Raw genomic sequence first — 144,179 nt, 5'->3', positions numbered from 1 at the left:
GTGTGGGTCACATAATGAGATTAAAAAAAACGATAAATAGAAGGGTTGTGTGTGAGCTTACACTATGAGGGGGTATCCCAAGCAGACTCCACAAGTATTTCTCAGTGTGTGTATAGAAGGTGGATGATGGGAAGTGTTTCCTGCAGTTGTCTGCACTGCCTGTTGTCAACCAAGAAGTTGGTCATGCTGAATGTAGGCTAGATAGACCAATAGACACATACAGCAGTATAGATATCTATATTCGGCACCTCCAAAACAATTAAAATAAAAATCACAGCCTGTCATCTAAGTTGTTTATCATGGTTATTGGTGTGTGACCTAATGAGGTTAAGTTGACTGATGATTACTGCAGGAAACATCTCACCTACTATATGCACGTGCACACCCCTCTGCTTGTCATATGCCCATTAGGTCACCCAAAGCTGTACTGAACACTATTCATATTCACCCAAAAGAAAATACATTCCTTTAAAAGCATTAGCTTTTTTCCTTACAACACTGAAATATTGAACAGGTTTTAAATGTAAACATTTAAAAAACATTTTAACATTAATCTCACAGATCCAGCTAACTTATACCAAAAGCTGTGCTGAACCCCAAACACAAACAATCTAAAACTTCAGACTGCAGCTGGTTGTTTTCAAATATTTGAAACTTGAATACAGTATATTTTGACCCCATTATTATTCAGCATTAAATGTTTTCAGTCCAACAAAAGTAAATGTATCAAGTCCAACAAAAAAAAATCAGGGCTCCTCTCCTGTTTGCTTAAGTGCTTTTGCCTTCAACTTTGGTATGCATGTCAACAGAAACAAATGAAAAAAATGAATTCCAATCCTTTTCTCGGGTGGGGCATGGTTTACAAATTATATCTCAGGAGCTTGTTTCGGATGCCGTGGACTCTGGCAGAGGCTTGATCTGGTTTGATCTTCATCACTACCCTCTGAAGGAACTCAAAGGAATACTTCATGGCTCGTGGATACTCAAGGTTAACGCAGTAGATGATCCCCAAAAGCATGGCAAAGCTGGATGGCAAATCCTTGAAGTTGTGAAGCACAACAGTCTCCTCAACCACAACTGCCACATTGAAGACCTCACGTGGAAAGGCATCCTGGTTGTCACCTTCATAGCCTATCAACAGGCCAAGATTCATCCCCTCCATGGCTGCAGCCAGAGTCTCACCATGGGCCTTGAAAAGCAGAAAAAAAAAAAATAGTGTGAATGTTTGGGTCAAGAAGTACATGCTCTGCAAAGCTATTTAAGTCTCAGTGATCATAAACCTTGTTTTCAGGCTAATAAAATAGTCTTCTTGGGCTTTCAGTTGTGAGTGTGCATGTTTGTAGGTGCAATATTGGAAGGTTACTGCAAGGGTGAAAACTTCAGTGTCCTCTCAGATCTGGGAAAGTGTATGTTGCACTGGGTCCTCTCCCTATCACTATTCTACCCCTCCTTTCTCCTCCCCCAACATTGCTCTACCCCTCCCTCCTCCCATCACCACTATTCCACCCAACCCTCGTCCTCCCCATCACTATTCTGCCCCTCACTCCTCCCTGCATCATCACTATTTTGCTGCCACAGGACTTTATCAACACCCATGAGTCCAATCCAATCTCTTTGTTAAAGGTTGTGTGTGTGTGGTGTAGTGAGGTGAGTGGGGTGTGTGTGTGTGCGCACAATTGTATATGTAGGTGGGTGCGTTCGTATATAGGCTGTTATGCATGACAGAAAAAGGTCTTACGTCACACATCCTGATGACGTCTGATGGCTCTTCTCTTAGGTAGTGTGGCAGACCCAGCAGAGCAGCAATCCTTCTCCTTTCGTTTGTGTCCTACAAGACAAAAATAAGCAGTGTTGAGATTTTATTGCAAACATCTGGTGCCCAATTTTACAATTCTCAGCTCGTCTACTCACGTCTTTCTTCAGACAGTCCAAAATAGCTTTCAGTGCAGGCTTCTTTGCCGACTTGGTCGCAGCTTCGTATACTTCCAGCAGTCTTGGTGCCAGGTCATCAAGTCCATCGAGGAACGACTCGAGAAGGTCTATGCTTACGACTCTTTTGAACTCTGCCCGAACCTGAGAAGACAAAAAGGTTAAGAAATTAGAGAAAAGATTTTCAAAGCATAGAGTCACAATTTAGTAAGCTAAGGTTGTCTGTTGTCAAAGGCTTTCATCCACTCAGTAATACTAAACACAATCCTCTCAATTATCTGTATGCACATTCACGCCACCATTCGGACAAAAAAAAATAAAAAATTCTGAACGGACCACAGTACAGTATCAGACATCTCTCTGGTACTTCCTGGAGGGAAGCTCATACATTGATATCCAGTCATTGGATTAAGTGATTAATCTTATGCTGAGTGTTAGTGTAGTCTATTGTTATACCTGTCTCTCACAGAACATGGCCGGCCATCTAGCTATGACATCCCCAATGAGAGGTTGATCCCCTATGATCTCCTTTCTGCGCTTGGAGAACGTGGCAGACATCAGCTCATCTATCTGCTGGTGATCTGGGTCTTTTTTCAGCACTTCCACCTGAATTGGATTGCACAAGCACAAAGGACACATAAGACAAAATAGTAGGCTTCACAGACACAAAAGCAAAGTGTAGGTAGTTAGTATAATATAGGCAGGTATGTATGCAGTAATATTAGACAGGTATGATGTGTATGTGTGATGTGCATGTGTTTGTATGATGTACCTCCATCATCCTCCGCTTTTCTTCCATGTCTTCATCACTTAGTCCTTCAGGGGGATCTGGACAGTAGTGGACCTCGCCCTTCTTTGACTTCTTCATACGTGGTCCCTTGGCTTCTTCTCCTTTTCTTTTGTTGACCCTCACCTCTGGGCATCCAGCTGCACTTAACTTTTGTCGATAGTTTCCGAGCTTAAACTTCAGGCTGTGGAACCAGCCGTACCAACCCTTTCCAGACCCTGGCTCTTTTAGACTGGGATGTTTCTCCACAAGCGCTTTGGCAACATTCTCATAGTGTTGCCTCTCAGGATAAGGACTAATCTTTGACATGCTGTCTGCAAGTGTGTCCAGGATATCAGTTTTCATACCTTTAGGAATCACCAGCACAGATCCATCTTTTGCATATCTTCCATTTGCTTCTTGCTGCGTGAGTTCAACATCATGCGAGAACTCTGGAATCGGGAAGGGCTCAGGCCAGTGCTGGGAGTCAGATTCCCCACTACTGAGAGATGGAAGGCTGGCTGTATCCAATGTGGAATCCGAGCAAACTGCATCAGTTGTGAACAACACTTTCAATGTTGCTCTCTCCTCAGGAAGGTCTCGGATGTCGGTCAAATTAGTCAGCTGATCCTTGAACGCAGGATCCTCAAATTGTAAAATAAATCCACCTCTCAGGCCAAGGTTTGCACGCAACACCTGGCACAGTGCATCAACACTAGGAGGGGTGATTTCGATGGAAAGGCGCCTGATATCAGTCTCAGAGAGGACAACTCGCAGCAGCATCGTGAATCACTTCGGCCTGAAATTGGAGAAGAAAAAAAAGGTTTAATTCATTGTATACATACAAACAAATGGTTACTACTGAAAAGATTTGGAAAACACTTCAAGAGGGTTAATTCTTTTGGATCAGGGTAGAAAAACACAAACTTACAGCAGCCTTAATTCAGCAAGAATGTTCTAGGAGTGGTTAACAGGCGACCCTGGACAAGGTATGACACAAGTGGCATGTAGTCATTGAGATCCTCTGGTTTCACCAAGAGACACTCAGCAGGACTTTTCTTCACAAGATGGTAACTCCTCAAATGCTCTACATAGTAAGTCAAAAAAGGTTCAACGAAGAAACAAACATGACCAGCCAGCACAATGCATATTTCCAAAATCCTTCCGAAGTTGGGTAGTCCACTTGTACTTCCAACAGAAAGTATCATTCCCTTTGAATACTGCGTTCCATTTAAGAAGACATTAGGGGTCAGTCCAACTGTGTCAACATCACTGAATCTATTCAAGATTGCTAGTCTAAGACCATCATCTAAGACTCCCAGGCACACATCAGTCACTTTTGCTGTCTCAATCTCAGGCTTGAAAATGCTGGGCATTTCAAGATAATATGCCAGCATAAGTTGGTGTCTTGAGGCAAGGGTAAGCAGAATGTTTTTAAAGTTATTGGCATCACGCACTACCTTCTTAAAGAAAGAATGCTTAGCCTCAAACCTGATTGTCCAACACTCGATTAAGGGTCCAAATCTTTGAGTAAGGCAAGGATAATGTTCAATAAAGTGATGTTTGGGGCGCAATTTGTAATCCGGGAAAACTGTCAGTAATAACTGTCTATGATCCGATATTTTGGACTGCAAATAACACAGTGAGTCTTCAGTGTGATATGGAGTCGCTAAGAGCTCAACCAAGTCTTTCAGCTCAAGGATTACTTCCCATGTTTGATCCCCTTCTGGAACATGGTGGCCGATGATGAGGGTAAGGAAACGCACAAGACTCCAATTTTCGTGGCCGTTACCACCTACAGTTCCACTCTTTTGAAAAGTTGAAAGAATTTTCTGAGGACAATTTGTCTTATCCGTGAATTTAAAAGGGAAGCTCTGTATTTGACTATTAAGCTCTTCTAATGTGAAATACTTCTTTGAAATCAAATCTGCAAGGCACAGACTTAGTTCTACAGGCACAATCCCTTCCAGCACATCGTGTAAAAAATCAGGTGGAAAGCCTGTGCATGTGTGAAAACCTATCAGGCTGTTGAGAGGGCAGTCTCGTTTCACACCATCAACAGATGCAAGGTCCGTCTGCTTCAAGACATTTACAGCTTCATCAAATGATTCTGGTGACCTTAAAACAAAGTTCCCAGTTCTAACATCACACGTTTGTATGTCTTGACGACGAGCTAGACAAAACCTACAAAACTTCTCAACATTGAAAGACTCTTGGAATCCACCTAAGGAATGTGCTGCCAAGTTGTCAGCAGCAACGAACAAGATGGTGCCTTTAACATTACACCCTAGTTTCTCTACAAACACACCTACTGTTTCAAGACATTTAATATCTTCAATCAGTGGCTTCAAAACACGATCATAACCATAAATCCTGACATGCTCAGCCTTGCACAGTAAAGCAAGGTAGTTTGATGACAATGCTGACTTGTATCTAGAGGGTAAATTGGCAATAACCCAATACACACCACAGACTTTGTTTTTTTTTTTGATGTGCCCAAGGGATTGCAGATTTCAAAGTCATCAATATACAAAGTAATAGCTACACTTAGTTCTTGACCTGAGAGGATTCCATTCGATTTATAGAAGTCACCATCCAGAAAAGACTTGTAGTAGCCAGACTGTTCAACAGGTTTGTTTTTCCCCAGTGCTTGCAGTACCTCTTCTTTTTTAAGAAGATCTGAAAGTAACTTTAGAATAGGGATATAGATAACAGTATGAAACTTTTCTTGTCTGTTCAAAAGATATTCGACAGGTTCAATGACACTAAAGTTATTTTTGTAATATAACTGTCTTTTGTAGTCTGTGCCTAAAGATCCTTCTCTTGAAAGGAAATTAAGTGGGTTAGCACTTTGAAATAGTTCTGTCAAGGATGTCAAACATTCCTCAGATGTGCAATTATGCTTCTCCAAAACATTCTCAATTGACTCCCTAGTTATTTGTCCAGCACATTTTCCAATATCAAACAAATCATCCACAATTTCTTGAATCGCAGACTTTGACACATGAAGGACGGCTTGCAGTCGAAGGAATAGGCATGAAATTCTGCGCTCAACTGACTTCTGTGTAGGCTGAGAGTCAGGTTCAGTCACTGAAACATCTGGTGACTCTAAATCAAAGTTATCCTGTTCATCATTGACAGAAGCTTGACTTTGACAATGAATAATAAGTTCAGGTTTGAAATTATTGAATGTAGAAGACTGATGATATCGGCTTCTGTGAGCTGTAAAAGTCAAGGCTACTCTAGATGTAAAACAGCACCCCACAAATGGGCAATTCACAGTCTCTCTTTTTATCAAATGTCTCTTTAAATGAAGAAAATAATGTTTGATATTGCTTGGCGCTGAAAAAGTACAAAGTTCACAACGAAGTTTAGCAACGGGACTGGTTCCTTGTTTGTGGTCCGTCAAATGTTTTAAAAGTTCCACATGGGATTGAAAGACGGTAAGATAATTCGGGTAAATACAACTAAAACCTGTTCTTCCACGTCCATGCTTGTCCTTGTAATGATTCACTATAGTCTTTTGAATGTATGAGGAAAAATGGCAAAACTTACAAGTCCACTTCATCAAATGAGTAGCTGAGCCTGGTAAATCATAAAACACCTGAAACACACAAAACAGAAAAAAACGTTTTAGCTGCCAAGTGATGTGAATGGCAAAAATGAACAAGAGCACATTTCTAGTTAAGTCTAACTAACAAATTGGATATATGAATTGTTGGATTGCTCTGTAGCACTAGCTAACACAACCGATGCTATGTAATGAATAGAAAGTTCAAAAGAACAGAATTTACATAAAATGGAATATTTTCAACATTATAAATGTCTTTACTGTAACTTTTGATCAGTTTAACTCATCCTTGATGAATAAAAGTATTGATTTATTTTATTTATTTCCCCCAAAAATAAAATAAAAATTCTTACTGACCCCAAACTTTTGAACTGTAGTGTTTAATGTTACAAAAGCTTTAGATTTCAGATAAATGCTGTTCTTTTGAACTTTCTATTCATCAAAGAATTTTGAAAAAAATTGTACACAACTGTTTGAAACATCGATAATAATAATGAATGTTTCTTGAGCATCAAATCATCATATCAGAAAGATTTCTGAAGGATCATATGACACTGAAGACTGGAGTAATGATGCTGAAAATTCAGCTTCGATCACAGGCATAAATTACATTTTAAAATATATTAAAATAGAAAACAGCTGTTTTAAATTGGAATAATATTTCACAATATTACTGTTTTTGTTTGTATTTTTAATCAAATAAATGCAGCCTTGATGAGCAGGAGATACTTTTAAAAATATAAAAAATCTGACTGACCCCAAACTTTTAAACGTTAGTGTATTTGGCCTTGACATTCGGTCTATCAGAAATGGTGTTTTCTACAACAGTTTACAACTGGTATCGTCTCAGATAAAGCTTTATCAACCGTCTCTGACTGAACTAAAAGACTGAACTGCTAGTTTTCTAGCTAATGTTAACGGTCGCTGAAATGTGCCTCGCTTAAATGACATCACAGTTGTTGCACATATCAAAAGGTAACGATAGCTAACGTTAATCACGTTATTGGCTTCATCAACTCACATTCTTAATATTTACAAAACACGAACACTTACCAAAAGCGAACTTGTTCATGCCAACACGACTCGTCTCGTCTGACGGAAAAATGAGGCACCGTCTCTGACTGAACTAAAAGACTGAACTGTTAGTTTTCTAGCTAACGCGCGTTAACGGTCGCTGAAATGTGCCTTGCTTAAATGACATCACAGTTGTTGCACATATCACGTTATTGGCTTCATCAACGCACATTCTTAATATTTACAAAACACGAACACTTACCAAAAGCGAACTTGTTCATGCCATCACGACTCGTCTCGTCTGACGGAAAAATGAGGCACCCGGTCGATTGAAGTTCGTTTGCTTGCTGGCGCGTAAACTTGTTCGTCTCGAGGCCTGGCTTCGTAGGTAGTCCCCCGCACATGTGCAAAGAGCTGTCCTCCACTCAATCGTAACATGCCAAAGACTTGTACCCCACTCAACTTAAAATGGCAAGTTCATTCAAGCACCTGGAATTTGTGATTCATTGAAGTAACTTATGAACCTAAGTTGGAAGATTGAAAACTCGAACAATTGAGTTGAAATTGCATAACACATTATTTTATGTCTGAGTTAATGACATATATAAGTTATCATAACTTTTTGATCAGATAATTTTTTACAGTGTACACAATAGAAAATGGCACCCCACAAGGTAGTGTATGCAGTCCAATTCTGTTTAATATAATGATTAATGATGTGTTTGATGGAGTGAAGCAAAGGATAAACAGGGCATTATATGCAGATGATGGAGCGTTGTGGGTAACGGGCCGTAATATTGACAATTTACAGCAAAGGATGCAAACAGCAATTAGTCAGGTTGGAAAATGGTCATTTGACTGGGGGTTCCACCTTTCAGTGGAAAAAACGCAATTCATCTGTTTTTCTAAGAAAAGGGTAAAACCCACAATAGATCTTAAGATATATGGACAATCTCTCAAACAGGTTAATGACTTAAGATATCTTGGTGTGTGGTTTGATAGTAAACTTACTTTTAAAAATCATGTTCAGAAAGTGGTAGATAAATGTAAGAAAGCAATCAATATTTTGAAGTGTCTTTTAGGGTATAACTGGGGGGCGTCAGGCTCTTCTTTGAAAAGAATTTATATTGCAATAATCTGATCAGTGTTTGACTATGGATGTATAGTATACAAAACAGCAGCAAAAACTGGTATTAGAAGAATGCTGGGAATATGGTTGCATTGTGAACAGTAGTTTTGGATGGAACAGCAATAAAGAGGCAGATGACATGGGAACCAGTACTATACCTTGCAGCAAAAATGTTAACTTGAGCACAATTCCACCTTGGTTTTTCTGCTATCCTGTAGTTAATCTAGAAGCTAAAAATATAATCAAGACAGGATTGTATCAAAGTGTACAGCAGTATCTAGAAGTAATGTATAATGACACAGTACAAATATTTACAGATGCATCCAAAGAACCAGCAGGTAAAACGGGGGTGGCTATATACATTCCTAAATATAAAGTTATAATACAAAAAAGAACATCAAACCACCTATCAATCTTCTCTGCAGAGATGATGGCCATCATAATGGCATTACAGTGGGTAGAAGAAGTGAAGCCATATAAATCTGTTATTTGTTCGGACTCTATGTCTTCCCTTACTAGCATCCAGACTGGGAAATCTGCATGCAGACAGGATCTGTTAGATGAAGTTCATCAGATGATTTTCAGGATAACTCAACAGAAGTTAATATTACAGTTCACTTGGGTTCGAGCACACACAGGTATTGAGGGCAATGAGAGGGCAGACGAGTTGGCAAAAGAAGCACTTAAAGCAAGTAGAAGTACAGGTTCCACTCAGCAAATCAGAATTGAAAACAATAATTAAAGATGGTATTCATAAACTCTGGCAAGATAAATGGGATAAGGGGGAAAAAGGTAGGCATTTACAGGTCCTTTTCAAAACATTAGCATATTGTGATAAAGTTCATTATTTTCTGTAATGTACTGATAAACATTAGACTTTCATATATTTTAGATTCATTACAACACAACTAAAGTAGTTCAAGCCTTTTATTGTTTTAATATTGATGATTTTGGCATACAGCTCATGAAAACACAAAATTCCTATCTCAAAAAATTAGCATATCATGAAAAGGTTCTCTAAACGAGCTATTAACCTAATCATCTGAATCAACTAATTAACCCTAAACACCTGCAAAAGATTCCTGAGGCTTTTAAAAACTCCCAGCCTGGTTCATTACGCAAAACCGCAATCATGGGTAAGACTGCCGACCTGACTGCTGTCCAGAAGGCCATCATTGACACCCTCAAGCAAGAGGGTAAGACACAGAAAGAAATTTCTGAACGAATAGGCTGTTCCCAGAGTGCTGTATCAAGGCACCTCTGTGGGAAGTCTGTGGGAAGGAAAAAGTGTGGCAGGACCGATTCCAGACCTAGGGGGACCTGCGGAAGCAGTGGACTGAGTCTGGAGTAGAAACATCCAGAGCCACCGTGTACAGGCGTGTGCAGGAAATGGGCTACAGGTGCCGCATTCCCCAGGTCAAGCCACTTTTGAACAGAGAAGCAGCACTGGACTGTTGCTCAGTGGTCCAAAGTACTTTTTTCGGATGAAAGCAAATTTTGCATGTCATTCGGAAATCAAGGTGCCAGAGTCTGGAGGAAGACTGGGGAGAGGGAAATGCCAAAATGCCTGAAGTCCAGTGTCAAGTACCCACAGTCAGTGATGGTCTGGGGTGCCATGTCAGCTGCTGGTGTTGGTCCACTGTGTTTTATCAAGGGCAGGGTCAATGCAGCTAGCTATCAGGAGATTTTGGAGCACTTCATGCTTCCATCTGCTGAAAAGCTTTATGGAGATGAAGATTTCATTTTTCAGCATGACCTGGCACCTGCTCACAGTGCCAAAACCACTGGTAAATGGTTTACTGACCATGGTATTACTGTGCTCAATTGGCCTGCCAACTCTCCTGACCTGAACCCCATAGAGAATCTGTGGGATATTGTGAAGAGAAAGTTGAGAGATGCAAGACCCAACACTCTGGATGAGCTTAAGGCCGCTATCGAAGCATCCTGGGCCTCCATAACACCTCAGCAGTGCCACAGGCTGATTGCCTCCATGCCACGCCGCATTGAAGCAGTCATTTCTGCAAAAGGATTCCCGACCAAGTATTGAGTGCATAACTGAACATAATTATTTGAAGGTTGACTTTTTTTGGTATTAAAAACACTTTTCTTTTATTGGTCGGATGAAATATGCTAATTTTTTGAGATAGGAATTTTGGGTTTTCATGAGCTGTATGCCAAAATCATCAATATTAAAACAATAAAAGGCTTGAACTACTTGAGTTGTGTTGTAATTAATCTAAAATATATGAAAGTCTAATGTTTATCAGTACATTACAGAAAATAATGAACTTTATCACAATATGCTAATTTTTTTAAAAGGACCTGTACATTCCTTAAATAAAGTTATAATACAAAAAAGAACATCAAACCACCTATCAATCTTCTCTGCAGAGATGATGGCCATCATAATGGCATTACAGTGGGTAGAAGAAGTGAAGCCATATAAATCTGTTATTTGTTCAGACTCTGTCTTCCCTTACTAGCATCCAGACTGGGAAATCTGCATGCAGACAGGATCTGTTAGATGAAGTTCATCAGATGATTTTCAGGATAACTCAACAGAAGTTAATATTACAGTTCACTTGGGTTCCAGCACACACAGGTATTGAGGGCAATGAGAGGGCAGACGAGTTGGCAAAAGAAGCACTTAAAGCAAGTAGAAGTACAGGTTCCACTCAGCAAATCAGAATTGAAAACAATAATTAAAGATGGTATTCATAAACTCTGGCAAGATAAATGGGATAAGGGGGAAAAAGGTAGGCATTTATATAGTATTCAACAGAATATACCAGTTAAAATGATCAGCTCACTTTCACGACAGGAGGAAACCTGGTTCACCAGGCTAAGGTTAGGACATACAGGACTGAACAGCGGCTTACACACAATAGGGAAACATGAGACAGGAATGTGCCCATATTGTACGGAAACAGAAACCGTGAAGCATGTACTTCTGACATGTAGGCAGTACTCTGAAGAGAGAGAGATATTTAAGAGGGTAACAAAGAACTCTGTTACTTTGAGCAACCTTTTGAGTCTACCTGGAACACAGTCTACAACCAAAGCAGTGATCGAGTTTCTAAAAGAAACACAGCTAGCAAGAAGACTTTAGTCCAATTTAATTTTTAATTTTTTTTTTCCTGTGGAGGGTAGAGCTGAGGTTGAAGCTGGAGGAGCTGAACACGCAGCACTAGCTGAAGCTTGGGCTCTGATCTCCCTTTTTTTTTTTTTATACATTTATTTATGACTTCCCAATGTGATCACACCTCAATCCAGTAGATGGCGGTAATGCACAAAGATTGCAAGCTGCCAATAAAATTCACTGAAGAAGAAGAAGAAGAAGAAAATCACAGGTAGGTCCAGGGTAAGATTTGTGGAACCCTGGTATAGAGGTACAGAAGATGACTCATTAACAAAAAAAAAACCGTTCGATCGTTTGCGATGTTTACCAGATGCTACGATCTTTCACAGACGTCTCCGCGACTGACCTGTGCTACCTGTGCACTCCTTCCGCTGGCTACCTGAGGTATAGCGAGCAGCACTACTGCTGATTAAATACCATGAGAGTCTACCATTTTAATTCATTTTAACTTATATGATTTCATTCCTTTATTTATTTATTTTTGAAAGAAAACAAATCAGCGCACCTTGTACATGCTCTAAGTCAGAGGTGGGTAGAGTACCCAAAAACTGTACTCAAGTAAAAGTAAAAGTAATCGTCTGAATAGTTACTTGAATAAGAGTAAAAAAGTATCGGATAAAAAAACTACTCAAGTATTTAGTTACTAGTTACTTTGGATCATATACTGAATATAGTCTATTTTTATTTAGATATATAGATTACATTTATGCAATGTGTGTATACACACACACACTGCCGTTCAAAATATGTATATATATATTTTAATGTAATTTATTTCAGTGATGCAAATCAGAATTTTCATCAGCCTTTACCCCAGTCTTCAGAGTCACATAATCCTTCAGAAATCATGTTGATTTATTATCAGTGCTGCTCTTTTTAGCTTTCTATTCATCAAAGAATGCTGAACAAAATCTCACAGGTTTCAAAAAATATTAAGCAGCAAAACTGTTTCCAACACTGGTAATAAATCGATATATTATAATGATTTCTGAAGGATCATATGACTCCGAAAACTGGATTAACAGCTCAGAGCGCAGAGCTAACGCGGGTTCCGCGGGAGTTCATTTCATACTCTGTGACAGCTTATTTAATGTATAAATTAAACATTGTATTTAATGTAATGTACATGTACAACAAACTGGTAATGTCATAATACCTGTGGAACAGTAGACAGCACACGCGGTGTTCATCTAATAAAAGATCTTCATATAGCTCTAGCAAACAAGCCTTTGCAGATTTGCTTTCACCTGACTGTAGATCCAAAGCCACGTCTTCAGCGCTCTTGATGTTCTTCTGTTATCTGAGAGAGAACCGCTTCAGAGACTCAGCGCGTGCGGCAGGGAACTGAACGAATCATTCAAACTGATTCGCGAACCGATTCACTGGTTTGCCAACTGGTTTGATAAAGCCTTTAAACAGAATCGACTCAAAAGAATGAACCATTCGCGAATGGGCATCGTTCATTGCCCAGAGAAAAGTAGACGGCGCGTTTGGAATAAACCGAAGCATTTTTAACTTGTATTGCATTAAGATACAGTAACGAGAGGAGAGTCGCCCAATGTAACGAAGTAAAAGTACCGTTTTTTCTCTAAAAATATACTTGAGTAAGAGTAAAAGTACCCATTTTAAAATATACTCTAAAAGTATAGTTACCCAAAAAATGTACTCAAGTAAATGTAACGAAGTAAATGTAACTCGTTACCCACCTCTGATCTAAGTAAATTTCCCCCGTATTCCCCCCTCTCTCCGCTTCACTCCAGTCCAGCGGGGGGCGCTAAAACACATGTTTGTTTGCCGAACACCATCAAACCTCAGAGGAAGAAGATTAGTTTCACCGCGCTCTCTGTTGTTTTGTCGTGATGGTGCTTTAATACAAACTGTTAGAAATGTTGTTTCTGTAAATATAAAAATACAGTTTTTGAAAAAGTTCAGTAAATACCTGTAATATTCTCATCCTCAGAGTCGAGACTAAGTGTTGAAGCAAGCAGGAATATCTGGAGGAGTATCATCTGAACAGAGATCTGCTGTGAAGATGGTGTTTGTTAAAGAAGAGAGTGAGGAGAACATGATTGAACCAGAAACCTGGAGAATAAAACACGAGGAACCAGAAACCTGGAGAATAAAACACGAGGAACCAGAAACCTGGAGAATAAAACAGGAGGAACCAGAAACCTGGAGAATAAAACAGGAGGAACCAGAAACCTGGAGAATAAAACACGAGGAACCAGAAACCTGGAGAATAAAACACGAGGAACCAGAAACCTGGAGAATAAAACACGAGGAACCAGAAACCTGGAGAATAAAACAGGAGGAACCAGAAACCTGGAGAATAAAACACGAGGAACCAGAAACTTGCAGAATAAAACACGAGGAACCAGAAACATGGAGAGTAAACCACGAGGAACCAGAAACCTGCAGAATAAAACACGAGGAACCAGAAACCTGCAGAATAAAGCACGAGGAACCAGAAACCTGGAGAATAAAACACGAGGAACAAGGAGGTTGGTGTTTATTCTTCATTCATCTTTAATGATTGTTTGTGATGCACACAAAGCATTAATCCTCTGGGGTCTGAGGGGGGTTTGGGGCCCTGGAGTAGTTCTGACATGCATTTGTGCTTTTATTCAGTATCTTCAAAACATATTAATGACTAAAGTCTGATTCCACTGTAATCAGCACAAGCTGGGCTACAATAATACATGAGCAGCCTGAATGTAGTGTTACTAGCATACATGTTTGTGTTTTTGAGAAAACGTTTAAGCTTGTTTAGAGAAAAAAGTCACTAAAATAAGGCCATAAAACACACACAGAACATTTGTTCACAAGATGTTTGAGAACTGGATGTGGTAGACTAGAGTTTTACAACCCATTAACATCAAGTAATGTCTGATACCAAAACTGTATTAATAGTCTTCTGTGAACCTAGAAGATGACTGAGCAAAGCCAGAGAAGACCAGACGCAGGAGATGAAGTGAAGATGATAAAAAGAGCAAAGTTTATTGAATAATCTTAGTTGCATATGTTTCAGATGGATAAATGCATAAAGGAAAATAAGAAATAAAAAAATAAATAAAATAATAAAATGTTAAAAAAAATCAAACAATAAATTACATAAATGGCTAATGATTATATGAATAAATTATCAAATCAAATCACTTTTATTGTCACATCACCACAGCACATGTGCCTTCGTGAGTGAAATTCTTGAGAGCGTGCTCCAGACACTGCAGAAACAATTTACATATAGACATTACCATACATACGTACAGACTTATACAGATGATATACACATACATATACTCAGTACACACAGTGTACTATTAGACAGACATACAGTTACCGATACACATTATACACAGTATGTAGTACACATTCTACGTTATATACACACAGTAATATGCGAAGATGCAGCAGATTATATATAAACCGGATGTGCAAATGTCATGGATGTGCATTGGATGGTATCCAGTGCTGGCAAAAAGATTGTTGTATTTGTGCAGTAGTGTACTGGTAGTCCAGTTTGAACTGTATGGAATTAAAGTGCAGTGCGTGGTATATTGTAAAGTGGGAGTGTGCTGTAGGGTGTATTAGTTTTGACTGTTCATTAGCCTGATAGCCTGAGGAAAAAAGCTATCCCTCAGTCGGCTAGTGCGGGATCGGATGCTGCGGAGACGTCTTCCTGAGGGCAGCAGAGAGAGCAGTCTGTGGGACGGGTGGCTGGAGTCACTGATGATCCTCCGGGCTTTCTTTATACACCGCCTGGTGTAGATGTCCTGGAGGGAGGGAAGCTCACCTCCAACAATGTGACGGGCAGTTCGCACGACCCTTTGCAGAGCTTTGCGGTTGCCAGCAGTGCTGTTTCCAAACCAGGCGGTGATGCAGCCTGTCAGGATGCTCTCCACAGTGCAGGTGTAGAATGATCTGAGGATGCTGGGGCTCATTCCAAACTTCCTCAGCCGTCTCAGGAAGAAGAGGCGTTGGTGTGTCTTCTTCAGCACTGCATCTGTGTGAGCGGACCATGTGAGATCCTCAGTGATGTGAACACCGAGGAATTTGAAGCTGTTTACTCGCTCCACAGGTGTCATGTCGATGGTGATGGGTGTGTGTTCTCTGCTCTGTCTCCTGAAATCCACCACCAGCTGCTTGGTCTTGTCGATGTTGAGTGAGAGGTGGTTCTCTTGACACCATTTAGTCAGGGTTCTCACCTCCTCTCTGTAGGCCGTCTCATCGTTGTCAGTGATCAGGCCTATCACCGTTGTGTCGTCAGCAAATTTGACGATGACGTTGGAGCTGTGTGTTGCTGTACAGTCATGTGTGTACAGGGAGTACAGGAGTGGGCTGAGGACGCAGCCCTGAGGAGCACCAGTGTTGAGGGTCAGCGGGGATGAAGTGTTGTTGCCCATTCTGACCACCTGACATCTGCCTGTCAGGAAGTCCAGGATCCAGCTGCACAGAGATCCGTTTAGTCCCAGAGTCTGGAGCTTCTCAACCAGTGTGGCAGGCACTATGGTATTGAATGCTGAGCTGTAGTCCACAAACAGCATTCTCACATAGGTGTTCTTATTTTCCAGGTGGGAGAGAGCAGTGTGCAGGGTGAAGGCAATAGCATCGTCTGAGGAACGGTTTCTGCGATATGCAAATTGTAGGGGATCCAGTGAGTCAGGCAGCACAGAGCAGATGTAGTCTCTGATGAGTTTCTCAAAGCACTTGCTGAAGATGGGTGTCAGAGCAATGGACCTCCAGTCATTCAAGCATGTGATTTTATTTTTCTTTGGTATGGGCACAATGGTGGATTTTTTGAAGCATGCGGGAACCACAGACAGAGAGAGGGAAAGGTTAAAAATGTCTGTGAAAACCCCGGCTAGTTGGAATGCGCATGCTCGGAGCACACGGCCTGGGATGCCATCGGGACCCACAGCCTTGCGGATGTTCACCCGTCGGAAGGATCGGGTTACATCTGCGACAGAAAAGGAAAGTGCGCTCGCCTCTTCTGCTACAGCCGCGGGAGCGCGCTCTGTGTGGGCGGTGTTGTGAGCCTCGAAACGAGCATAAAAGTGATTAAGTTCGTCCGGTACAGAGGCGGCAATGTTCACAGTAGCTGGTTTATTCCCTCTGAAATCTGTGATGTTGTTGATACCCTGCCACATGCTTCTTGCGTTGTTGGTTTTGAATTGTTCTTCAACTTTGTTTTTATATTGTCGTTTGGCAGCTTTGATTGATTTCCTGAGATCGTAACTGGCTTGTTTGTGATCGTCAGAGTTTCCGGATTTAAAGGCAGATGTCCGCGCTGACAAGGCTGCTCGAACATCGCTGTTAATCCACGGTTTTTGGTTGGGGTAGATGCGGATTGTTTTTGTTGGTACTACATCCTCTACACACTTCCTGATGAAACACGTTACAGTATCTGAGTACGCCTCTATGTCGTCATCAGACGCTGCCCGGAACATGTCCCAGTCCACGTGATCAAAACAGTCCTGCAGTATAGCGTCTGATTGGTCCGACCAGCATTGAATTGTCCTGAGGGCGGGTGCTTCTCGTTTCAGTTTTTGCCTATAAGCAGGCAGGAGCAGAACGGAAGTGTGATCCGATTTGCCGAAAGGTGGGCGGGGGAGCGATTTGTAGGCGTCCCGGAATGGAGAGTAGCAGTGATCAAGTACACGATCACCACGCGTGTTGGTGGTGATGTGTTGAAAGTATTTTGGAGCTATTGTTCTGAAGTTGGCTTTGTTGAAGTCCCCCGTAACAATAAACGCTGCATCTGGGTACGCGGTTTCCTGCTCACTTATATTCCCATACAGTTCCTTGAGTGCCTGGTCTGTGTTGGCTTGAGGGGGAATGTAAACAGCTGTGATTATGATCGCTGTAAATTCCCTCGGTAGCCAGAATGGTCGACACAGAAGCATATGAAATTCCAGATCAGGGGAGCAGGAGGATTTAATAGAGTGTAGGTTCCTTTCATCACACCACGAGTTGTTGATAAATAAACAGACGCCCCCACCTCTGCTTTTCCCTGTGAGCTCTTTCATTTTTGTAATTATTGTAAATTAATAGAAAAAAGAAAATGAAAACATAACAAAAATGTATGGTCGCTCTCTTGATAGAATACAGTTTGTATTTGTGGAACCTCAGATCCTTCATGTTGTTGATCAAATGTATTTAATAGCATTCCCTGTTGAAACATGAGATTTGTGCCCATAATATTTTAAAAGTAATCATTTATGTCTGATGAAGGTCAGTGGACCGAAACATTGCTTGTGCTTATAGTAATAAATTTCAATATTTATTAAGTACTGATAGAGTGCGGGATTGCATCTTTTTATATTTTGGAGTCGACCGTGTCGTTGGACTATTTTTCCACGCACCTATCGTTTTTTTCAGTTTTTGTTGATTGAAACCTAATAATTTGAGGATCAGTGTACCTCATTCATGGAAAGATTCAGGGACGTATAATTAAGAAAGTTACAGCAATATGATCAAAATTTGTAATGCAATTGTCTACTTTCCGCTGTTATTTCAGGGTTCATTTTTATGTCTTTTTTGTTTAGTTTCTTTTTGTTGGTGGGGGGGGGGGGGGTTGGGGGGGGTTATGAGTTAATGAAAATTTACTGGTTTTACTTTTGTTTCAGAGTTAATTGAAGATAATGAGGAGAAAAAAGAATTGAGTGAATTAGAGGAGAAAAATCATGTCAAAAGAGGAGAAAAACCCAAACAGAAAGATGTAAAGAAAGGAAGAGCCAAGAAATCTTACACCTGCACTCAGTGTGGAAAGAGTGTCAGAAACAAATATCATCTTGATTATCACATGAGAGTTCATACTGGAGAGAAACCATTCACTTGTGATCAGTGCGGTAAGTGTTTCAGATGCAAAAATCAACTTGAGACTCACATGAGAGTTCATACTGGAGAGAAACCATTCACTTGTGATTTGTGCGGAAAGAATATCACAGGCAAAACAAGTCTTGATTATCACATGAGACTTCATACTGGAGAGAAACCGTACACATGTGATCAGTGCGGGAAGAGTTTCTCACAATCACCAAATCTTAAGAAACACATGAAAGTTCATACAAAGGAGAAGCCACATTCATGTTGTTTGTGTGGAAAGAGTTTTCCACGTCTACAAAGTTTGAAAATGCATCAGAAAAGACACACTGGTGTGAGAGAGTACATGTGCTTTGAGTGTGGAAAGACTTTTACTACAGCGAGCAATTTAAAACTGCATGAGAGGATTCACACTGGAGAGAAACCGTACAAGTGTTCACACTGTGACAAGAGTTTCAGTCAGTCAGCACATCTGAAAACACATGAGTGGATCCACATTGGAGAAAAACCGTACAAGTGTTCACACTGTGACAAGAGATTTTGTCAGTCAGCACATCTGAAAACACATGAGAGGATCCACATTGGAGAAAAAGCGTACAAGTGTTCACACTGTGACAAGAGATTCAGTCAGTCAGGAGACCTGAAAACACATGAGATGATCCACACTGGAGAAAAACCTTTCATGTGTTCACACTGTGACAAGAGATTCAGTCAGTCAGCACATCTGAAAACACATGAGTGGATCCACATTGGAGAAAAACCGTACAAGTGTTCACACTGTGACAAGAGATTTTGTCAGTCAGCACATCTGAAAACACATGAGAGGATCCACATTGGAGAAAAAGCGTACAAGTGTTCACACTGTGACAAGAGATTCAGTCGGTCAGGAAACCTGAAAACACATGAGATGATCCACACTGGAGAAAAACCTTTCATGTGTTCACACTGTGACAAGAGATTCAGTCAGTCAGCACATCTGAAAACACATGAGAGGATCCACACTGGAGAGAAACCTTATAAGTGTTCACACTGTGACAAGAGATTCAGTCAGTCAGGAGACCTGAAAACACATGAGATGATCCACACTGGAGATAAACCTTATAAGTGTTCACACTGTGACAAGAGATTCAGTCAGTCAGGAGAACTGAAAACACATGAGAGGATCCACACTGGAGAGAAACCTTACATGTGTTCACACTGTGACAAGAGATTCAGTCAGTCAGCACATCTGAAAACACATGAGAGGATCCACATTGGAGAAAAACCGTACAAGTGTTCACACTGTGACAAGAGATTCAGTCAGTCAGGAGAACTGAATAAGCACAAGGTAATCCACACTGGAGAGAAACCTTACAAGTGTTCTCACTGTGACAAGAGATTCAGTCAGTCAGGAGAACTGAAAACACATGAGAGGATTCACACTGGAGAAAAACCGTACAAGTGTTCACACTGTGACAAGAGATTCAGTCAGTCAGCACATCTGAAAACACATGAGAGGATTCACACTGGAGAGAAGCCGTACAAGTGTTCACACTGTGACAAGAGATTCAGTCGGTCAGGAGACCTGAATAAACACAAGGTAATCCACACTGGAGAGAAACCTTACAAGTGTTCACACTGTGACAAGAGATTCAGTCAGTCAGGAGAACTGAAAACACATGAGAGGATTCACACTGGAGAAAAACCGTACAAGTGTTCACACTGTGACAAGAGATTCAGTCAGTCAGCACATCTGAAAACACATGAGAGGATCCACACTGGAGAGAAACCGTTCACTTGTGATCAGTGCGGAAAGAGTTTCTCACAATCAGTACAACTTAAGGGACACATGAACATTCACACTAGAGAGAAACCGTTCACTTGTGATCAGTGCGGAAAGAGTTTCTCACAATCAGTACAACTTAAGGGACACATGAACATTCACACTAGAGAGAAACCGTTCACTTGTGATCAGTGCGGAAAGAGTTTCTCAAAATCAGTACAACTTAAGATACACATGAATATCCACACTGGAGAGAAACCGCATGCATGTGATCAGTGTGGAAAGACTTTTACTACAGCGAGCAGTTTAAAACGGCATGAGATGATTCACACTGGAGAAAAGCCTTACAAATGTTCACACTGTGACAAGAGATTCAGTCAGTCAGCACATCTGAAATCGCATGAGAGGATTCACACTGGAGACAAACCGTTCAGTTGTGATCAGTGCTGAAAGAGTTTCTCACAATCAGTACAACTTAAGATACACATGAATATCCACACTGGAGAGAAACCGCATGCATGTGATCAATGTGGAAAAACCTTTTTGAGGGCTTCAAACCTGAAGATACACCTGGAAGTTCATACAATGGAGAAACCACATTCATGTTGTTTGTGTGGAAAGAGTTTTTCATATCTACAAAATTTGAAAATACATCAGAAAATACACACTGGTGTGAGAGAGTACATGTGCTTTGAGTGTGGAAATACATTTACTTCAGCGAGCAATTTAAAACTGCATGAGAGGATTCACACTGGAGAAAAACCTTACAAGTGTTCACACTGTGACAAGAGATTCAGTCGGTCAGGAGACCTGAAAACACATGAGAGGATCCACACTGGAGAGAAACCGTATCACTGCACTGCACGTGGGAAGCATTTCATTCAATCATCTGCTCTACAAAGTCATACAAAAAACATTCAACGTAAGTAGATCATCCTCACCAGATGTGACACAGTAACGCATCAAGCAACAAAATACCATCTGGATAAATCTGTTCTAACCAGACATTACAAGCGACGTGACAAAGAAACATCATCTAAAGTTTTCACAGTGAATAAAGTTCATCTTCATCTTCAAAACCAGCAGATTCAACTGAGATTCAGATCAACTCAAAGATGGAGTTCCTCCCCAAAGAACAATGTCCAAAACTTTTATTATTGTATATAATTTTGCTTCATGATATAAATTATATCATTTTAGTTACTTATGGGTTTCATATTATGTTTAATTGTTTCCTGTTATGTCCAATATGTTTAATTAGCGAGACTGTAAGAATAGTAACACCATTAAAACCTTACCGATACCTATTCTTTCTTGCAAGTCAGTTGGAGAGAGAGGTCCATCTCATTAGTTTTCACTTTTACTCTGAGTAATTATCAATTAAATGTTACCCTTTTGATTAATACATTATCTTTAGTTTTAATATTTTATCAACTTTTATTGTCTGATGATTGTATTTGAGTCAGGAAAAAGTAATTTTATAATTTCAGTTTTAATGCAGCGCAAGGGTGATATAATTGTATGGTACTTCAAACAATTATAACTGTATGAATAATGTTATGAGATTGGTGTTTTAAATATAACATTTTGAATGTAGGCATATGGAAAATGTTTAAAAATAAGATTATTGATAGGCCTATATTTTGACAATAATTCAAACAGTAGCCTACTGTGCTTTGAGACAATATTCCTGCCTTTTTCCAAATCCATATCGTTAACCAAATTCTCCCAATCCAACATTACGTCTTGAATTAGTCTAATTACATATGTTATGTCATATTGTGTGCTGTGAGGGGAGAAGTGATGCACAAGTGTGTGATTTGTTGCTAATAAACAACATTTAACTGAAGCTGTTGCTTTTATTTTAAAATCAATATGATAATGAGCAAGACAACCAAAGGCTGATGTGTTGTTTAATTCCATCCAGGGCTGGACTCAACATGTTGTTATTAGAGTAGAGCGGGGGGGAAACCCCTACTTCTGTTTTTCCCACAATAACCACTAGATAAAGTCAAGATACATTTTTATTGTAACTATAGACTATGATGACAAGAGTGATGTACAGCTACATCTCAATAAATTAGAATGTCATGAAAAAGTAAATTTTTTCTTGTAAGTTCTTTAAAAAAGTGAAACTTTCATATATTTTAGATTCATCGCATGTAAAGTAAAACATTTCAAAAGTTTTTTTATTTAATTTTGATGATTAGAGCTTATAGCTCATGAAAGTCAAAAATCAGTATCTCAAAATATTAGAATATTTACATTTGAGTTTCAATTAATAACTTTTGTTAATACTTTTGTGCCGCCGCCCCTCGCCTGTGGAATGCCCTCCCTGAACATCTGAGGGTTCCACAAATGACTGATGGTTTTTAAAACTTACCTTTTTAAAAAGTCCTTTAATGGCCCTTCTTGAACATCCGTGACTGATGGTTTTTAAATTTTTGAAAGTTTTAAATTGTGTTATTTTTGTGCTTAAATTGTATTAATCTGTAGCACTTTGAGATTTTATTTAAATGTAAAGTGCGTTATAAATAAAATGTATTATTATTATTATTATTAATAACCATCCCAACAGTATAAATTCCGGGTATCTCTTGTTCTTTGAAACCACAATAATGGAGAAGACTGCTGACTTGGCAATGGTCCAGAAGATGAACATTGACGTCCTCCACAAAGAGGGTAAGTCACAGAGGCTCATTACTGAAAGCTGTGCTGTTTACAGAGTGCTGTATCAAAGCATATTAAATGCAAAGTTGACTGGAAGGAAGAATATGGGTAGAAAAAGGTGCACAAGCAACAGGGATGACTGCAAGCTTGAGAATACTGTCAAGCAACGCTGATTCAAACACTTGGGAGAGCTTCACAAGGAGTGGATTGAAGCTGGAGTCAGTGCATCAAGAGTCTCCACGCTCAGACGTCTTCAGGAAAAGGGCTACCAAGCCACTTCTGAACCAGAAACAACGTCAGAAGCATCTTACCTGGGCTGTGGAGAAAAAGAATTGGACTGTTCGGTGGTCTAAAGTCCTCTTTTCAGATAAAAGTAAATTTTGCATTTCATTTGTAAATCAAGGTCCCAGAGTCTGGAGGAAGAGTGGAGAGGCACAGAATCCATGTTGCTTGAAGTCCAGTGTGAAGTTTCCACAGTCAGTGATGATTTGGGCTGCCATGTCATCTGCTGGTGTTGGTCCACTGTGTTTTCTGAAGTCCACAGTCAACGCAGCCATCTACCAGGAGATTTTAGAGCACTTCATGCTTCCTTCTGCTGACAAGCTTTATGGAGATGCTGATTTCATTTTCCAGCAGGACTTGGCACCTGCCCACACTGCAAAAGTCTGTGTGCATTTAATTTATTTAATACATGAGTTTCACAATTTGAGTTGAATTACTGAAATAAATGAACTTTTCCACGACATTCTAATTTATTGAGATGCACCTGTAAAAGTATTCACCATGAAGCTTAAAGGTTATTTTAAAAAAAAAAACAAAAGTTAAGTGCGTTGAGAAAAGTTATCATAGTTTTAAACCAAGTATGATAAATGTCTAGAGTTTTCATGTTATTAGATTTTTAGCAAATATTAAATCTGTACCAAGGGGACGTTTTGTTCCGGGTGGGGTAACATGTTTTTTTTAGTCTTTTATGTGGATTGACTAGATATTTTGTTGAACGGATGTATTTGCATAAATTCTCATTTGTTGCAATTCTATCAGGTGTTTTAAGTTGCCCCTTACGTTTTGATCCCACAGCTGTTCACAACTCCTTTCCTGGCCCTTTCTAATTCGCATAACAGAGCTGATGGAAACACTCTCCAATTATAGTTTGTTTTTGGGGTTTTTTGCCAAATGTTTACGAATGCGCTTAAAAGATGCAAATGAATTGGGTGGAAGCCTGTCTTTTGACATCAATGCATAGAGTATATCATAGAACCTAACAATACTGAACTAAAAGAAAGTGATTCATGGGACGTTGCATATGAGAATGATGGATAGCGCAGTGGATAAAACACATGCCTTTGGTGTGAGAGACCCGGGTTCGAATCCACTGTGAGACACCAATGTGTTCCTGAGCAAGACACTTAACCCCTAGTTGCTCCAGAGGCGTGCGACCTCTGACATATATAGCAATTGTAAGTCGCTTTGGATAAAAGCGTCAGATAAATGAATAAATGTAAATGTAATGGATCTATTTTTTTTATTAGTGTGTAAACAGTTTAAACATACCTTTGGACAAATTCAAGAGTGCTTAAGGCCTCTTTAGGGTACTGCAAGTTGAACACATAGTAAGCAGCGAAGGTCGCTGCCACTCCATTCAAAAGATTGTTGTGGTGCCCCTTCACAATCGTTCCTTCCATGGACATCATCCACTTGTCTATGCTTAATGTCTCTCCTGAAATTCATTAACACAATATGATAACTAAAAGAGCACTAGAAAGCTGCACTACATAAAATCACACACATGCACGAGTGGCGGTGTTGGCATGATGGGCGAAAGTACCAATTTTATCGGCTGGGAGACTTATGGTATATCGGCTGTGAGAAGTTATGGTATTGTTTTTGGTAATTTAGACTAAGCTTTTTATGGATGCAATAGGCTTATATTGAATTATAAGCCTTTCCTTTCTTCTTTGGCACATATATCCATGTAACAACTATTAACAATAATAAAAAATAAAGTTCAAATAAAATAAAAAAATAAAATAAAAATGTAGCCAATATAAATTTGGCTGCTGTCCCCTTCAAAGTAGTCTCCTTGTGCAGCGATACACAGTTCCCAGTGCTCCTGGCTTGGTTGGAACGCTCCCTGGAAGCCGTGCTATTTAAGCCTATCCAGGACCATCTGAGACGTGTTTTGGATCTCCTCTACTGTCTCAAAACGGTGACCCAGTTTTAATTTTTGAAAACTTGCATGTTTTCCACGCGCTGTGAGCGTTTGCGTTGTCACATTGGAGCACGATGTATATGCCTAGATCCTCTTAAATAAGACATGTTCCAGAGAGCGTTTCAACTGAAGCAGAAGCACTGGGAGCTGTGTATCACTGGACAAGGAGACTACTTCAAAGGGGATAGTGGCCAAAATTAAATCAGGTATATTTAAGCTTTTTATCATCACAGTCTCAATACTTTGATTTCACCTCATAATTATTTTTTTAATCTACAACGGCCATGTGCCAGAATTCCATCACAGTGCTGAAAAACCTTAATCCCTGTAATAAACCTTAACCAAATAAGGGAAGAACATGCCTTGCACAATTAAGCAAGGTGTCAGGATATCAGCAGCTGTGGCAGAGGGCTAGGAAATAATAATAAAAAAGTATTAACATTACAAAATGTATTACCAATTACACAACAAACACCAATTACAAATCTATTATTATTTTAATATTACATACAGTCTGGCTTTAAGACAAAGACAATGGTCCACTCAACACTGAATAAAAAAAGGCTAATGTTTTCAATATACACTATATACCCTTCTAATGAACATGTTAGACTACTTTAGTAATTTCTACGAGTACAAATCTTAATGTTTAAGCATATAATGATATTCTAGGGAATTGTGTGCTTCTAATTTTATAGCAATAGTTTGGACAGAACCCTTTTCTATTCTAACATGACAGTGCCTCTGTGTATAAGACACGGTTCAAAAAGACCTGATTGATTGAGTCAGTGTGGAAGAACTTGACTGGTCTGCCGAAAGCCAAGTCCTGATCCCAGCTGAACTCCTCTGGTGTGACTTTATATGCAGTTTATTTTAGATACAGACAGCTTACCTAACACATGCTCTCCTCTTCCTCCCTGGTTCGTCAAGCACAATAACGTTATAACAGCTGCTCACAGTTATGGCTAACTTACAGATCAATACTCCGATTGTAATACGATTATGACAATACTCTGATTAAGAGTCTACCATGTAAACAGATATTTCTGATTACCTTAATCCGACTAAAGTCATTATCGAAGTTAACACAAATCGAATTAAGACATGTGGAGTATTCCTATTTTAGTCACATAACTGAAGTGCCGTACAGACTTAATCTTAATCACATTATTACCGTCGTGTAGGACTTTTCACCACATTTTGTGACAGGATCCACACACGGCAGGTCAACCGTTTGACGGCAAATAAAAAGCTTCAACACCACCGTTGTCTGTGCGGAGCAAGGAGCGCACGACGAGCAAAGACAATTAAACTTTCTTTTAATATATAATCCAGGAGCAGATACATAGAAGGAACAGCACACACATCTATAAATGAACTAATAACCGACAAATCAGACATACTAACACAGGAACTTATAAAGGGACAGGTAACGAGGATGGACAGGTGCACACAATGACTAATCAAACTGAATGGGAAAAACTAGGTCACAGGGGAAAACAGAAAACCCCACATGTAACAGTATGCATGTACAAATAATTAACTGCACTTGAAGCTTTCATAAAATTAAAAATGAAACACCCAACGTTACCTTTTTACGTTTGACCTCCTTCGAGGATCCCAGCGAGTAATAGATTCGAGTAGAGGAGATGAAATCTGAAAATATACCACTGAAACAATCAGCACTCACTCAGATCACCCTATTAATATATCCATAGACTTATGAAATAGATTTTAAGTTACATACCTGAGACGTGTTCCTTCTTCCAAAAATGATTAAGTACTTCTGGTAGCGTTGGCGCGTAATTTCACAATTCAAACAGCAGCGATCCCACAATGCTATGCAGTGGCTGTAAAATCATGCTTTTACAGTGTAGTTACAATAATATTACAGGACTGTCCGTAAATTTCCCATCATGCATTTGCATTTACAGCAAAACCATGAATACAATGCATTGTGGTAAAATTTATTGTAAAAATGACAATTGCTAACAGTGCAGTGTAAGCTTCATGCTGGAAACGTCTATATCACTCTCGTCAACGTAGTCCATAGTTACAATAAAAATGTATTTTGACTTTATCTTGTGGTTATTTTGGGAAAACACAGTAAGGTTGGGGGTGGGTTTAGCCCTCTCTACCCTACACTGGTGATGTACAGGAGAGAAAAAGGACTTTTAAAGCTTGTTGTTTTGTAGAACATCACAGTTATATATGATATGAGAACAGCTGGGCCTGTAGATAGAGAATACTTTTTATTTAAAAATGTATAATTAGGCCTATATTTTCAGAATTATATATATTTATTTATTATTTTTAAATATAGTTTGTGGGGTAAAATGCTTAATTACTGTACTTAGTGTTCTGAACATCAAATCTAGTCTTTTGTTTTTCCATCAAATGTATTCTAACTAGTTGATTTTTTTTTTTTTTATGAATAAAAGTTTAAGCTAAAACTGCCTGTACTCTGATTTTGCTGTAAATGTTACCCACACCAGTGGGCCAAAACGCCCCCTTCGCACAAATACATTTTTTGTTAAAAATCTAGGCCTTATAACATGAAAACTCTTGACGTTTTTCAAACTTGGTCATCGTCACTAAAATAACTATTCTGAAGAAATGTAACTTTTGTTTCACAGAAAAGAGTTGCACAGTCCTTAAGGGGGGCGTCTGTTCTCCAAACACTTCTTTTGAGTTTCTTCATGTTTTTATTTCCCCAAATCAGTCGCTCCACTTTAATGATGATGAGAACAGCATGCTGTTATACACATTACTCATTTACTTAAGTCACAATCTCCTCTTTGCAGAATTCATGTTAATAAAACCCAGGTGTGTCGAGAGACCAGCTGCTCTTTCATCATCTCCAGCTTCTCTTTATTCAGATCTGAACTTGGACGATCACATCAACCTGCTTCTGAGTGACTTCATCACAAACTTCAGCTTCATGTTTTTTTCCTGTTTTTCTTTGAACTTTAAACCTCTTTTCTTCCAGTATAGTGTTTCCAGATCAGCCTTCCCCAGACCTCCTTCTGTCCATCAGAAGAGTCCGGATCACTGGATCATCTGGGCTGGAGCTGCTGATCGCTGAGAAGAAAATATGGAATATGAATGTAAAATAAGGCAAAGCCATAAATGACTTTATGCCAGATATGTCTCTGTCTGTTAAAGGAGTCAAATCCTAAATTATATTTTCACTTATAGTCAGTCTCATCATTTCATGTTTCTTTATATTGGAACATTATAATTTATAACAAGGCTAGCAAGGTGTCTGATGTGGCTGCGGTTAAATGCACTTGCATCTCCGAATACTTTTATGAGAAATTGTTGTAAACACAGTCAGAGCAGAAGCATTATAAATGTTCTTTTATTCATTGTTTTATCAATCTAATGTTGAATTTCACTTCAGATTTATACTTCAAATTATATATTTGGATTAGGAAGATTATATATTTTCAAATTCCCCTTTTTGTAATTGTAGTTTATTATCCAAGTTACAGTCTGAGGTACATTTATGTTGATCCCTTCAGTTGTTTAAATTGGTCACTAAAACACTTAACTGTAATGGTAAATGTGTGTGTGTGTGTGTGTGTGTGTGTGTGTATACACATACACATTGCATAAATGTAATCTATATATCTAAATAGACTATATTCAGTATATGATCCAAAGTAACTAGTAACTAAATACTTGAGTAGTTTTTTTATCCGATACTTTTTCACTCTTACTCAAGTAACTATTCAGACGATTACTTTTACTTGAGTACAGTTTTTGGGTACTCTACCCACCTCTGGTGGTCAAACCATCATTTCCAGGAGATTTGTTAAGTTTAACTTGTCAATGGCCTCAGAAATATCTTGAATTTGAATAGGAGCTTCACATAAATTATTGCCAATATCATCAATTTTAGGAATAAGGTCCATATCAAGGGAGTTAAAGAATAAGTCCAAATTCTGCTGAGAGTATAGTGTTTACCGTTTTATTAAAAGCCTTTGTTTTTATGCTCTAAAATGTTTATTTTTACAGCACATCTGTTTTAAATAAACATAGTTTCTGACGCCAGTGTTCCCGTACGTTGTGATGTGATCCTCCTTGTGACCGAATGAGTCCCTATCACACACACAAATCACTCGACATAATTATCCAGCAGTTAACCATTTTACACATTTAGAAATATGGATGTGCTGCTTTTGAAATAGACATACTGTATGTGTTAATGACTGTCCCCTGGTTTCACAGGCCAGGCTTAAACCTAGTCCTAGACTAAAATGTAAATCTGAGCTGTTTCAACTGAAATAAACCTGCACTGACCGATCTTAAAATATATCAGTGCCTTTGTTTTGTCTCAAGATGCACCCCAGTAATGTTTTTTTTTTTCTAAGCATGTTTATAAAAATCACTTAACTGTCCTAAATGAACTATGGCCTAATCCTGGCTTAGTCTAAACCCTGTCTGTGAATCCAGGCCAGTATGTCTTAATGACAGTGAGAATTGTTTGGCTGTGAAAAATCTAACTTAAATTGCAGAAGTCAGAGCTGATCACAAATAAAATATGTTTATCTGAATAATAATTCAGAAGATGGCTTAGCAACAGAAATACACCGCTGGAGTCATTCAACAATAGTCTGATCCAGATCCTCCAGTTCATCTTCATGTGTAAACAGAATCATGATGTATTTCTGAACTTCAGGACCAAGTAAACACTGAATATAATCCAGGATCCCTCCTTCACTTTGCACAGGTTGCTCTAGAGGAACGGTGAGCAGAATTGCACTGAGACCTGCTGAACATCGAGAGACCAGCTGCTCTTTCATCATCTCCAGCTTCATGTTTCTTTTTCTGTGTTTGGACTGTAAACTTTCTTTCTCCCAGTATGGTGTTTCTTTCCCAGAACAATTTCTGCCCATCAGTAGAATCCGGATCACTGGATCTTCTGGACCGGAGCTGCTCATCACTGAACTCTCTGAAAGAGACAGAAAATAACAACAACAGCAGAAATAGTGTAAACGTGCCACATTTTAAGAGAACAAAAAACATTCACCACAAACAGTACAAAAACTTAGCAGCAGCAAACAAACTCAAATATCGCTGACAGAAGTCAGTTTAACTGATATATTTATCAGCTCAAAGTGAAGCTGATCTGCATGTTATAATGACATTCAGTGGAAATTAACTATTAATAAAGAACATCATTGCAAACTGAACTGCAAGCCAAATGAACTTTTCACAATAAGACAATACAAACAAACCCACATGAAAATACTTAATAAGAGTAGACAAACACTCACTTACTCATGACTAAGCACCATCTTAAGTGATCTGACTACAGCAAAGTCAAGTTTGCAATCTGAGAAAAGAAATACAATTGACAAAAGGAACACAATCTCAATAAATGGTGTCCTGATTTATAACAGCAATAATTTAATACATTTACATAAAGCACGCTGCTGCAGGAAATATGAACTCACCAGGAGTGAAGCTGAAATTCAGGTTTGCTGAGATATGTTTTCCCACTTCTGCTATAATGCTCCTCCCTGCTTTTTACATGCAGACAAAATAATCTGGTTCCATTTCTGTCATGTCTGGTCATTGTGAGTTTTTGTAGTCAGGAGCAAGAATGAGCACGTTCGTGGTACATGAAACCTTCAAAACAATGAGCTGAGAATAACATTCATATAATACACTTTACTTTGAAAAAAACAAAAGAAAACAAAAAAACACGGGCCTTCATCTACAGATCATGTACAGTAATGCTGGGTACACACCACAAGATAATCGGGCAGATTTTGGGTCGATTTCTCCACTAATCCTAGGTAATGTCCTGATTATCTTGGTGGATCTAAAGATTATCTTATCAGATTCTCCTGAGGTGTGTTAAGAGTGACTGAACCTGCTCGGAAGAACATCGGAGGCGCCCCGAAATCCTGATCTGTGGGGGGAACCCCGAGGACAAACGCGTGTATGATCTGCAGATTATCATGTGAAACGAAACAATATCCAATCAGAAAGCGAGCCGACAGAAGACGGAAGCATAACAAACACAGTCATGGTGCAGCACAAAAGCATTTGGACAGCAGAGATGGAGGATCAGCTTGTCGATTTGTGGCAACAGCATGACAACATGTCCTGTAAAACATATTTATTCTCGAGTCTCCAGAGGTTTTGTGAGGTTTTCCGTGTTCAGGAACAAGAAGAATGGTCTCTGATGAGATCTAGGTCATTGATCATGTGATTAACGGTGGTTTAATGATGAGAGAGTCTAATTAGAGTCGATTTACACTGGCGGGTATAATTCAAACCTTTAGAAACGAGAACAGATATGTACAATCACTATAATGTAGACATGTTCTAATAATAGCTGTTTCAGCATAATATAAGGTATACTATAAAACATATGTTAGCATTCATTTACTGCAGTGTACTGCATGACTGGTCACAGTCTAGTGGTTTATCATACTGCACAACAGTACAGCTGACTATATTGTATAAAACAGTATATTATACTGCAATTTGATAGTTTCACCTTTTTCAAACGTATGTTTGGTTTCTGTTCATCTACTGATGGTTGATGTATTTCTTTTCTTTTGTACTGGGTGTAATACTGTATTCACAACCACAAATGCTTCCAGTAAAAAACATTAAAATAGTTTGGTTTCAATCTTGCTTTTGTGATTACCGTGAACTTTGCAACATCTCTCTGCCAATTACTTTTAATCTTGTACAGAAATGTACATCGGAGCTCATAAAAGAGCTTTAGGTTTTGAATTAGTGTGTATGACAAAACCAAAAACTGTAATACCCAATTTATTTAGTCTCTAAGTTATATACAGAGCAGCATGTGATCAACCCTTGACTGGAAAACATTATAAAACAGCAATTATAAGTGTTTATTTTAAATGTCATTTCAAAATGTTACTTTTGCTGCTTTAATTTTTCATGTTTTTCCTTTTCCTTTCAATAAACCCAAAACTCTTCCTGAAGGAACAATGTTTTCTATCTTGTGGTTGTGGATCATGAAACCACTATATGTTTCATGTCCATATAAATCATAAGGATTCATCATCTAGTGTCAAAGTTAGTCAGATCCTGAAGAAAATATTAGCCCATGTCTGCTGCTCTTCTTTACAGGCATTATCTGCAGATAAAAAAAATAATACAGTCTTAAGTCATTTTTCATTTCTTAAGTGTTGGATACAGGTGTTACTTTACTTCGATTTTATGTTAGAAATTTTTTTAATATCTAATAATCATCACAAAAGAAGTAATGTGAACAGGGCACGTGCATGTATGTATATGTATGTTCATATGATAGCTCTCCCAAACTTTTGAGAGTGTGTGTGTGTGCGTGTGTTTTGTGTGTGTGTGTGTGTGTGTGTGTGTGTGTGTGTCCTAAACAGACATACTCCCCCCGAGCGCGATGGAAATTAACATAAAAGCTAAAATGAAAACTTTGATTATAAATCAAAATAACAAAAATAAGTTGAAACCTACAAGTACTTCTAATAATGAAATGTTATTAAAAATAAATGTTTACTATTTGTAAGTGACGGATCCATCAGAGACCTTGATTGATGTCTAAACTCTTCTCAGGTGACAACAGGGTTGACCAATCAAATAGAGCCAGAGACGTGACTCATGGTTCGGGGCGGGGTTTTCGCGCAGGGGGCGTGGTTTGCCTTTAACTGCTTGGAAAAGAATCAGGCGGAGGATGAAGTGGAGCAGAGCAGGACAGGTGTGCTATCCTTCAACTCATTATACCTGATGCAAGTAATCTTAAGTATTTACCGTGACTTATGTTAATGTTATATCGACTCATCTGACAGCTAATGACTCGCTGTTTATCATAAAATGATCCTCAGTCGAGTTTAGTGTAGTAATGCACCATCTTGTGGGCTGTCATACAATTACTGCTCTAATTATCTGCACTGATGGTGTTCAGCTGCCTTCATTTGTTTGATTTTATACTCGACAGGATTGCTGTTTGAATGATAATTGTTTGTAAATGCATCCCTAAAATGTCTTTTTTTTTGTCACACACTGAGTTCTCTTGTATCTCTGTTTTTGTTTAGAATCAGTGAAAGTGTTGAAAGCAGATATCTTCCGAGTCTCTTAAATCAGCAGAGATTGAGACACAGACAGGAGAGCAGATGCGGAAACTGTTCTCATCTTTTTTTACCTATGGACTTAGTGACATTAATCATAGCGATTTCCTGCTGGATCTTTACTCGCTTGTGGAGAAATATGAGATGAGAAGGAGTTTCATTCCAGAAATCCTGCCAGTTTTCCATTCAACACCTAGTGTCTGGACCATAGATCTCTCAGAGAGCAGGAGCTCAATCCTCCTGGAAGTGCTGAAGCTCCAGACAGAGAAGAAAACCGTACGTCTGAGAGGATGTTTAGAGGAAGAGAGCCAAGTCGTGAGTTTCCTTCAGTGTCTGCCACACATCTCACAGCTGAGGTGAGCGATTCTTACTCTAGTTGGCCTTTATTTTGTGACTCATGTTTTGTCTTGTCATTGTTTAAGCATGGCTTTCGAGGCCTCAGGCCATAGCTGTGGGAATGTATGTTGAGCTGGGGGCTGATAAATAAAGCAGGCGGTTGGGGGTCACGTGACGAGTGATGTGAAAAGACTGACACTATCCCTGCACTCCATTCAGAAGGGCTCATCCCTGCTCTAATCACTTTGATGTCAGATGTTTGTTCACAGCAGATGCTTTCCAGATCAAGAGATCTTTAAGAGACCTCTGACAGACGTGCGTGTGCTATCTGGGTCAGCGATCGCACTAGATTCCGACGGAATCTGAGCACAGTAACAAGTTCAATAGCCCGTAATGAAGCAAGAACAGAGACTTGACCTTCAAGTTTAACACTTTTATTAACAAGCAGTAGGTATTGCTTAGATGGATGATCAACTTTAATATAGTGTAAAAAGATGGAGTCACAACTTTATAAGATCTGGACTTTAGGCCAATTATTAAAATCATAACATTATCTTAAAATATTTGGTTACCAAGCCTGCTGGAGGAAAGGGGAGAATCACGAGGCCACAGATCCCCAGACATAGGAGCACACCCCATACATGCACTGATATACCAATCATTAACAACAGCTTTAAAAATGGTGTAGTGAGTTATACGAATAGCGTTACACTCTATACGCGTGCAGTAAATCTCACACCACCACGCAGTGAAGAAAGAGGAACCCGGACGACCTCGGAGGAAAGCACTCCATGCAGGCTGGTTCCTACAACACACAGAACCGGGTTAACAAACCTGAACGGTTGGTAGAAACTAGGCTCAACTAGCAAAAACAAGTAATATTGAATCAACCGTAAGCATTCATTTTGTTTCAAGAATCGTAAAGACGTAATGTTAAAGATCAAAATAAGCGCTACAGATGTTGAAAATGCGAGATTGGTTGCTGCTGAGGTAAATGGACGTGCTTGCTCGTTCTCTGCTGTCTCTTTGCTATGTCTGTAAATGTTTGTTTCTTAATTTGGGGATGGCACATATGTTACAGGCTAATCAAAAAAGTCAGTTTAATAAGCTTAAGTTGAAAGTACTTTCACAATCAATTTGATTCAATTTAACTCCTGTTTAACCGTTGCTTGTCATTGTAGGGTTAGGCTACTTTTTTTTCAATTAATTTTAATGAATGTACAAATCAATAAAATTTTACTTATTTTTTTGTTTTTTTAACATCGCACCCCCATTTGTTTTTCGTAGATTACACTCCAAAACTTGACAATTGTTGTTATAAATTTGAACGTGTAAGATCTTTTAGGATTTGCTCATAAAATGCAGTGCATTGTTAATTTCTTTTTCCAATTGTATAACTGGTCATTTTAAGTTATGTAGTGATTTTAATGAAGTATTTGTCTTTTTCAGGTGTTCTGAGGAGTGTATGTTGACTCTAGTTAAAGCGGTCCAGTTAAGAGAGAATCCACAGCTGGCGACTTCACTGTTTGAGGTTCTTGACTTCTCCCTCAGTTTGGAAAGTCATTTACCCAGCAAAACCTGCAGGTCTGTGGGGAGTATCTTACGTTTCTCTTCTGACAGACTCAACCTCACTCTAAAACCTAAAGCGGTCTCTCTCAGAGGAACACGGCTTCTCTTCAGACGCGTCAAAAACATAAACACACTCAGGTACAGACAGCATTATAAATAAACTTAAAAGGCACAATATGTACGTTTCACTGCTAGTTCATTTATACAAACAATATCAAATATGTAGCTGGATGATAGAACAACGGAGAGTGGAATCTTGGGATTTGTTGTGTTCACCTCCACAGCCGTTTGCATTTTATGGGGTTATTTTTGGCGACAGAACCCTTAGACAATGATCATGAATAATTGTGGCACATCGTGAATGTGTAAAACAAACAGCTGTGGCTTGCTAGATGCTACCAGGGGTTGTAAGTCTCTCAACAGTAGCAAAAAAGAGTGCAGGTGTTGTTTATAAGGTTTGAAAATAAGGTCTGTCTAGCTGTGGCTAGTTCCATATTGAATTGAATTTCAAGTTTTGTCTTCCGCCACATCCTTTTCAAGAGATTTTCATACTCTGTACTGCTGATGATTTTCTCCAAGCTGATTTTTGTCTGCCAGTCTTCTTGCTGACTTTCACAGGAGCAATATCATCAATAACATTCTTAACTTTTGAGTTAAAAGAATCAAGCAGAAGATCAACAGAATCTGCAGAAATACTTGGTGTTAAAGATATAGCCTTCATAAATAGCACACTCGTGTTCTCATTAATGCATCTCTTTCTGACAGAGACAGATCTAGATTCAATGGTAGCACACTGACCTTTTATTCGCTCGCCTCAAAGAAAACAGCGCAGCCCGAGCTTAAAGCGTGTGTGTTTATTACAGTGACCAGTCGCGATCACGCGCTAAACAACGCTGTGAAATCCAGTAAGAAGCACTCGAGTTCAGCGCAGAGTTCTCCAGAGCAAATCTCGTCTCTTTAATTTAAACTAGATTAAAGCCAAATAAATCAGAGCTGTTATTCTCATCAACACTGATGCAGAAACAGTGCAACAACAATCCAGTTAGAAGACGTTTCAATCCACAAATCACCCACATTTACCATAGTTTTACTGTAACACTAACGGTAACAATGGCAGGGTGGCAGAGAAGTAGGATATTCCTATTGAGTATTATTAATATAGGCTACTAAATATAATTACAGTATTTTAATCTATCAGTTGATGTGGATTTGTAATTGACTGAATGTCTTTAGGCTACTGTTTTTCAATGCAAACACCATAGAAACCATATAGTTAGGCTACTTTTTTACCATGGTAATGAGGTACTGTACTTTTGGTTATGTATAAAAGATTAGGCTGTTTTCACAATGGTTGTCAAATGTACATCTGCATCTGAACTCAAGCTCCTGTTCTAATGTGCATTTCTAAGAGACTAAACTTGTAATATTACATGTTCAGTACCAAATCAGGTGCTGGTGCCACTGCTCTCGATTGTTAGTCTGGAGCCCTGATAATATAAATTGTACTGTAAAATGTTACTGTAATTTGAAATTTAATTGTAAATGAAATGTATAGCTTTACTATACTTTTTATTTTTATTTTTGTATAACATTATTATACCATGCATAATTTTACCTTTTTTTTTTTTTTTTTTTTTTTTTTTAAAGAAACCAAACCAATGTATAGTTGACATTTGAGGCTCAATGCTATAGAAAAGCAATAAAAGTTCAAGAAGAGTGTTTTCAGCCTTTTTAAAAATATTTTATATAAAAAATATGGCATGCAGCTTCAAACAATGGCATAAATCTGTTAAAAATAATTGTTATTAATAATCGCACTTACAATCTCAAGGGAATAATCGACAATTATGATATTTGTCATAATCGTGCAGCCCTAGGTTAGAGCTAAACTCTGCAGCAATGGTCCAGATTTGAGGATCCCTGATCTAGAGTGTCTCCTCGATTGTGTGTGGGTACATGCAAATGCTGAATCGGATTAAGTGTATAAAACAGCTATCATTTCTTTTGTAGTTTTGATTTCTGAATTATATATGTAAATATTAAAATCCTCTGCAATAACACAACCGTTAGACTCTTGAGGAAACCATTGAGAACAAAGGCTGGAGAGTATTTTAGAATATTTTTTTAATAGTATCATTTCTATTATCTAATGATAAATAGAATGCGTGGAGCATATTTCAGCACAGTCCCAAGATATTCAAAAGACAAATACTGACCAAATGACACTTGCTTGCGTTGATAGATATCTTTAAACAGAGCAGCAACACCTCCACTTCTTCTAACAGTCCTGTAGACACTTATAAAAGTAAAGTTAGGAGGGGCTGTTTCATTGACTGTTGCACTGCAGCTGTCTTCTAGCCATGTTTCATTTAGAAACATAAAATCCAGATTGTTTGTGGTTAAATCATTGATCAGAAATTATTTATTTTTAGTGAGCAACTGTTTAAAAATGCTAACTTGATGGCATTACTATTTGTCTCAACGGCAATCTTAGTTTGATGCATAATAGGCCGTGGATTAGAGAGGTCAGACGTATGGCTTGAGAAGGCCTTAGACTTTCTATCACGTGCTGAAACAGAAATAGAGAAGGCTAAAGGCACACTGGGTTCCCGCTTGTTCTGTAAACGTGTATGAAAGTTGCTGCTATCATCACGGTGACCCGACACATAACTGAGAGCTGCTATCAGTTGTTTTTGGTTCACCTACAGCCGATGGAGGAGGGTTTGGGCCCTGGCTTTATGACAGCGGCTGGAGAGCTCTCACAGGAGGAGGACGACGAGCTGGGCCCACAGGCTTTGGTGGTTGTGGGGCCCGTGTTTTTTTTTTTTTTTTTTTTGATATCTGGGGGCTTGCAGTGAAAGAGTGGGAATGTTTGGTTCCAGCATACACCAGTTCCTCAATTTTCTGTGAGAAGCTTATAAGTGGAGATGCTGGAGAGAGGGATGTGTCTGCTGAGATGGGCTCTGGTGTTTCCAGTGGCTGTGATGTGTTGTCCTGGCTTCCCTGGCTGTTTACCAGAAAGTTGTCCTTGGGTGTTGAGTCTTGGAGCTGTTGTAGTATGTCAGTCTGTCTGTGAGCGCTGGGGGCAGGGCTCAGCTGGGATTGTGTGCATGAACCGTTCTTGTTGTGGCTGCGTGGCTATCAGTGTCCTTGTGGGATTCTTCAACCACATGAAAACTCGGAGGCTGATATTAAGTCCTGTGGTCACTCAGACTTTGTCCAGGTGTGTGTGTGTGTGCCTTTCAGCTTGAGTGGATTGGCACACAATACTGAAGGATGACAGAGGGAGAAGTAGATATTGTCCTTTAGCACTCTTGCACCAAGTTTGTTTGGGTGGAGGCCATCAAGTCTAAACAGTTGTCTATGGCCCCAGAAAATATTGATTATTATACTGCAGGTTCTTTTGTAGCCATGTATTCAGTCGAAGCAGCTGTGAAAACATCTTAGTTCCTCTTGTTGGTAGTGGTCCACTGTTGAACGACTGAACTTAGTCTTTGAAGCGTTTCAAAGAGTTCACTGAAATCCTCCTTAAGGAGTTTTGACTGCTCTTTGCGAATATCATTCTTCCCCACATGGATGATTATTCGATTTGCAGTCTTGTGCTTCATTAGACTGTTCCTTGTTCACCTCAGAGATGGTTGCTTAAGGAAAGCAGCATGTATTTGTCGTCCTGCTACTGATGTTTCTGAGAATGGGCTCTGAGCTGAATGCCGCTGTCTGCTCGACCTCAAGCGCCTGTTAGCTGCTGGCTGAAACGATCCATGTTCAATCACATTTGGGGATTCCTCACCCACATTCAATAATGTTTCAAATCTGTTCTCAAGATGTATAGGGGGTGGTAGAATGTCAGTGTTTGCAAGCCTTGACATAGCCGTATCTGGGGTAGAGGATGCTACGGCAGCAACATGAGAATTGTTACAATCTCATGTCTCGAGTACCCTTGGGTCTCCCTCCTTGTTTGTGCCATAAATTAGTCTGTTGATCAGTTTGTTCCTCTACACCTTGGGCACATTCAGGCTCACACCGACAACGTTTTGCTACGTTTGAACGACGTGTTTCCTGGCAACAGTTTGCAATGGGGTTTGAGATACGTTTTCTCTTGTTTGGTGGGTGTGTCAAAAATGTCTGCCGAATCAGCAGCAACGTGTAAATAAACCACGTGGTATTAAAGAGACAATGGGTCCATGTGAAGTCATTTGCAAATGTGTCCAGTGGAGCACGGTATAGGCAACAATTGAAGATATTAGAAGAAATTTTTTGTCATAAGAGTTTTATAGTAACATAGCAGGGCATGCAAATTCGATCCGTTTTTGGCCAGACAGAAACTGCACACAGGCTGAAGGGTAAATATAACGAAGTCTCTGTAAATCCACTTTCTGACACTAGGTGGTGCTTATAGAAAAGCTGAATACAGCTGTTTTCCGTAACCTCCGCGACCAAAGCAGTATTGTGATTTTAATAACACTTAGGTATTACATGAAAACAAAATGCCATCGAAACGTTTCTGAAGACAGTCAGAACCTTCAGAGGTACATTCATTTAAAGAATTTATTCATAAATTCATTTGCATAATTCCCTCAGCACCCTTTTAAAACCTTCCAGCTTTTCCACCCTATTTTCACTCAAAACGAAACTACTCTGCTGCTGTGCGCACGTGAGACTGGTACTTAAAACTGTTAAAAAAATAAACATTTTTATCGTGAGATGTTCAAATCGTGGTAATCGAATACGGTTTTAATGATAATTCAAAAATGAAACTGTAATACTAACCGTGGGGAATTTTATCATGATTTATCGTCAAACCGGTAATCGTTACATCTAGGGCTGGGTATCGAGTTTGATACTTTTTAGGCACCGACCGAATTGCCTCGATACTACCGAGTATCAAAAAACGTCTTGTCGTTCGGTACCAAATTTCGATACCTAAGGGGTTAATCTCATCGCCGTCAGTGAGCCAATAATCCTGCAGCACTAGGTGTGTTTGACTAGAAGCGGTGCGGTGCTGATAGATCAGTGTTTGACCTCCACGAGAGCGTTTCGAAAGCGCACGGAGCAGTCCGCTCTTTAAATCGCTCTGTTTGTTTATTATACACAGACTGAAGCGCGCGTGACGCTCGCGGTCATTTCAGCGTCTGCCGCCTCTCTAAATGAGGACATAAACACAAGAACAACATCTCCAGACCTGCTCTGAGAGTCACTTCATGAGCATTTTACCGTTTGATTAGAGTAAAACTAGGATCATATACACACAGAACTGTAAAGGTATTCCAGGCAACCCATCAAAATAAAAGTTCGGTTTAACTTGGAAGACTGCTGCAGAAATATATTAATATTGTTCAGCAGACAGCAATGCTAATACTAGGCTACTATTAAATTTAAAACTTTTTTTTTTTTTTTTTTTTTTTTTTTTTTTTGTAATGATCACACAACAGTTATTCCATGTTTTAATTTTAATAGTAACCCCCCTTTGTTTGCCAAAATAAATAAACTTTGATTTTCAATAATTTAAAGATAAATTAAATTTAATGTTTTAAGTCTTCATTTGAAAACCAGATACAGAACACAGAATTTCTGAGGAAAAATAAAACATTTCATAAGGCTATTTTAAGAATAAATTTAAATAAACGAAGTTGTTTTTATGCATTCAAATAATTAGACATACTACACCAGAATTTAATAACAATAAAACATATGGTGAAAGAAAATAAAACACCCACTTATGAAAGTGGATGAAGATTTTAAATTTCTTGAAGTCTTTAACAACCTAGAAATGATGATTCTGTCTGAGCTTTGTGTTTTAAAATGAACACGCACTAATGTAAACATAGCCTAACAGATGGTTAAACTGAAAACAATTTTAACTTTATTAAAATTATTTATTTATTGTGTTGGATATATTTTGTTCCTTTGTGCATTGGCTCAGGAGATGAGGCTTTGAGTCTGTATAAATATCAACAAGCTAAAAAAAAAGTTTTTTGAGAATGTAATCTTATTAAAACTGATTTCATAAAACTGGTATCGAAAAAAGTATCGTTCAGGAACCGGTATCGAACTCAAGGTATCGATATCGAAAATTTTTGAACGATACCCAGCCCTAGTTACATCCCTACCTGAACCCCAGAGAGAATCTATGGGGTATTGTCAAGAGGAAGATGAGAGACACCAGACCCAACAATGCAGATGACCTGAAGGCCGCTATCAAAGCAACCTGGGCTTCTATTACACCTCAGCAGTGCCACAAACTGATCACCTCCATGCCACGCCGCATTGAGGCAGTAATTAAAGCAAAAGGAGCCCCTACCAAGTATCGAATACATGTACAGTAAATTAACATAATTTCCAGAAGGCCAACAATTCACTAAATGTTTTTTTAATTGGTCTTATGAAGTACTCTAATTTGTTGAGATGGTGAATTGGTGGGTTTTTGTTAAATGTGAGCCTAAATCATCACAATTAAAAGAGCCAAAGACTTAAACTACAGTCTGTGTGCATTGAATTTATTTAATACACGAGTTTCACAATTTGAGTTGAATTACTGAAATAAATGAACTTTTCCACGACATTCTAATTTATTGAGATGCACCTGTATTTATACCGATTTCATCCGGCTCCGTAAATTCTTCAAAAAGAACACAGAATGGCCTTCTCAGCTGCCGTAGTTGCAACTCTTGCGTCATCAGAACAGGGTGTTCAACGCACCACCATTTCTGTTTAATAAACGCTTTGCACCGTTTTGTCGGGGCTGAGCGCAGGCCTAGTATAAACTATCGAGATTGACTAGATTCACAGGACTCACCCGGCAGAGCCGGCCCAAGGCATAAGTGAACTAAGCGGCTGCTTAGGGCCCCCGTGGCCACCAGAGGGCCCCCAAGAGTAGTCTACATGAAATTACCGTTTAATTTATATTTGTGATGTATGTCAATGGACTGTGGTAATTATACAAAAGTGCAATATTAGATAATTAAATATTCTATACAGATTTTATTATTTCCATAGCGACGTGTCATGCAGGCACAATAATGACCATGTTGATAATATGCGCTGGACACTGCTGTGTGGATCTCGTTACGTGATCTCGATCACATAAATTCACCTACTGCTCACCGGTTGTATGCTGAGGGGTCCATGATGATGATCTGCTGTGTGTTGTGCCTGTTTTGGAAGTCCAGCAAGTAACTTTTTTTTTTTTTTTTTTGAGAACCACAATCCTTTGTAGAAGTCTGTGGCATTTCACGCAGCAAGTAGATTTCACGAGGCATTTCCTTTCTCATCTGTTTGAATGCAGGCAGCTGTGTTTGTCCATCTCCGAAATGTAAGCTGCTGGCAGTGGGAGCCAAAAATTACCCGTTTTTGTAGTATTCCAGTCCCAAAAAGTTTTCAGTTTTAGTGTTTGTGCCAAAAAAATTGTTGTTTGAGCACTGTGCTGATCTGCTGAAGTTAAAGTCTTAGAAAAATCTTAGAAAAGTACATTTAACAGCAAAGTGTGGCGCAGTAAGCAAGAGTGTCCAAACAGTAGCGAAGAAATCAACCGAGAATAGCGGGAAATGACCCCCACTGACATGACACAAAGACACGGACCATTTTACTACTAAAATTGTGAATTTATCTGGATTTAGACGTTTTAGCATAATGTACGAACACGGGTTAACAAAACATCTAGAGGTTTTTGCATATTTTATTGCAAAAATCGTACTTATTGTGCCTTTAACAGTTCAAATGCTATTCTTTTGTTTGTTTGATTCATTTAATCAAACGGTGTGTTGTTTTTTCAGTCTGAGTGGTTATATGCTGGTGAGAGCCGTGCAGGCATTGAGGTTTACGAAGGTTCGAGCTCCCATCACTGTTAATGAACTCACTCTTAATCTGAATGAGGAACAGCAGTCAGAGAGGAATCTGTCCAGGATCCTGAGCAGCTTGGCCATTCTTCTAAGACTCTGGACTGTACAGGGTTTGAACTTGACTCGATACAAGATTCAGTCCGTTTCTGTGTGTGTCCTACTGTGTCACCAGGGACCAGTGACTCTCAGGTCTGACCGTAGGACACACTTCAAGTGTTTAATTTGATATCTACTGTAACGATATACAATATAATGAACTCTTTGTGTGTGTGTGTGTAGCCTGTCCAAAGAGACGCTCCAGAAGCTGGTTGAATGTGTCTATGAAGCTCAGGAAGAAGAACTGACTCGAAGCTTCCTGCAGAAAGTGGGCAATGATCTGACTTTCTGTTCCTTGAGCTGGGAAGAGTTTCATTATTTCCTGCAGCACATAATTCAACAAATCACGCTGAACCTCAGATCCGGCAGCATTCAGGTCAACGTTAGAGAAATTCTGCCATTCCTGAACCGGATTAAGTTTAAATGGTAGACGCTTATTGTTTTCACAATATCTGCATGTAAAATGTATTGCTTTTTATTTTTGCACATAGAAGCAAACTGAATAGTATGATAAATGTACAATGATGTAATAATGAAAAACCTTTTTCTGTACAGGATGAGCCCTGTCTTCATGCTGTGTGCAATCAGAGAGATCTATGAGTCCGGCTCTGCTGGGTTTATGTCCAGTCTGTTGAGTTCAGTGGAGAACTACATTAATCTGCAGTGCAGAGATCTGGACTCTGTTCACTGTGCGGCCCTGTGCTTCACACTGCAGCACTGCACTGCAGCTTCACTCAACCTGCTCTGGACCTCCATACCAGAGGAAGAGCTGCAGAGCATTCTGCCTCTCTTCACACATCTCTCCCACCTCAGGTCTCACTGCTTTTCTCTCTGCCTGCGTCCCAATGTGCACACTATCCATCCTAAATTCTGTGTTTATTAGTAATTTTCAATACTATTTAGGGCAGATAGGATGCACATTGGGACGCAGGGTCTGTCTCTATTCTTTTGTTGTCTCAGGTCTGCCTGTGTGTTTCATTCAGTAGCTTTCTGGTGGATGTTTACTACAAGCCTTGAAGTAGCACTGAATTATGTTTTAACCAGTTAAAGGCGTATTGTTTTGTAGTATTTTAATTTTTTTTTTTTTATATCTATTAAAGGTCAGTTATTGGTTTGCATTCATGAGAGCTCTGAAAACACTGATTAAAAAAAAAAAAGCTCTTAAGTTAATTAAAATAATTAATCGTAAGCAAATAAGTAATAAAGGCAATAGAAATGTATTCAAACATTTCCATCTCAAAAGTAATGAAAATGTCACGTCTAGAATCCTTAAGAAATATGATTCCCTTTCATACTAGGGGCCAGTTTTACTAACAGCTTGCACCCGCGCAAACAGCCTTTTAGCGTTTAAATAGTACTGGCAGGTTTTACTAAAGACGAGCAGTGATGAATTAGTGCTGAAAAGGTGTGGACGGTTACTTTTGCCTGACCTTATTTAATATGCATTTGTAGGAGTTTTCCTTTCAGATGCAGAATTTATGGGAGGAGAGTATTCAAATGAATCACGCAGCGCAGTTTACTAACGTTTGCGCTTGTCAAATTACTGGTATTTGCGCCATTAACACATTCATTATAGCAGGTCTTAACTTTTGCATTTGAAATGGATACGATTATTGTTGCTGTTTGAGACGGTTGAGAGCGTGAGTTGCCGTGGTGACCCTGGGCATTTCTCATCTTTTACAATGCAAATTGTGTCAAAGCAGCTTTAGAGTATTAAACGGGTGTCAAAATAGTGTGTCTTTCTCCTCTGGCCACACAAAACCAGCAGTTTAAATCTAGGCTGCAGCAAAGTCAGATTGTGCAGAGGAATCGATCTGGTTCCTGTGGTCTTGTCCTGGTGGCTGTCTAGGAGATGAGGTCTTTGAAGGATATCAGTCTCTGGGCTCATTTAGGTGTCCTGGTCTCCGCTGACATTCAGGGATGTAGAGGTCATCTCTAGGTGCTGATTTATCATCTGATCTGGATACGGACTGGATCTGGTGGCTACTAATATTAGCGTGGATGCTATTCTTCTTATGTAACAAGTACATTGTGTGTTATGGGAAGTGTCCCCGGTTCCGGTTGCTCTAATTAATGCAGCCTAACAATAATACGCTTCTAATATTCAAATCCGTTAAATGAGTGTATTATGTGTAAGCCAGGTTGAAGAGATGGGTCTTTAATCTAGATTTAAACTGACAGAGTGTGTCTGCCTCCTGAACAGTGTTAGGTAGATTGTTCCAGAGTTTGGGCGCTAAATAGGAAAACAATCTCCCGCCCACAGTTGATTTTGATATTCTAGGTATTATCAAATGGCCAGAGTTTTGAGATCGTAGGGAACATGAAGGACTATAATGCAATAACAGCTCACTCAAGTACAGAGGAGCTAAACCATTCAAAGCTTTGTAAGTAATTAGTATACATTTTAAAATCTTGCTATGTTTAATAGGGAGCCAGTGTAGCTTTATTCTGTGACCCTTCAATTTTTTGACTCCGGTACTTTTCAGTGTACTGTCGTCTTCATTTATTCATTCTTTATTCTAAATATGCATGGTATATTGCGTTGGTCGATATGAAAATGAGTCAATCACCCACAGAAATTTTCACACCCATCGGCGCTGTTTTGGAATTGCGCTCACGCTAATTTGCCCTGTTTTGTAAAACTGGTCCTAAATTGTCTAAAGCTGTTTTAAGGCTGTTACTGATGTTCCAGAATCTGTCCTGATCTAGTGTTTGTGTTCAGTGTTGACAGGCTGCTGTTACCGACGTTCCAGAATCTGTCCTGATCTAGAGTTTGTGTTCAGTGTTGACAGGCTGCTGTTACCGATGTTCCAGAATCTGTCCTGATCTAGTGTCTGTGTTCAGTGTTGACAGGCTGCTGTTACTGAAGATGCTTCACTGCTGCAGTGTCTCTGATGTCCAGCAGGAGGCAGCAGCTGTTCTGCTCTCTGTCCTTCAGCACAAGCTGGACTTCTCCTGCTGCTCTGCTCTGGATCTGACAACAGACACAGACTCAGAGTCTCTGCATCTGACCGCTGACGACTGCCATGCGATGTCCAGAGTCATTCAGAGAGCTCATTCAGACACAAAGACACAGCTGATTCTGCAGGACTGTGAGATTCATACAGCTGGAATGGGTCAGCTGTTCCCAGTGTTACATTCTGTTAAGCTCTGGTGAGAAACACCAACAGATCACATTCACACACAGGTCCAATATAAAAGCATTCAGTATATATAACATATCTCTTGCTCTGTCTTTCAGCTGTGATAAACCTCTGCTGCTTCAGTTTCTGGCTCATGTGAGGCCTGAGGAAGCCCAGTCTCTTTCTGGAGCTCTGGGTAAAGATCTGGATCTCAGTCAGACTGAGCTGGATCTGCAGGTCTGTAGAGGTCTGGAACTGATTCTGGACTATTCTGAAGGACTGACAGAACTGGATCTGAGTGAGTGCCATCTCACCGATCACAGCCTGGATCTGCTGCTCCCATACCTCCACAAAGTGCAAATCATTGAGTGAGTGAAACTCGGTGTACATTTCTCAAGTATAATGTGATAGTTCTTACATTTCTGATTATTTATTTATTTTTAATCTCAGTTTCAGTGACAATAGCATCACTGACATTGGGGCTGAGAAAATCTCCAGGATCATCACTCGCAACCGTAACGTAAAGACAGTAAGGTGTGTGTCTGAGTGTCACAATGTAGCCCTAGTCATTAAAAATGTGAAAGTGTGTTCAAATTGGAAAGTTGATCCGATATTTACACTAGGGCTGTGTATTGGCAAGAATCTGGCGATACGATACGTATCACGATACAGGGGTTGCGATACGATATATTGCAATACTGTAAGAGAGGCGATTTATTGGGATATTTCTTATTTTAGGAATGGGATATTTTTTAGGAAAGCTGTCATTAAGAACACACCACCATATGCAAACCTTAGCAAAAAGAAATAATGAGAATTGTTTAACCAGAACACACTGGGATCTGCACTTGCAATAATCAGTCCTTATAACATTGTGCAGTACGAGTAAAGGGGGAAATATTCAAGTGCTTGCATGATTCTTTAGCTAAATGTATGTATAAAATGTATTTTTTATAAAAAGATAAAAATATATATTTATGGACTCTACTTTGTATGTCACAGTTGTAAACTGTGAACCTTTAATGTCATAACATTTGATCTGAACAAAAAATGACATCTTAATATCAATGAAAAATAAAGTGCTTGCAGGATTCCTAAAGAAAACAAAACAATTGTAAAACGATCAAATAAATACAGATGTTAAACATTCTCAGAACGTTTCAAGTTGGATTTCACAGGTTTTTCAGTTTGTTTATGTTCCGCGTGGAATCTCCGAGACCGTGACGCGAGCACCGCCCCAACCGCACAAAACGCCCCTGAATTACGAGAGAAAGCTGCAGCTGCACAGCGACTCTACCGCCCGCCACGCTCCGCGCAAAGACTCTTCAACACGGGACGCGGCAGAACCGAGGTTGCGCTCGCGCCGCAGTCCCGGTGCGGACATTACCACAAAAGCCCAAATGGCGCCACACTTCAGCTTTGTACATCGAAACGAGAGCTGGAACAATTTTCATCCTCCATTACTGGCAGCGAACTACATTAACACTAACATTAGTGGAGTGCCCTAATGCTAGTATTTCCTGTCACTGTTTAAATTCAGAGATGAAGACTGATATCTATGAACTCAAAACGAAACAACTGCCATAAATCTTGTATGATTTTGTTTTTTTGTTTTTTAAATATCGATATTCCGTTTTGGAGAATCGATACAGTATTGCCAAACAAAATATCGCGATACTCTCATGTATCGATATTTTCTTACACCCCAATTTACACGGGTCCTACTTGCCTTAAGCCTTTTGTTCTGCAGACGTTTTGCTCTTGTTTTTTATCCGCCATCTCTATCTTTGTCGCTCGGCTCTGCTAATGTCTGTCCTGTGCACTGAGTGCTCTCTCCTCCACATCATGAGTAGACTCGCCCCTTTCTGCTGATTGGCTAGCAGTTTGTTTTGCTACTCAGCCCGACTCAGTTTTCTAAAGCATTTTTTAAAAATTCCTTACCCCACCATTAATGATGTTAAGTGCGTTTCATTTACATGTATTCATTTATCAGATGCTTTCATCCAAAGTGTCTTACTGATGAGGAATACAGGCTTGTAGCAAATATCGGTGTGTGTTTGTATCTTTGTAGGCTCTTCGGCAACAGAATTGAATCCAGAGAGTTCTTCAGGACAGAATCTCAATTTGAGATCTGGTGATGCCAGCAAACTCTCTCTGGAATCAACAAACAGGTGAAATAACCAATGGGAAATAATGAGGTAACGGGTAAAAAGCTTTGAGGAACCTACCCATCAGAGTCTCAAAGAAAAATCAAGCCACCAGATTGTAAACCACATTCATTTTTATAATCACTTTCGATCATAATCAACAGTGGGTTTCTGTTGCATTAACTGTGACTTGTAAAATGACAATCGATCTATCTTTCCCCTTATACACACTTTATAATATTTGCATCATATAATTAATTGCATACCAAAAAAAACAGTTTGCATGTAAAACTACTGGCACATCTTTATGAATGTTGAAAAATACTGCAGCTTTGACAACTTGCTGTTTCAATATCCACTTTGTTCCAGTAGAGGGCAGCAAAAAGAGCCAAGAAAAACCACGGTGAAGATGGCAAGGAGATGGACAAGAAAGCAACCAAAATAGAGCAAGTGCAGCCTGTGATAATCTCTTCATCCTAAAGAAGATGAATATAATTTGCAAGCAGGCAGTGTTTGACTGTCTGAACTTGTGTTTACTGCAAACGCAATACAAGAGAGACATTATACTCAGGAAATCAGACGTACCTCATTCATGGGACTGAAATGTTTAGCTAGTTATGCAGGAGGATCAAACCCGCTCTTGTTTTGTTAATGTCATGGTACTAAAGCAGTTAGGATATCTCAAGTTATATTACAGATGTTCACAGGACTTTCCCCCTGCTGTTACTTACGGTCTGTTTTTCATTTTTTTGATAACTTTATTTTGGCATTGAATCCTGTGTATTGTTCTTGGCCAGTATTAATCTGTGGGTGTGATCATAAACTGTTACTGTAATGGATTGCAATAAATAAATAAATCCAACATGTATTTGGAAACTGGAACCATGTTTTGCTTTCCTTGACTTTTTCTAAAAGTTTAATCATTTTCGATGATAATCATGATCTTGCTTTATTTCCTTAGTTTTTAATCACTCAGGAACAGACTTAGAATATTTTTTGTCTTCCTGGATTCATAGCTACTGGATTTGAGATGTTTATCTGATTTCAGCGGTGCTTTTGAGCAATATATTCTGAATTAGAGAAATAGAGTATTATAAACAGAATATTTGGGGAAGTCGTGGCCTAATGGTTAGAGAATTGGACTTGTAATCCAAAGGTTGTGGGTTCGAGTCCCCGGCCGGCAGGGATTGTAGGTGGGGGGAGTGAATGTCCAGCGCTCTCTCCACCCTCAATACCACGACTGAGGTGCCCTTGAGCAAGGCACCGAACCCCCAACTGCTCCCCGGGCGCCGCAGCATAAATGCTGCCCACTGCTCCGGGTGTGTGTTCTGTGTGTGTGTGTGTGTGTGTGTGTGTGTGTGCGCATTTGTTCACTACTCACTGCTGTGTGTGTGCACTTGGATGGGTTAAACGCAGAGCACCAATTTCGAGTATGGTGAATACTTGACAATACGTCACGACTTTACTTTACTTAGAGGATGATCTGATGGAAATGTGCATTATAGGGGGATAAGGGCACTTGTATTGTCCTCTTCAGCTTTTATGAACATGACTGTTGCCATGACGATTCAATTTCCACAGACATGCTGGAACGACGACTCCAATCAATGAAACAATCTCGGCCTTTTCAGTTGGTCAATGAATCCCTCTGTACGATAAGGGTATGTCAGGACGACTGAGTGCTTACAGAGCATAAAAGCATCTCCGCATCTTTTGGAAAAGGAGATGAACAGCTGTTGAAGTGTGTTTTATACATATTCAACAATACACTTCAGTGAGGTTTGTTTTGAAGAGAGATGCACTGCAAAAAATATTTTCTTAGTATTTTTGTCTTGTTTTTCAATATAAATATCTACATAAACATTTATAATTCAAGGTACATTTACCTGAGAAGCAAAAGGACTTGAGCTCAAAGGCAGACATCATTATGGACGACACAATGGGCTTCGGAGTAACCTGACATTTACGGTCCGTGTACCTTTGTATAATCCGTATTTTAATTCAATAATGAAAAAACGGCACATTTTTTGTTTTTACACAGGTAAAAAGAAATATATTTAAATTGTGCTTTTTTAGACACTTAATATATTTAAATTATACTATACTAAGTGCATGTATTATTTTGAAACTAAGTATATTACATGTATTTCAAGATATGTTTAAGTTAAATTTTAATCTATTTGCAATATATTTAATATATTTAAATTGTTCAAATGGACCAACTTTAAATTTAATTCAATTTAACTGCATTTCTTAAAATACATTCAAAGTGTACTTTTAATACTTCATGGACAACATTTTGAGGATATTTGAAGCATCGTTTTAATGTACTTCGAGTATATTTCAATTCTATTTCAGCTCATTAGAAATGCATTAGCATTACACTAATAGTATATTATAAAGCTGATTTTTTTGTTTCAGTATATGCACACTTGCACACTGATATCTATAAAACTTTAATGTATTATATCGTTGTGTAGATTACAAATTTTCATAAGTACATAAAAAAAAAATTACAGCAGCATATATACCCTTGTGGAAAAAAAAAAACACTATTAAATGTATTAAAAATGCACTTGAAATACAAATATGTTATGTACATTTACAGTATGTACATTTTTATTACGTTATACAAAAACCATTATATAAATGAAAAAGTGCAGAGCTATCTTATCCATTTGCAGTTATACTTGTATTCCTGAAAAGTACAGAATTTTACACCATTGAATAAATAAAAATTTCAATGCAATTTTCTGAAACGAAAAATTATAATAAAAATGTACTGAAAAACAAAGTGCAGAAGAGAATAGCTGTGTGTGTGTGTGCAATGACTGAAGTTGAAGACAAAGATCAAGCAACAGAATATGGAGGGATGGAGGGGGTTTTGGTGGTGGATGAGGAGATGGCGTTGGGATGGTGAGGGGCAAAAGTACGGGGATGATGGCAGATTGTGGCGAAGGGATAGTGATGGCAGGATGACGATGATGCCTTGGCAGCTTAGATGGTGTTTGGCACATGGCACAGACGGCGGAGTCGGGGGAGGAGCCAAGATGTAGATGGTGTGGCTGCCGACATCTGGGGACCGACTGATAGAGACAGAGCTGGTGGATCCGAAGGCGCAGACGGAGGGCCGATGGAGCTGAGCGTCATCGCTGGTTCCAGAGACCTGGGCACAGCTGCAGTGACGAGCATCGTTGGTGAAGCCAGAGTACCCGAGGACTGGGGCGATGCCGGTGTGACCGAGGACACTGCAGAATAAGAGGTGGAGGTTTGGAGCGCAGCCGATGGCCTGCAAGTCAAGTCACCTTTATTTTTATTTATATAGCGCTTTTAACAATGTAAATTGTGTCAAAGCAACTGCACAATATCAAACATATCACAATATCAATATCAAACATATCACAATATCAATATCAAACATTGGCCTCTGGCCAACAAACCAGCAGTTCAATTTAACTGCAGCAAAGTCAGATTGTAAGGTCTCAACTAGTTCCAGTGGTCATTTGGTAATTCTGTATGTTGTCTGAGCGTTGGCATCCTCTGAGGGGTTGGCATTATCTTTTCTCAGGTGTTCGGTCATCTCAGATCATTTAGGGGTTGGATCCAGACTGAAGCTTCTGTCATTCCTAATTACCACGGGATGTTAATCCCGTGGCAGAAACAGAGACAAATAGAAACATAATTAGCGTAGCTGCTGTTCCATCCCAAGCTAAAGAATAATAATAATGTACATTTGATCAGATATACTACAGTACAAGATTATAAAATGCATTATGTGAATGCTTGGCTAAAGAGATGTGTCTTTAATCTAGATTTAAACATAGAGAGTGTGTCTGAACCCCGAACGTTATCAGGAAGGCTATTCCAAAGTTTAGGAGCCAAATGTGAAAAAGCTTTACCTCCTTTAGTGGACTTTGCTATCCTAGGTACTACCAAAAGTCCAGAGTTTTGTGACCTTAGGGAGCGGGTTGGATTGTAGCGTGGTAGAAGACAAGTTAGGTACGCAGGAGCTAAACCATTTAGGGCCTTATAGGCAAGTAATAATATTTTGTAAATGATACGGAACTGAATAGGTAGCCAGTGCAGAGACTGTAAAATTGGGGTAATATGATCATATTTTCTTGACCTGGTAAGAACTCTAGCCGCTGCATTTTGGACTATCTGTAGCTTGTTTATTGAAGATGCAGGACAACCAGCTAGCAGTGCATTACAATAGTCCAGTCTAGAGGTCATGAATGCATGAACTAGCTTTTCTGCATCAGAAACAGGTAGCATGTTTCGAAGCTTGGCAATGTTTCTAAGATGGAAGAATGCTGTTTTTGTAACATGGGAAATATGATTTTTAAAGGACAAGTTGCTGTCTAATATAACACCCAGATTTTTGACTTTAGAGGATGTGACAGTGCATCCGTCAAGTTGTAAATTGTAATCCAAGAGATTCTGTGTATTGTTTTTTGGTCCAATAAGTAATATCTCTGTCTTATCTGAATTTAATAGGAGGAAATTATTGGTCATCCAATCTTTTAAATTTTTTACACAATCTATTATCTTAGATAGTTTAGAAGTTTCACCTGGTTTTGTTGAGATATATAGTTGAGTATCATCAGCATAACAATGAAAACTAATCCCGTATTTTCTAATAATATTACCAAGAGGCAACATGTATATTGAAAATAGAAGAGGACCTAGGACTGATCCTTGTGGTACTCCATACTTTACTGGTGATAATTGTGATGACTCTCCATTTAAATGAACAAAGTGGTAGCGATCGGACAGGTATGATTTAAACCATCTTAAAGCCTGCCCTTGAATACCAATATGGTTTTGTAGTCGATCTATGAGTATATCATGGTCTATAGTGTCAAACGCAGCACTAAGATCAAGTAATACTAGCAATGAGATGCAGCCTTGATCTGAAGCAAGAAGCAAGTCATTTGTAATTTTAACAAGTGCAGTTTCTGTGCTATGGTGAGGCCTGAAACCTGACTGAAATTCCTCATAGAGATCATTTTTTTGCAAGAAGGAGCACAATTGAGCAGACACAACTTTTTCTAAAATTTTTGACATAAACGGAAGATTTGAAATGGGTCTGTAATTTGCCAGTTCATTAGAATCTAGTTGTGGTTTCTTAATAAGAGGCTTAATAACCGCCAGCTTGAATGGTTTTGGGACGTGACCTAAGGCTAACGATGAGTTAATAATATTGAGAAGCGGTTCTTCTGCTACGGGTAACAACTCTTTCAGTAGTTTAGTGGGTACAGGATCTAATAAACACGTTGTTGGTTTAGATGTACTGATAAGTTTGTTTAGCTCTTCCTGTCCTATAGTTGTAAAGCACTGCAGTTTTTCTTTAGGTGCGATGAATGAAGCTGAAATACTAGACGCAGTAGAATCTACATTTGTTATTGTATTTCTGATGTTATCTATTTTATCAGTAAAGAAATTCATAAAATCATTACTATTAAATTGTGAGGGAATATTTAGATCGGGCGGTGTCTGTTTATTTGTTAGTCTAGCCACTGTGCTAAATAAGAACCTTGGATTGTTTTGGTTATTATCTATGAGTTTGCGGATATGCTCTACCCTGGCAGCTTTTAGAGCCTGTCTATAGCTGGACATACTGTTTTTCCACGCAATTCTAAAAACTTCCAAGTTAGTTTTTCTCCATTTGCGCTCAAGAATACGAGTTTCTTTCTTGAGAGAATGGGTATAACTGTTGTACCATGGTGCAGTACATTTTTCTCTAATCTTTTTCAATTTGAGGGGGGCAACAGCTTCTAATGTATTAGAGAAGATAGTGCCCATGTTGCTAGTTATTTCGTCTAGTTCATGTGTATTTATGGGTACACAGAGCAGTTGAGATAAATCAGGCAGGTTATTTGTGAATCTGTCTTTGGTGGCTGGAACAATAGTTCTGCCCAGACGATAACGCGGAGCCATATAATTAATATCAGTAATACGCAGCATGCACGATACAAGGAAATGATCAGTAACATCATCACTTTGAGGTATGATATCTATATCGGTAAGATCAAGTCCATGCGATATAATTAAATCTAGCGTATGATTAAAACGATGAGTGGGCCCGGTGACGTTTTGCTTGACTCCAAAAGAGTTTATTAGGTCAGTAAACGCAAGTCCTAGCACATCATTTGTATTATCAACGTGAATGTTAAAATCTCCGACAATTAGCAGTTTATCAACATTAACCAATAGATCTGAGAGGAAATCTGCAAATTCTTTTAGGAAATCTGTATATGGCCCTGGCGGTCTATACACAGTAGCCAGAGCAAGAGATAAGAGAGATTTATTTTGCATATCTAACAGTGTAACATTAAGCAGAAGTATTTCGAATGACTTAAACCTCCTGTATCCTGTTTTCTGAGTAACATTGAGAATATCACTATATATTGTTGCCACACCGCCGCCACGGCCAGTCTGACGGGGCTCATGTTTATAACAGTAGCTCGGTGGAGTAGACTCATTTAGACCAAAAGTCTGTGGCAGAAGTACAGTGACGACTGGCCAAGGGGGAGCCGGTGGGACAAGATCACTTCTTTGAGTACGACTTGCATGTTCTGCAACTAAGGGCTTGCAATTCAGACACTAGTATTTTCACAGGATCTATGAAAGGGAAAAATAATGGATATAAAATTAGACAATAACAGTTTTGCATCCATGATTGAACATATTTATTATAATTTGCATTGATATTTATTAGAATTTTGACAATATCCTCATCAAGCTTGACATATGAGTGTCCATTCTTATCCTCTTGTCTGTTGTCACTGTACAGCACTCTTGAGTTACATCGAACATCAGTGAGAGCTCCCTCTTTGTGGTTTAAGTCGTATCTTGAATCCAGGACACTTTCAGTGGCTATCGGACAGTTTTCCTCATCATCAGTTTCTCTCCCTTGTGGGGTTCCTCAAGGGTCCATTCTGGGGCCCTTACTTTTTAATCTGTACATGCTTCCACTTGGTAATATAATCAAGAAAAATAAAATCTCTTTTCATTTCTACGCTGATGATTCTCATTTATACGTTCCATTAAAATCTAGACATTCTCTGCAGCCTCTTATGGACTGTTTGAAGGACATTAAAATCTGGATGGCGAATAATTTCCTCCAGCTAAATAATGAAAAAACTGAGGTGATTATTTTTGGTCCCTCTAAAAACAGAAATTCTATAGTTAGTAACTTAGACAGTCTCACTCCATATGTTACGTCACATGCAAAAAAATGTAGGTGTTATTTTTGACTCTGAGCTTTGCCTTGAAAAGCAAATTAGCTCAGTTGTTATAAACAGCTATTATCAACTGAGAATCATTTCTAGACTTAAATCAACACTTTCCTTTCAAGACTTGGAAAAAGTTATTCATGCATTTATCACATCACGATTAGACTACTGTAATTCCTTATACCTAGGTCTTCCCCAATCTTTACTGGCTCGTTTGCAGATGGTCCAGAATGCAGCAGCCAGATTGTTAACTGGTGCAAAAAAACATGATCACATCACTCCAATTTTAGCGTCGCTCCACTGGCTTCCTGTCTCTTTTAGAATTCAATTCAAAATTGTGTTGATTGTTTTTAAGGCACTTAATGGACAAGCCCCATCTTACATTTCGGATCTTATCTCGTTTAAATCTACTCCCAAGCCCCTCAGATCTGCTAATAAAGCTCTTTTATATGTCCCACGGTCACGACTTAAGTTTAAAGGTGACAGAGCCTTTGCAGTAGCTGCGCCACGGCTATGGAATCAGTTGCCACCTGACATTAAGAGTGCTTCGTCTATTTCTGTTTTTAAGTCTAGACTTAAAACGCATCTTTATTCTATGGCCTTTCCTGAATTTTAATTTATGGATTAGCATTGTTATCTTGGATTTTAATTTGTATTTTATTTTATACATTACTGTATTTTATGATTGTTTTGTACAGCACTTTGGTCAGTGTAAGCTGAATTTAAATGTGCGCTATAAATAAAATGTACTTACTTACTCTAGTGTATTGTCAGGCAAAACTAATCAATCACCAACACACCTTAACCTGACTAATAGTTAGTACAGTTTTAAGCTTTTTAAACCATTCTATAAACTATTTTAATCATGTTCCTTCTTGTGTTGTATTGTGACAGATCTTAATTAACACTTTTAATCTATCACACACTAACATTTTAAACTATCACACAAACAGGTCAAAAAGTCATAAAAAAGTGCCTTCTATGAACTCCTATGTGAGACATTTCATAAAAGTGATTTTGAGTGATGCCCATGTCCTGCAATAATAAAAAAATAAATAAAAGTTATACTTTTCAAATAAATTGATTTCGAAATTTTTGGGGGAGTGTAAACCCTTTAAAGCGAATAGGGCATAGGGATGAGCCCCTCATAATGGACACAGCATTAGTTGCCGATGTAGTAATGATTAAAGAATGGTTTAGATAACTCAATATTATCTGTATATTAGCTAAGATCTAACACTCAAAAAAGGGAGACAAATTCATTTTTATTTTTATTTTTAAATGATTAAGTGAATATGATAATGTACACAATAGGTTTCTCCATCTTTAAAATGTTCAATACATTTGTCCAAAATCATCAACAGTATCGAATAAGGCTTCAGTGATATACATGAAATATAAAAATGAAGTTAACATTAATATATGATCTGGTCAACAACAAACAACTACATTCATTCAGTAAATAAATGTAAAAGAGGAAATATTCATATCTAAATTCTTCAGCACATCAAATATACTTTATTAACATTTCATGTAAAATAAATTTAATCTCATATCTCTGGAATAACAAGCCGTGCACTATTCATAAAAAATGTTGTAAATCATCAAAATTAAGCTTCATTTGTATACTATGTGCATGCCATTATTATTAAGCAGATGCTTTTATCCACAGTGACTTACAAATGAGGACAATAGAAGCAATCAAACCAACAAAAGCATATTGTTTCATTATTACGGCTGTTCCTGATTCAGAAGAGTGCACAATCTGAAAACAGTTATGAATATTTCAATCTAATAGTTTTTGAACTTTTCATTAAGTTCTTCAAAAAACTTTCTGCATTCTCTTGCTTCTCTAATAGCTTCGACTAGTTCTGTTGCATCGCCTTCATTGATTGTGAACGGGTTTTTTTTACTCAGCTCTTCAAAGTTCTTGTCATCACATTTATATAAATTCTTGATAAAGTTTAAGTTTTTATAATATACTCCTTTTTGCACTTGGGGGTCATTTGGTAAATTTACCCCATTATATGTTTCCTTACATTTGAGCACCCCATTACAATATATACCAATCGCCAAATTCCTCTCATTCAGAGTTGACTGGCCGGTCTTCAGGCGATCGCCACTTAGCTTAAATCTTATTGGAGCAACGATGATGATGGGGTTTTCGTTGGAAAACACAGCTTTGAAATTGACACGTTCCTTGACCTGCCTGATCAGAACTGATGACTCCATTTTGTACTTGCCTTTGCTCCTTCCTCTCTTGATGAAACTTTCCTTTATGCTGTTCTCTTGGTCATCCACTAGAACGCAGAAGTTGGGTTCTGGGTAATACAGGAAGAGAGGGTTGACCTCTGCTAAGGCTGTACGAATCTGGCGGTCCAGGTCACTTGCAATGTGATATTCATGCTCATGGGTGAACTCATAACCAGTCGACATAACAGTGGGCGGGATGGGTGGATCTTTTTTCAGCTCCTTGCTCACAATTTTTAAGTATTCACTATAGATAAAGTTGAACCTGAAAGTGTCGCTGTCAACGAAACTGAAGTAAACCAGACAGCTTCTATCATTTCCCCTCAACTCCTGCACAAGTTTCGTTGCAGCAGCGTTGTTTTTCAGATGCTCTCGAATATCCTGGTATGGCGTTTCAGTCGCATCACCTGCTATAGTTCCACCGCTTCCCCAGGTGTATGTGATAATAGAATACCTGATTTTACAATCGTACCTGAAGCTCTTGAGATTCTTCAGGACTTGCACTAGGTCTGTGGTGTGTTTTCCATTCAGGCCAAAAATAACGGCTACATCTTCCAGAACCTCTTTGCCATTCTCATCCTTCATAAATTTCCTATCCTCTTCTTTAAAGCCTTCAATTACAGCATCGAGTAGATGCTGTAATTGATAACGACACCTTTCCTGCGCCTCAACCTCTGAATCCACCTTCAAAGGTATATTGATCAAAAACTTGACCTGTAACCCCTGATGAAGAGACAGAGCACACTTATTATTTTTTGTGAGAACACAAGCAATATTGGTCACCAAAAATAATAGGAGTCAAGTTACTGTACTCCTCTGTACAGTACTCCTCCTCCTCCTCTAAAAGTAAAACTCTTAAAACCATACTGCTGCTGATTCTGGATTGTGATTGATCAGAAGGTTTTGATTAATTTTCTATAATAGCAGCTTAGTTGACTGTAAACAGATAAACAGTTTGATGTGTCATTATTTCATAAAAAAAGCTATTCTAATTGTAGCACATTGTGCTTACGTGATACCTCTAGTGCAGGGGTCTCCAACCTTTTTTACACCACGGACCGGTTATGTTTTTGGAAAATATCTCGCGGACTGGGGGGGTGTGAATGGGTGTGTTGTGGATGGGGTCTTTAAAACAGGTCTATTCATTTATACTGTTATCAGTACGTTGAAGTAGATTTGTCTCTTGTCGTCTCTTGGAGAATATGCGCTGTTAATGCAGCAGGGTTTTTTACTTTCACTTTCTGTATGACAGAAGTTAAGACGTTAACTATTGCGCAAAGTTTGCACGTTGCTTGTGTGATATCAATCGGCTCGCCTTCATGGTTTAAAACAGAAATATTTCCAGTATTGCGACATAACCGCAAACCCCCATGCATATGTATCTTAAACGCAAGGGTACATGAAAGAGGAAACAAACTGGTATGCCACGCTGTCTGAAACATGTCTCTATTCTTGTGAGCGCTGGTCCGTATATCACGGATCAACTGCGATCCGTTTAAGCCCTAACAGCCTATATGACAGATCAGAGCAATCTTTTATTTCCTAATTTAACACGAAATCGTCAAATTATCTCCATATCAATAGCATACAACGAAAATACAGAATAATTAGAGCAATCATTTATGCACAATAAATAACAGAGCGTCATATCTATACACATTTTCCCCCGAACGTTCTCGCGACCCGGTAGGAATTCTTCCACGGCCCGGTAGTGGGTCACGACCCGGTGGTTGGGGACTATAATTAAAAACTGGAAACTGTAGTCAACATTTTATAATTCAGTGTTTGTAAAGAATAGTAACTACTGTATTATAAACTATTTTAAATATAATATCTAACCTGAGTAGAGGGGTCTCTGGGCCTCTTGCTGCCTGCGTGTACAATTTTGCTTGCCATCTGCTAGCTCTTCGTTGCTCCTAACTGAGTGAAATCTGCCTACTGATCTGAGTCTTATATAAAAGGCATGTGATCGGCCAGGGACAAAAAAGAAGGAAGGAACTTTGTGCACTCCTCCCCCACCCCAAGGCACTGTTGCCAATTTAGCAATTTTGTTGTTAGGTTTAGCAACTTTTCAGACTACCCTAGCAACTTTTTCTTCAAAAAGCACCTAGCAACAAATTTAGCTGTTTTAAAATTTATTTGGCAACTGTGACTCATGATAAAAAGGCACACATTTTTTTTTCTATAAATTACACAATAAGAGGAAATCAAAGGTTTCTAGCAGTACACTTTTCAAGTGAATTAAGTTGCTAGTTGCAACTGTTCAGTACATTTTTTTCATTTAGGATAACACCTTTATTATTAATTTGTACCTGCACTTGTTGATCAGTTAAAAAATATGCTGAAAAATGAAAAAGGTACTGGTAATTTTCTACCAGGACATTGAAAATTACATTGTAGGTGGTCTACAGCCAGAATCCACAGGAACAAGTGCCCTCACTGGGCTAGGCTCGGAAGCTGAGGCCCTTACTGGGTATGATGGGAGCACCGCAGCCCTCCTTGGGCTGGACGTGGAGTCAGGGTCCCTCACAGGGTATGCTCAAGAACCACATCCATTTCCGCGACAGGAGAAGCAGGCTAGGGAATGGCCTCCGCGGACATAACTAGAGGAGCCACCTGCTCCAGACGAGTCTCCATGGACAAGACTCGACATCAGAACGGCCGGTGGGCTTGAGCGAGCGGCGGCCCACGAACTTGACTGACGAGTGGCCTGGCAGGCTTGGGATAGATGGGGGAAGTCGTGGCCTAATGGTTAGAGAGTCGGACTCGTAATCGAAAGGTTGCGAGTTCGAGCCCCCGGGGGGAGGGAATGTACAGCGCTCTCTCCACCCTCAATACCACGACTGAGGTGCCCTTGAGCAAGGCACCGAACCCCCAATTGCTCCCCGGGCGCTGCAGCATGGCTGCCCACTGCTCCGGGTGTGTGTTCACGGTGTGTGTGTGTGTGTGTGTGTGTGTGGATTTGTTCACTACTCACTGCTGTGTGTGTGCACTTGGATGGGTTAAACGCAGAGCACCAATTTCGAGTATGGGTCACCATACTTGACAATACGTCACGACTTTATCACTTTATCACCATAGATGAACACCTGGCAGATTTGACTGATGAGCGGCCGACGAACTTGACTGATGAGCGGCCGGCGGGCTTTGGTTAGCCGCAGCCGGCAGGATGGATAGATGAACGGCCAGCGAACTTGAATGAGGAGCGGCCGGCGGGCTTAACTTCTTAGCGGCCGGCGGGCTTAACTTCTTAGCGGCCGGCGAACTTGATTGACGAGCGGCCAGCCGACTCGCAGCACTCGCAGCGATGACGAGCGACGACTTCCATGCCGCGGGAAAAAACACACAGGAACCAACAAAAAATGGAAAATAAAACAGTGAAAACATGCGCCTCTCACTCTCTGTTTTGGGTCTGGTCTTCTGTCACGGTCTTAATGACTGAAGGTCATTAAGACCTTCAGTCTTTAATAAATCCAAAAGGGCAAGACGAGGCAAGGCTAAGACAAACAGGAACACAGGGGTTGTAACGAGTAGACCAGACCAAAACTAACTGAACAGACAGGAATTAAAATACACAGGAAGAAACTAGATAATTAATCAAACACAGCTGAATGGAATCATAATCACACTAAACGAGGACAGGAAAATAACCATATAAGGACACAAGGGGCGGGAAACACATGACACAGGACTGACGGTCACATAACATACAAACCATATTTACTCCATTCTGATTGGCAATATTAGTTGTATCAGTAATTTTTTGTAGTTTAATAATTATCTAAACAATATTTATTCAAATAGGTTGAGATTTTATCTTATGCTGATGTCAAGTATGATTAACAAATGGCATCCCTTCACTACTTTTCATCTGCAAAATTTCATTTCAGCAATAACTCACATATGTAAAAACTGAAGAATACTTTGCACACATCCACTTAATGGTGCAGCTAAATCATGCAGTGCTATCAGCATAAAACCACATGCAATTGTATTTGAAAATGTAGCAGTTTGCAGTTTTCGTATATTTACATGTATGTACTTAGTAGGCCCTTTATTCCAACATCACTTATAAATGAGGAGTAAGTAAACCATTTGTATTGTTTCAAGCTATTAAATGTTGGAATGGCTTTAAACCATTTTGCGATTTCAGTCGTTATGAATGTGATCATTGAGACTGGGTATACTAATGAAGGGCAGGAGTCAGACCTCATGTCTCACTCACAGGTAATAATGCATGCAAATGCATTAAAACACTTCACACATTCATCACGTGTTACTCATCATTTGATAAATCGCATACATTTCTGAATTCAGTATATAAAAGAAATGAATCTTTGACAGAATAGACTAGTTGTTCGTCTTTGATTTTGTGTGCTGGAGGAGACAGAGGTCCGAGACAACACAACATGCATCAAACACATAACATTATGGTGCATTTAATAAGTAAAACAAAACTTACATTAATATCGCATAAGTACGTGTAGTAAAAAGCATATAATAATAATAATAAAAAAACAGGACAATATTATATGAATTTATCAATAGGACTGTATTTCATAAACTTCCATCTCATGTAATATGTCACAGGCGAGACACTACAGGTAAAAACATCTGTCAGTGTTGTGACAATTTTCAGTTTCAATAAGGCAAGGGGCAGAAAGACTTTTGAAAATGTATTTTTTGCAAGAAAGGTCAACAGTCATACAGATTGGCTGTAGAGTGTGACAACGACAAACACTTTGGAGTTATTGTACCGGTAGCAAAACCTGGCAAGGATCAAACTAACCCGTCTAACTATAGGCCAATAGCCTTAACATCGAATCTTTGCAAGATAATGGAAAGGATGGTTGTTTCACGACTCATGTATGAGATTGAAAGTAAGAACTTGATGTGCCCTCATCAGAGTGGCTTCCAGAAAGGGAGAAATACTATGGACTCAGTAATATGTATAGAAACTGATATCAGAAAAGCAATAGTAAATAAGGAAGTTTTAATTGGGGTATTCTTTGACATAGAGAAGGCCTATGATATGTTGTGGAAGGAGGGTTTGTTAATAAAAATTGAGAAAATGGGAATTAAAGGAAGGATGTTTAACTGGGTTATGGGTTTTTTAAAGGATCGGACGATTCAAGTTAGGGTGGGATCAACATATTCAAAGGTATATACAATTGATAATGGAACTCCGCAGGGCAGTGTTTGCAGCCCTATACTTTTTAATATTATGATTAATGATGTTTTCTCTAATGTTGAAACTGGAATAAGTAAATCTCTCTATGCAGATGATGGGGCTTTATGGAAAAAGAAACCAGAAGTAAAATTAAGATCGTATAAACAGGTATTAGTACAAGTTACAGAAATTAAGTTCTTAGGAATAATAATGGACTCTAAGATAACATTCGGTTTACATATACAAAATATAGTAAATAAATGTAAGAAGGGAATTAACATACTTCGATGCTTGGCTGGGACAGATTGGGGAGCCAACCGGATTACATTAAGAAGAATATATAGTGCTCTAATAACTATCTACTATTGATTATGGAAGCATTGTTTATTCTTCTGCGGCAGCATCGCAGATCAAAAAGATCGAAAGAATACAGTATCAGGCATTAAGAATATGCTGTGTCTCCAGTAGCGGCGTTACAGGTGGAGATGGGAGAGATGCCTTTGGTAATCAGGTGGCAACCTGAATTGTCCGTAAGAATTGTTGGGAGTATGAATATTCACATATAGCCAGTTTTGGGTGGGAGGCTAATGATGATGCAAAGAAGAGTGGAATCAGTGATTATGAAATTAGTCCAACAGTAGCCATATCAGCTATATCAGGAGTTGAAGTATTCTTTTTATGGATCCCTGCACATGTGGGGGTTGTGGGAAATGAAATAGCAGACGAGTTGGCAAAGAAAGCTCTTAAGTGTTCTAGAATAAATGTTAATGTCCCATTGGGGAAATCTGGAATGAAGGGGTTAATTAAAAACATAGTAAAGAAAAGATGGCAAATGATATGGACTCAGGAAGAAAAGGGAAGACATTTGTTTGAAATAAATAACGAAGTAGGAAGTATGAGAAATGTTTGTGGCAAAAGAAGGGATGACACAATAATTTCACGCTCAGTATTGGGCACACTGCATTGAATCAATCACTTCTTATAATTGGCAAACACCATACAGGTTTGTGCAATATATGTGGAAATCCAGAAACAGTCGAGCATGTTCTTCTCTACTGTTATGGTTATAATGAAGAAAGATCTCAGCTTATGGAGGAAATTAAGAAAGCAGGAATCAAAGAGTTAACATTAAAGAGCTTGCTAGATGGTAATTTAACAATAATTAAAGCGTTATTAGAGTATTTAAAAAAGACCAATTTAATTAGACGAATTTAATCGATGTAGTAATTTTAAGAAATGTAGGAATTAATCTTAGTAAGAAAAGGAGGTGTTTTTTTCCCCCTCCTTCTCTCTGTGCGTGGTTCCTTCTATATCACTGCCTCACACTCCACTCCAGTAGGTGGCGGAAATGCACCAAAGCTGGTTTGCCAACCGCCATTAAGTTCAAAGAAGAAGAAGAAGAAGAAGGAGGCTGCTGCTGCTGTGTCTGTGATTCGGCTGAAGAAAGGTTGGTTTTATTTGAACTTTAAAGGTTTTTTAATCAGCGATGTATTTAATTGTAATGATTGATCTGTTAATGAGAGTCCAGCTGCTCTTGAATGATGTTATAGTCAGCTGTTAAACACTGATGATGGAGGAGAAACAGACTGTTTTCATCTGAATATAGATGCTCTCATTATTTCTCTCTCTCTGTGAAAATATATCTACATCTCACCATTTTACTGCAGTTAATATAACTATAATATAGATGTCATGGCAAATAAAATATAAAAATGATTTGTTTTTGTTTTGGAAAGTCTGAAAATCTCAAAGCTAGTTTCCATTTCCAAACAGATTTGATTTTGTAACATTTTGAATAAATAAAAGCCCAAGATACTGTTAATTTAATGAATGTTTGAGAAGCCCATTCATTTAATATATGTTATTATCAGTATATAATTATTATTGTTAGCATAACTAATATTAAATCCTTATTTAGTTTTTATGTTGTTTGTCTTAAGTGTCTTCAGAATCAACTGTAACGTTATAAATTCAGTTTTAATAAGTATTGATGGAGAAATGGGTCTTTTTGAAACTGCTTGTCAGTTTAATCATTGCTTTGTGAAATGATTCAGTGGACATCATCTGTTCAGAACTGGAAATACAACAAGAATAACAAACAACTACAAATAAAGTCATTAAAGAGTAATCTAATACAGTTAATGTACAGGTCATTCAGTACCTAAACAAATGAAGAGTATGTTTAGCGTTCTTTTATTTGTTGTGCTATTATTTATTTTGTGATAATCAGGTCATTAACTATGACTGTGATTGACTCCCTTATAAGTGCACTGACTACTGAACTCAGGAGGTGACTGAGATGCATCCAGAGATGTAGTTTGGATATATTGATCTTTCTGGTAATTAATTTATTTATTTTTCTCATTTTAATCATGACAGATTGTCCAAACACACAGAAAAGTCCCGGTGAAGCAACCGAAATCCATGTGACACACTCTTATAACGATGGAGTTTATTAAAGAGGAGAGTGAAGACATCAAAATTGAAGAAGTATTCAGTCTGAAACAAGAAGATACTGAGGAACAAAAAGGTTGGTTTTCATTCTCAAAGCTAAACTCACTCATTTGATATTTATTAAAATGCCAACCTCTAAAGATATGATATTTTTTGAAGAGTGTTGTAATTGAACTGGTTTTATCTGACATGGAGATGTTGAGTCACATGACCAGAAAAATACTCATGCTACCTTCAAGTGCAGCTGAGATGTTACTTCCATTTATGTTGTGCATTAAACAAAAAATAATCATTTAAATAATATATATGGGTAGTTGACACATAGTCAGTTTGTTAAAAATAAATACATGCATAAATTCTTATTTATGTAGTGTGAAGTCTGATCTTTGAGAAAATGTAAAGGGCCACTAACTTAGTCAATTCTTTCACTGCTTTTGAAACATTTTTACTGAACTGTACCATAAATTTGTCCTGTGGTGTGACATAGGGGTGTGGGATATATATATATCGTCTGCAATAATATCGTAATTGTTGTTTTAACGATGTGCAATTTGACAATATCGAGTATTTAGCAAAAACCAAACCAAACACCTCCGGAGTGCACGCTTATATTACGTGATTAAGTCTAGATGAGTTAAACAGAGCACGAGTGCATTTACAGTGAGTTCTTTCACTGCAGGATTCAGTCTATTAAAATGCATCAAGAATAATTCAAGATATGGGGGCAGAAAATGTATTTACATTTCCTACAGTTAAAATCACACAGAGTGACGTTTTTCTTCAAAAATAAGCGTTATTACAAATGTGATAATGATTTTATAAAACAGTTCAATAAACAATAAGTTAGTATTAAGAGACTTATGTTTTAGACACCATATTGCCTGTTTTTGCTCCAATTCACAGACAAAAAATAATTCCAAACAGCTACAGCACTCTTTTGTGTTTCTGAGCAATTAATTCCTGAATGAATCAACCGTTAAATGATTCGGTTCAATCGCAATGACTCGCTTATAACCAGTGACTTTCTGCCACCTACTGGCGGTTTTCACATTTAAAGTCTATTTTCATTTTTAAATAATTTAAATATGAGTATTCAATGTTTTATGTTTAAAAGGTCAAAAGATTCTGCATTTGTAACTGGTTAAAGCACTCCATGTCCCTCTGAGCTGCATTAAATAGTGTGTAAATAAATAAAAAATAAAAATAAAATCCATCTAAATGTCATCCTAATTTTGATGATACTGGTTTCATTTGTTTGGTAAAAGCCTAAATGTGTATTATCTTAATTGACTGATTAAATGTAACAATTTGACTCAAAATATGTACACTTTTAGAAAAAAAAAATACTTTAAAGATCAATTTAAACTTAAATGAAAAGATTAATTAATCACTGATGTGAACTGACCACACAGAATATGAAGAATATCAAAAACTGCAGCTGTCCACGGCAGTCAGATACGGCACTCCTGTGGCGGTCCGCGAGGGATTTAAAAAAAAAGAATCTGCAGAGTTGGGCAAACTACGGCGTTTTTATCCAGTCCGTGAGGCAGTTGCTCCAATGCAATATCAGTACAATCCAATAGATGACGCTGTAGCCTGTAGTGCTCGCCGCGCGGCTTCTCTAAAGATAAGCGCCTAGTCTATTTTTGATGGACGCCGTGTTCAAGCCGCTCAGCAAATACAAAATAAAAAGTCAAAATAGCTATATACACTACAAAACTGGCACAATAGTAAATAAGTTACATGTTTTAAAAATGTGAAAGTATTCATTTGTTTTGAAAAATGCCTTGAATTGGAACTGTTTTAAAAATGATTAAAAGACTATCCAGTATCAGTGTTATCCTCCTGCTCACGGGTGCTGTCATTTGGGGAAAACATGGAAATAATTTGTCATTTTATCTTGCAAAGATGTGATTTCTTCTTCTGTTTCCCACACACATTTTTATGAAAATGGATATAGTACTGTTTTTTCTGGATTACACATCGCGTTTTTTCATCTGAAACATGCTGTAATTTCCAAGGTGACTTACATAAAACAATCAAGGTCAAGCGCAAAGCGCGCTCCTCAGGGTGATGAATGAGAAAAGGCAAGTGAGCTTAAATTGTGCATATTCCAGCAACCACGCCGCTAGTTTCAGTTTCGCTTTAAATATTTAAGGCTGGGCGTTTATAATATATGTTTATGGTGAATGCCACTATAATTTGTGTTTGTTTTTTACTTATGTTTTCGTTCTTTTTTCTATTCTGAACACTGCTAAATTTACAGGACTTTTTGTGGAGTGTAGGGAATATAAAAACATGTTTCAAATGTTTGTAAACGTTTAGTTTATTTTACATTATTTCTGAATGAAATGATAAAATGTGTCTTATACATAGACTTGTACACCAATGCAACTTATTTGTGTGTCATAAAGTGCTCATAACAATAGGTAGAGATGGTACAAGAAAAGAACTGCCATGTTTGTACAAGTATACATAGTACAGTAGTGAGCATATAGCTATAGATTCTATCTAAACTGTTAAAATGGCAAGATTTTCTGCTATTTATACTACTTATTGCAAATAGTGGCAATTATCTGCACCTCAGTATTGTAGTACATTATAAAACAGTATGCAATAATAACATATTTAGTGTAAATTATAGTTTTAATTCAAATTATTAAATGGATGCCACCTTGCTGGGTCAATAAATCCCTCCCTACTCCTACCCTAACCCTACCCGATACTTTATTTTCAACTTTTTTATTATTTCCTTAATTTTATTGAAAATAAATGCCTTTGTAATGTGATATGAGATTTGAAAAGGAAGAAAAAAGTTTGCAAAAGGCGGGTTCAAACTCAGGTCGACCGCGTCAAAAAGCACATGGATTACCATCTGCGCCACTAAAATTGATGCTGAACGAGTGTCTTGTTTTTAGTGTTGACCATCCCAATCACACCTTGGTGGGTGGAGTTTGTGTAAATAGCCTTTGCCAACAAGGCGGGCTGTTTGCACTTAGTGTAAATAGACAATGTTTTTTTATGTCCTTGCACAATTCTCTTTTTTATTTTATTGAGTTTCTGAAAATTAATGTTTTTACTTTTATTTCAGAGTTGATTGAAGAAAATGAGAATGAAGAATTGAGTGAATTTGAGGAGAACAATCATGTCAAAACTGGAGAAAAACCTTTGAGTTGCTCTCAAACCAAACAGAAAGATTTAAAGAAAAGAAGAGCCAATAAATCTTTCACCTGCACTCAGTGTGGAAAGAGTTTGACATGCCAATATTATCTTGATGTTCATATGAGAGTTCATACTGGAGAGAAACCGTTCAATTGTGATCAATGTGGGAAGAGTTTTGCACACAAAGGAAACCTTAAGAAACACATGAACATCCACCTTAGAGAGAAGCTGTACACATGTAATCAATGTGGTAAAATATTTCTGAGGGCTCCAGACCTGAAGACACACCTGAGAGTTCATACAAAGGAGAAGCCACATTCATGCCATTTGTGTGGAAAGAGTTTTTCATGTCTACAAAATTTAAAAGAACATCAGAAAATACATGCTGGTGTGAGAGAGTACGTGTGCTTTGAGTGTGAGAAGACTTTTACTTCAGCAAAGAGTTTAAATCGGCATGAGAGGATTCACACTGGAGAAAAACGATACAAGTGTTCACGCTGTGACAAGAGATTCAATCAGCCAGGAGACCTAAAAACACATGAGAGGATCCACTCTGGAGAGAAACCTTACAAGTGTTCATACTGTGACAAGACATTCAGTGTGTCAACAAGTCGGAAAACACATGAGAGGATTCACACTGGAGAGAAACCGTATCACTGCACTGCATGTGGGAAGTGTTTCATTCAATCATCTAATCTACACAGACATACAAAAAACTATCACAGTAAGTAGATCATCTTCAGATCCAGGGCCCGTATTCATAAAGATCTAAGAATCCTCTCAGAGAGCTCCTATTTTAGCTTAAAGATTTCTAACTAGGAGTCTTAACTTAAGAGTGATTCAGAACCAATCTGAGAGCAACTCTGAGCGAGGAAAAGACAAAAACTTTTATCTTAGTGAGGAGGCGGGGCTGACCGCGTTGCTAGGAATGACACAGTCTTTTGAAGGCTGTGATTGGTTGGTTGTCAAGAAGGAAATAAAAGAGTGCTTTTAAGAGTAGGGTATATTATAAGCCTTCACTTTGAAATTACAGGCGTAATTTTTCCTCTCGCTCTTTTTCTGTTTCTCTCACACACATTATATATGTAGGGTGATATCAGGCAAATTGGGCCATCAGGTAAAATGGTCCATTTAAGGTTGAAGTGTCTCATCTCTTTAAAAGTTAACAGCTAATGACTGCAAAGAATTTCAAACTGTTGCCATAACAGTACTTGACATTTAACAAATTAATTTATTTAACAATAAATCCCTCCCTACTCCTACCCTAACCCTAATAATATTGGAAGGGTCAAATATTTTTCTGGTCTTATTGAAAAGAATCGTGGTAATCCTAGATTTTTATTTTCTACATTGAACGCTGTTATTAATCCGCCTGTTTCTGAGGGTTCTGGTGTTTCTTTACAAACATGTGAAAACTTTCGTATATACTTTTCGGATAAGATTTCCGATATTAGATCTTCGATTCAGCCATCTGATCATGACCTTTTAGTTCCTCTGGTGACATGCCCTGCTGTCTTTCACCAGTTTGAGCCTGTTTCCATCACGTCTTTGACAGGTTGTTAAACACCTGAGGCCTTCCACTAGTCCCCAAGATATTATCCCGGCTCGTTTTTTGAAACACGTTTTTAATGTTGTGGGTCATAGTATTCTGATCCTAATTAACTGTTGCCTGGCTACGGGTTCCATGCCAGCTCATTTTAAGCATGCTATAGTGCAGCCTTTACTAAAGGGATCTAATTTGGATTCTACAGAGCTATCTAATTTTAGATCGATCTCTAAACTGCCTTTTCTGTCTAAAATCTTAGAGAAAGTAGTTTTTATTCAATTACAAACATTTTTAAGAAATAATTCCGTGCTGGAAGTTTTTCAATCGGGTTTTAGGGCACTACTCAACACTGAATCTGCACTTCATAATGATATTCTACTAGCTCTTGACTCGGGAGCTTCAGCTATTTTAGTGTTATTAGACCTTAGTGCGGCTTTTGATACCGTGGATCATAACATTTTGATCTCTAGATTGGAACACTATGCTGGAGTCCGAGGGATGGCCCTCCAGTGGTTTAAGTCTTATTTAACGAACAGAAGTTTTGCTGTTAAAGTTGGTGAATGTCTGTCAACTTCGGCTTCACTTACCTCTGGAGTTCCTCAAGGGTCCATTCTTGCTCCACTCTTGTTTTCATTGTATATGCTTCCTTTGGGATCTATTTTTTAGAAAACATGGTGTTTCTTTCCACTGTTATGCCGATGACACACAGATCTATATGCCATTTCAAAAGAATGACAAGAATGCTTTAACTCTACTTCTGAATTGCTTAAGGGACATTAAAAGCTGGATGGCCTCAAATTTTCTGAAATTAAACGATAGTAAAACGGAGATTATTTTATTTGGACAAACTGAAAATGTAGCCTCTGTAAATGTACATTTGGGTCCTCTGGCTGTGCACAACAAAGTAGCTGTGAAAAAGTTAGGTGTTTGGTTTGACAGAGAACTCAAATTTGATAAGCAAATCAACAATGTTGTTAAATCATGCTTTTTTAAGATGAGACTTCTAGCTAAAGTAAAACCTTTTCTCTCTGCTATTGATCTTGAGAAACTCATCCATGCCTTAATTTTTTTGCGACTCGATTATTGTAACACTAATATATATATATATATATATATATATGAGTTAACCAGACAGCTTTGGCGCGTCTGCAGGCAGTTCAAAATGCTGCAGCCAGGCTGCTGACAGGTACACGCAAGCATAAGCATATTACACCGATTTTGTTCTCTCTCAAATGGTTGCCAGTTCGTTTCCGAATAGAATACAAACTTGTGTGTTTGTTTTTAAATCCTTAAATGTACGTTAATCTCGATGCCTTAGTAAAACGTCATACTTCTGCTAGATGCTTGAGATCTTCTGATCAGCAACTTTTAACAATTCCCAGAGCTAGATTAAAACTTAAGGGTGATCGCGCTTTCTCAGTTGCTGCCCCGAAACTATGGAATTTGTTACCTGTGAGTATTAGATTAGTTCAGACTATCTCTATAGTTTTAAATCATTGTTAAAAACTTATTTATTAACTCAGGCTTTTAATCTCTCTGAGTGCTGAGTTTTATGTTTTTAGTCGTCTTTTTTTGTGTGTGTGGTGCTATGTCATTGTCTTTGTATATTTATGAAAATGTTTTTTTTTTTTTTGGCTTTTGGTTTTCTATTTTTGTACAGCACTTTGGGCAACAATGGTTGTATTGTTTTGTGCTATAGAGAAAAAAAAAAATCAATAAAAAACAAATGCACATTTAGAAATAATGATTCATAACCCATGTCTTGATGGCCTCTCTGAGATAAAATACTTTTTTTTTGTTTTGTTATTTTGTTAAATAATCCAGATTTTTATAAAGAAAAATAATCTTTAGTTACTGGCTCAATTTACCTGAATGTGTTAAGATAAAATGAGCCATTAATTTCTGTTAAAATGGGCCACCTTCTGAGTCGAGTTTAAGTAGAAATTCTGGTGGTTTTTCCTTTTAAAAATTATTTCTATTATTATATATTTTATTTTAGCATTTGTGACATACCTTTTTCACATTTTATTACAAACAGCATGAAAAACAGAAAAGATCAGAAAGGAAAGACGAGAGTCAGAAAGGAACATAAAGGAGATAGAAAGGATGTCCGCCAGGGATGGGGCAAAAAATACAATCAGTGGGTAGGGGAGAGGATGAGAGGAGCATTGGCAGAATATAGGGAGACAGTTGAGAGAGGCCTAAAGGCAAATGTACGCTTTGTCTTGCGAGAGCTTGGAATATCCCACGAGCCACTCTGCAAAGACGTATCAGTGGAGGTATCACTGGCACAGACCACGCTTCTGGTCGAAAACCAATCCTCCCAGAAGCAGCTGAAAAAGAGCTTGCCACAATGCTGAAGATAATGTCTGAGAGAGGATTCCCACTTACCAAAAAGGATGTTCAGCAGCTAGCCTTCCAGTATGCCGAAGAGAATAACATCAGTGGGTTTTCACAGAAAAAAGGCAAGGCAGGTTACTATTGGTTCCAAAACTTCTTGAAACGCTATGGTAATCTAAGCATGAGAAAGCCAGAAGCGCTGTCAGCTGCAAGAGCTGCCGGACTGAATGAGCAAGTGGTGAGCCAATGGTTTAATCAATATGAAAAATTATTAAAGGAACTCGGCATCGAAGACAACCCATCCCACATATGGAATTGTGATGAGACAGGTCTCCAAGATCAATTCTCCTCCACCAAAGTGGACAAGTTGGTCAACCGTGTATGGAGGTCACCGCTACAGAAAAGGAGAGACAACCACCTGTTTAGCAGCATTCAATGCCATAGGGACATACGCCCACGCCATGGTCATTTTCAAAGCAAAGCGGCTGCGTCCCGAGTGGCTCTCTGGATGCCCAAACTATTTTTCTGTAAGGATATCCGAGAATGGATGGATAAATGCTGACCTTTTTTTGGATTGGGGTCGGATGTTCCTGCAGGCACTCCCAAAGGAGGACCCCCAGCCCCCCCTTCTACTCTTAGATGGGCACAGCAGTCATGTTTGGATGTTCTAATGTTATTTAAATGCAGTGTTCTGTTACATTATAAAATTAAACAAAATTAAATGTGTTTTATCAGAAATATCTCTATCTAGCTAATGTTTCAAAACCTGTAGGGCCTGAACAATTTTATTATTACATCAATTCAACATAAAAATATTAAAAACAGTCCTTATAAATCATAAGAACACAGTTAAATGTCATACATGGGTTTTTGTTAGTGTTCCAAGCGATTAACAAAAAAGTGGTCCAATTTGCCTGATATCACCCTATGTATATTCTTTATTTTTTATTTACCATGCTGTCATACTTACAGAGCCAGCGCCAGGGCACCTCCATCGGGGGGGCATTTAAATTTGTAGGGGGGGGGCACAAATCACATTGTGTGTGTGTGTGTGTGTCGGGGGGGGGGGCTGCGATCTGTGATCTCATGCAGTTGCTGACGCTCGCTAAAGCGTGCAATCGCTTTGTGCGCTGTTTTTATCGGTACTTTCGCTTTCAAAATCAATCGCGTTCAGCAAGGAGGGGAGAGGATGTGGGGGGGCACAGTAACTCGTTTGGGGGGGGGGGGGGGGGCACGGCCTGCGAGTGCCCACCCCTTGGCGCCGGCCCTGCATACTTGCCGTGTTTTATAGGAAATGAACAGAGACATATAAGCCTAATAAGTGCTGTAACAGACCCGAATCATCACTGCTGCATAGTTGCATTTTTCCAGTTGCCAAACGTTAATGTAGTGATTACGTCCATTTCTGGCGCTGTGGCATCTCAGCGCAGTGTCGGAGATGTTAGCGCGTCTTTAATAAGATCGGTTACAAACATGATCCCTGCACGATCTAATGTGTAGCGTCTTATTAACTCACTGTCATGCGTTGTGTGCAACACATTTCTTCTCCCTCTTCATGTTTTGTCCATTTTCTCCTCTGCTAAAGAAACTCTTAAGCCTCTTAAAAGTCCTCGTCCGTACTCCTAACCATTTTGGACCTTAAGACCTCTTTTAAGGGTTAAGATGTTTTTTGAATTACTTTTTTCTTTACTAGGATCTTGTCTTTAATTTTAAGAGGAAACACCCACATTTCTTAGAATTGTGTTACTAGGAGCAACTCTTAGCACTAAAATTCTTCAAGAATACGGGCCCTGTTCTTTCAGATCTGATGCTGCCTCCTCACCAAATGCATCAAGCAATAAAATATCATCTGGATAAATCTGTTCTAACCAGAAATTACAAGTGACATGACAAAGAAACATTATCTAAAGTTACCTAAATCTTCAAAACCAGCAGATTCAACTGAGACTCAGATCAACTCAAAGATGGAGTTCCTCCCCAAAGAATAATGTCAAAAAGTTGTATTCTTGTTTATCATTTTGCTTCATGATATAAATGACATAATTGTACTTTCTTATGAACGTCTTATGTTCAATTGTGTTATAATGCATATGAATCACTTGTAGTTTGGTTACTCTTTCATGAAGGAAAGTAGCTTTTTGCAAACCGTTCCTGTTCAGGAAGATGAAGAAGAGACCGTAACACCTTTAAGAGAGCCTGAGATTAATTGGTTATTGTTGACTTGTTGTTTTAATAGTTATTCTTACACATGTGATGTACTGTATTTACAAAATGGAGATGCAGGATATAGTGTCATGTAGCTTTGTAACTTGATCCTTCTGTGCTTCTCTTCCCTGGGGCTAAAATACGAAAGACTGTTTATTGATAAGTTCTTATCGGTTCTGGAGAAATTAAGAAAATACGTTTAGTATTTATTATTTCTACCTAAACATTATCAAGCTAATTGTATCTTTCCAACCATTTCTATATGTGATAATATAAGACACTGATCACTGACGTGTTTTCGTTATTTGCAATCCAGAAGCCGAGATCTCTCTTATACTTTAGATTTGTGCAATGAGTCTCATTCAATTTTCAATTTCGAGTTTGTCTTCGAAGGATTATGAAAACAAGATGTTTGAGGTAAAGCAATTATTGTGCCACATTTAGTTTTATTGCTCAGGACACTGTTTTTGTTCAACACTTTTAAGAGAGACTGAGATAATTTTTTAATTTGTTGTTCATTGTTGTTTTTAAAATAAAAAGTTATTTTTCCATGTAAGATGTATTTAGGAAATGCAGATGCGAGATATACTGTCATGTAGCCTTGAAACAGATATCCTTCTGTGATTCTCCTGTAATTAGGAATGAATAACTGAACCCGGTAATGCATACACACCATAAACAGAGACAAAGAAAGTTTCTCCCGCTAAAAATTAATGCCTCTGATTGGCCACTCCACCCAAAAAGTGGGTGCGGCTACTAACTATCAAAAGTTCAGAACTCAGACTAATCGGTGCTCAAAACTCTTCTTGAGTTTAACCTTCTGCCCGTTTTAGCTTCAAGTAACTTTGTGGACTTGCTGTGGACCTTCCTATGTTCAGAAGAACCAGAGGAAAATCTTCAGCTCACTCCTAAAGAAATCATCAAGAACCTCTTGTCCACCGCATCAAGACTCCCATTCAGCCACAAAACCAATGCAAGTAACCGTTTACAACTGTTTAGATGCGCGTTTAAGTTTGAACCCTTTTTAAGGTGAATTGTGTTTCTCTGATGATTCTCATTTAGGTTGTGGCTAACTGAAGTGAAATACTGCCATTCTTTTGCTCTTCTCTCTCTTTTCCTTACTTTCCTTCATTTTCTCTCTCTCTCTCTCTCTCTCTCTCTCTCTCTCTCTATATATATATATATATATATATATATACACATATATATATGTTTTGCTTAGTTTAGTTGTACGTTAGCTATAGTTTCATTTATTAAATCCCTTATATCTACAATTGATTGTCTCAGTGTTCTGCTCACGATTGTAAGTCACTGAATGCTGCTACATGTTAAACTACTGCTAGCACTGTACAAGTAGGAAGGCTATTGTTCCTTGGCCAGGAAAATAATCTTTCCTAGAATTGATAAATAATTATATTGTCTGCTCGGTGGATGGACAGAATAATTGTAATATCGATTCTGCTACAGTTAATTCTAAGATCTAATCTAAAAATGTATTAATTATAACCAGTTATAATTAATTATAAATATTCCCCATTTAAGCTAATTTGCCACAATCCAATCACACCAGAGTGATTAAATCGTATCATCAGCTGCTAAATTCAAATGTGCATTCGCTGTCTGGAGCTGAGCCAGATGCGTTTGTACAGCACTGCATTATAACCAATTACACACAATGCTGTTGAGTTTATGAATGCAATGACCAATCAGAGGTGTTCAGAGGAGTCATCGCTAACATTCTGGTGTTTTCTTCACTCGCTCGCTGACTGAATACCTCTTTCTGGCGAATTCTCTTGTCAGAAACAACAAAGTGAAGATGTGTGTATGAATCTGTAAGTAAGATATTAATTTCATAGTGTAAAGAGCTTCAGTGATTTTAATGAGTTTTTGAGAGTGCTTGAACTCAAGACTGTCAGTGAAAATATCCTTTGATAATATAAATGTTCTTTGCTCTCTTTCTGTACAATGAAAGTGTTGATAAGTAGCCTAACTTACAATGTTTTTAATATTCACATTAAATATAAAGTCAGTCATATTAAAATATGTCGTGATATGGCACCCACATCTGTTACTTAAAGGGCATATTGCAGGTTAGAGACTCCAGTGAGTCGATGTATAGAATTACTGTAGGAACTAGATTTTCTTTAAAATATACTTTAAAGTACGCTATTATGGCTTCTGGAGTCGTTTTTGTGAGAGATTTTTTCACCAAAACCAGAAGTGACTCATCAAAAGGGAGAGCCGTCCATTTAAAGCACAGGAAAACAATGGATCGCAATGACAGTTCAGACGCTGAGGAAATGTTAAATGTGTGTTTACACTCGTATGACGGACCACAGATAAAATGATGAGCCTGCTATGCAGCCAAGAGAGCAGGACAGGCCAGGATTAGACCGCTAATATATATATATATATATATATGTATGTAGATGTACCAAACATATACTACCAAAAGAAATACCATCTGACCCATTTAAAAACATTTAACAGTCTTTCAGTCCAGGTATCACACTAATGTGTTGTTAAAGGGTTAAATGGTGAAGGTTGTGCTAGATATACACCAACAGCTTCATCATGTTGATCCTCTGACTGGAGAGATCTGGAGAGAGGAGCAGGTGTAGTGGACATGACTGGAGAGATCTGGAGAGAGGAGCAGGTGTAGTGGACATGACTGGAGAGATCTGGAGAGAGGAGCAGGTGTAGTGGACATGAGAGGAGCAGGTGTAGTGGACATGAGAGGAGCAGGTGTAGTGAACATGACTGGAGGGATCTGGAGAGAGGAGCAGGTGTAGTGGACATGACTGGAGAGATCTGGAGAGAGGAGCAGGTGTAGTGGACATGAGAGGAGCAGGTGTAGTGAACATGACTGGAGGGATCTGGAGAGAGGAGCAGGTGTAGTGGACATGACTGGAGAGAGGAGCAGGTGTAGTGGACATGACTGGAGAGATCTGGAGAGAGGAGCAGGTGTAGTGGACATGACTGGAGGGATCTGTGGTGACCTGCAGTATTCCTCTCCAAGACGGCATATGCTGGGAGAAGCAAACACAAGTTTAGATCACATTCACTGCTGACCATGCTTTTCCACTTGGCCTCCATCACATCTGTTAAGTTACACACCACAGCGGTGTTTGAAGCAGATGCATTAGTGAAGTCCAGTCTCTTCAGCTGCACTAACGCACCGAGGCCCGGAAGATACCAGACTATTTCTTGTTAGGAAACCTGTGGACTCGATGTCCTGACAGGCTGGAGTTTGTGCAACCTCCACAAACACAATCATTTACCATGACGATGATAAATTGAAATAAAAATAACTACCGAAAACACACTGACTCACGCGCGCTCTAAGCAGAGTGCGGCACACGACTCCCTTATGTGATGTAATATGACGCCATGTTGAAAAAAACGCAGTTTTTGAGAACTGTCAAGGAAAGCCTCACTTTTTTTATCTAAATTTGTGCCCTCGCGTCTTGTAAAACATTTTCAAATCCTGCATTAACGGTTCATGTGGTATTTTCATACAAGGTTATATATTCATTTGAAAAAAAAATTTAACCTGCAATATGCACTTTAAGTAAACGGATAGGTTTTTATGCATAGTTAATAGACTACATTATTAGGCTACTTTGACCATCATAATCTAGGTGACAATCGAGATATTTCATGTTCTAGTAAATGGGTTTGGGAATGTTTTGAATAATACGAAAGTGGGCTGCTGCACTGCATCTCAGACAGGAGAGGAGAATCAACACAGCCCAGAAAATCACTGGCTGCTCACTGTCCTCCCTGAAAATCATCGCTCGCTCCCACGATCTCTCCAGAGCCAGGAACGTCATCAAGGACACGTCACACCCAGAACATCAGCTGTTCAATCTGCTGCCTCAGACAGACACTTAAGAACAAGGAGCACTCAATGACAGTTTCTGCCCTGTTACTGTCAGGACTTTAAACTCACTAATGCACTGAGGCACTGAGGCAGAGGTCAATGTTAAAATAATATTTCCAGTCATGTTATTCACCTGAAGTCTCTTAATTTATTGCAATCTCTTTTTTCCTGTCTATACTGTTATGATCACATGGTCACTTTATTTATCAGGACCTTAACAAATTCACTAAATGTGACATGTCAATATGCAAGACTATATCTGGTCACTAATCACAACTGCCACTTATTCCATTTTAATTTGTAGTTTTTGTATACAGTTTCATATCAATGTAGAGGTCAATGTGCAGTAGCCTACTGTCAATGCTCACTTTACTCAGATTGCTCAATGTGCAATTTTAGGATTCAGTCATTGTTGTATACTGAAGGAGTGGATGGCAGATGGCCTTCATAATATTAATTAAAATATTTATTGAATAATTATTAATCAAAGCTACATTTATGCATGTTAGAGAATAAGTTGAATATGGATTTAGTCTGCCTTTCTACTCTCTAAGAAGCTGCTCTCATTGTGTAACCATGCCCAATAAGGTTTAGGGCCGAGGCAACCTTGAAGTAACATAAGTGTTTCTCAGTGTATGTGTGTTAGTATCTGTCTGTACAGGGAGAAGCTCAGACAGTCCCAGGACAAACATTCTGCTGCCGATGTCCAACGTATGAGATATACGTCTTTGGAGAGACGCATTGCGTCGGACCTCTGATCACTTGTCACTAAAATAGTAATCATCCAAAGATATGGTTCAAGCTTGCTTCCATATGTGGAAATATCTAGTTTTTGGAACCAATCAGAATTTTGATGACTTAAGCATTGACGTAACTAGCAACATCTGTCAGGGTATAATTGTGGTGATTTTTGTATTGTAAAGCGGGTCGGCCTACGAACTCCACGCGAGTATTGAAGCTGACTTCTACTGATGAAACTGCAAACTATTTCTTCAGTACATTTCTTTAATTAATCGCAATCTGTATAACCCAACAATATACTTTTATAATTGTACTGTGCAGCCTAAAGTCTTATTAATTGTCTGTGTTTATACTGTATGTTTGTTTTATAACACCAGTCAGGAACAGTGCTCCTAGTTTGTTTGGATGCAAAAAAATGCAATGACAGTAAAGGCATTAAATTAAATTCAATAAAAATTCAATTCAATTCAATTTAAAAGCTTTATTGAGATATTTTAAAACAGAAAGCCCAATAAGTAAACATTTTCCATATGCAAATACAATTAGCTGACAAAAGTTGATAAAATATAAAAAGTAAAGAATTTATTACAAATATGGGTATCATTAAAGGGGAAAGGGAAGTGGTGTGTGGCCAAGTATGGTGACCCATACTCTGAATTTGTGCTCTGCATTTACATTTACTCATTTAGCTGACGCTTTTATCCAAAGCGACTTACAATTGCTATATGTCAGAGGTCGCACGCCTCTGGAGCAACTAGGGGGTTAAGTGTCTTGCTCAGGGACACATTGGTGTCTCACAGTGGATTGAACCCAGGTCTCACACCAAAGGCATGCGTCTTATCCACTGCGCCATCACCACCCCTAACATTTAACCCATCCAAGTGTACACACAGTAGTGAACATACACCCAGAGCAGTGGGCAGCCAATGCTGCGGCGCCCGGGGAGCAGTTGAGGGGTTCGGTGCCTTGCTCAAGGGTCTCACCTCAGTCGTAGTATTGAGGGTGGAGAGTGTTGGTTATTCACTCCCCCACCTACAATCCCTGCCGGACCTGAGACTCGAACCCATGACCTTCGAGTTACAATTCCATCTCTCTATCGGCCACAACTGCCCCCCTATTAAGGTGTAAACGGTATTACTATTCTTACGATACTGCACATCAATCCGCTTTAACAGTATAATTTTTCTTCTTCTCTCTTTTAATGAAAAAAGGGCCCATTTCATACCAGGTTCTGGTACCATCACTTTTTACACGAGAGACTGAAATGGATCAATTACAAAGCTTCATGGCAGCATGTCTTGCTTCTGTGTTTCTAAGTACACCGTAAGTGGAAGAACAGTAATTTAAAAAACAACAGTGAATAAAAAGGGTTAAACATAAATCTCAGCTCTCTTAAAGTGTTACAGTCTCTTCTTCAGCTTCCTGAACAAGAACAGTTTGTACTTCTACTTTCCTTCATGAAAGAGTAAAAAAACTACAGTTGATAAATATGCATTATAAGACATTTGAACATAATATGAAACTCATAAGAAAGCACAAGAATATCATTTATATCATGAAGCAAAATTAAACAAGAATAAAACTTATTGATATTTTTCTTTGGGGAGGAACTCCATCTTTGAGTTGATCTGAATCTCAGGTGAATCTGCTGGTTTTGAAGATGAACATGAACGTTATTCACTGTGAAAACTTTAGATAATGTTTCTTTGTAATGTCACTTGTAATGTCTAGTTAGGACAGATTTATCCAGATTGCTTGAAGTATTATTGTGTCACATTTGGTGAGCGATATCAGACCTGAAAGTACTGGATCTGAAGATGATCTACTTAATGTGCTTGTGTTTTGTATGACTGTGTAGAGAAGATGAATCCCTGAAACACTTCCCACATGCAGTGCAGTGATACGGTTTCTCTCCAGTGTGGATCCTCTCATGTGTTTTCCGACTTGTTGACTGATTGAATCTCTTGTCACAGTGAGAACACTTGTAAGGTTTCTCTCCAGTGTGAATTCTCTCATGTGTTTTAAGGTTTCCTGAATTGACGAATCTCTTGTCGCAGTGTGAACACTTGTAAAGATTTTCTCCAGTGTGAATCCTCTCATGCAGTTTTAAACTGCTCGCTGTAGTAAAAGTCTTTTCACACTCAAAGCACATGTACTCTCTCACACCAGTATGCATTTTTTGATGTCCTTTCAAATGTTGTAGACGTGAAAAACTCTTTCCACACAAATGACAAGAATGTGGCTTCTCTTTTGTATGAACTCTTATGTGCTGCTTCAGATGTGAATCTCTCAGAAACATTTTGTCACATTGATCACATGCGTACAATTTCTCTCTAGTGTGAACATTTATGTGTGCTTTAAGATGTGCTAATTGTATGAAACTCTTCCCACACTGATCACAAGTAAACGGTTTCTCTCCAGTATGAATTCTCATATGTGCTGTAAGTAGTCCTTTTAGTGTGAAACTCTTCCCGCACTGATCACATGTATGCGGTTTCTCTCCAGTGTGAATCCTCTCATGTGTTTTCAGATGTACTGACCGACTGAACCTCTTGTCACATTGTGAACACTTGTGAGGTTTCTCTCCAGTGTGGATGTTCATGTGACGCTCAAGACTTGGTTTGCTTGAGACACTCTTTCCACACTGAATGCAGATGAAAGATTTCTTAGCTCTTCTTTTCTTTAAATCTTTCTGTTTGGTTTGAGAGCAACTCAAAGGTTTTTCTCCAGGTTGGACATGACTCTTCTCCTCAATTTCACTCAATTCTTCATTCTCATCGATTTCTTCAATCAGCTCTAAATAACAGTAACAATTGTTCATGGTCAGTAACTCGTAAAAAGCAGAGAAATGTAGAATTAAAAATGAACCCTGATATAACAATATAAAGTAGATCATTCTTATACAATATTTTGGCCATTTTTATGCATTTTTTAAGTTATACGTCCCTGAAATCTTTCCATAAATGAGGTACATTGATCTTCAAATTATTATTTTTTAAAACATTATAGGCAAAAATCCTAAATAATGATATATTTCTATAGGAAGAACTATTAAACATGTTTTATTCATTCACTACAAAATTATTTAACACAATGTTATTGAAAAAACTATACCGAGTTCATAGAAAGTGTCCCTTACAGGGCTCCAGACTAACATTTGTTAGCAGTGGCACCAGAGCCACTAAGTTCAACAGATGGTGGCACCAGAAGCAGGTTTGGTAATCATAAAATTACTATTGTTTTGCATTGAAAAGTGTCAATACTACATTAATTCGGGCACCCAACATGACAAGATGATGATATTATTAAGCTCCTTGTGTAGCTGAATCTGCACTGGTTGGTTTGTCCAGTTTTCCCTTTGTTTTGATTCTAGTTAGCGCTGTGATGTAATTGTGACGTCGGCCCTAAAAGGGTCTATAATATTTTTGTTATAGGCTACTATGGGATATCTACACCAGTAAAAGAAACAAAACTCCAGAGGACATTGAGCAAATAAATATAACAATAGGGTGAAAAAATGACAAACTACTTCCATGCTTTCCCTCTCTCTCCCGTTCGCACGCACACGGAGAAGCGAACAGAAACTTTTCAGCACTGCCCCGCTGTCACAGATCGACCAGGCTCTCACTCCAGCCAATCACAGTGAGCACCCTCACCCGAGTTCTAATGAGCACACCTGCACATCATCATCACCTCATCAAGACACTCCATATAACCACACACCTCACTACAGTCTAACATCCGGTCTCATTCTTATGAAGTGGACTCCTGAATGTTATCTCAGCGACCTACCTGTTACTTACCTACCTGTGAACTTACCTCTTGTGTTTCCTCCGAGTGCTGTGTCCATCCGTGTCCTGGATCCCTGTTTGTCCTCCCTGGAGCTTGGCGACGAAGCGTCGAGGTGTGTGTTTCCCGTTCATCCACGAGCTCCTGTCAGAAAACACCACAGTTCAGTGAGATTCCCATCTCATCATTCAACATCTCTGCATCTGATACTCACTGCTACATTCTCCTGCTATTGCTCATCTGTCAAATAAACCTTACCTTGTTTCTATCCCGAGTGTAAAGTCTGCTTCTGTAACAGAAGACCGGACCCACACCGAAGGTTAAGATGAGCAATCCGGATCCGTTTTAGGAGCTCGTGGATCACCTCCGACGAGTTCTCTCCCCAGCATCACCGCCAGCACCACCGATCACCCCAGTCACCGGAACCACAGCTTCTTCTCCGCCTATGATCTACAGTCCCATGGCCAGACCAGCGCCCTTCTCTGGTGTGGCGGAGGAGTGCAACGGGTTCCTTCTACAATGCTCGTAAAATATCGACATGCAACCGCATCTGTACCCTTCAGAAAAATCTAAGATTGCCTTTATAGTATCACTTCTCTCTGGCAAGGCATTACAGTGGGCTGAAACTATTTTCTCTCAGTCAGGTCCAGTAACTCAATCTTATCAGAGTTTCACAGCCCACTTTCGTGAAGTGTTCGGGCGAGTAGATGGGGATCCATCCATTAGCGATCGGCTCTATCATCTCTGCCAGTTCCATTCATGATTATACCCTGCAGTTTAAGACCCTGGCGGTGGCTAGTGGATGGAACGAGAGGGCCCTACTCACCACCTTCAGTCAAGGTCTAGAGCCCAAATTGCGGTTGCAACTAGCTAACTTGGATAATTCCTGTGGATTGAAGAAGTTCATTCAGCAATCTCTCCACGTTTCCACACGCATGCAATCCTGTTTCACCGACCAACCATCACTAGCCCGTTGTTCTCCTCCCATTCGCCACCCAGAGGCTACCCTCCCTCCAGAACCCAACCCAGAACCCATGCAAACGGATCGTACTCACCTTACCGATCACGAGCGGCAAAGGCGACTGAAAGAAGGGCTTTGCCTGTACTGTGGAAAGGGTGGGCATATCAGATCGACCTGCCCCGTTCGCCCACCGCAACTCTTGGTGAGTGCCATTCAACCCATCTCTCAGAATATGAAGCCGGTCACTACGAATATCTAGTAATGCTGTATGGCCTTGTCAACGCCCCCTCAGTATTCCAGGATTTTATGCACGAGGTGCTCCGGGAGTATCTCCACAGGTTCGTCCTAGTTTACATCGATGATATCCTCATCTACTCTCGGAGCTTGGCTGAACATCGCCACCACGTTGCGGAGGTCTTACAACAACTCAGGAAATTTCATCTATTAATCAAAGCCGAGAAATGCTCATTCCATCAACCCTCCGTACATTTCCTGGGTTATATCATCGACAGTGGTGGCATCCGAATGGACGAGGGGAAGGTGGAGGCAATCTGAACCTGGCCGGTACCCTCCACTATTAAAGAGCTCCAGACATTCTTAGGCTTTGCCAATTTTTATAGAAGATTCATCCAGGATTACAGCACCATTACCAGTCCCCTCGCCAACCTGCTCAGAAATAGGCCCAAGTCTCTGTCCTGGACTCCAGCTGCCACAGAGTCCTTCATAAGAATCTGCAGTACCTGAGAGAGGCCAAATGACTCCACCCCCGTCAGGCACGTTGGGCCCTCTTCTTCACTCGTTTAAATTTTTCGATATCGTACCATCCAGGATCCTGAAATATCAATGCAGATGCCCTGTCCCGTATTCATGCTACTGAAAAAAATCGACGAAGTTCCTGAAACAATCATCCCAGATAAGATCTTCACCTGCCCCATCCAGTGGAGCTCAGAACTAGCCACTCCTGCCAATGCCTCCACCGCCACTCTGCCGGGCTGCCCTCCTGGTAAACAATACATTCCCAGACTACAACGCACTTCCATCATCTGCTCTGCTCACGATTCTCTGGGCACTGGCCACCCAAGGACCAACAGTACCCTCTTGCTTTTGAAAGATCGATACTGGTGGCCCAGCATGGCCAGGGATGTGAGAAGGTTCGTTCAGGGATACGTGGAGTGTGCTATGTCCAAAAGCCCTCGCCACTTACCAGCAGGCAAACTCCTCCCACTGCCCGTTCCCAATCGTCCATGGTCACATCTGGGAGTAGACTTTGTGACTGACCTTCCAGCATCGGACGGAAATACTTGTATCTTAGTAATTGTGGATAGATTCTCCAAGTCTTGTCGACTGCTTCCCCTTAAAGTCTGCCCACCGCCATGGAACTCCTCTTCAATCATGTATTCAGGTACTTTGGCATTCCCGAAGACTTTGTGTCGGATCGTGGTCCACAATTTGTCTCCAGAGTTTGGAAGGGCTTTTTTAAACTCCTAGATGTGACCAGGAGTCTGTCATCAGGTTACCATCCCCAGACCAACGGGCAGACGGAGAGGAAGATCCAGGAGATCGGCCGCTTCCTGGCGAACCTTCTGCCACAGCCATCAGGACTCCTGGAACCAGTTCATTGGCTGGGCCGAGTATGCCCAGAACTCATTACATCAAGCTGCTACTGGACTCATTCCCTTCCAGTGCGTGCTCGGCTACCAGCCACCCTTATTCCCTTGGTCAGGGGAACCTTCGGAAGTGCCTGCAGTGGATTACTGGTTCCGGGAGAGCGAGAGGGTCTGGGACGATGCTCATGGTGAGCTCCAGCTCCAGCAAGCAGTATGCAGGCGCAAGATGACAGCGGACCTTCGCAAGTCCGAAGCCCCGCAATACCAACCCGGACAGGCGGTCTGGTTGTCAACAAGGGACATCAAGCTGCGCCTGCCCTGCAAGAAGCTGAGTCCCAGATATGTTGGTCCCTTCACCATTTTAAAACAAGTCAACCCGGTCACCTTTCAGTTGCAGTTACCCCAACATTATCGTATCGATTCCACCTTTCACGTGTCACTCCTGAAACCTTACCACTCTCCTGTTTCTCCCTCCACCGAGCCTGGTCCGAGGGAGGAACCCCCTCTCCCATTAATTCTGGAGGACGGAGCGATATATAAGTTGAGATCTTGGACATCCGGCGCCGAGGAGAGATCATGGCCGAGGAGAGATCATGGCCGAGGAGAGATCATGGGTCCCCAGAGATAACATCTTGGACCCAACATTACTGGAGGAATTCCGTGCGACCCATCCTGACCGTCCAGCTCCCAGAGGAAGGGGAAGGCCACCACGACGTCGGGGCTTTCGGCCCTCTGGAGCGGGCCGTGGAGAGAAGGGTAATGTCACAGATCGACCAGGCTCTCACTCCAGCCAATCACAGCGAGCACCCTCACCCGAGTTCTAATGAGCACACCTGCACATCATCATCACCTCATCAAGACACTCCATATAACCACACACCTCACTACAGTCTAACGTCCGGTCTCGTTCTTATGAAGTGGACTCCTGAATGTTATCTCAGCGACCTACCTGTGAACTTACCTCTTGCGTTTTCTCCGAGTGTTGTGTCCATCCGTGTCCTGGATTCCTGTTTGTCCTCCCTGGAGCTTCACGACGAAGCGTCGAGGTGTGTGCTTCCCGTTCATCCACGAGCTCCTGTCAGAAAACACCACGGTTCAGTAAGATTCCCATCTCATCATTCAACATTTCTGCATCTGATACTTACCGCTACATTCTCCTGCCATTACTCATCTGTCAAATAAACCTTACCTTTTTTGTATCCCGAGTGTACAGTCTGCTTCTGTAACACCCGCGAATTTCTCAAACACACGTGTGAATTTTTCATCTGTTTCCCAGCCGCAAATATTTAGATCACCTCTCAAAAGAATAAGTAGGGAAGTGGCCTAATGGTTAGAGAGTCGGACTCGTAATCCAAAGGTTGTGGGTTTGAGTCTCGGGCCGGCAGGGATTGTAGGTGGGGGGAGTGAATGTCCAGCGCTCTCTCCACCCTCAATACCACGACTGAGGTGCCCTTGAGCAAGGCACCGAACCCCCAACTGCTCCCCGGGTGCCGCAGCATAAATGGCTGCCCACTGCTCCGGGTGTGTGTTCACGGTGTGTGTGTGTTCTAGTGTTGTCACGATACTGGAATTTCTAACTTCGATACGATACCTTGAAAAATATCGATACTCGATACCATTTTCGATACCACGGAGAAAAAAACTGCCACAATATTAAGGGGATAATTTTTAAAGATAAATGTAACCAGTCGAGAACATGCAGTATATTTTACATGAACAAAAAAATGTCTTGAGGTACTGCATTTATTGATTTATTTATTAATCTTTTATTAATCTTAGTTAAATGTTAATTGAAACTAACGTTTACTAATACATGTACTAATTAAAATCCAAAGTTCTATTTGTTGATATTCTCATTTGCTTCATAACCAAAATATTTCCAGATATAGGGCCCTATGAAATCCGTTTGATTTTTTTCTACATTCAATTTTTTCCATTTTAATTTTTCTAGATTCCGTTTTTTTTCCGTTTGAATTTTTCTGGACTCTTTTTTTTTTTAATGGTCAAATGAAATGCTATTAATCTAAAAGCATGTCTAATTCATTAAAATCATGAAAATTATACAATTTAACATTTAATTTATTAAGTGTAACAAAAATGACACGTTTAGGGCCGTATTAAATGTTTTATTTTTTTCTCACCTTATGTTTTATTGTTACCAAATTCTGTGTTTTAGCATGTCTATTATTTGAATGCATACAAACAATTTTGATTTATTCTTACAGTAGCCTTATGAACTGTGTTTTTCCCCTCAGAAATTCTGTGTTGTGTATTTAAATTTTACTGGATATCAGATGAAGGCATAAAACAATTTTAATTAATTTATATTTGAATTAATGAAAATTAAACATTTACATTTTTGGCAAATAAAGGGGATTTACTATTAAAATTCAAATATTTTGTGATTATTTAATTTTTTTTAAATTAACAGCTGTAGTAAGTAGCAGTATTATGTACATTCTACTAAATAATAGTAATATAGCCTATTTCTGGCACACGGTCTTTAATAGGCTGTTAAACGAACTTTTATTTTGACGGGTTGCCGTGAATACTTTTAAAGTTCTGTGTGTGTATGATATGACGCTAGTTTTACTCAAATTAAATGGTAAAATGCTCATAAAGTGCCTTTCAGATCAGTTCTGGAGATATTGTTGATGTATTTATCTCCTCATTGAGACGGCAGACGCTGAAATCACCGCGAGCGCCACATTAGTAAACAAAACCGCACGTGCAGCACATTCACACAGAGACGCGCAGAACATGCAGGATTCATATTTAAATCCACTTTTGCAGCTTAATATTTACAGATACTAGTCCATATCGCGATTTGATTTAAGTGTAATGACCTACTTTTGATTAATTCATCCAAACTTTGACAAACTCCGTGACATTCCGCGTTAAACTGTAAATTCCGTTTTAATGACTGGATTCCGTGCGCGTTCTCTGCATCGCGGAGATCATAGATCCCTACAGATAGCGCTCCTGCTGTGTTCTTTAACAACCAGAGCAGTCATCTTTCTATTCACTTCACTTGTGCTATTTAACCAGAGCGAAGGAGACGAGTGCGGTCACGTGTGGTGCTTGTCCACGCGCCTTTGGAGAGAAGTGAAAGTGACAGCTCGGCTAGTATCGGTGTATCGATACTTCGGGAAATTAATATTGGTACCGTTCAGATATTTCAGTATCGATATTTATCGAAATATCGATACTTTTGACAACACTAGTGTGTTCACTGCTGTGTGTGTGCACGTGGATGGGTTAAATGCAGAGCACGAATTCCGAGTATGGGTCACCATACTTGGCAGTATGTCACTTCACTTTAAACAAAGGTATTTCTGAACAAAATGCAAGTTTTGGCCAATCCAACCGCAGCAATATTTCAATCATAAACAGTGCAACAAAATGTTGTAAAAACACTTAAAATGCCTTAATATATTTAAAACAGTAATATTAAAAGATCAGATTCAGTAAGCACCACATTAATGATGCATAGTTTACATAGGCAAGCAGATGGGACCGGAATATGAGCGCAATCCGCTTAATGGTTCAGTGTTTTCCTTCTAATGGTTTTCTATAGGAAGCCATTTAATGTGAAACTTTGTTTATATTCCGGCTTCATCTTCTTGCCTGTACAAAATATAGATCATCAATAATGTGTCCATTGAATCTTGCCTTTTAATATCTGCGTTTTACTACATTATTACTTGATGCAATCTGCGTAAAAATAGCTGGCGGTCAGTGGAGCAAAGCTGCGTTTTTCCCGCCAAGTGGGCGTTCCTATAAGTGTGTAAGACGTGAAAACTATCAATTAGTAGAGGCTGCTGTTGAACACGGCTGAGAGACGCAAAGACGCAGGTATTCACACACGCTCTGCCTCTATCTCTCTCGAATAACTGCATTTAGACCGCTTTAATAACTGCATTAGCCTGCATATCAATGGCTCGAGATGCTGTTATTAGCTCTAAAATGTTGTTTTGGAATTTGCAATTTAAGAGATAAGGTGCGTAAAAAAAAATTGTTCAACGCACAAGATTAACAAGAAAAATGCAGTCTGGAGCCCTGCCTAGCCTTTTATTGCAAGGCTCTAAAGATTGTTTCTATTACAGCAAATCTAAATCTGCTTGAAGCTTTATAACCATAAGCACTATAAATAAACAAAGGAAAAATAAACACCAACCTGTTTGTTGTTCAGTATCTTCATCTTCAAGTTTGATTCTGCAGGGTTCTGGATCTCTCATTTTCTCTCTGTCCTCTTTAATAAACTCAGTCTCTGCAGATTTCAGCTCTTCCTGATGATCTGATGCTCGTCTTCACTTGTGAACTGATGGGAATATTCCAGCATTTATTGGTGATTTACTGTGGGCGGAGCTTCACTGATGACACGATTATTGTGGGAGGGGCTTCATTGAAGGTTAATTGCAGCATGGGAGGAGCTAATCTGCAAAAAAAGCAAAAAAAAAAAAAACAAAAGAAGAAAAATATAAGAAGCTAACAAGCCAAAAACGAATTAATTTAAACTTTTGTACTTCACGTTCCTGTAAAACAAAATGTGCTTGGCGTAATATCACAGGGTTATGGTGGTCAAGCTGAAAGACACGGACTACAGGCTATTTAAACTGAACAGTGCACTGTAAATATAATAATAATAATAATCATGTAAACGTAGGCTAGCCTGCTAACACCAAATTAAGATAAGTATGTTTGAGAGGTAACTCGTCTTTTTCTTACCATGTATAAAATAATTTTAGATACAGTTTAATAATATGAATATGATTTAATGCGCTTTTGAACTACAGGGAAACGGTGCTTTATCGTGAGCAACACCATGAACACAGATGCTGCCTATAGGCTAATTCTGTCATGTGACTTATTTGCGTTAAAGGCCCTTTTCGTGACAAAAACTGTTTCCAAACAAATTTTTGAGACATTTGAAGTATCGATATGGAATTTATGCGCTAAAGTTAAACGGAAGAAGATTTTGTCGACACATGAGAAATATAATCGATAATTGGCATTTCCATCAGCTATATCGTAAATATTTTAAAGCGCTAAATATTTTTTTTGCAAAAAAATCCTTGGATGGAAACCTGGTTAGTGTTGTATTGGTGTGAAAACGGAAAACTGGCCATCTCATGCTGCTTTTGTGAAAATGCGTTGGATATACATAATTTGTGACTAAAGACAATATTTTTGTTGTTGCTGTTTTTTGCGTACACAAGGCATTTGTTAAAATATCTTCATTTGTGTTCTGCACAAAAGGGTTTTATGGGTTTGGAGCGACATGAGCGTAAGTAATTAATGACAGAATTTACATTTGTGTGTGAAGTATGTTCAAATGTGGTTATAATTGGTCATTGTTCTGTTTTATAAACATTTTCAATATTTTAAAAATTTATTATTTTTAAAAATGATGTTTATACAGTCTACTTTAAGTACATTTGTTAATATTTATACCTCTGTGATTATGGTTTCTTTCCTTAATTATCTGAATTGTCTGCCAGCAAATATTATGCTATCACATATCTGTTTATTACGCGGAACGTCCTGAATGCTTTCATTCATATTTCGCTGTATATCCTATGTTTTTATTAATAATTTGAGTGTATTTTATAGTTCATATTTGTGTGTTTTTCAACAAATGTAAAAGGAAATACGACGCGATGACGCCATGCATATGCTAATTAACATAGGACGTCATCAAGCGACATTTGATGACTTTTCGAACTGGCTTTAGCTACTTTCCATTGAAAACAGTTGTGCAACACTGGCTCGAGCTCCCGCTTTAGGAGTGCAAGCCTTTGCAAATAAACATTCCACAATTAGTACATGCCTGTTATCTTTACAGAAAACGTACTCTGTTTCAAATAAAAAGTTGCATTATAAATTTGTGTTTATGAATTACACAGCGCGATAAACATAACACAGCTGGTCTCATGGTGCATGGCATGCTCGTCCCACTCGTGATAATGAGCTCAACAAACTCAAACAATCCATTCGCATTGCTTTCATACGTAACTTTTAACCACCGCATGCATATTCACAATAGAGGCTGGCATGTTTTCGGGAATCCCGTGGGATGGGAAACAAACTCGCTACGAATCACGTGATTGGGACGGGACAGGAAAACATGCCAGCGGGAGCGGGAATAATGATATACCCAACTTTATACACAAATAAACTGTATATTTTAATCTATAAAGACTCTACGTGTATTTGTGTGCACTCAGAATAACAACGAAACGTTGCGCTTTGACGCAGACAGGATGCACTTTAGGTCTCTGTGAACTTCAGCGAGAAACTCTAAAATATATCTATAGAGAGTGAAATGTCTGCTTTCACTACTTTCAAAAATATTCCGAATAGAAAACGTGTATGTTAGCATGGATGATTTGCATGAAATGTAATGTGTGCAACACTGTGCATAAGTCTCTTAAAGAGCATAAATGCACTCCGTGTCTCCCTCTGATTCACAATCATTCATGAAGACAGCACCAGAGAGACAATGGTAGCTTTAGCATCATTAGCCTTACAGAGTGCCAAGAAGCTCTTTCAGAAAGGCCATTTGGAAAACAAACGCGTGCTACTTACTTTGTCTGGAGCTGATGTTCGTGCACAAAGTGTTGGTATTGATCCCTACACGTATTGGGGACTTTACCGATGATTAACTGCGGTCCACTCCGAAACGCGGTCACTCTAGCCGCGCGCTGTTGTGTTGTGCGCGCATATACCGTGCATTACAGCGATCTGCCGCCGGTCTTTCGCTTTCGCATTATTATTATTATTTACTGCTTAACTTATACATATAAACAAGAACAGGGAAATAAGAGTAAGGGTAATATATATATTAAGAAAATGAACTATACTAATTAATAAAGTAATATCAGATTAACTGTCTGTAATATTATTATAATAATCTCTAAAAAAAATATTTAAAATAGGCCTTATAAAATGAAATTGTCTAAAAGTGTTAAGTAACAGCCTAATAATTATGGTTCAAACTAAATGATATCAAAATAACTGATGTTGAATTGCAAAATAAAAGCCCCCCAGAATCTAATATCCAACCTGTTTTGCTTGGCATTTCAGATAGCTCTAAAAAGGAAAGTCCCTGTTACCACAGACTAGTTTCACTTCAGATTGATAGTAGGCCACCTCAGGTTGTCTCTCGCCAAAAATCAGGCAAGTCTGATGTTGCATTACAAAATAAAAGCCTTCCAAAATCTCATATAAAGGGTGTTTTACTTGGCATTTCAGATAGCTCTAAAAAGGAGTGGCAGCTGGCTTGATTGCAGTGATTATTTCCAGGACATTTTCTTAGACAATGAAACTTGACCACAGTGTCCTCAGATGAGGGGAGCTTATAGAGACTTATGTTCGTTAGTGCATCCCAAAAGCCTCTTTGGCTCTGACATTATATCTCCAGCAGCTACAGTAATCAGTAATGTGAATGACGGAGGCGGGATGCTCACTCAGGGCTGTGTCTGTGCTTATAGAGCAGCGTCAAACATGGGCGGGACTTTTGGGATTTTGCTAAATCTGCTTCTTCCACACAGAAAGCCATGTTCAGTGAAGCTCCTCCCACAACAATCACACATTCAGCAGTTCAGCAATACATGCTGGAATATTCCCATGAGTTCACAAGTGCAGACGATCATCAGGAAGAGCTGAAATCTGCAGAGACTAAGTTTATTAAAGAGAACAGAGAGAAGATGAGAGATCCCTGCAGAATCAAACACACTGAAGATACTGAACAACTAACAGGTTGGTGTTTATTCTTCATTCTTCATTAATAATACTGACAGTTATTAAGTTTTAAGTAGTTTTAGATTGTGTTTGTTGTAACTGGAAAAATATTTAGAGTCCTGAAAGTGATATAGCTAAATAATCAAATAATAAGGGACACTTTCTGTAAACTGGGTACTTTTTTAAACAATTATTGATATTAGATAATTGTGTAGTTCATCAAACATACAATATTTAATAGTTCTCCCTATAAACATGGAATTTGTGCCTAATAATGTTTTAAAAATCATAACTTGAAGATCACTGTATACTGTATATCATTTCGAAGAAAACGAGGAGAATGAAGAATTAAGTGAAGTTGAGAGAAAAAATCACTTTGAGTTGCTTTCAAACTCAGAACGTTTTAATGAAAAGAGCCGAGAAATCATTTATCTGCACTCAGTGTGAAAAGAGTTTTGCAAGCAAACATAAATTTGACGATCACATGAGAGTTCATAGAGAAGCTGTGCACCTGTGATGAGTGCCGTGAAACATTTTTGAGGGCTTCAGTCCTGAAGAAGCACCTGAGAGTTCATACAAAGGAGAAACCCTTAGAGGATCCACACTGGAGAGAAACCGTATCACTGCACTCAATGTGGGAAGCATTTCAGTGATTCACCTGTTCTACACAAGCATACAAAAAACATCACAGTAAGGCCCGTACATACAGAGACGTGTTTAGCTGTACACGATCACAGAAAGTAGATCATCTTCAGATCCAGCTCTTTCAGGTCTGATATCACTCAACAAATGTGACACAATAAGGCAATAAAATATCCTCTGGATAAATCTGTTCTATACAGTCATTACAAGCAACATGACACAGAAACATCATCTAAAGTTTTCACAGTGAATAAAGTTCATCTTCATCTTCAAAACCAGCAGATTCAACTGAGATTCAGATCAACTCAAAGATGGAGTTCCTCCCCAAAGAACATTTTCACAAAGTTTTGTGTATTTGCTTCATCATTTAAATGATATCATTGTGCTTTCTTATGAGTTTCATATTATGTTCAATTGTCTAATAAGCATTGGCCAAAATTCACCGGGGGGGGGGGGGGGGGGGTAGTAGTAGTTTTAACAATGGTAATTTTAGATTACCTTTCAGGAGTATTTAATCAAAAAAACATTTATAATCTATGATAACATTTATTAACAACTTATTTCATATTTTCTCTAAACCTTGTGCATTTAGACAGGTATCTGCAATTCTGCCCAAATTAAAGATACGTTGTGCTTGAATTTGTACATCTTATAATATAATTATTATTAATGACCTCTTGTTTAATAGATTGATTAGTGAAATGAACGAATGATTTCATAAATGATTGTCTCTCATTGGCCTGATTAGCTAAGCCCTCGGGACACGTCTTATTTAACGGTGCAGTATTGCATGATTTATAGATTATATTTAATAGTTTACACTTTGCAAAAACGTTTTAAATTAGTTTAAAAAAGGTAACATTATATTCTTAAGAACTACACTTACGTTTCTTTTCAGGAGCACTAGTGCTTCTCATAAAATAAAAATTAGGAACACCTTCTGATCAATGACAGAAATTAACCTTACTATTATAAGGTGATATTTGACAAAAGTGATGCATTTATAATTTTGTTCAGTGTATATTTACGGGCGGAAATTCACACTCATAACTGACCACAAGCCTCTGCTGGCGATTCTCGGACCGAAGGCAGCAATACCAACTTTGGCAGCTCTTCGAATGCAGCGATGGGCATTAGTTCTGATGGCATATAATTATGACACTGAGTATCGAAAATCAGCTGACCACATGAATGCTGACGCAATGTCCAGACTGCCAACTGTGGTTAAAGATTGCACTGGGGAAGAAGGAACTGTGTTCTAGTGGATGGACTTCTGGTGTCTGCAAGGGACAAATACCGATCAAGACTTTTGGACGAGCTACACCATGAGCCCCGGGGATCTGCCGTATGAAGGCCCCTGCTCATAGCTACCTGTGGTGGCCCGGATTAGATGGCTGCATTGAAGAGAGAGTGCGCACCTGTAGCTGCTGCCTGGCAGTTCAGAAGTCACCTGCCGGGGCACCTCACCTGAAAGGTCATGGCGGAGGATCCACATTGATTTTGCAGAAAAAGCAAGCAGTTTTTTCTAGCAGTGATCGACAGCTATTCTAAATGGTTAGAGGTAGTGCCCATGTCATCAATCACTAACCACTGATGCACTTCAAGGATTGTTTGCAGCTTATGGAATACCAGAGGAAGTGGTCTCCGATAATGGGCCACAGCTCGTGTCTGCCATAGGAACTTGCACTCCACAGCTAACCTGCTCCGGGACAGCTTATGTTCCGAGTTAGAGATCTCAAACTGAAATTGGACCAATCAGATGTGAGCAAAGTGACACATGTCTGACACAAAAAAAAAGTCACTCCCCCATTTTCTCTTCCTACAAATTAAAAGGTCACTATGAAGTACCTTTAAAAAAAAAAAAAAAAATACAACACATTTGTCTGGCTTTAATGATAATTAGAATTTACATATGATTTATATAATTATTACTCCATTACACACAAGCACTTTTAGTTTAACAATTGCTATAAAGCATTTATTTTAAATGAATATTAATATATACAGATCATATGTAATATAAATGAGTAACTCACTCTTCAGAAAAGCATTTCATCTGCTCTCAGTGTGGAAAGAGTTTTACACAGATAGGACACCTTAAGGTTCACACTGCCAAAACACATTTATGCTCAAACAACATTGATGACTGAAACGTGTGTGCTGTGTAGGGGTGGATATTGTTAAGGTTTTAAATGCATTACTGCTCTTACTGATACTACTGATCCACCTGGTATTTTAAGTGTTCTTATTGGTTATTTTTGTTATTTAAAAATAAAAACAAAACAGACATTTTAAAGGGGTGATTGATTGCGATTTTACTTTTTTAGTTGGTGTCTAATGTTGCTGCTTGAGCATAAACAATATCTGCAGAGTTACGATGCTGAAAGTTCAGTGCAAACCGAGATATCGTCTTTTAAAATTCTGGCAGTTTAATGCCTACAAAAACAACTGGTAAGGGACTACAAGTTACTTCCCGGGTTAGTGACATACGAACCCAGATAAACTCCGCCCCCGGGAACACACAACGAAGGGGCGGGGCCATGCTGCGCTGCTTTAGAGAAGAGGAAGAGAAAACTAGGGGTGCACGTAAAAATCTATTAATTTATGATTCGCGATTCTGTCTTCTAACGATTCTAATGGATTCACAAATTTTCAAATCAATGTTCTAAAGCAGCGGTTCTTACTACTGTTACTCGTGTACACTCTGCATCTCTCTCTCTCTCGCTCTCATTCACATCGTCAGATCAGCTCCAACAAACTGTTCCAATTATACTCTTATTTTCTCATAGCTATGAGAAGCGTTATACATGGATGCGCGTACGGGTGCCGTGCTGTATTAAGGCTTTAATCAGGATAAAACCTTATATTAAAAGCTAACAGAAGAAGTAACACTTACAAATAACAGTGCATCTAAAAGTATGAACCAACAACAACAACAAAAAACCCAAAAAACATGCCATTAAGAACCGTGCTTGCACAGATTCTGCGCAATCCTCTTCACTAATATCCTCTGCGTCTCAAATGGGCTCAAATTGTTAAACAATATAGACAACGGCATTGTTTACAATACAACCGGTGCCACTGAGGTGAAAAGCGGTTTAGCAAATCACAACGCACTTGGCCACTAACCAATCAGAGCTTATCACGTATTTCTGAGGGAGGGGCTTCATAAAACCAGGAAATGATCAGCGCGTTTATCAGAGGAGGGACCGAGAGGTGTGGAATAAAGGTAAATTATGTGAAAAATGTGTTTTTTTTTTTAAATATGAAGCATGAACACAATCAAGCCTAGTTAAAAAAAAAAGTCAATCACCTCTTTAAATAAATTAAAAACAAATTCAGAACATTGCTGAAATTTTTCAATTTCTCAGTCCCTTTGGCGCAATTTTTAGGATGTGAACTTTTTGTTTTTCTCAAAACTAATAAACTATTAAATATGTTAATCTCTTTGAACAGTTAGTTTCTTGTTCACACCAGATTTGAATTCTTATTAATATAAGCAAACTGCAGGGGTTTTAGCAAAAGGATAAGTATTGTCTACAGTTTGAACAACAACTAAATTAATATGGCTTTCTGATTCTCAGACAAATTATATATATATATAATTTTCTTTCGCATCATCATGTCTTCACAAACAAAATGATCCAAAATCTGTCAAAACGTACTTGTATACTCAAATATCTACCAGTGTCCAGAAGATGGAAACTTAGAAATAGTATTTTTTCCCTCTCTCTCTCTGATTTATGTCATTTTTGTGGTAATTTTATGTTCACTTTGTCTCTTCATGAAAAAAATGTGTATAAATAGACACACAAATCAGTTATTCTTGAGACATGGGACAAAACATGTCCACCAATTGTAACTGTAATTGTAAAATATTTTCAATTGTAAATGTTATTTAATGTATTTAACACAATTATTATTAATTTTATCATTATTACGTGAAATCTGACACTTATTGTCTTCTCACTACATCTAAAACAGAGTGTCCACAGAGAAGGGTTCATTCATATGCTATAACATGGACAAACATGTTTTTGTTTTTTTTTATGATAAAAAGAGCTTGTTTTATCAAAAGCAACACTTAATATCAAAGCAAGGTTGTTTTTCAGTGTCACATGCATATTTCATAAGGTTTCAAAGTTGTGTCCCCACTTTTTGTCAACACCATCAGACTCATTAAACTGTAATGAAATCAGGGAATATCAGGGGCAGCTGTTACTCTAAAGGACCCCTTCCCACAGTCCTTCTCTGCAGAGTACATCACTGTCAGACAGGCTCTGGTCAGTTTTATAGATTCAGAATATTTTAAATCCTAAAGTTAATATTTCCTGGTCACAACCTTGATATGTCAACACCATCTTTTATGATGGAAATTATTTGAAATATTGAGATCATTTTATTCTCCTGAAGCATGTTCTATTAGCATCTAGCATCAACAAAAAAACCAAAAAAAATGGCTAATACATAAACCCCATTTGTTTTGTGAAAGAAATGCCAAATTTGTCACCACCGTCAGATTTTGTGTTCCAATAATATATCAAATTACTTAAATGTGAGTCTTGAATAAAAGCTTTATAAACAATAACATACTCACTGTTTGTTTTAATACAGTTATTGATTCAATGTATTTGATAGTTCAAATGACTTCAAATTCAGGTTTCCGTCACCACAGTCAAATGCGTCATCTCCGTCAGGCACATATTTTGATTATATTTCATTATGATATTTTATATTTGTTGAGGAATGTGAAAGTGTAATCTGTCGGCTAACATTAGAATGTTTTTAAATGTTAAGTTACAGTTAAAATGATATTGCACAGTCCAAAGTAAAAGAGCACATTTTATTCAAAAAGAAAAGTTGGGAGGTTGAATCAAAGCGTAGCTCAGTAGCTTAGTACATATAAGATACATAAATGTAGTTTCATTTGTCTGAGTACAAGGTTTTATTTTTTCAATTTTGCCCCCTATTTTGTACCACTTCTCAAGAATGACTTCAATATGACTTTTCTGTTTATAGGCAAACACACTTCCACACTAATAAATGTACTGTATGAAAGCAAATGTGCACATTATTTCTCTGTGTGACTTTTCCCAGTAAACTTTTACTTACCATTGCAATTAACTGATGAACACATCCGTGTGGAGCCCAAATTGGTTGCACCAAGGGCGCGGTTAATTTTGTCCCATAAAACAACACGTCATCTGCTGAGAATCTTTTGTTTGCTGCTGATTTTAATGAAAAATCAAACAATAAAGTTATAGCAATGTAGTAGCAGCAAGGTAACGCCTCGTTCACACTATAAGCGGCACAAAGCAACACAGTCCCATTCTTTTCAATGGAGGGCCAGCGATTTCCAGTGACATGAGCGACAGGATGTAGCGTGTCCAGTGCCTACAATGGAGGAAATGTTAGAGCTATGAAAACAATACTCCTGCATTTATGATGTTTCCCTGAGGGACTACTGCAACAGGGTGAACAAAGGTCAAATAAAAACATATTTTACATGCTCTTGGCTTTATACAATCCATTACAGCCACCTAGTGCACTAAATATCCCACTTATTACCTGCAGTAATTAATGCAATGTATACTTCTCGTTTGCCCTGTTCTTATTTATCTATTAAATAATATCGTCGTTGTAGATCTGATTCACACTCAATCCAGATAGAATTACAGCAGCTCTTTGTTTTCTGTCATATTGGCTCATAGCTGTGTAACATTTGGACCAATCAGACACACAACTATTTGTTATATTTCACAAATAATCTCTTATGCCCCCTCACTTAACCCAAAAGACCAACTATGAGGGTCTGTGGACATTGTATATATTATTACTTGTATATGTTTTACGTATTCTATCCTGTTTTATGCATGCTTATGATAGAACACTAGTTGATATTACCTCATGTATATCATGTTTGGTCTCTATCAATTCGTCTTCGGATGATCTAATTGAGAGTGTATATTATATGTCGATACCTATGCAACATATAAGTGTTCTTAGAATCTTTAATAGTTTGTATATCAACTTCCAATCCAGTTCATATGCAAATTACCATGCATGGAGACAAAGAGTCATACACTTTCCCTCCTAAAGTTCAAGTCACCGTAGGCTCTTTGACTCCCCAGAGGTGTGACCTCTATAGCAGATAAAGCTCTCACATCAGTGACGCCCCTGCAGTCTGCGGTTCTGTTAGAGGTCCTTGCGGCCTCGACTTTCCACTAAACAAAGGATCCTCGGATCTCAGCAGATCTCTTTCTTAGCTCTTTTTCTCTTTCTACCTGGGAAGAAACTCCCAATTACTACCGAGCCAGAATAACATATTTTGGAGTTCATCACTCTTCAAACCCGGAAGAACTTGAAGAACTCCAACACAACCACACTTTCCAACCATCAGAACTTTCATCCAGACACTCGTTCAACGACCAAAGGCATTGCAAGTATCGTACATTTAACTAAACGAAACAGAGGTTTAGTATACGCTATAGACCCGTTATAAATGGTGCTGATGGTTTTATTCAGGTGGTTAACTGACTCTTTTCATAGCTTCATTCTCTGATTTCCTGATGGTTTCATCCATCAGCTCTCATTTGCCCTTTCTCCATGTATGAGTGATTGTATGTATGTTTGTTTGTTTGTTAGACTAGTTTGTGTTAGTGTTTAGTCAATAAAACTCAAATTACACGAGTTTCTGATTCTGCCTTGCAAATTAACGTCCCTTTTACGATTTGTGATCCTTACTACATGCTCTAATGTATTAATGCTTAGGAAAGTATTTTCTGTGGCCAAGAAAATATCCTTTCTTAGAGTTGATATGAACTTACACTGAATGTTCGCTGGATGAACAGATTAGTTGATGGCAATTTACTCCTGCTACAGTTATTACTGTCAGCTGATATAAATAATTGTAATTAATTGTAATTATTTATATACAATTCCCTTGTGATTATAAATTGCTACATTTGTAATCATTGTTTTTTTTAATGATGCTCAGATTGAAGTGACTCCAGATCTCCAACCCTCAGATACTGTAAATCATTCAGCACTTTAAACTCCTGTGTTTTTGCTTTCTAATATTGATTTATAATTTATACTGGTTTCATTTGTTCACTAATTCAGTTGATCAGATGATTTTATTATGTTGTTGGCTAACCAGCTAAGTTTCAGTTTAGTTTGCACCAATCCTGGGTTTTAGGTATCATGAAAGTGGCTTGGCTTTTAGCTGTGTTCATTACCATAGTAACTCCATGATTAACCTCTTCTGAGGCAGGCTATGTTCTGAGTTAGAGATCTCAAACTGAAATTGGACCAATCAGATTTGAGCAAAGTGACACATGTCTGACACAAAAAAGTCACTCCCCCAGTTTATCTTGCTCCAAATTAAAGGTCACTAGTTCTGAAAAAAATTGGCTGGCCAAAACCAAAAATTGAGTTGTTTTATATGATTTATATAATTATATGATTTATATTATTAATATTCCATTACATACAAGCAATTTTAGTTTAACAGTTATTATAAATAATTTATTTTAAGTGAATGTCCAAGAAATCCTAATGTTGTTCTTTGACTTGTATCAACACACCCATGTGATCATAAACTCCACCCTCTCACAGCACTCACCAGGAACAGACTGACGTGTTATTTCTCCTTCCTGTCATACTGACAAAAGCAATAAATACTTTTTGGTGTTAAAAATGATCCGAAATCAATATTTTATAAAGTACAAAACCAGCCAGTGTTCAAAACTATCGCCTTTAGCCCAATTCACATAATAATGTTTTCTAATTTGAGTGGCACGGGTAGATTTTCACGGGAAATTCGAGCATGGTACTGCGTGCGTCATTACATCACGTCTGTGAACATGAAGAAGTTTTCCCAGCTAGCAGGCTATCTCATGTGAGGATCCTGCAGGTGACACATCATTTATAGTCTTTTCTCACAGCAGCTGGAATAATTAAACTTATCATTTTGATGGCGGATTGTGATCCAGAAAGGATTGTGTGTTTATGAAACACGTGTGAATGAAATTAAATTATATTCCAGTTTTAAACGTTACAGCAGATTTGTATTCTAAAGAAAACCATTTCGAAAGAAGAATAGTTTGCTTTTAAAAAAATTAAAAGAATTTCTTAATATGAAATTTTAATGGCATGACAATTAGATTAGGCTGTACAGAAATTGAAATCTACACGTTAATACACACTACACTCATAGTCATGCAATGCTGATGTTGTTAACATTAATAATTGGAGAATAAAGTAGAACAATAATAATACTTTGCACGGTTTGATGTGATATGAGCTAACAGATCGTTAGATTTAATCACCAATGGTTTATGCTTTTTTCCTCAGTTGGTAAGAACAAACATGGCAGACTTATTACTTACAGACTGCAGCTTTAACATAATGGACTCCAGCTGATTATTTGTGTAAATGACGATCATCAATCTGCTTCTGGATGCGTTATATGTCGGTCTCTGAATTTCTCTCAGATCTGAATGATGTGATTGTGCTAATGTGTATGGATGGAGACGATTGAAGTGAATGTGGTTTGATTTTAGTCTCAAGCAAAGCACACAGAGCGTCAGATTAAACTGCAGTTTGAGAAGATTCATCAGTTTCTCAGAGATGAAGAAGCTACAATCACTGCACTGAGGAAGGAAGAGGAGGAGGAGATGCAGATGATGAAGGAGAAGCTGGAGGAGATGAACAGACACATCTCAGCTCTTTCACACACAATCAAAGACACGGAGGAGATGATGAAAGCCAGTGACGTCTGCTTTCTGAAGGTCTGATTTCAGATCATTGATTGATTGATGATTGATTGAGTTGTTGATGATCAATGGTGTGTTTGTTCTGCAGGAGTTTCCAGTCTCAATGAAAAGGTGAGTGATCTGCTGATGTCTCTAGTCTCTCTGCTTCTGGTCCAGAGCCACTGCAGTTCTGATCCAGAATACTCTTCCAGAGTCCAGATCTCATCACAGCCGGATCCACAGATGCCTTCTGGAGCTTTGATTCATGTGCCAAGTAACTTGGGCAACCTGCCCTTCAGAGTCTGGAAGAAGATGCAGGACATCGTCTGCAGAAGAACTGCTCTTTCGTGCTCATTATATGATCACAAGAGAACAGATCTTCTGTGTCTCATCAGCTCCTGTGATTCTGGATCCAAACACGGCTCATCCACATCTCATCCTATCTGATGATCTGACCAGTGTGAGATGGAGCAGGAAAACACAACATCTTCCTGATAATCCAGAGAGATTTGGTGAGTCTTTCGGTGTTCTGGGTTCAGAGGGTTTTAACTCAGGAACGCACTGCTGGGATGTGGAGGTTAAAGAAAGCTCATGGTGGATTCTTGGAGTAATTACAGCATCAAACCCGAGGAAGGGATGAGGTTTCTTCAACACACGCATCTGTAGTGTGGAGTATTATCAGTATGGTTGCTACTCACATTCAATGTACAATGTATCTACACACATTCACAACCTCCTTCAATCACACACTCTTTCCATTCTTTGAAAGTTCTTCTCCTCTGAGGATCTTAGCGATCAATAGTCATACAACTGCATGTTAAATGTTCTTTGCATAAATTGTATGTCTTTTTCAGCATGAAAATTGAAATTGACCCCAGAGAGCATTTCTTATGTTCTGTGAGGAATTGCTTTCCCAAAATTCACACTGTCCACCCAATCTGATACTGTGGATGAGCAGGACAATACACTGATTTCATTTTATAAAAACTCCATTGAAATGTAAATTGACAGGTATTACTCGCTGTAATTATTAAAACATTATTTGAAGCAACCGTTGTGTGTACATTTTGTCCAGTGTACTTGAGCTTGGAATTCTTTGTTTTTTGTTTTGTTTTTTTAAAGGTTCTGCCACAACCGTTTTTCAGAATCAGAATTAGCTTTATTGCCAGGTATGTTTGCACATACGAGGAATTTGTTTTAGTGACAGTAGCTCCACAGTGCGACAGAATGACAATGACTGGACAGGACACAGATAATAATAATAATAATACAAAAAATTAAATAAATAATAATAATAATGTACAAATATACAAAATGGACAATATGCAAAATAGAAACACAATATACAAAATAAACAATTGAGTATGTACAGGTAGGTGCACATTTGAAATGTAATAAGTATGTGTTAAAAAAAATAAAAAAAGTATGATGTTGTGTTTCATGTTTATTGTTAAGAGTTCAAATGTTCATGAGATGGATTGCCAGAGGGAAGAAACTGTTCCTGTGTCTGGTCGTTCTGGTGCTCAAAGCTCTGTAGCGTCGACCAGACGGTAACAGTTGAAAGAGGGAGTGTGCTGGATGTGAGGGGTCCAGAGTGATTTTACCAGGCCTTTTGCTCACTCTAGATAAGTACAGTTCTTGGAGAGTGGGGAGGGTTGTACCAATGATTCGTTCAGCAGTCCGGACTACCCTCCGTAGTCTTCTGAGGTCAGATTTGGTAGCTGAGCTGAACCAGACAGTTATTGAAGTGCAGAAGACGGATTCAGTGATGGCAAGAGTAGGACTGTTTCAGCAGCTCCTGTGGCAGGTTGAACTTCCTCAGCTGGCGAAGAAAGTACAACCTCTGCTGGGCCTTTTCACAATGGAGTCTATGTGAATCTCCCACTTCAGGTCCTGAGAGATGGTGGTGCCCAGGAATCTGAATGACTCCACTGCAGTCACAGTGCTGTTCATGATGGTGAGTGGGGGGAGAGCAGGGGGGTTTCTCCTGAAGTCCACGATCATCTCCACAGTTTTGAGCGTGTTGAGCTCCAGGTTGTTAAGACTGCACCAGACGGCCAGCTCCTTAACCTCTTGAGGGGAAAAACACTGTGTCCCTTCTGCATCTATGTGACAGCAAACTTTTCCAAATGTCTGGTCAAATGTCAGGCTATTTTGTTTTTGTACATGGAGGTCTTTACAAAGATCTTCAGCCTCTCACTGACATGAGCCATCATCTCACCCTGTGTAAAATCTGTTACCATTATCCCTGTTCCTATAACAGCAGCCACCAATAACTCTAGATGATTACAAACCAGTTACACTAACAGCAGTAGTCATGACCAAATCCAGCCTGAACTGCAGCAAATATACAGAGGAGATTGGATTTATCTCAGGACAGCATGAATCAGCTACAGAGATGAAGTCCAGAAAGTAGAGCTGTGCTTCTCTAATATCAACACCTCCACAACAAAAGAGCTCATTCTGGACTTTAGCAAATCTACTAATGTTTAGATAAACACTTTCCTTTTCTCTTAAGGCGAACACATGACTCTTGGAGAAGGAGACAAGGTGCTAGAGACTGGAGATTGAAAATAGGATTATTATTGATTATTGATTCCCAATTACTTATATTCAAGATTTCTAGTATTTGTACAGGCTTTACATTTTTATTTAAATGTTGTAATTAGTAATTCATTCAATTTTATATTTGAAGCAGATTTCTTAGGTGACAGCATTAATTAAAGTTTCTTAAGGGTCTCAATCAAGACAATACCCATAATAGCTGTCACCGCTCAAATTAATGCATGGCTCAGATTAACTGTATAGCATGTGTGCAAGACACAAATACAATTATAAAGTAATTATTTCATCATTAATAAATCTTTCAATGACTAAAACTGGCTGTGTTTATAGTATTATAGACAACACAACATTATATTATTTTCAAATTATTTTTTTTATTATTATTATTTTAAATTATTATACCTGGACAAATAGTGTACTCTTGTAATAAAGTAGCAGTGGTTGGGACAGATTTTACATATCAATTCTGCTTAAAAAGATGTGATCTAATCCTGTTTACATGAAATGAGCTGCTCTCCTGAGCAGGTTTAGGTTAAGGACCTGTTGCTATGACAGCAAGTCTAGGATGAGCTTTATTTACACTATTAATTGGGCAGTGTGCACATACCAAAAATAATAAAAAATTCTGTTTTGAAGCTTGTGACATAAATGCGCACATCAACTTGATCACTTTATTTAGCGTTCATTTAAACACTACAATCAGATTCATCAGTCGACATGAATTCAGTCCGAATTAACCAAAAATTCCAATAGGGTCTGGCTGCAGACTTGCACTTGCACTCGCAGACACTTGCGCTTCCGCGAGTGACGTCACTTGCAGTCTTTTTTATTTTGTTCTATTTATTAATTTTTTGTTTGTTTGAATCTTTCAACATTTTACAACAGTAGCCAGGTGGTGAAGACAAGAAAAAATTAACTAAATTACAATGTCACTTGCAATCGCCGCTTGCACTTTCCGCTACCTGCGACTTTACTTGCATTCGACACGAATCGTGTGCGTTGCCAATGGAGACAAGGCGCTGTGGTGGTTAAACGATTAAAACTAATTTAGTACAATAACGAACAGGGTCCTGCAAGTCATCTGTAGGAGAAAAAGACAAGACCCGCAAGTCCGTGGCTACAGAACAGCAGAATATGAACGCAGTTCAAAATTGTGCATGTAAATATATCACAACTTAATTTTGGATTAGTAATATGCATTGCTAAGAACTTCATTTGGGCAATTTTAAAGGCGACTTTCTCAATATATAACTTAACCCTCAGATTCCATATTTTAAAATAGCTGTATCTTGGCTAAATATTATCCAATTATAACAATATCCATTTTCCATATATTAATGGAAAGCTTATTTATTCAGCTTTAAGATGATGGATACATCTCAATTTAAAAAAAAAAAAAAAAATTGACCTTTATGACTGGTTTTATGATCCAGGGTCACATATAAGATTTTACTCCAGTGTGAATCCTCTCATGTATTTTCAGGTGCTCTGACCGTCTGAATCGCTTGTCACAGTGTGAGCACTTGTACGGTTTCTCTCCAGTGTGGATCCTCTCATGTATTTTCAGATGTGACAACTGAATGAATCTCTTGTCACAGTGTGAGCACTTGTACGGTTTCTCTCCAGTGTGAATCCTCTCATGTGTTTTCAGAGTTGCTGACTGACTGAACCTCTTGTCACAGTGTGAACACTTATAAGGTTTCTCTCCAGTGTGAATCCTCTGGTGCTGTTTTAAACTGCTTACTGAAGTAAAAGTCTTTTCACACTCAAAGCATATGTAATCTCTCACACCAGTATGCATTTTCTGATGTATTTCCAAATTGTGTAGACATGAAAAGCTCTTTCCACACAAATAACAAGAATGAGGTTTCTCCTTTGCATGAACTGTCAGGTGTTTCTTCAGGACTGAAGCCCACAAAAATGTTTTGCCACATTGATCACATGTGTGCTGCTTCCCTCCAGTGTGGATGTTCATGTGATCCTTAAGATTTGCTGATTTTGTGAAACTCTTCCCGCACTGATCACAAGTGAATGGTTTCTCTCCAGTATGAACTCTCATATGAGCTAAAAGGTTTCCTTTTTGTGTGAAACTCTTCCCACACTGAGCACATGAGTACGGCTTCTCTCCAGTATGAATGTTCATGTGTTTCATAAGGTTTGAAGATTGTGTGAAACTCTTCCCACACTGATCACAAGTGAACAGTTTCTCTCCAGTATGAATGTTCATGTGTTTCATAAGGTTTGATGACTGTGTGAAACTCTTCCCACACTGAGCACATGAGTAAGGCTTCTCTCCAGTATGAATGTTCATGTGTTTCATAAGGTTTGATGATTGTGTGAAACTCTTCCTGCACTGATCACAAGTGAACAGTTTCTCTCCAGTATGAACTCTCGTGTGAAGATAAAGAGAATGTTTGTATGTGAAACTTTTTTCACACTGAGTGCAGGTGAAATATTTATTTGCTCTCTTTTTATTTAAATCTTTCTGCTTGGGTTTTTCTCCACTTTTGACATGATTTTTCTCGTCAATTTCACTCCGTTCTTCTTTCTCCTCATTATCTTCAATCAACTCTGAAACAAAAGTAAAAACAGTAAATCTTCATTAACTCATTAAAAAATTAACCCGGATATAACAGCAGAAAGACAATTGTACTACAAACTTTTGATAATTTTTATGTAATTTTATAAATTATACGTCCCTGAAACGTTCCATGAATGAGGTACACTGATCTTCAAATTATTAGTTTTCAATCAACACAAACTCAGCACACCTGAAAAAAACAAGTAGGAAAAACTCCAACAACACGGTCAAATCCAAAATATAAAAAGATGCAATTCCGCACACTATCAGTACTTGATAAATATTGAAATTTATTGTTATAATCACAAGCAAAGTTTTGGTCCACTGACCTTGTCACGGTTTGGTTTCTGTTTAGTTTCCCTTTAACCCTTATTTGTTTTTTTCTGTTCTAGTTTCCTGTCATTAGTTAATCTTCGTTCATCCTTCTCACCTGTGTTATATTAATTAGCTTGTTTCCTCGTTTGGTTGTTCCCTTTATAAATCCTCAGTTCTCCCTTAGTCTTCGTTTAATGTTGTATTTATGGCAAAGTGTGTTAATGTTTAATAAAAATACTCCTTTTCATCCATTCCTCGTCGTGCGCATTTCTCTACAACCACAGCCCATAACAGAAACCGAGACCTAAACCGAAAAATGGAGTTTGCAGATAGCCTCTCTGCTCTGGCCCGCCGAGATCTGCCGCTGATTGAGTTTGCGAGGGAGTTGTCTTTGTTCTGGATCGGGGCAAATTACCATCGCCCCGTGGATCTCCCAGACACCACCGGACTCACCTGGAGGGAAGGGATCCTCCGGTGTCTGGAGAGTGTCCTGCCTCGATCCAGAACCACCCCGCCGACCGCAGCTCACTTCAGCCAGCCGCGATGATGATAATTCCACCCGCAGCGATGATTGTTCACCCGCCGTTAGTGGGGAACCCAAGCCTGCCGCCGTTCGCGGCCAACTCAAACTCGCCGGCAGAAAATATGGCAAGCCCGCCGTCCGAGAATATGGCAAGCCCGCCTTCCGAAAGTATGGCAGGCCCACCGGCATTTACTCCAGCGATACTGGATATGGCGCTACCGTGGGAGTTCGCTGAGCCCATTTTAATCCCAGAATCTCCCTCGTCTCCGCTGGTCCCGTCCAGCCCTCCTTCGCCTCAGCTGGTCCCGTCCAGCCCTTCGTCTCCTGAGTGCCCTCCAGTGCCTGCTCCTCGCAAGTGCTCTCCCGCGTCGCCGTCCAGCTCCGCTCCCCCAGAGCACCCCCAAGAGTCTGCGCTGCCTGAGCGCCCCAAAGAATACACTCCTCCAGAGCGCCCTCAAGTGCCCACTCCTCTAGAGCGCCTCCCTCAAGTGCCCGCTCCTCCAGAGTGCCGCCCTCAATTGCCCACTCCTCCAGAGCGCTGCCCTCAAGTGCCCGCTCCTCCAGAGTGCCGCCCTCAATTGCCCACTCCTCCAGAGCGCCGCCCTCAAGTGCCCGCTCCTCCAGAGTGCCGCCTTCAATTGCCCACTCCTCCAGAGCGCCCCACAGAGCCCGCTCCTCCTCAATGGCTCCTAGACGGTAACTTCCCCAAAAAAATTTTTTTTGGGGGGGGGCCCATATAGTCGTGGCCTGTGTGGCCAGGCCAAGGCCACAGAGCCCCTTGATCCGCCATGGCCGTCCAAGCTCCCTGATCCGCCATGGCCTCCCGAGTCTCCAGTCCCGCCATGGCCTTCCGAGTCTCCAGTCCCGCCATGGCCTCCCGAGTCTCCTGACCCGCCCTGGCCTCCCGAGTCTCCTGGCCCGCCATGGCCTCCCGAGTCTCCAGTCCCGCAATGGCCTCCCGAGTCTCCAGTCCCACCATGGCCTCCCGAGTCTCCTGACCCGCCCTGGAGGCTTCCCTTGTCTCCTCCCTGTCCTGGCCCTGCTCCAGCCTCCAGGGCGCCCACCCTCCCTCCCGATGTGACTGTTACGGTGCGGGACGCACCTTCCCGGGAAGGGAGCGATATCTGTCACGGTTTGGTTTCGGTTTAGTTTCCCTTTTGCCGTTATTTGGTTTTTCCTGGTCTAGTTTCCTGTCATTAGTTAATCTTCGTTCATCCTCCTCACCTGTGTTATATTAATTAGCAACTCGTTTGGTTGTTCCCTTTATAAGTCCTCAGTTCTCCCTTAGTCTTAGTCTTAGTTTAATGTTGTATTTATCCATTCCTCGTCGTGCGCATTTCTCTACAACCACAGCCCATAACAGACCTTCATCAGGCATAAATTATTATTTTTAAAATATTATACGCACAAATCTCATGTTTCTATAGGGAGAGCTATTAAATATGTTTAATGCAACCATGCATTTGCATTATAATTTTTATTAATTTATAATCATTAGCCATTTATATAATTTATTGTTTGATTATTTTTTTATCATTTATATAATTTGATTATTCATTTATTTTCTGATGATATATTTTTTATTTATTTTCCTTGTTTACGCATTTTCATTGTTAATCTGATGATTGTGAGGTTTAATGAACTGTTTTGTCTGAATGAATAAGAGATAAGAGGGAATGCTAATGGAAATTCAAGGTTTATGGGATGTTATTGTGTTTGGTATAATGCTACTTGGATTTGTGCTGGTTAGATGAAGTCTGAGCATTGAAACATATGCAACTAAGATTATTCAATAAACTTTGCTCCTTTTTATCATCTTCACTTCGTCTCCTGGTCTGGTCTTCTCTGGCTTTGCTCAGTCATCTTCTAGGCTCATAGAAGACTATTAATACAGTTTTGGTATCAGACATTACTTGATGCTAATGGCTTTTAAAACTAGTCTACCACATCCAGTTTTCAAAAGTCTTGTGAAGAAATGTTATGTATGTGTTTTATAGCCTTATTTTAGTGACTATTTCATTTGAGAAAATTGTATTTTTCACTAACCATGTATAAACGTTATTTTCTCAAAAACACAAACATGTATGCTAGTAACACTACATTCATGCTGCTCATGTATTATTGTAGCCCAGTTTGTGCCGATTACAGTGTAATCAGACTTTAGTCATTAATATGTTTTTAAGATACTGAAAAAAGCACAAATGTCAGGGCATGTCAAAACTTCTCCAGGGCCCCAAAACAACATCAGACCCCAGAGGATTAAAGCTTTGTAAGCCTAGGCACCACAAACAGTCACTAAATACCCTTACAAAAAAAATACTGCAGTTTTTTAAAAAGTAATACTGCAGTTATTAGCCTATGATTATATTTTTATATTTGTTTTTTCCCCATCATTTTGATCTCTTTACATTAATGTTCTGACCAGTTTTGTAAATAAGCCTACTGTAAATGCTCGACATAAAGCTTTGATAATGCTGACTGGAATTTATAGCCTATTAGAAATGCAGTTTAAAGGTTTAATTTAACATATTTCTTTTTTTTTCTGCGAATTAATAATTATTAATATTATAGCCTACTGCCTAGCGTTTTGTTGAGGAATGAATCATTCACGTAGTTTAATTTGTAATTGAAAACACAACACGCTCATGTATCATCATACACGGGCATAAATAGCCTACAATCATAAAGTATTGGCATAATTGTCAGGCGTTTACAGGATTTGCAAAATATATGGTAGCAAATAGCATAATTATACAGAACGTTAATTAGGTAAAACGATACACGAAGTGAAAGGGAAAATAATAAAATATTATATTTATATTAAATAAATATTAAAATATAGCCCTAACAAGTTAATATAACCTAATAATAATAATAATAATATACAAATATTAAATGAAATGGTTAATGTAAATAAAAAAAATGTATCCATCTCTGATAATACCGGGTTGCTACGGTCATGTAGATTCTGACATCCAAAGGCACAACATACATTTTATCTCTTATTCTGTAGATTTTTCCCGTTTCACTCCGCTTGTTACCGTGTGTTTCTGCCACCACAATGCGTGTGCAGCTGAGTGATGTCTACATGAAATTGGTCTATAGGAAGTCTACATTACAAAAAAATTAACACTTGCCAAGTCTACTGTAACCACAGAACTTATACAATACAGCATAACTGCAGTACAGGGCCTAATACAAGAAGACTTTATTGGCAATGAAAAGAACCTCTTTGCCATTAAAGTGAAATTACTGAACCTAATCATATGAGCTTTATTTAAAAAATGCTCATAAAAAATAAATAATACAATTAAATAAATTTGTCTATAAGAAGACCAAGAAGTTTTTGCATCTGAAATCTTCACCTGAATTTCAGCGCATCACTGAACTGCAGTTATATTGTATCTGTACTTTATTATACAGCAAATCTACAGGTGCACGTCATTGTACTTCAGTTTTACTGCAGTGGAACTTTAATGAACTGCAGTTATATACTTCATTATACTGCAAATGTCCAGTTGTACTACTTTGTACTGCAGTAATTTTTTGTAAGGGTATGAATGAAGAATAAACACCAACCTCCGTGTTCCTCCTGTTTTATTCTCCAAGTTTCTGGTTCCTCGTGGTTTATTCTCCAGGTTTCTGGTTCCTCCTGTTTTATTCTCCGGGTTTCTGGTTCCTCCTGTTTTATTCTCAAGGTTTCTGGTTCCTCGTGTTTTATTCTCCATGTTTCTGGTTCCTCGTGGTTTATTCTCCAAGTTTCTGGTTCCTCTTGTTTTATTCTCAAGGTTTCTGGTTCCTCGTGTTTTATTCTCCATGTTTCTGGTTCCTCGTGGTTTATTCTCCAAGTTTCTGGTTCCTCTTGTTTTATTCTCAAGGTTTCTGGTTCCTCGTGTTTTATTCTCCATGTTTCTGGTTCCTCTTGTTTTATTCTCAAGGTTTCTGGTTCCTCGTGTTTTATTCTCCATGTTTCTGGTTCCTCTTGTTTTATTCTCAAGGTTTCTGGTTCCTCGTGTTTTATTCTCCATGTTTCTGGTTCCTCGTGGTTTATTCTCCATGTTTCTGGTCCCTTGTGTTTTATTCTCCATGTCTCTGGTTCAATCATGTTCTCCTCACTCTCTTCTTTAACAAACACCATCTTCACAGCAGATCTCAGTTCAGATGATACTCCTCCAGATATTCCTGCTTCAAAACATAGTCACGACTCTGAGGATGAGAATATTACAGGTATTTACTGACCTGATTCAAAAACTGTATTTTTCTATTAACAGAAACAACATTTCTAACCGTTTGTATTAAACCAGTATGACAACAGAACAAAACAGAGCACTCTTCTTCCTCTGGTTTTATGGTGTTTGGCAAACAAGCGTCTGTGTTTTAGCGCCACCCGCTGGACTGGAGTCAAGAGGAGGGGAAATAATACGGGGAAAATTACATCAGAATCAGAATAAGCTTTATTGCCAAGTATGTTTAATACGTGGAATTTGTTTTCATGGCAGAAGCTACTACAGTGCAACAGAATGACAGTGACAGAACAAAAAAACAGATAATAAAAAGAAGAATTAAAAATAACAAGTAAATAAGGAATAACAATATACAAATTGACAATTGTATGTACAGGTATATATCAGTAGACAGTTTTGTATGTACAGGTATATTATGTGCAATTGAAATGTTGACTAAGTATGTGTGTTAGATATACAAGTGTATAAATAGTGAGTCTACCATAATTATTGTCAAGTGTTAATGAGATGGATTGCCTGAGGGAAGAAGCTGTTTCTGTTTATGGTCGTTCTGGTGCTCAGAGCTCTGTAGCGTCGACCAGACGGTAACAGTTGAAAGAGGGAGTGTGCTGGATGTGAGGGGTCCAGAGTGACCAATGTACCAATGATTCGCTCAGCTGTCCGGACTACCCTCCGTAGTCTTCTGAGGTCAGATTTGGTAGCTGAGCTGAACCAGACAGTTATTTAAGTGCAGAGGACGGATTCAATAATGGCAGAGTAGAACTGTTTCAGCAGCTCCTGTGGCAGGTTGAACTTCCTCAGCTGGCGAAGAAACTACAACCTCTGCTGGGCCTTTTTTTACAATGGAGTCTATGTGATTGATGGTGGTGCACAGGAACCTGAATGATTCCACTGCAGTCACAGTTCTGTTCATGATGGTGAGTGGGGGGAGAGCAGGGGGGTTTCTCCTGAAGTCCACGATCATCTCCACCGTTTTGAGCGTGTTGAGCTCCAGGTTATTAAGACTGCACCAGACAGCCAGCTCCTTAACCTCCTGTCTGTAAGCAGACTCATCACCGTCCTGAATGAGGCCGATCAGTGTGGTGTCGTCTTCAAACTTCAAGAGCTCGACAGAGGGGTAGTACATAGTGTGTCTGTCTCATATTCACACGGTTTTAAATAACTGATTGAAAAATTCAGCTTTAAATGATTCAAGATTTTTATTCGTCACATACACAATTATACAGAGTATAACCAGCAGTGAAATGTAAGTCAGGTCCTCTCCAAGAACAGTGCAATTATATAGTATACAAATATTAAGATAACGAAAAGTAGAAAAAATAAAAATAAAAGATAAAAAATATAAATATAAATGTGCAGGTCAGTATGTTGTTGACATAGAACTCCGTGGGGAACGCATATTTTAGATGCCCATTAGTCATGTAGTTATAATACAGTCACGTATTCTAACAATATCAATGTTTACAATCACTTTTAATCTATCAATTTAACAAATCCTTGCTGAATAAAAGTTTTTTTTTTTTAAATAAACAAAAATACTGACCTCAAGCTTTTGAACGGTAGTGTATATTGTTACAAAAGTTATATTTTAAATAAATGCTGTTCTTATTTATCTTTTCATTCATCTAAGAATCCTGAAAAAAGTATCACAGGTTTTCAACATTGTTAATAAATCAACATAAGATGCATTGTTTCATAACATATGCATTAATTCGTGCAGCTATGGCATATGAAGAAAAAAAATTACAATTCGTTTGTTTTACTAAAAATATAATGAATTATTGGTCATCATTTATCATTATTATTGTTCATAAGTGTTGGGGTGGGCTAGCAATACTTTCTGAGGTAATTTTAATTTCTAAGTAGTAGCCTAATACTTAATTTTTTCGTGTAAAATCAACAGTCTTCTCCAAAGGCAAGATTTTCCGGTTTGATTGGGAACGCTGGCGCGTTTTTGGCTGCCGCTCCTTATACCGTTTGTTTTGTGTTTTTATATTAACGCAGTTTTCAAATCTGCGGCATTTCGCAATGTTGCGGGACTACTCCATATTCCTTGGATTATTGTTTTTATCTGCCTCCGTTCTCTGGAGGACTTTGGAGCCAAATCGGAGGAGTTTCCCCTGTGGTCTTATTGGGAATTTTCGCAGCATTGGGATTGTTGAAGTCCTGGACTCACAGAGCATGGCTTTAAGGTATACTGCAAAACAGCTGCTCAACTTAAAACAGAACTACCGTTTACAAAAAGACGCTTATGAACTCTGTCGTAATGCTGGCTTGTTGAGACAAAGACGGTACTTACATCGGAGTGTAGGACGCAGTTATTGCCTTTCCACATCTAACAACATCTGCGTTCCTGTGAGTCAAATCAAAATCAAATCACTTTTATTGTCACATCACCACAGCACGTGTGCCTTCGTGAGTGAAATTCTTGAGAGCGTGCTCCAGACACTGCAGAAACAATTTACATATAGACAATTTACATATAAACAATTTACATATAGACATTACCATACATACGTACAGACTTATACAGATGACAATGTGTAATATACACATACATATACTCAGTACACATAGTGTACTATTAGACAGACATACAGTTACCGATACACATTATACACAGTATGTAGTACACATTCTACGTTATATACACACAGTAATATGCGAAGATGCAGCAGATTATATATAAACCGGATGTGCAAAAGTCATGGATGTGCATTGGATGGTATCCAGCGCTGGCAAAAAGATTGTTGTATTTGTGCAGTAGTGTACTGGTAGTCCAGTTTGAACTGTATTGGAATTAAAGTGCAGTGCGTGGTATATTGTAAAGTGGGAGTGTGCTGTAGGGTGTATTAGTTTTTACTGTTCATTAGCCTGATAGCCTGAGGAAAAAAGCTATCCCTCAGTCGGCTAGTGCGGGATCGGATGCTGCGGAGACGTCTTCCTGAGGGCAGCAGAGAGAGCAGTCTGTGGGACGGGTGGCTGGAGTCATTGATGATCCTCCGGGCTTTCTTTATACACCGCCTGGTGTAGATGTCCTGGAGGGAGGGAAGCTCACCTCCAACAATGTGACGGGCAGTTCGCACGACCCTTTGCAGAGCTTTGCGGTTGCCAGCAGTGCTGTTTCCAAACCAGGCGGTGATGCAGCCTGTCAGGATGCTCTCCACAGTGCAGGTGTAGAATGATCTGAGGATGCTGGGGCTCATTCCAAACTTCCTCAGCCGTCTCAGGAAGAAGAGGCGTTGGTGTGTCTTCTTCAGCACTGCATCTGTGTGAGCGGACCATGTGAGATCCTCAGTGATGTGAACACCGAGGAATTTGAAGCTATTTACTCGCTCCACAGGTGTCATGTCGATGGTGATAGGTGTGTGTTCTCTGCTCTGTCTCCTGAAATCCACCACCAGCTCCTTGGTCTTGTCGATGTTGAGTGAGAGGTGGTTCTCTTGACACCATTTAGTCAGGGTTCTCACCTCCTCTCTGTAGGCCGTCTCATCGTTGTCAGTGATCAGGCCTATCACCGTTGTGTCGTCAGCAAATTTGACGATGACGTTGGAGCTGTGTGTTGCTGTACAGTCATGTGTGTACAGGGAGTACAGGAGTGGGCTGAGGACGCAGCCCTGAGGAGCACCAGTGTTGAGGGTCAGCGGGGATGAAGTGTTGTTGCCCATTCTGACCACCTGACATCTGCCTGTCAGGAAGTCCAGGATCCAGCTGCACAGAGATCCGTTTAGTCCCAGAGTCTGGAGCTTCTCAACCAGTGTGGCAGGCACTATGGTATTGAATGCTGAGCTGTAGTCCACAAACAGCATTCTCACATAGGTGTTCTTATTTTCCAGGTGGGAGAGAGCAGTGTGCAGGGTGAAGGCAATAGCGTCGTCTGTGGAACGGTTTCTGCGATATGCAAATTGTAGGGGATCCAGTGAGTCAGGCAGCACAGAGCAGATGTAGTCTCTGATGAGTTTCTCAAAGCATTTGCTGAAGATGGGTGTCAGAGCAATGGGCCTCCAGTCATTCAAGCATGTGATTTTATTTTTCTTTGGTATGGGCACAATGGTGGATTTTTTGAAGCATGCGGGAACCACAGACAGAGAGAGGGAAAGGTTAAAAATGTCTGTGAAAACCCCGGCCAGTTGGAATGCGCATGCTCGGAGCACACGGCCTGGGATGCCATCGGGACCCACAGCCTTGCGGATGTTCACCCGTCGGAAGGATCGGGTTACATCTGCGACAGAAAAGGAAAGTGCGCTCGCCTCTTCTGCTACAGCCGCGGGAGCGCGCTCTGTGTGGGCGGTGTTGTGAGCCTCGAAACGAGCATAAAAGTGATTAAGTTCGTCCGGTACAGAGGCGGCAATGTTCACAGTAGCTGGTTTATTCCCTCTGAAATCTGTGATGTTATTGATACCCTGCCACATGCTTCTTGCGTTGTTGGTTTTGAATTGTTCTTCAACTTTGTTTTTATATTGTCGTTTGGCAGCTTTGATTGATTTCCTGAGATCGTAACTGGCTTGTTTGTGATCGTCAGAGTTTCCGGATTTAAAGGCAGATGTCCGCGCTGACAAGGCTGCTCGAACATCGCTGTTAATCCACGGTTTTTGGTTGGGGTAGATGCGGATTGTTTTTGTCGGTACTACATCCTCTACACACTTCCTGATGAAACACGTTACAGAATCTGAGTACGCCTCTATGTCGTCATCAGACGCTGCCCGGAACATGTCCCAGTCCACGTGATCAAAACAGTCCTGTAGTATAGCGTCTGATTGGTCCGACCAGCATTGAATTGTCCTGAGGGCGGGTGCTTCTCGTTTCAGTTTTTGCCTATAAGCAGGCAGGAGCAGAACGGAAGTGTGATCCGATTTGCCGAAAGGTGGGCGGGGGAGCGATTTGTAGGCGTCCCGGAATGGAGAGTAGCAGTGGTCAAGTACACGATCACCACGCGTGTTGATGGTGATGTGTTGGAAGTATTTTGGAGCTATTGTTCTGAAGTTGGCTTTGTTGAAGTCCCCCGTAACAATAAACGCTGCGTCTGGGTACGCGGTTTCCTGCTCACTTATATTCCCGTACAGTTCCTTGAGTGCCTGGTCTGTGTTGGCTTGAGGGGGAATGTAAACAGCTGTGATTATGATCGCTGTAAATTCCCTCGGTAGCCAGAATGGTCGACACAGAAGCATGTGAAATTCCAGATCAGGGGAGCAGGAGGATTTAATAGAGTGTAGGTTCCGTTCATCACACCACGAGTTGTTGATAAATAAACAGACGCCCCCACCTCTGCTTTTCCCTGTGAGCTCTTTCGTTCTGTCCGAGCGGTGCACGGAGAACCCCGTAAGCTCGATGGCTGAGTCTGGAACCACTGCAGACATCCAGGTTTCTGTGAGGCAAATAATGCAGCAGTCCCTTGTTTCCCGTTGGTATGAGATGCGTGCCCGCAGTTCACAGAGTTTGTTGTCCAGTGACTGAACGTTAGCCAGCAAAATGGTTGGGAGAGGAGGTCGGAGGGGACGGCGTCTGAGTCTGACAAGGACGCCGGCTCTCTTCCCCCTTTTCCGGCGGCGTTTCCTCGGTCGCGATCGTGCGGCCCAGACAAAGGGCTCTGATGCGGTGTCTGTAAACAAGGCGCCGGCGTTCAGGAACTCAAAGTCCGGTTTGCGTTGCGCGACGAAGGAACCAATGTTTAAAAGCGTGTGTCTATCGTAGACAGTTATACTGACAACATCTAACACGTGAAACAACAAAATAACAAATAAAACATAAGAAACATAAGAAAAACTGCAGAGTTTTCTTGGAGCTCGCAACACGGCTGCCATGCTCGGCGCCATCTTGGATTGAATAAGATGTTGCTGAGGACCGCGTCTTATACTTGTGCGGTCCTCAGCAACTTATCTTCACTTGTTCGTTCGAAGTTACCTTCTGTGGTGCGCCAGAGCCGTGTAAATGTCGCGCTGTTTAATGCGCGCTCAGTAAACAACAAAGCTCTGCTTCTGTCGGACATCATAGCAGATCGAAAACTGGACCTTTTGTTTTTAACTGAAACATGGCATAAACAAAATGATGGCCTCCTCTTTAACCAGATTACTCCTGAGGGGTATGGACTGTTTGACCTCCCGCGCCTTACTGGTAGAGGTGGGGGAATTATTGTGGTTCATAATCTGCAATTCAATATCAGCGCTGTGCGCGTACCACAGTTCACATCATTTGAATGCCTTGTTCTGAGCATTTCTGCCCCTAAAGCAATTACTATTGCTACTGTTTATCGACCACCAAAGCCAAATGAAGCTTTTATGTCTGAGTTTGCTGATTTGTTGTCCATACTGTGTTTTAAATTCAAGAACATCCTTATTTTGGGGGATTTTAACATTCACATTGACCAAAATGACTGTATGTTGACAAAGAATTTTCTATTTTTGTTGGACTGTTTTAATCTTAAACAGCTTGTTAGCGGCCCGACACACAACAAAGGTCACACATTAGACCTTGTGATTGCAACTGATGAAATTGTTTCACAGCTGTCTTCTGTGGACATTGGTCTTTCTGATCACTTTGCAATCTTTTTTAATCTGGATATGTCTCTCTCTTGTACTACTTTATCACACACTGTTAATTTCCGTAAATGGAAATCAATTAACTCATCTGATTTTGCTGACACTGTTGTTTCCTCTCTTAGTGTTTTTCCATCAGCTGTTCTTGAAGATAAGATCCTGCAGTTGAATACTGTTCTTGCTTCTAATTTGGATTATTTTGCTCCCCTCAAGTCTCGCTGTGTTTCTTTTGCTCGTTCCGCCCCTTGGTATAATGACGACCTGCGCTCTATGAAAGTTGCTTGTCGTAAATTGGAGCGCAGGTGGCGTGTCTCAGGTCTGAATGTATTTTATCAAGCTTGGAAAGACCACTTGGGGGAATATAGAACTGAAATTGAGTCTGCCAGATCTGTTTATTTTTCTCAGATTATAGATAATAATCAAAGTAATCCCAGGCATCTTTTCCATACTATTAACAGACTTCTCAAAGTTAATGATGGTATTTCTCTACCTGTATCAAATAAGTTGTGTAATGATTTTCTTAATTTTTTCAGCTCCAAAATTGACAACGTTTACAAACTTATCCAAGTTGTACCTGTTCCATCTTCTACAGTTTCCTCGTTTTGCTTTCATGGCACATTGTTCACAACTTTTTCTCAAATTGACTCTGAGTTGCTTATTAGGGAGGTATCAGGTATGAAAGCTACCACTTGCGTTCTTGATCCCCTCCCTACAAGCTTATTTAAGTCTTGTTTTGACTCTTTGTGCCCAGCTGTTCTCAGCATTGTTAATGATTCTCTGTGTACTGGTGTTGTACCAGCAGCATTGAAAACTGCTGCTTTAACACCTGTTCCAAAGAAGCATAATGCTGACTTGGATAACTTGAATAATTACCGTCCTATATCAAACCTTCCATTTCTTGCTAAAGTTTTAGAACGTGTTGTTGCTTTGCAGCTCCACAATCATCTCATAGTAAATAATCTTTTTGAACCCCTTCAGTCTGGCTTCCGAAAATTTCATAGTACTGAGACCGCTTTGGTCAAGGTCACTAATGATCTGCTAATAGCCTCAGATTCTGGCTCTCTCTCTATTCTTATTCTTCTTGATCTTAGTGCCGCCTTCGATACTGTTAATCATATTGTTTTACTTAAACGTCTGGAAACTGTCTTTGGTGTTTCTGAGACTGTTTTAACTTGGTTTAGATCTTACCTCACCGATCGTCAACAGTTTGTTTATATGAATGGTTCAAGGTCTGAGATTGGCTCTGTCCGCACGGGTGTTCCTCAAGGTTCAATTTTAGGCCCTTTACTTTTTAGCATTTACATATTTCCACTCGGTCTGCTTTTAAGATCACTTGGGCTTAATTATCATTTTTATGCAGACGACACTCAGATTTATATTCATTCTAGGCCTGGTCAAAATTTGGACGTACCTTTCTTAACACATTGTATTTCTGAGATAAAAATATGGATGTCTGAAAATTTCCTCTGTCTAAACAATGATAAGACTGAGGTCCTGCTTATTGGCACTTCTTATCAGCTTCGTAAAACTGGTTCAATAATTTTAAACATCGATGGTTCTGTTTTGGAGTCACAGCCTAAATTAAAAAATTTAGGAGTAATATTTGACTCGAGTTTATCTTTTGACTATCACGTGCAGTATATTGTCAAAAACTCTTTTTTTCATCTCAGAAATATTGCGAGACTCCGTTCTATGCTATCCCTTCCTGTGACTGAAAGGCTTATAAACACCCTAGTTTTTTCTCGCATTGACTACTGTAATGCACTTCTTGCTGGGGTTCCTAAAACCACACTTAATAAATTGCAATATGTGCAAAACTCCGCTGCTAGGATCCTGACTGGTGCCAGAAAAAATGAGCATATTACACCAATTCTCAAGTCTTTGCATTGGCTCCCGGTCAGGTTTAGAGTTGATTTTAAAATTCTTATGCTCACATATCAGAATCAGAATCAGAATCAGAAAGAGCTTTATTGCCAAGTGTGTTTGCACACACAAGGAATTTGTCTTGGTGTTATGAGCTACCAGTACAGAAAGTACAAACATAGTGCAGACAACATATAATTAAGGTGATAAAGAACACTAATGAAGATAATATACAATAATTAAGAATAACAATAGTAATAAAAATAAAAATATACAGAAAAGAGACTTGGCCATAGACAGAACTATGAATGTGCATGTGTCCTATGTACAGATGAAGGTTTGATGGGTTATTTACAGATGTACAGTACCGGGGTGTGTTATGTGTTGTTAAGGTGGGATACGGCCTGGGGGAAAAAACTGTTCTTGTGTCTGGCTGTTCTGGTGCTCAGTGATCTGTAGCGCCGGCCAGAGGGCAACAGTACAAAGAGAGAGTGAGCTGGGTGTGAGGGGTCCAGAGTGACTTTCTTAGCCCTTTTCCTCACTCTGGAGGTGTAAAGTTCTTGGAGGCTGGGCAGAGGGGCACCAATAATTCTCTCAGCAGTCCTAACTGTCCGTTGTAGTCTTCTGATGTCTGTTTTGGTAGCTGAACCAAACCAAACAGTTATAGAAGAACATAGGACAGACTCGATGATTGCAGAGTAGAACTGTTTCAGCAGCTCCTGAGGCAGGTTGAACTTCCTTAGCTGGCAGAGGAAATACAGCCTCTGCTGGGCCTTTTTCGCAATAGAGTCAATGTGATTGTCCCACTTCAGGTCCTGAGAGATGGTGGTGCCCAGGAATCTGAATGACTCCACTGAAGTCACAGTGCTGTTCATGATGGTGAGTGGGGGGAGAGCAGGGGGGTTTCTCCTGAAGTCCACTATCATCTCCACAGTTTTGAGCGTGTTCAGCTCCAGGTTGTTAAGACTGCACCAGACAGCCAGCTGCTCAACTTCCTGTCTGTAAGCAGACTCGTCACCGTCCTTGATGAGGCCTATGACTGTAGTGTCGTCCGCAAACTTCAGGAGCTTGACAGAGGGGTCCTTTGATGTGCAGTCATTCGTGTAGAGGGAGAAGAGCAGTGGGGAGAGAACACAACCCTGAGGGGTGCCAGTGCTGATGGTGAGAGTCCTGGATGCGAGTTTGCCCAGCCTCACTAGCTGCTGCCTGTCTGTCAGGAAGCTGGTGATCCACTGACAGATGGAGGAGGGCACAGAGAGCTGTCTCAGTTTGTCTGAGAGAAGGTCAGGTATGATGGTATTGAAGGCCGAGCTGAAGTCCACAAATAAGATCCTTGCATAATTCCCAGGTTTGTCGAGGTGTTGCAGGATGTAATGCAGTCCCATATTGACAGCATCATCCACAGACCTGTTTGCTCTATAGGCAAACTGAAGAGGATCCAGCAAGGGTCTAGTGATGTCCTTCAGGTAGGCCAGGACCAGTCTCTCAAGTGACTTCATGACCACAGACGTGAGTGCGACAGGTCTGTAGTCATTAAGTCCAGTGATTTTGGGCTTTTTGGGGACGGGAATGATGGTGGCGCGTTTGAAGCAGCGGGGAACTTCACACAGCTCCAGAGATCTGTTGAAGATTTGTGTAAAGATGGGGGCCAATTGGTCAGCACAGACTTTTAGACAGGCAGGTGAAATACCGTCTGGTCCTGAAGCTTTCCTAGATTTCTGTTTTCTGAAGACCCGGTTCACATCCTCTACACAGACTTTAAACGCAGGTAGAATGGTGGGGGAGGGAGTAAGGGGGGTTGCAGGGGGGGAAGGTGAATGTGTGAAGTGTAGATCAGAGCGGGTGCTGGGTGTCAATCTGGCCTTTTCAAATCTGCAGTAAAACACATTGAGATCGTCAGCCAGTTGTTGATTCTCTGCAGACTGTGGGGGTGGTGACTTGTACATGGTGATGTTCCTCAGACCAGTCCATACCGACGCCGGATCGTTGGCTGAAAGTTCTTTTTTCAACTTCTCAGAGTAGTTCTTTTTAGCCACTCTGATCTCCTTTGTTAGTCTGTTCCTGGCCTGGTTATACAAGATTTTATCCCCACTTCTGTAAGCGTCCTCTTTGGCCTGACGAAGCTGTTTGAGTTTCCCAGTAAACCACGGTTTATCATTATTGAATGATAAGAATGTCCTGGTGGGGATGCATATATCCTCACAGAAACTGATATATGATGTTACAGTCTCTGTGAGTTCATCAAGATCGGTGGCAGCGGCTTCAAAAACAGTCCAATCAGTGAGGTCAAAACAAGCTTTTAAATCTTGCTCTGCTTCATTAGTCCATCTTTTAACAGTTCTTAATACGGGCTTAGAAGATTTGAGTTTTTGCCTATAGGTCGGTATGAGATGAACCAAACAGTGATCAGAGAGCCCCAGAGCTGCCCGTGGGACAGAGTGATATGCATCCTTAATTATTGTGTAACAATGATCCAATATATTACTGTCTCTGGTGGGACATGTAACGTGCTGTCTGTATTTTGGCAGTTCGCGGGAGAGATTTGCTTTATTAAAATCTCCAAGAATGATTAAAAAAGAGTCCGGGTACCTTTGCTCTGTTTCAGATATTTGTTCAGCCAGCTGTTGCATCGCGGCGCTCACGCACGCATCCGGAGGCACGTACACATTCACGAGAATGAAGGAGGAAAACTCTCGGGGTGAATAGAACGGCTTACAGTTTATGAAGAAGGCCTCCAAATTAGGAGAACACATCTTCTTCAGAGTTGTTACATCTGAACACCAACCTTCATTTATGTAGAAACATAGTCCACCACCTCTCGTTTTCCCCGTTAGCTCCGTGATGCGGTCTGATCTGAACAGCTGATATCCCGGCAAATGAAGCATGTTATCCGGGATGTTTTCACTCAGCCAGGTTTCAGTGAAGCACAATGCAGCAGAGTTTGAAAAGTCCTTATTTGTGTGGGTGAGGAGAAGTAGTTCATCCATTTTGTTAGGAAGGGATCGGAGATTCGCTAGATGAATGCTTGGGAGCGCAGTTCGGAAGCCGCGTTCGCGGAGTTTAACCAGCGCGCCGGCGCGCTTCCCTCTTTTCATATAAGGCACTGCATGGTCTGGCCCCTCAATATATGTCTGCTCTTTTAACTTTATATACACCTAAGCGTCATTTACGATCTTCACAAGCTGGTTTATTGGTAGTTCCTCAGACACGGATGCGCTCTGTAGGGGACAGGGCTTTTTCTTCCTATGCTCCCAGGCTTTGGAATGTACTCCCTCTACAAATTAGAGATGCTCAGAATTTAAGCATTTTTAAGTCTTATTTAAAAACTCATTTTTTTAGGTTAGCTTTTTCTTGACTGTTTTGATTTTAAATGATATCTTAGTCTGTTTTTAATTAGTTGTCTTTTGTGTGTTGTACTTTTATTTGTTTTGTTTTATTATGTGAAGCGCTTTGAGAAATTGTTTAAAGGCGCTATATAAAAATAAAGTTATTATTATTATTATTATTATTATCTTTGAGCAGCTGATCGACGTCTCCTTTGTGCAGATGTTGCAAACACAGAGGAAAACTGTACTAGGTAGGGTTGTTGATTTATTGATGATACGAGGTGTTTGTGCACCTGTTGCTCTTATTTTCTTTTTATCATTATTACTGCAGAACATAGAATTACATACAAGCTCAGGGAAAGATGGTAGTATCTTTAACATCATAGTATCGTAGAAGAAAAAAAAATATTAAATATCTTTGCATAATCATAATATTCATATAACCATAAATAATAATAAAAAATACTGTTGATGTTGATCAAATACCATGTCTATAGTTTTAAATTATTTTAGTTTGTTTGTATAGATCGGGTTCTAAAGTACACGCTCTGAGTAATTTTTCCAACACTCCAGTCCAGCGGGTGGCGCTAAAACACATGTTTGTTTGCCAAACACCATTAAACCTCAGAGGAAGAAGATTAGTTTCACCGCACTCTCTGTTGTTTTGTCTGATGCTGGTTTAATACAAACTGTAAGAAATGTTGTTTCAGTAAATATAAAAATACAGTTTTTGAATCAGGTCAGTAAATACCTGTAATATCATCCTCACAGTCGTGATTAAGTTTTGGAGCAAGCAGGAATATCTGGAGGAGTATCATCTGAACTGAGATCTGCTGTGAAGATGGTGTTTGTTAAAGAAGAGAGTGAGGAGAACATGATTGAACCAGAAACATGGAGAATAAAACACGAGGAACCAGAAACCTGGAGAATAAAACACGAGGAACCAGAAACCTGGAGAATAAAACATGAAGAACCAGAACCCAGAAAAATAAATTACGAGGAACAAGGAGGTTGGTTTTTATTCTTCATTCATCTTCTCACGACTCTTTGAGCTACATTAAGCTAACAAAGCTTTAGACATAAGGTTTCCACAGATCATTAATGTAAAAATAAGACATTAACTATCATTAAAAAGTCTTAAATCCACGTTTCAAACTTCTTAAGACAACGAGGAGATTTAATGATTAGATTTATTTTTTTTAGATTTTTTCTAGATTTTATAGCCGATCTCCGGTGGCACTTTTAGCTTAGTTTAGCATAGGTCATTGAATCGGATTAGACTATTAGCCAAAAATGACCAAAGAGTTTAAATAATTTTCCTATTTAAAACCCCCTGGGGAAAAGAAAAAAAAATATTAGGCTAAAATATTTACTTTACAATTATAAGAAAATCATTCTGCTTACTCCTTCACAGAAAACATTATTGATTAAAATTTTTAAAGACATGTTTTGTGATCGAAAGCCTATACGCAAGAGAGTGGCGATGTCCTTGAATATTAAGTGACTCTCACCTGAGAAACAAAGGGCCCTCCCCTAATGGCCCATCAGTGTGAGGCAGGTAAGAGAGAATGTGAGGAGACTGAAAAAAATGGTTTTATTTTATTTACAACACAGTGGGGCTGTAGCTATCAAATATTTTAGTAATCGAGTATTCTACCGAAAATTCCACCGATTAATCGGATAACAAGTACTTTTTATGTGAATGCTTGGCTAAAGAGATGTGTCTTTAATCTAGATTTAAACAGAGAGAGTGTGTCTGAACCCCGAACGTTATCAGGAAGGCTATTCCATAGTTTGGGAGCCAAATGTGAAAAAGCTCTACCTCCTTTAGTGGACTTTGCTATCCTAGGTACTACCAAAAGTCCAGAGTTTTGCGACCTTAGAGAGCGGGTTGGATTATAGATTAGATTAGATTAGATTCAACTTTATTGTCATTGCACATGTAAGGTACAAGGCAACGAAATGCAGTTAGCATCTAACCAGAAGTGCAATAAGCAGAGGTACAGGATATACAGTGCCTACAATATGTTACATATGTACAGAAATATACAGATAAGGCAGTAGTACTATGGACATAATTTACAAGTTTTTAAATACTATCAGTATGATATACAGATGGGTGATATGCACATACTATACAGATGGGTTGTGCAGTTAATGTATGTACAGTAGTACTATGGACATAATTTACAAGTTTTTAAATACTATCAGTATGATATACAGATGGGTGATATGCACATACTATACAGATGGGTTGTGCAGTTAATGTATGTACAGTAGTACTATGGACATAATTTACAAGTTTTTAAATACTATCAGTATGATATACAGATGGGTGATATGAACATACTATACAGATGGGTTGTGCAGTTAATGTATGTGCAGTAGTACTATGGACATAATTTACAAGTTTTTAAATACTATCAGTATGATATACAGATGGGTGATATGAACATACTATACAGATGGGTTGTGCAGTAAATGTATGTACACTATGAGCAAAAACTATGAAAATAATTACAAATGGATATGAATAAGCTATAAATTAAGATATATAAACACTAGTGCAATGAACATTGAAAGTGCATAGAAATAAAATTTACAGTACATAGTAATCAGTGTAGATTGGTTGTTTTTTTGTTTCGTTTTTTTAATCGATTTAATGATGGGGAGGGGTGAAGAGTTTGTAGTGGTGTGTGAGGGGGGTATCATTGGGCAGAGTTTAGTAGGGAAACAGCTGTAGGGAAAAAGCTGTTCCTGAGTCTGCTTGTCCTTGATCGGAGGCTCCTGAAGCGCCTCCCAGAGGGCAGCAAGTTAAACAGTCTATGGTCAGGGTGAGAGGAGTCCTTAAGAATGCCGCGAGCTCGACGTAAACAGCGTTTTCTCTGGACGTCCTCAATGGCAGGGAGTGGTGTCCCTGTGATGCGTTGGGCGGTTTTCACCACCCTCTGTAGTGCCTTGCGGTCAGCAGCTGAGCAGTTCCCATACCAGACTGTGATGCAGTTGGTCAGGATGCTTTCAATTGCACACCGGTAGAAGTTCCGCTGGATGATTGGAGACAGGTGGTTCTTCTTCAGTGTCCTAAGGAAGAAGAGGCGTTGGTGAGCCTTCTTGACTAGGCTGGATGTGTTGGTGGTCCAGGTCAGGTCCTCCGAGATGTGGGTTCCCAGGAACTTGAAGCTGGAGACACGTTCAACAACCATCCCGTTAATGTGGATGGGGTCATGCGTTCCACTTTTCTTCTTCCTGAAGTCCACAATGAGTTCCTTTGTCTTGCTGGTGTTGAGGAGCAGGCTATTGTCAGCACACCATGCAGCCAGGTGCTGTACCTCCTCCCTGTAGGCAGTCTCATCGTTGTCTCTGATGAGGCCAATCACTGTGGTGTCGTCAGCAAACTTGATGATGGAGTTGGATTCATGCACAGGCCTGCAGTCATGGGTGTAGAGGGAGTAGAGAAATGGGCTCAGCACACAGCCCTGTGGTACGCCGGTGTTGAGTGTGATGGTGGTGGAGCAGGTGAGGCCTGACCTAACATGCTGAGGTCTGTTGGTCAGAAAGTCCATAATCCAGCTGCAAAGGGAGGTGTTAACACCCAAGTCTCCAAGTTTAGTGGTCAGCTTGGAGGGAATGACGGTGTTGAATGCTGAGCTGAAATCAACAAATAATATCCGTGCATATGTGTTGTTGTTTTCCAGGTGTGTGAGTACCGAGTGCAGTACTGTGCCTACTGCATCCTCAGTGCTTCTATTGCTTCTATAGGCAAATTGGTGTGGGTCCAGTGTGGGTGGGAGGCAGTTCTTGAGGTGTGCCAGGACCAGTCGCTCAAAGCACTTCATAACAATGGGTGTGAGTGCTACGGGGCGGTAGTCATTCAGGCACGTTGGGGAGGAGTGTTTCGGCACTGGCACAATGGATGTCGACTTAAAGCATGTTGGCACCATTGCTTGGGTGAGGGACAGGTTGAAAATGTCTGTGAAGACCCCTGCGAGCTGCTCTGCACATGTCCTGAGCACACGTCCAGGAATGCCGTCGGGGCCAGCAGCCTTGTATGCGTTGATCCGGCTCAATGCTGTGCAGACATCTGTGGAGGTGAGTTTGAGGGTCTGATGGTCTCCTGAGAGTGTGATCTTGGTGGCTGTCTCCTTGTTGTTGTTGTCAAAGCGAGCATAAAAGTCATTTAGCTCGTTAAGGAAGGAGACGTCTGTGACCGTTGGAGTGGAGTTGCATGGCTTGTAGTCACTGATGACCTGGATGCCCTGCCACATGCGCCGGGGGTCAGAGTTGGAAAAATGCTCCTCTACCTTTAGCTTGTAGCAGTGCTTGGCCTTCTTGATGCCCCTCTTCAGGTTAGCCCTGGATATGCTGTAGGCCTGAGCGTCATCTGATCTGAAAGCAGTGTTGCGGGCTTTCAGCAAGAGCCGCACTTCCTTGTTCATCCATGGCTTCTGATTAGGGTACGTTGTGATCTGTTTCTCTGTTGTGACACTGTCAATGGAGGTATTGATGTAGTCCAGTACAGAGGTGGTATAGATGTCAATGTCCGTGTGAGAGCCACTGGCAGCCTGAGAAGCAAACATACTCCAGTCTGTGTGTTGAAACTTGTCCTGAAGTACAGACTCTGCTCCCATTGGCCACACTTTGATGGTCTTCACTGATGGCTTCACACGGTTGATGAGGGGTGAATACTTGGGGGTGAGAAACAAAGAAAGGTGATCAGACTGTCCGAGGTGGGGGAGGGGAGTCGCGATGTAAGCTCCTGCGATGTTTGTGTAAACATGATCCAAAGTTTTTTCTCCTCTAGTGTGGCAGGAGACATGCTGATGGAATTTGGGGAGCACTGTCTTTAAGTTGGAGTGATTAAAATCACCCGCAACAATAAATGCAGCTTCCGGGTGTACAGTCTGTTGTTTACTAATGGCCGCATGCAGTTCGTTCATAGCAAGCTTGGCATTAGCATCCGGGGGAATATAGGCTGCAGTTATGATGGTGGAAGTGAACTCCCGCGGCAGATAGAAAGGTCTACACTTCACCATGAGAAACTCTAGGTTAGGTGAGCAGTGTTTTCCAACAATGTCAGAGTTCGTACACCAAGCTTTGTTTACATAAATGCACAATCCTCCGCCTCTGGTCTTGCCGGAGTCATCTGCCGTTCTATCTGCTCGGAGCGTGTAGCGTCCGGTTAGATCAATAGCATTATTGGGTATGTCGCTATGTAGCCATGTTTCAGTGAAAACCATGACATTGCAGTCCAAAAGTTTCTTACTATGGGTGATGCGAAGTCGTATCTCATCCATTTTGTTCACCAATGACCGCACATTAGCGAGGAAAATGCTGGGTAAAGAGAGCCGGTGCGGTGTTAGCTTTAGCTTAGCTCTTAGTCCTCCACGCTTCCCCCGCCTTTGTTTACGATCTCGGCGCCGCCTGTGAGCACTTCCGCCCGGCCGAGCAGAGTGCGTTGCCTCGGGTGTTCTGGAGATCTCCGGGATGAGTCGATGATTGGTTATAAGATTGTTGGAAAAGAGCAGACCGATATCCAAAAGCTCCTGTCGGGTGTATGATGTTAAGGCAAAGCTGTTCAGTGAGAACAGACCCGAGATGAGCAGGAAAAATACTGCAAAATTGCAAAAACTGGTGAGACGCTGAGCCTCGCGATGTGTTCGCGCCGCCATCTTGGTCGAATTTTTATAGCGTGGTAGAAGACAAGTTAGGTACGCAGCTAAACCATTTAGGGCCTTATAGGCAAGTAATAATATTTTGTAAATGATACAGAACTTAATAGGGAGCCAGTGCAGAGACTGTAAAATTGGGGTAATATGATCATATTTTCTTGACCTGGTAAGAACTCTAGCTGCTGCATTTTGGACTATCTGTAGCTTGTTTATTGAAGATGCAGGACAACCAGCTAGCAGTGCATTACAATAGTCCAGTCTAGAGGTCATGAATGCATGAACTAGCTTTTCTGCATCAGAAACAGGGAGCATGTTTCGAAGCTTGGCAATGATTCTAAGATGGAAGAATGCTGTTTTTGTTAACTTGGGAAATATGATTTTCAAAGGACAAGTTGCTGTCTAAAATAACACCCAGATTTTTGACTTTAGAGGATGTAACAGTACATCCGTCTAGTTGCAAATTGTAATCCAAGAGATTCTGTGTACTGTGTTTTGCACCAATAAGTAATATCTCTGTCTTATCGGAATTTAATAGGAGGAAATTATTGGTCATCCAATCTTTTACATTTTTTACACAATCTATTAGCTTAGTTTAGAAGTTTCATCTGGTCTTGTTGAGATATATAGTTGAGTATCATCAGCATAACAATGAAAACTAATATAAACTACATATTTCTAATAATATTTCCAAGGGGCAACATGTATATTGAAAATAGCAGAGAACCTAGGACAGATCCTTGTGGTACTCCATACTTTACTGGTGATAATTGAGATGACTCCCCATTTAAATGAACAAAGTGGTAGCGATCGGACAGGTAGGATCTAAACCATCTTAAAGCCTGCCCTTGAATACCAGTATAGTTTTGTAATCGATCTATGAGTATATTATGGTCTATAGTGTTAAACGCAGCACTAAGATCAAGTAATACTAGCAATGAGATGCAGCCTTGGTCTGAAGCAAGAAGTAAGTCATTTGTAATTTTAACAAGTACAGTTTCTGTGCTATGATTGGGCCTGAAACCTGACTGAAATTCTTCAGAGATCTTTTTTTTTTTGCAAGTAGGAACAATTTTTTTTTTTTTCTAAAATTTTTGACATAAACGGAAGATTTGAAATGGGTCTGTAATTTGCCAGTTCATTAGAATCTAGTTGTGGTTTCTTAATAAGAGGCTTAATAACCGCCAGCTTGAATGGTTTTGGGACGTGACCTAAAGATAACGATGAGTTAATAATATTGAGAAGCGGTTCTTCTGCTACAGGTAACAACTCTTTCAGTAGTTTAGTGGGTACAGGATCTAATAAACACGTTGTTGGTTTAGATGCACTGATAAGTTTATTTAGCTCTTCCTGTCCTATAGTTATAAAGCACTGCAGTTTTTCTTTGGGTGCGATGAATGAAGCTGAAATACTAGACGCAGTAGAATCTACATTTGATATTGTATTTCTGATGATATCTATTTTATCAGTAAAACTGTGAGGGAATATTTAGATCGGGTGGCGTGTTTATTTTTTAATCTAGCCACCGTGCTAAATAAGAACCTTGGATTATTAGGATTTTATTAGGTCAGTAAACGCAAGTCCTAACGCATCATTTGTATTATCAACGTGACTGTTAAAATCTCCGACAATTAGCACTTTATCAACATTGACCAATAGAGCTGAGAGGAAATCTGCTAATTATTTTAGGAAATCTGTATATGGCCCTAACGGTCTATACACAGTAGCCAGAGCAAGAGATAGGAGAGATTTCTTTTGCATATCTAACAGTGTGACATTAACATCACAAAATGACCAAAATTGTGTATAATAATTATCTACTTCACACTGTTATCAGGATTCCTTTTTTATGTCCACATTTCTCTGCTTTTCATGAGTTACTAAAAAAGTACAATTTTTACTTTTATTTCAGAGTTGATTGAAGTAAACAAGGATGAAGAATTGAGTGAAGTTGAGGAGAAAAATGGAGAAAAACCTTTGAGTTGGACTCAAACAAAACAGAAAGATTTAAAGAAAAAAAGAGCCAAGAAATCATTCACCTGCACTCAGTGTGGAAAGAGTTTGACAGAAAAATATGGTCTTGATGTTCACATGAGAGTTCATACTGGAGAGAAACCATTCACATGTGATCAGTGCGGGAAGACTTTCACACAATCATCAAGCTGTAAGAAACACATGAACATTCACACTAGAGAGAAACTGCACGCGTGTGATCAATGCGGCAAAACATTTTTGAGGGCTTCATGCATGAAGAAACACCTGACAGTTCATACAACAGAGAAGCCACATTCATGTAATTTGTGTGGAAAGAGTTTTTCACTTCTACAACACTTGAAAGTACATCAGAAAATACATACTGGTGTGAGAGAGTACGTGTGCTTTGAGTGTGAAAAGACTTTTATTTCAGCTGAACATTTGAAACTGCACCAGAGGATGCACACTGGAGAGAAACCTTACAAGTGTTCACACTGTGACAAGAGTTTCAGTGCTTCAGCAAATCTGAAAAGACACGAGAGGATCCACACTGGAGAGAAACCGTATCACTGCACTGCATGTGGGAAGCATTTCAATAACTCATCTGGTCTACACAGGCATACAAAAAAATATCACCGTTAGTAGATCATCTTCAGATCCAGCTCTTTTAGGTCTGATGCGACGTCCTCACCAAATGTGACACAATAATGCATCGAGCAATAGAATCTAATCTGGATAAATCTGTCATAACAAGCGACATGACAAAGAAACATTTAAAGTTTTCACAGTGAATAAAGTTCTTCAAAACCAGCTGATTCAACTCTGAGATTCAGATCAACTCAAAGATGGAGAACAATGTTAAAAAGTTATATTGTATTTATTTTTGTTTCATGATATAAAGGATATATTGTGCTTTCTTATGAGTTTCATGTAATGTTCAAATGTCTATAATTAAAGAGTGTAGTTTGCTTGCTATTTTTCACTTAAAATTGGTACATAAATGTTATAAAGCTAATTGCAACTGTTTCTATATGTGATATTATCAAGACATTTTTTTGTGATGCATTTTTGTTATTTACAAGCCATATCTCTCTTGTACATTAGTGCTGTGCGATTAATCTAATGTTATTTTCTTATGAAAACAAGATGTTTAATGTAAAATTATATATTTGTTTTGTAGGCTATTATTTGCCTGAATACTACTGTTAGACCATAGGTTTTTCTTCAGTATCACAATTAAATCTAAACTCTGTATATAAATCTTAATCATTAAAAATACCTTCATACTGGTGCAATTACAAATAGATGTTTTATATATATTTTTTTTATAATAGTAATTTGTTCAAACATGCTGTTTATTTGCTATAGATTTTTACATTTTAGAATATAAAGCCATTTCCAATGTAAATAAATCTGGAATAGGCTATCATTAAAGAACCAGACTAATGCGCAGATTCTGATTCTGAGTATTTTATGTATAGTAATACATTTAAAACCTCATTGATACACATCCCTACGCTAAGTCAGTAGTAGAAAGATCCATCTCATTAGTTTTCACTTTTACTTTCAGTAATTATTGATCACTTTTGCTTGGAGTAATTACTGATTAAATGTCAACTTTTTATTAATACATTGATATTTTTACTTTTAATACTTTATCAACAACATTTATAATCTGCCGATTGTATTTGAATAAGAAAAATGCATTTTATAATTTTGGTTTTTGTCTGAAAGCCATGAAGTGTTATGTTTGCTTTTTCAATTCTGTTTTAAATTTCGCAATAAAGCTTATAATGAGCACTGCTCCTGACTAGTGTTAAAAAACAAACATATAACCACAGACAATAAATAAGACTATCGACAAGTAAAATTATAAAAGTATATACAAAAAGTCATAATAATGCATAAAGTGAAGTAAAGTGAGTATTGTAAGTGAGCATTGACAGTACTGCACATTGACCTCTACATTGATATGAATCAGTAAGTATAAACAAAAAGTAAAAACTGAAATGCAATAAGTGGCAGTAATGATTAGTGACCAGATTTAGTCTTGCACATTGACATGCTACATTTAGTGCATTTGTTAAAGTCCTGATAAATAAAGTGACTAGATGATCATATTGCACATTGACAGTACTTAAGTATTGAAAGTAAAAGTGCAAGTACATGCAAAATGGAAAAGAAGCAAATATATATATATGTGTGACTGTGTTGGTGATGGTGGAATGATGAACACTGTGAGTTAGGTGGGTGTTTTCTTTATTGTTTTAGTGTCCTGGGCAGACACAACTGGGACAAACAGGACCATAGGTTGGTTAAATTGCAGCTCAGTGATGATGCATGCCAGTCTTAAATGAAACAGATAGAGTTCCAGTGTTTACAAGCAGGCTTAAACACAAATAACACATATTTGACAAAAAATAACAATCTTTTGTGTAACAAACGTTTTACTCGAAAACAATCCAAACTCAATAAGATCATCAAAGCACCTACCAGCAGCAATATATAGAGACTCTGCTGGCGAATACATGGCACCGCCCCCAACATTGTGAACGCGACTGCAAGCAGTGCAATAACCAATGGCGAGTTTACGTTTAATAAATATTTTGCACTGTTTTGAACGCAGACATGATGCCGTACACAATAAAATCAACATCAGCCACTCGCACCAGAGCAGAAACGTCCAATCGGATCACAGTTTCAATAAAACCACAACAGTGGATGTGATCTGAACAAAAGAGAAACACTGAATCAGAATTATGCATTTACCTCCTCTTCAATTAGAATTACAGGTTTTGTGATAAGCAAGATTATTCCAACTATATTCAGTATCAATCAATTGCTTATTATTAGTGTCAATTGCTTGACGGTGTTCTCAAGCTTGCGGTCATCCCTGTTGCTTGTGCACCTTTTCCTACCCAAATTCTTCCTTCCAGTCAACTTTGCATTTAATATGCTTTGATAAAGCACTCTGTAAACAGCCCCTGCTTTCAGTAATGACCCTCTGTGATTACCCTCTTTGTGGAGGGCGTCAATGATTGTCTTCTGGACCATTGCCAAGTCAGCAGTCTTCCCCATTATTGTGGTTTCATACAACAAGAGATACCGAATTTATACTAGGGTTGTCCATTTAATGAAACTCAAATGTAAATATTCTAATATCTTGAGATACTGGATTTTTTACTTCCAAGAGCTGTAAGGTTTAATCATCAAAATAAAATAGACAAAATAGACAATGTACAAAAGAGCAAAAAACACAATATATAATAATTATGTAAGTACAGTTATGATATGTGCAAATTAAACAACAATACTTATGCGTGGTGGTAAAATGGATTGCATGGATGGATTAGATTAACGTTAGCTGCCTTAACACTAATTTTATGTTTTAAAACATTACATTATATTAAAAAAATACTATTTGTATTTCTTGAAAATTGTTGCTCCAATTGATGTTTTGCAAGATAGAACCTTATAATTCCAAGCGGAAAATTTATTTTTAGAATTAGAAGTTTCTATCTGCATTTGACCTGTTCCAAAAATCCCCATTTAAAAATTTGAGTGGATTTTGATATTGTACATTTATAATACGTTTAGGGTCTCTGTCATTTTCATGTAGGAAAGAGACTTGTTCCCCATATCATTTTTGCTATATGTAATGCAAAAATATTGAAGCTCAATATCTCAAACCCACTCAGAATGCAGAGAGAACCTTATAATTCAAAGGCAACTATATGGCAAAATTTAGTAAATTATGTATGTTGTCTGAGGGTTGGCATCATCTGGCATCATCTCTTCTCAGGTGTTTGGTCATCTCAGATCGTTTAAGGGTTGGATCCAGACTGAAGCTTCTGTAAATCCTAGATTTACAGAAAAAACAGAGAAACAAATAGAGACATAATTAGCGTAGCTGCTGTTCCATCCCAGCAGAAATTATTTGTTCAACCTAAACAAAAGAATAGTAATGTGCATTTGATCAGATATAACTGCAGTACAAGATTATGAGATGCTTTTAAACGTGCTATAGAAATAAACTTTGACTTGACTTGAAATCATATGATTTACTCTTAATTCAATAGAATGGATGGGAACACTAGGGAATTGCAATATGGCAGCATGGTGGCTTCACTTCTATAAAATCATGAGCAATCCAGTTCTCTATTATAGGTCAGTGATGTAAACTCATAATAATGTATTACTATGGTCACATGGACTTAATGGCCATAAAGTCCTCAAGACACCATATTTTCTCTAATAATTACTTTAACTCAAACAACTTGTTTTCATAATCCTCAAACTCAATCAAAAATAAAATTAGATAAATCACACAGCCCTAAAGTACAAGAGAGATCTCACTTCTGGATTGCAAAATATCCAAAATGCCTAAGTGAAAAATGTCTTAATATTATCGCATGTAGAAATGTTTGGCAATATACAGTTAGCTTGATATTTATTTACCAATAATACATTGTAAGTGTATTTCCTTAATTTCCCCAGCTCTAAAAGCAGAACAGCTAACATTAGAGTTTATCGATATTACAGTCTTTCGTAATTTAGCCACAGGTACCCATCCATACTGACAAGAGAAGAAAATAAGGATCAATTACAAAGCTACATGACAGTATATCCTGCATCTGATTTACTAAATACGTTATAAGTGGAAGAATAACTCAGTCATTTTAAAAACAACAAAGAACACATTAAAATTAAAGTGTTACAGTCACTTCATCAGCTTCCTGAACAAGAACAGTTTTGAAACAGCTTCTACTTTCCCTCATGAAAGAGTAAGTAAACTACAAGTGACACATACTGTATGCAATATAAGACAACTGAACATTATATGAAACTCAGAAGTCACAATAATATCATTTATACCAACTGAATCTCTTGTCACAGTGTGAACACTTATGAGGTTTCTCTCCAGTGTGAATCCTCTCATGTGCTTTTGGGTCTCGAGACTTACTGAATCTCTTGTCACAGTGTGAACACTTATGAGGTTTCTCTCCAGTGTGAATCCTCTCATGTGCTTTTGGGTCTCGAGACTTACTGAATCTCTTGTCACAGTGTGAACACTTATGAGGTTTCTCTCCAGTGTGAATCCTCTCATGTGCTTTTGGGTCTCGAGACTTACTGAATCTCTTATCACAGTGTGAACACTTATGAGGTTTCTCTCCAGTGTGGATCCTCTCATGTTTTTCCAGTTGTCCTGATGAACTGAATCTCTTGTCACAGTGTGAACACTCATATGGTTTTTCTCTAGTGTGGATGTTCACGTGTACCTTAAGGTTTGCTGATTGTGTGAAACTCCTCCCATATTGACCACATGTGTGCGGTTTCTCTCCTGAATCAATTCTCATGTGACGGTCAAAACTTGTTTTGTGTGTGAAACTCCTTCCACACTGAGTGCAGGTAAAAGATTTCTCTTCGTTTCTTGATATCTTTCTGTTTGGCTTGAGAGCAACTCAAATGTTTTTCTCTGGTTTTGACATGATTTTTCTCCTCAACGTCACCCAATTCTTCATCCTCCTGATTTTCTTCTATAAACTCTATAAAAAAAAATAAAAAAATAAAATAAAAAAGCAGAAACAGTTCATTTGTCAGTAACTTGAAAAACAAACAAATAATAATAAAAATAATACACACCAATGTGAAAGGACATAATATTGAACCCTGGTCTAACAATTTATATACATTTTTTTGTTCCTTTTGATGCAGTTTTAAAAGTTATACATCCCTGAAACTTTTCATTAATCATTTTTAAAATTTTATAGACACAAGTCCCATGTTTCTATTCGGAGAACTATTAAAAAATATACCTGCAAGCAGCAATTACGGGGCCAAGCACTCCAGCAGCAAAATGAGAAGCTAAGCATAGCATGGAGCATCAGACCGAATGCAACAACGAGTACTAAAAGCAATTTTAGGATGATTTCAATTGAAATGGCTGAAAAATCATAAATACAACCTCTAGTAACATGATTAAATGGCTGATCACTTTTGACCAACAGGTGGCGCTGCAATCAAATCATTTTGGTGTGTTCTGTGTGAGGTGACAATGGCAAACACAAAGCTTGTCGTTATGTCAAAGCTTTGCAGAGATATAGCCATAGTCATTTTGGCACCATGCCGAAAATCTGAAGTGGCGTTGTACGAAAACGGTTTTACTATCAAAATTTTGACAATTGGGCATTAGTACATAACTGGGACACTATGTTTATGAATTTCCTACGGTGGTTTCGTGCCAATCGGAGTAACAGTTTTTTAAGATATTGGCTAATGTTTTTTTTAAGCACTAAAATGCAATGTTGCACAAACCATGAGGCAAAGTCAGGCAAGTTTGGTATCGTGGACTTGGCAAGAATTCAGGAGTCTAAAAAGGTGACTCCGGTGAAAAAAAGTCGACCATACACAAAGTTATAAGCAAGTGAAATTTTGATTTTACTTCTAGGTGGCGCTGGCTCGAAACTTCTCAGGCTCCTTCAGGGCATCGTGCTGATGAGCCATACCAAGTTTCATAACGATACGTCAATGCGTTCATAAAATATAGCATTTTACTACAAAATTCAAAATGGCTGACATGGGAAAATTGGATATGGTTCGACTCGGCATGATGCACCGAATCTAAAGATACAAATTTTTGGCCAAACCATTCCCAAGTTATAAGCAAAAATATGCATTTTTCGTATTTCCTGACCACTAGGTGGCACTGCGCCGAAACACTGCAGATAGTCTCAGGTCATCCTTGTTATAACACACACCAAATTTGGTCTCAATACGCTAAACCGTTGCGGAGATATAGCCTCAGAACCATTTTTGCGTGCTTTTCATAGAATTTGTTCACACGTTATTCAAGGATGGTTTGACTAATCAACTTGAATTCCATACATTTTTGCCAGCATGGTCTGTAGATGATCTGAGCCAATTTTGGTGTAAATCGGACGAACAGTCTAGGACGAGTTCGAAAAAGTAGGTTTTACGAACAATTAAAAGAATTAAGAATTTTCATTTTGAGGTTTATGGTTCAAAAGTTATTAGCATAAACATGAGTGAAAATTTGGATAAGTGGTGGCGCTAGAGAGTTAGAGTTAGAAACTCCAAATTTGCTATGGTTAGTATTGAGACTATCCTCTTATCAGTGTGCCAAATTTTACAACTTTCCCACAAGCGGTTCTATGGGCTGCCATAGACGCAATGGCGGAAGAAGAAAAAAAACGCCAACAAAAACAATAGGTGCCATCATGCTGAAAAAAAAGTGTCCCTTATTATTTGCGCCATCTATATTATTCATGTACATTTACGCATTTAGCAGACGCTTTTATCCAAAGTGACTTACATTGCATTCAAGTTACAGTTTTTACTGTTTTTTTTTTAAAACAGCTCATGCTTTCCCTGGGAATCGAACCCATGACCTTGGCGTTGCTAGCGCCATGCTCTACTATTTGAGCTATTCAGCAGCTCTAATGATTGCTTCAATTACAACAAACTAAATCTAAAACTATTACTATTATTATTATAAACTATCACACACCTTTTGCACAGATTCACAGTGCCGAGTTATTTAATATTTGATATTTACGCAGGTCTATATGGCTACAATGATCGAGTGTTAATAACTGAATCTAAATTCATCCCGTACACAGATTAACACGCACACACAATGAGGGTGTGGATACAGAAATTATTGGATTTTTAATATTTGATGTCACGGACACTTATTTACTATAAGATAGGAAACTTTAAAAAACTGTAAGAGAATCGATATATGTTTAAATATTTTATTGAGATATAAACAAGAAAACATTGAGCTTCTCATGAAAATATTTATTTTCACTTTATAACCTACAAGTTTGTGACGCATTGAGCAACATATAGGCTAACTCATCTCTATAAATAACAACAAAAAAAACAAAAACGGTTGTGCTTTAAAACATATATTTTAAAACATATTCACGTTATATAACAAATTATATTCGTGTTTGTCCATGTCTAAAATACAGTAAATTATCACCATTTGCGTATAAAATCCCAATTTAGTGCTGATCCGTGGCCTTCCGAACCTCAAGGAAATATGAATGAAGCGCTATAACCTGAAGAACCCGGAGGTGCTTTCATCAAAAGTTTATTTTTAAATAATGACTTCATCTGACTAAAATTACTATGGTTACTAAACAGATAATAATTTAAGTCTATGATTCTAGAGTTAGCACATATTTCTGTAGTATGTCCAAATCAATTTTACAAAATTGTACACAAGGAATGCGCATGCTCAGGTCTACACCAATAAGGCTTGCCGTGTTATAAACCAATGAAATTTATAATATGTCACCCCGCCCCATCGTCCAGACTGCACTCTGGAGTACTTGGCAACGTGCTCCAACCCCCCAAGTCAGCATGGCGGCAGGAAATGCCAAATATGGTCATGGCAAGTGGAATCACAAAATCATTCTTATATACACAACTGCTACACTTGAAAATGGTAACTTAATGAGTGTCTTCACTTGTATTGGGGTTGAATACTTAGGGACATTTACCCTGTTTTGTTTGGATTCAGGAAATGTAATAAAATAAATTATATTGCCCATACTCTCAAGATACCTGGAATCAGTGTTACAAGCACCACAGGCACATTGTTTTTCCATTCTTGAAGCATAACCCCTATAAAACCGACGAGAGCTTAAGATCTTCCAATGTTTCTCTATTATATGGCGCTGAAACCTAAAGATGTCCGAGTTCCGCTCCCTGTGCAACTGATACTCGACTGCCATTGGCTAGTCTGTGTTCGAGGGGAGGGGCTTACCGATAGGTCAATTGTGTTTGGCGGAATGAACTTCTCTCCCTCTCACCGTCGCTGTGCAGGGGGCGCTCGTGAACCGGATCGTGAGCTCGGTAACTAGCAGGTTATGCCTTAAACTGATGAGTAAGGAAAATAATGATGCAGGGTGACGCCTGTGTCCTCACTATATTTCGTGAGATGTATTTTTGAAAGGGCACAGGTTCATCTTTGAGGTGACTTACCTACTTAGTAAGATGCCGAGCAGAACCAGGACCTGCCCTGAAAACACCCAAAATATGTTTTTAAAAACAGAATCACTCATATTGCTAAGAGTTCAAGTGAGGAAACAATCTCATTAAACAGTTAAGGAAGAATGATAATATGATGATAAATAATGCTAGAGTCAGCTTGTGTACATTCACCTTTACAGTAGTGATTCCAGTCCACGATCCTAAAGCAACTATAAAGACAGTAACTTCTACACAAGGTACAGTCGAAAAAGTGAGTTTTACTGAATCCTTTTGTCAAGTCACTTTTATTTCTATAGCACTTCATACAAAGCAGCTTTACAGGAAAAAGGGTGTGATGATAATGTGGGGGAAAATTCTAACGTCCTCATGTTTTTAAAGGGCCCAGCTCCTTCCACCCACACTAAATGGACCTACCACCCAAAACGTGATCATCCCATTACGATAATATAATGCATTTAACATTGAGAGCATAGCTCTCAATTTAGATATATTTTTGAGATGCAAAAATGCAATTTCACAAATGCTAGAAACGTGGCTTTCAAAGGAAATATTGCTATAATCACACACCTAACTGATGACGAAGAATTGATAGAGCAGCCATCTAGAGCTAGACAGTGTTCTTAATGGATTAACTAACATTAACAATGTAAAATACATTTGTTACACTATTTATTAATCCTACCTTGTTAACATTAGTTAATAAAAATACAACTGTTACCTTGTTAGTTCACCAGCTCAGATCCATTAAACAATACATAGGCCTGCAATTTTTCATTCTAATAAAACCAAAAATGTTATGTTATGGTAAATAACTACACTGTAATACATTCTTTTTTTTTTTTTTTTTTTGTCTACACTGAGAAAAATGATTTTGTGGTGAATACTACATAAAAACAAATGTCATTTCTACATTAAATAATTTAGTTCAGCAATAATTACAAAAATAAAGTAAATTCTATAATATGACTGAATTTAAGCTTGTAGAAATTAAAGTTAAAAAGTTATGAAGTTAAACTTATAAGTATAATTTACTTAGAATTGTTTATGTTTACAAGGATTCTTTAAGTTATGGTCCCGTTTTTCCCATCATGCACTGGGGCATGAATAATTAAAAAGGTAACAATTTTCACTGTTTTAGAGTTGTATTTACACTATGTTATGGTTTCTTTTGTTGTTAGGTTTTGTAACTTACTGTTTTCTGACATCTGGAGTTGATTTTCTACTCATAAATGACCCATTCATACTCGAACACTATCCACTGATTGTCACCGTCATTGTGTACGGTGCACCAAGTATTGAGGTCTCTGTGTTAATTTGGGTTATAATTATAATGAGTTGATATGTTTAAAAAGGGTGGCAAGCTGTTGAATTGCTTATGTTCATGTTTGCAAGTGAACCATATGTTTTAATAGCATGTTGATTCCAGTGCTACAGCAGGTGAATTTAATAGTGACTGAGTGAAGGTCTAAAATAAGTTCAAATGTTATTTTAATTCAACTCAATTAACACTGAGCGGATTAGCGGAATCAGTGGCTCTTTAGCGAAGCGGTAACTGAACGCTTTGAGCCGGGGTTGGTGAGAGGGACAGTGCTGGCTCCAACAGGCGGTAGAGGTGGTCGCCTAGGGCCCCGCGGCCGCAAGGTTATTAATTAAATGTCAAGGTGTGTTCGACTTAAAGCGGCGCTGTGCAGGCAGATCGGTCTTTGACATCGAAGTACCGCGAGGGCTATATACTAATGGACAGCTCTGCATGCTTTCCTATCTAATTGCATTACTTTGATGTCAAACACCGATCGATCTGCAGCACCCCTGTAAGTCGAACACACATACAGATGATGAAACAGGGCTGGTACAGTGCATTTAAAAACATTTAATGACGTTTCTGCTCCAAATTCATTTCATAACATCAGTCCAGTGTTTCAAATAACTTCCTTCTGTGATCTGACGTGGTTTGCATTATGCATATAAAAACTACAAGAGATGGCTTGAAGAACAGAGATACACCATTTAGTCACAATCATATGTTTATTATCTTTATTCTTCAGTTAAAAATCTGCATTTTATTTAGCTACTGCAGCGATAGCATTTGCCTTTGTCTATATTAGGGATTTTAGGCACCAGTATGAAGGAAACCGCTACAGCTAGCTACTCACAACACCTTATTTTCGGTAAAAATAGTGATCATAATATTTATAAGTTTTTCTCCAGTGTAGAGGTGTTCTCTCTCTCTGTCTCTCTCTCAGTGGATGCCTACATTTCCTGACAAAAATTAAGAAATGTAATTTTTAATTTTTTTTAATCATAATCATCATCATCAAAAAATAAATAAAAATAATCAATCATTTATGACAACTCCTTAGACCTTTCTAAACAATTATAGATATAGGCCTCCTGCATGTTAACAGGTCATGCTGCAGTTTTATTTAAAATATATTAATAATAATCATTATCAATAATGATTACTTTATTTATTTTTTGCATCAAGTTATAACAATAATCAGAATTATTAGTAATCATATTGATATACAAGTACAACTATTTATTTTAGCCAAATTGTGCAGATCTACAAACAGGCACAGCTAATCAGCCTTCTTTATCATTTCTGGCAAATAAACAAAGTTTATCTGAAAAATGTTTTTAGTTACAGTTCAGATTTTGGAATTGAAATGAAAGAATGATGGAGAGATTAAAGTGAAATTGTAGTAGAAATGGAATACAAACGGTATCTTAATGGAGCCAAAAAAAAAAAGATGTTCTGACCGCTGTACATAATATTTATGGCTGTAGTCTTAGTATTTGTTTGATAAATGCAAAAAGATGCCCAAGATCACAGACTGACCTGTCATATGTTTAAATTACTATG

At 39.0% G+C, this 144,179-nt stretch overlaps 5 protein-coding genes across 9 annotated transcripts; 3 read left to right on the top strand and 2 right to left on the bottom strand.

The window, feature by feature from the left end:
* The first annotated feature begins 32,704 nt into the window (after window positions 1-32,704).
* LOC306852534 (uncharacterized protein) lies at window positions 32,705-49,095 on the top strand. The gene is made up of 11 exons (XM_079389439.1): window positions 32,705-32,737; window positions 33,075-33,463; window positions 34,893-35,150; window positions 42,785-43,039; window positions 43,130-43,372; window positions 43,502-43,759; window positions 45,791-46,099; window positions 46,188-46,436; window positions 46,519-46,602; window positions 48,140-48,239; window positions 48,585-49,095. The coding sequence occupies exons 2-10, from the start codon at window positions 33,153-33,155 to the stop codon at window positions 48,204-48,206; spliced, it is 2,034 nt and encodes a 677-aa protein (XP_079245565.1). The 5' UTR covers window positions 32,705-32,737; window positions 33,075-33,152; the 3' UTR covers window positions 48,207-48,239; window positions 48,585-49,095.
* A 7,603-nt stretch (window positions 49,096-56,698) lies between these two features.
* On the bottom strand, window positions 56,699-92,310 carry LOC306852683 (uncharacterized protein). 4 transcript variants are annotated; one of them, XM_079389714.1, is made up of 3 exons: window positions 92,150-92,310; window positions 89,739-89,999; window positions 56,699-58,426 (listed from the first exon to the last, which is right to left on the bottom strand). In XM_079389714.1, exons 2-3 carry the CDS (start codon window positions 89,760-89,762, stop codon window positions 57,245-57,247), a joined length of 1,206 nt encoding a protein of 401 aa, XP_079245840.1. In that variant the 5' UTR covers window positions 89,763-89,999; window positions 92,150-92,310; the 3' UTR covers window positions 56,699-57,244. The 4 variants fall into 4 exon arrangements, with proteins under 4 accessions (XP_079245840.1, XP_079245839.1, XP_079245841.1 ...); XM_079389715.1 differs by lacking the exon at window positions 56,699-58,426 and adding an exon at window positions 79,671-82,000 and having other exon boundaries at window positions 92,150-92,307; XM_079389716.1 differs by lacking the exon at window positions 56,699-58,426 and adding an exon at window positions 79,671-82,000 and having other exon boundaries at window positions 89,739-90,049; window positions 92,150-92,302.
* LOC306852710 (uncharacterized protein) lies at window positions 64,254-75,852 on the top strand. The gene is made up of 4 exons (XM_079389775.1): window positions 64,254-64,320; window positions 65,253-65,403; window positions 68,419-69,213; window positions 74,308-75,852. Exons 2-4 carry the CDS (start codon window positions 65,319-65,321, stop codon window positions 74,361-74,363), a joined length of 936 nt encoding a protein of 311 aa, XP_079245901.1. The 5' UTR covers window positions 64,254-64,320; window positions 65,253-65,318; the 3' UTR covers window positions 74,364-75,852.
* Window positions 92,311-106,083: 13,773 nt separating the features above from the next.
* Window positions 106,084-113,034, bottom strand: LOC306848434 (uncharacterized protein). 2 transcript variants are annotated; one of them, XM_079382980.1, is made up of 2 exons: window positions 112,266-113,028; window positions 106,084-107,838 (listed from the first exon to the last, which is right to left on the bottom strand). In XM_079382980.1, exons 1-2 carry the CDS (start codon window positions 112,772-112,774, stop codon window positions 107,829-107,831), a joined length of 519 nt encoding a protein of 172 aa, XP_079239106.1. In that variant the 5' UTR covers window positions 112,775-113,028; the 3' UTR covers window positions 106,084-107,828. The 2 variants fall into 2 exon arrangements, with proteins under 2 accessions (XP_079239106.1, XP_079239105.1); XM_079382979.1 differs by having other exon boundaries at window positions 106,129-108,038; window positions 112,266-113,034.
* A 12,250-nt stretch (window positions 113,035-125,284) lies between these two features.
* LOC306857610 (uncharacterized protein) lies at window positions 125,285-134,089 on the top strand. The gene is made up of 2 exons (XM_079397635.1): window positions 125,285-125,662; window positions 132,231-134,089. The coding sequence occupies exons 1-2, from the start codon at window positions 125,494-125,496 to the stop codon at window positions 132,932-132,934; spliced, it is 873 nt and encodes a 290-aa protein (XP_079253761.1). The 5' UTR covers window positions 125,285-125,493; the 3' UTR covers window positions 132,935-134,089.
* The last annotated feature ends 10,090 nt before the right edge of the window (window positions 134,090-144,179 follow it).

Source organism: Barbus barbus, assembly GCF_936440315.1.
Source record: "Barbus barbus genome assembly, chromosome: 3".
Lineage (NCBI taxonomy): Eukaryota > Metazoa > Chordata > Actinopteri > Cypriniformes > Cyprinidae > Barbus > Barbus barbus.
This window is presented reverse-complemented; position numbering and strand designations above follow the sequence as displayed.

Coding starts and splice junctions, on each gene's coding strand:
- LOC306852534 (XM_079389439.1), top strand. CDS start 33,153: ATGCGGAAACTGTTCTCATCTTTTTTTACCTATGGACTTAGTGACATT. Junction 43,040..43,129: donor CAGGGACCAGTGACTCTCAG/GTCTGACCGTAG, acceptor GTGTGTGTGTAG/CCTGTCCAAAGAGACGCTCC. Junction 46,437..46,518: donor CACAAAGTGCAAATCATTGA/GTGAGTGAAACT, acceptor TTTTAATCTCAG/TTTCAGTGACAATAGCATCA.
- LOC306852683 (XM_079389713.1), bottom strand. CDS start 59,599: ATGGCAAGCAAAATTGTACACGCAGGCAGCAAGAGGCCCAGAGACCCC. Junction 58,427..59,542: donor CCAGAGACCCCTCTACTCAG/GTTAGATATTAT, acceptor TCTCTTCATCAG/GGGTTACAGGTCAAGTTTTT.
- LOC306852710 (XM_079389775.1), top strand. CDS start 65,319: ATGGAGTTTATTAAAGAGGAGAGTGAAGACATCAAAATTGAAGAAGTA. Junction 65,404..68,418: donor AGATACTGAGGAACAAAAAG/GTTGGTTTTCAT, acceptor CTTTTATTTCAG/AGTTGATTGAAGAAAATGAG. Junction 69,214..74,307: donor ACATACAAAAAACTATCACA/GTAAGTAGATCA, acceptor CTTCAAAACCAG/CAGATTCAACTGAGACTCAG.
- LOC306848434 (XM_079382979.1), bottom strand. CDS start 112,774: ATGGAGAATAAAACACAAGGGACCAGAAACATGGAGAATAAACCACGA. Junction 108,039..112,265: donor AAAACAGGAGGAACACGGAG/GTTGGTGTTTAT, acceptor TGTTTTTTTCAG/GTGTGCTGAGTTTGTGTTGA.
- LOC306857610 (XM_079397635.1), top strand. CDS start 125,494: ATGGTGTTTGTTAAAGAAGAGAGTGAGGAGAACATGATTGAACCAGAA. Junction 125,663..132,230: donor AAATTACGAGGAACAAGGAG/GTTGGTTTTTAT, acceptor CTTTTATTTCAG/AGTTGATTGAAGTAAACAAG.